Source organism: Myotis myotis, unplaced genomic scaffold, assembly GCF_014108235.1.
Source record: "Myotis myotis isolate mMyoMyo1 unplaced genomic scaffold, mMyoMyo1.p scaffold_m19_p_18, whole genome shotgun sequence".
Classification (NCBI taxonomy): domain Eukaryota; kingdom Metazoa; phylum Chordata; class Mammalia; order Chiroptera; family Vespertilionidae; genus Myotis; species Myotis myotis.
Genome location: NW_023416322.1, coordinates 31102993 through 31247171, shown reverse-complemented (window position 1 = coordinate 31247171; position 144179 = coordinate 31102993). Strand labels below are relative to the sequence as shown.

The 144179-nt window shown below is 45.0% G+C and overlaps 4 protein-coding genes and 3 long non-coding RNA genes across 29 annotated transcripts in view; 5 read left to right on the top strand and 2 right to left on the bottom strand.

Moving 5' to 3' along the window:
* Window positions 1-6891: 6891 nt before the first annotated feature.
* LOC118673671 lies at window positions 6892-8537 on the bottom strand. The gene is made up of 2 exons (XR_004973438.1): window positions 8403-8537; window positions 6892-7599 (listed from the first exon to the last, which is right to left on the bottom strand). It is a non-coding gene; the product is annotated as an uncharacterized LOC118673671 (long non-coding RNA).
* A 29358-nt stretch (window positions 8538-37895) lies between these two features.
* On the bottom strand, window positions 37896-108751 carry LOC118673050. The gene is made up of 4 exons (XR_004973284.1): window positions 108633-108751; window positions 53276-53462; window positions 53036-53185; window positions 37896-38358 (listed from the first exon to the last, which is right to left on the bottom strand). It is a non-coding gene; the product is annotated as an uncharacterized LOC118673050 (long non-coding RNA).
* On the top strand, window positions 51561-57292 carry CRNN (cornulin). The gene is made up of 4 exons (XM_036343452.1): window positions 51561-51687; window positions 51802-51871; window positions 54018-54168; window positions 55441-57292. The coding sequence occupies exons 3-4, from the start codon at window positions 54031-54033 to the stop codon at window positions 56935-56937; spliced, it is 1635 nt and encodes a 544-aa protein (XP_036199345.1). The 5' UTR covers window positions 51561-51687; window positions 51802-51871; window positions 54018-54030; the 3' UTR covers window positions 56938-57292.
* Window positions 80463-91710, top strand: LOC118673049. Its single transcript, XR_004973283.1, has 2 exons — window positions 80463-80602; window positions 91436-91710. It is a non-coding gene; the product is annotated as an uncharacterized LOC118673049 (long non-coding RNA).
* Window positions 82407-89116, top strand: LOC118673045. 18 transcript variants are annotated; one of them, XM_036343443.1, is made up of 4 exons: window positions 82408-83275; window positions 83666-86590; window positions 86708-86824; window positions 86981-89116. In XM_036343443.1, the coding sequence occupies exons 1-4, from the start codon at window positions 82559-82561 to the stop codon at window positions 88967-88969; spliced, it is 5748 nt and encodes a 1915-aa protein (XP_036199336.1). In that variant the 5' UTR covers window positions 82408-82558; the 3' UTR covers window positions 88970-89116. The 18 variants fall into 18 exon arrangements, with proteins under 18 accessions (XP_036199344.1, XP_036199332.1, XP_036199330.1 ...); XM_036343440.1 differs by having other exon boundaries at window positions 86903-89116; XM_036343451.1 differs by lacking the exon at window positions 86708-86824 and having other exon boundaries at window positions 82407-83275; window positions 83666-84328; window positions 86903-89116.
* LOC118673048 lies at window positions 89501-90700 on the top strand. The gene has a single exon (XM_036343453.1). It carries the CDS (start codon window positions 89519-89521, stop codon window positions 90650-90652), a length of 1134 nt encoding a protein of 377 aa, XP_036199346.1. The 5' UTR covers window positions 89501-89518; the 3' UTR covers window positions 90653-90700.
* Window positions 108752-142471: 33720 nt separating the features above from the next.
* Window positions 142472-144179, top strand: part of LOC118672956 (hornerin-like) — a 7871-nt gene continuing 6163 nt past the window's right edge. For all 6 annotated transcript variants that reach the window (XM_036343155.1, XM_036343158.1, XM_036343157.1 and 3 more), the window contains exons 1-2: window positions 142472-142617; window positions 143483-143641. In XM_036343155.1, the coding sequence (XP_036199048.1) occupies window positions 143504-143641 (138 nt within the window). In that variant the 5' untranslated portion in view covers window positions 142472-142617; window positions 143483-143503. The remainder of the gene's footprint in view (window positions 142618-143482; window positions 143642-144179) is intronic.

Sequence of the window (144179 nt, the reverse complement as noted above, 5' to 3'; positions counted from 1 at the left end):
ACTGATCTAGAGGGACTCGTCTTCAGCATAAGCTACATAGGATACCCACAATAAAGTTCCACTGAAGATGAATTCATGTTGTATTGTTTTCTTGTGTGTTTTGTAATTTTGAATTATGAGTTCATCTTTAGTGAAAGTCAATATATTCTATAAAAGGTAGGATTAGACTACCAAGAATTTTCAGGTTAAAGAACCAGCTGGCCCTCAATAAAAGTATGAGGAATGAGTAAATGAAGGTGATTTCTCTAAAAATAGCAAGTCAGACAGCTACGGGCTGAACCTAAGTTATGTACAGATTTAGAAGTGTAGCTAGGAAAGAGAATAGCAGAGAAGAAAATATAAAAGAAAAAGTCCGAAGGATCAGACAGAACACACCGAGGGGAGTGCAGTATCACAAAGAGCGGGGCAGAAGCTAACCAACACTGGGCAACGCTGCACCAACAGCTAGGATCCTGGGAATGAAGAAAGACCATTGGATGCAATGCCTGAGAGATGACTAGGCGACTGGAGTAAGATCATCAGGCAGGCCCTGGCTGATCTGGCTCAGTGGATAGAGCATCGGCCTTCGGACTGAAGGGTCCCAGGGTCGATTCTGGTCAAGGGCACATACCTGGGTTGTGGGCTGGATCCTAGTGGGGGGCGTGCAGGAAGCAGCTGATCAATGATTCTCTCTCATCATTGATGTTTCTCTCTCTCCTTCTCCCTTCCACTCTGAAATCAATATACAGTGGGGCCTTGACTTACGAGTTTAATTCGTTCTATGACGGAGCGCGTAACTCAGATTACTCGTATGTCAAATCAAAAAGTGAACGAGTGAGACACGTGATGCTGGGCTGATGTTGTGGCGTTCACTGTGACGTTTGCTGCGCCAACTGGCGGTGGAGTATCTGAAGCTGGCTCGTAACCTGAATTTTAGCTCGCAACTCAAAGCAAAAAATCGGCCGAGAGACGGCTCGTATCTCAAAAAACTCGTTAGTCGGGACATTCGTAAGTCAAGGCCCCACTGTATATATTGAAAAAAAGACCATCAGGCATATGGGACCATTCCAGAGGGATTAGGAAGATTTAAGTAAAAGATAAAACAATGAATGGCACTCTGAAGTTTAGGGAAGAGACTAAGAGAGAAGATAGGTGAGCATAGTAACTGGAGATGAAGTTAACGCCCCCATTTTTGAGCTAAGGTAACTTTAGTCTGATTGAAAACATGGGAGAGAGACCTAACGAGCGCCAAAATGCCATGGCTCACCATGCCTCCAGGATAAAGTTCCAGGAGCTGTGGGTAGGTGCACAAGGTCCTGCCTTATCTATTCCCTGGCCAGCTGTATAATCTCACCTGCCTTAGCTTCCCTGTGCACCAGACACGCAAAATTGTTTGCTACAAAATACGTACTCATCTCTCTGACCTTTGCACTTAAGGCTGTTTGCTTTAACTTAAATATTTTTTTCTATCTTCCCAGCCTGGCCAACTCCCAGGTCTTCTTAAGGACTAAGTTCAAACAACACCTTTTGCCTCAGCTGGATGAGTGGCCCCCTCTCTGTGGAGCTGGCTTCATGTGTGTGCTGACTTCAAGCATTTGTTAAATTACACTGTATTATGACATTTTACTCATTCTCCCTCGAGACTACTGGAGAAGAGTTACTTGCTTGTTTCATACAGAACTGATCAATAAGTTTTAGTTAACAAAAGATTGCAGTTATAAATGAACAGAAAATCACCAAGGGGAGAGGGGTTGGAGAAAGGTTAGTTTCTGACTTTCAAGTACGTGTAATCACACTTTATACACAGAGAGAATGGCCTTTGAACACAGAAGTTTCCAAGCATGCCAAGCTGATGCAGCTACATTATTGGCAATTGAACGAGTATCTCCTTAAGAATGAGATAGAGCATTAAATGAGATACGTTAGGAGCCATAGCTCTTGCTCTGATGCAATGACTGTAAGAGACGAGGGGACACTTGCTTTTCTAGATTGGACACATTCTGAGGCCAGCTGGCATAGTTCAGATTTAGCAGAGCCAGCTCACTCTGAGCTGCTGCAGAGTCATCCAAAGGAAAGAGGATGTTGTCCTTACTAACCATGAACGCCAGTTTTCCTGTCCAACCTGTTCCACCCGGTTAAAATGAAACTGCTATCCCGCTAGATGCAATCTCCTACTATAACTGTTTGATGGTTTAAAGAAACCAAGATGGATCATGTACGGGGAAGGAGGAACCTGTGTGACTAATTTGATTTGCGTGACATCGTTTAGCTTCTGCAGTTCTGCACGATCCTGGTTCTCTTCCGCCTGAATTTCTAGAACCTGAGACCCCATAATAGCCTTATCTAGTCCAAATCATTGGGTAGTTTCTCCGACTTCATCATCTTTGCCCTCTTCACTTGGAACTCCACTTCTTCCTAACTGCCCAATGTCTTCTTCAATTTAATCTTGACTTTCTGTTATGCCCATTCACTCATTCATTCATCCATTCATTCATTCATATATTTATTACGTGCCTTTGATGTCCCAGTCTCTCTTTTTCACCACGAGGTTACTGCAGTGAGCAAAGGCAGACCAAGTCTCTCAATCACTTTCACAGACTAGGTGGGACCATATCCATTCCCAAGGATTTGACTCGAACGTCCACATGACTTATTGCTATGTGTTTATCTAAATTTTCAAGAGTCTGTCTGGAGTTCCAGCCCCATGTCCTGTCTCATGGTCATGTCTTGCCAGTACCTCAAATTCCATGTGTCTTGAACTGAACTTGCCCTCTTCCTCTCCACACCAGTTTTTTTCTCCTCACATCGCTGTTTCATCAATGGTATCTTCATTTCCCCGTCACCAGGCACAAAATCTCAGAAACACCCAACCGCTTCCTTTTCCTCAGTCCCAATACATCACCCAGTTCTGTCTATTCTTCTTCCTTCTGAATAAATGCTTTTCATGTATGTCATTTCCTTTCCTTACTCACTGCCTTGTACTGAGTTCAGATTCCCATTTCAAAGCCTGGACCATTGTGCCTCCTCATTGTGTATTCTCTCCATTCACTTCTTCCTCTAGTCTAGAGCATCCTAATCATCACTGCCTAATTAAACTTAGGGTCATCTAAGGGAGTACTGTAGGTGTTATACAGACCAACTTCTATCTTTCTAAAGTACTTCTTTCAAAACTTCTTTCTAAAGCACTTATTTTCCTACCATCACACTCCACAAACAATACAATTTCAGCTCCTTGGTTTGGCTCTCAAAACCATCCATAATCTGCCCTCCTCTCTCCCTCTCTGAGAATGGCCTTTCTACACCACTACCTCCCCCCTGGGTATCCTTCCTCATCCCTCTAAGCTTGAAACTTCTCCCCTTCTTCCCAGAAATGCATATGATAGCCCAGTGTTCAGAACAGTAGTTTTAGAATCAGACACACCCAGTTCAAAACCCTGTTCTGCCAATCACAAGTTGGGAAAACTTGGGACCTAAGAGCTCTACATCTCCGGTTTCTTATCTTTTAAAAGTGTGGGGGAAGAGCTACCTTGCGGGAGAGTTGTGAAGATTGAGTGAAATTATGCCCAGTTCATAATGCACGATCGATCTCACTACCAAATCTGTGCGCCAAGCAGCTGGAATTCCAAGCAATTCCCCTAAGAAACAAAGTCCCTCATGGGCCCAAAGTAACATCTCTTAAACAGCTGTAGCCTCAGGCTTCCAGCTGGCAGGAACCTCATAACCACGTGCGTTTCTGCCCTGCAGGATGGTTCCCACCCTTTCTGCTCAAATGTTTCCTCGGAGACTCCTTCCCCGGTCTTCGTTTGAAGTCCCCATACACCTTCACTTAATCTCTACACCCCTGTCTTCCTTATTGTCGTCACAGCACTTTTCGCCACGTGAGATAATCTTTCTTGCTCACTTTCCTGTCTGCCTGCAGCCCCAAGACCCCCAGGGTCTGGGTGTCGTTTCTCATTCTGTCTCAGCACCAGGAGCAGCTTCTGATGGAGTTGACTCGATGCATAACCGCATGAAGCTCTGCCTCTCTGAAGTGTCTCCACCCTTCAGACCCAGCTCAGGTCCCTCCTCCCATGAAGCCTTGTGAGCAACTCAGCCCAAAGTAACTTGTCCTCATTTGAAGTCCTGTTACAGATCATCGAAATTCAGCTGAGTCCCTATAGCCATTGTCTAGGCCATGTTCTGGTATTTCTTGTGTTTGTATGTATTTGTAGGTGTTGCATGTATCTGTATGTGACATTATTTCTTACATGTGATATCATTCATACCTTGTATGATCACTTGCCATGTTTTTCGAATCAGGCTATAAATTCCTTGAGATCAAGAACTACTTTTGTGCATCCCCTCGAATTGTTTAGCACAATACTTTACATGTGATGTGCTAACAAATATTCATTTATGTATTGACCTCTAATGTGTACCTGACACCGTTTTAGGTGCTAGGGATGTAATGACGAGCACAGCATTATCCCTAAATAATTAATCCGGTGACACTCAATTATCACGGTGTCTAGATTACAAAGAGGAGGTTCTTGGCTCTCTTGGGAGACATTAGAAAGCCTCGTCCAATCGGAGACTGTCACTTGTTGCCTGGACAACCTCGGGTGTGTCACTTAAACTCTCAGAGCCGCTCTCATTCTGTTATATGAAATGATAATACTTGTCTTGCAGAATTGTAATAGAGATCTGTGAAAACACCGTATAAGCTGCTAAGTTCTATATAAATATCAGTTGTTACTATTACCACTATAGTAACATAATTTAAGCTGAAACTGGAGCCATCATGAACAAAATACATTCGAGATTACTATCACTATCTTATTAAGAATAACATATTAACCAACAAGAATAGACACCTGATAAACTTGATTCTGCCTGCCACTGTGTACTGGGTGACCACCTCTGAGTAGGACTTCACGTTGCCAAATTCCCCCGAGCTCCAGCGCTCTGAGGGGTGACTGCTCCCACCGCAGAGGGAACCCTGTGCCGTGCCGACAGCGCACCTGCTGCTGGAAATGAGGAAAGCTGTAGAACCACGAGCAGAGAGCTCTAGCCCATCCCAAGTAGCTTTCTAGGTGTCTACAATCAAACTCTTGTTGGAATGCCCAAATCTCTCATCAAAGCCTCCCTGTGGTGGCCTGCTGGGGTACGAGAGCCTGGCGGTACCACCATCCAGGGTCAGCCACTTGATCAATATCAACGTGCCTCTCGTAAAAGGGTGTGTACTTCCATTCCGATTCATGCGTCTCTCGTCTTTCTTTCCCAAAAGTCAGGCCTCAGCTTCCTGCGTAAGGGTCATCCCCAACCCTCAGTTGGCTTTCCAATCGGTTGTGAGTCAGGCGGTGCCTCCTTCCCGCCTCACGCGCCACCATGTCCCAGGGCCTGTTGTTTCAACACGTGTCACTTGTGGGAGAGGCAGGTCCACGGGTGATATCATCTGTTTACAAACAGCTTCCACAGAGCACCTCCCGCTGGGAATCAGAGAACCTCAGGGGTGGCAGGAAGGGCCCCTCCCACCCAGAGCAGGACTTCCCTTCGGAGCCTCCCTGACCGGGGTCATTTGGCCTCAACGTTAAACATCCCGGTGAATCGATGGAGCGTGGCTGACCTCACCTCTGTGCACATACCTTTGGTTGGGCGGACGCCATGACAGAGCTTGGCAGTCACTGGGTCACTGACGTAACAGTAGCCAAAGAAGCCAAGCTCCAATTTCCTAAGAGCCTGGGTGTGCCTGCAGAGGCCTGCGTGGCCCTGCCCCTGGGTAGTGGTGATTCCTGAGTAGACTATGACAATCTGAGTCTGTGATCCTGGACTTTGGAATCAGTCAGACCCCAATTCAAATCTCATCTCCCTCACTCGCCATCTGGGGGCCTTGCACATACACGAGCGGTGTGACTTGGGCCAACTCTCTGAAACTCTCGGAACCCCAGTTTCCTCCCATATGAAAAATAAGGGAATTCATGTCTATATTTAAGATTATTGTGAGGATTAAATGAGACAATATATGTAAAGTGCTGAGCCTTGTTCCTGGAACAATTTGAGTTGTGCAGTAAGCTATTGTTACTATTATTGTCACTGTTATTATTGTCTCTTCTCTCTTGAACCAGCAGACATGGATGCAGAGGACCTCATTCTCCGTTTCCTCTCTCCTGATTCATGACCCCAGGCCTCGGTTTCTGACCCACTCAGGATGACCCCCACACCACCACCAGTATCACAACCACCCCCTCTAGAGAATGACACCCCCGTGTTCCTGAGTGTGGCACATCAGACCCCACAGAGTCTGGGAAGCCCATGGCTCCTGATCAGGCCTCAACTGCGGGGGTGAGACCTGGAGAGGGAGCCTCCAGTCCTGTAAGGCTCAGCTTGGGAGTCTCCTTACCCAGCAAGCACAGCAGGGGGTCCATGATCCTTTGTGGCCAAAGCAAAAAAGTCTCAGCTAACCTGGTTCCACAGCCAAGAGCTGCAGATCCAAACCTTTGCCACGTAGCTGCCTGGCCCAGGGGACAGGTGGGTGGGCAAGCGTCTGGGAGGGGGTTACAGAGGACCACGCAGAGCAGATAGGGACATAAACCTGGAATCAGGCAGCCAGGATTCTCCATCACGCACCATCTGGGCTACTCGGAGCAAGTTACATGAACTGTTTCTCTCCTATAAAATGGAACTACAAGCACCTACCTCCCCTAGTTACTGTGAGAATTAAATGAGATGGTGCATGTCCCATTGAGTTCTTAGAACGCTGCCTGGCTCCCTATGCAACTTCTGCTCTCATTGTGAAGCACCAGAGATCCGCTTTTGTTCCGGCAGGAATTTCCGTTTCCTGTCTTTTGCGAATATGCCAAGCTAGGGCTGAGAGGGAGTGGACAGGTAGAACAGACACAGTGAATATCCAAATGAAAGAACAAAAGGAACGTGTGGGTTCTCAGGAGGTAGCTTTATTATGACATGTCTTTAAGACAATCAAATCAGTAGGCATTTATTGAGCACCTACTGTGTGCTAGCCTAGGCAGACAGCAGAGTGCAGTGTCCATGCAGACAGTAGAGTCCACCATGGCTCTCAGGTGCCCAGGCAGGAAAATCACGCGGTCGGGAAGTTTTGTGGGGCTGAGAACGGGGTGGGTTTCTGGACATCCAAGTGCAGTTAGCTTGATGGGGGCCTGGGACGAAGGGGTGCCCCAGACCGGAATTCCAGCACAGTGATAGGAGGCGGGGTGGCAGCACGGCGGCGGGCCGCTCTCTGATTGGCGGGTGGTTCAGGAGAGGCTCTTCCGGGCCTCGGTGCGCTCAGCAGCCGCCGCAGCAGCCCGGGCTCTGGGTGTTGGGGGAGCACTGAGAACTCTGGCTGCCGCCCCCGCAGCACCCGCACCCGCTCCTGCGCTGCCGGCGGCGCCTCCTGGGGAAGCAGCAGCAGCCGGTGGACACGGAGCCGCAGCAGCCCGAGTCCCCGCAGCAGCCGGAGCCGGAGCCGCAGCAGCCGGAGCCGGAGTCGCCGCAGCCGCAGCAGGAGGAGGAGGCCCGGGAGGGCACCGGGGCGGGGCACGGGGTGGGGCCCTGGGAAGACCCTTTGGAGAAGCCTTTGGCGGAAGCGCTCTGCTGGGAGGACATCGCGAAGCTGTCACGAACCTGCAAGAAACGCAGCGTGTCACACGCGAGCAGACTCTTTCTTTCCAACGGTGGAACTTGGGGCTTTTGAGATTTGGCTTTGGGATGGAGCCAGCCTGGCTTGGTACAAGGAAGAAACGAGGGGGAGCAAAGACTCAAACCCCATGCAGGCGTTTCCCGTGAGTTAAACGTGCATAGAGCGAGAACCAATCTGTGCAAACCGTGGATGGCTTTCCATTTCCCGGGACTAGATAAGGAGCCCCCAAGGTTCCCCGAAGTGGAAAAAGAAGAGGCTATCGAGGCAATTTATCTGTACGACCCAACCCAAAATCTTCTCCTGGCTCTTCTCCCCTCCCCCATCTCACTGTGGCCAGAGACCTTCAAGTGATGTGCCTGCGGTTATTGGCCTTGTATAAACACCCCGTCAGTTCGAAAAGACTCACATCACACCTGCATCCCTAACGCGGGGCTACAGAATCCACACAGGCCAGAGGCATGTCCTGGTCATGCTTTCCTGCCTGTGCCTGTCCTTCCCCAAAAACCACAGGAAGAGGAGAGAGATGCTGACTTTGGAAATGCATCCCAGTCCAGGGGACCAAAGACCTGGGCTCTGGTCACATCTCCGCTAAAGACTTGCCGTGGAACCTTGTAAAGCCACACGCACACCCCCAGTCTGGCCTCCAGGTCTTCATTGGTACCGTGAGAGGCTGGCTCACTTGATGCTTAAGGCCCTTTTCAGGCCTCTCCTTGTGCATCCACCTGCTGGCTGTGTTCTGCCTCCTGCTTTTCCCAACCTCCTCCCCAGGCCGCGTTTGAAGACTCACCAGACCCTCACTCCACTGGAAGACACTCAGTTCTCCAACAGGCTGTGGACTGAGCAGTGTCCAGCCAGAGAACCTTATATAAGATTCAATAGCACTGGCTCCTGGGAGGGGCCCATTTCCCAATAGACATGCTCAGCTGACACTCACATCCCAGAGACATTTGTCACTCAGGTAACACTGTAGGTGGTGCACGTGGCTGTTCAAGTCACCACCTAGAAGTGCCAGGATGCTGTGGCATGTTTATTTTCCCAACAGGACACTGTTCATAGCTGGGAGGGCTGTGTGGGTGAAGGCAAAGCAGGGGGCTCAAGTGAGGAGAGGGCTGGAGCCCTTTCTTGGGACCTACTCTCTTTGTCCTTTTTCTACAATGTGGACACACACGCTCGTCCCCTGCTCACACATCATCCCTCTGGAGTCATCTACTTGGCAGTGCATCCACTTGTTATTGGTTTGCATCTCTCCGGTTCTTGGTCCTTGGCTCCTCGAGTCAGGCTACAAGCTATGCAAAAGGCCTGCTGGGCTTTTCAGATGCTTCCACTTGCTCCTAGATTGGATTGAGTGGAGACAATGGTGGGGATGTACCTATGGGAAACCCAGTGGTGATTTCTCTCTGTTACTAGGACAGGAAGAAGAACTCTGTTATGGAACCATGAAGACCAGAAAAGCTGTGAATATAGCCATGTTAGCATATCCCCATCAGCCCTGGTGGGCCGAAGAGAAAAATATGTGCAGGATGCTGGTCCAGTTGCATGCCAAGTCAGCCTGCGGGACTCTCTGCTCCTTACCCCATCCCCAAACTCCCTTTGAAGATAAGTTCTCCCTGGGGCCACTGCCCAATGGAAAGGGAAGGAGTAACGGAAGGGAGGAAGGAAGGGGAAAAGCCAGGAAGGAAGCCACCAATCTTTCCCAAGGTCCAAATTATCCATGGTGTTTTAGAATAACTAATTTTGAAGAATTAGGAGACACCTTGGAGGTCAACTGGTTTCAAAACTGCTTCTTAATCAATGCAACTGCCCACTACCATGAATGTGAGATAAAAGGAATCTAAGACTAAGAATCCAAGAGTTGTTGGTGAAGCATAGGTTTGGGGGTGAGTGAACTGGGCGTGGCATGAGGGAACAGACAAGGAAAGGTAAGTCACGAATGATACCAGTTTCATTTAACGTGGCTTTAGAGCCTGATTAACAGGATGCATGTATCTAGGGTCACCTGCTGGTGAGTCCAGGTGAGACATTCCAAGAGGTGAGGTCAGTATTAGAAAAGAAGGAAGTAATGAAGTACCAAGATAGAGACAGGATCTCTGCTGGGAGAAGATTTGGGCAAATGCATGCTCATTAATGGCCTTGCTGTGACCTCATACTCTAACTTACTTTACCCATTACCGTTGACTTTTATCAAAGACAGGGCTAGTTGTTCATCTTGTATATCAAAGGCTGATTGGAAATTATCATTTCTATCGCAAACATTCTGTGTATCTCCTGGAGGAATCAGCCTATTCCTGAAGGAAGTAGGAAACCCAATGCAGTCACCAAAGCCTCCCTGCTCTCACCTCCCCAACCCCCACCCACCCACCCACACCCAAACCACGTGGAGGAGGGTGTCCTTCTTGGTTCTCTCCTCGGACCCAAACTCAGGCTTTCAGGATCCAGGGATAATGGGCCCAGACATTTCATCCCTGCCTCCTAAACGCACACCCCCAGAAACGAGTCCCCATCAGGTCTCCTCTCTAGTCAACTGGTGGAAGCACCGGGGATTTTAATGGAAAAGTAAAGGTGTCCATTCATTGGAGCCCAGAATGAGCACTTTAGGTGATCTTATTCCCCAGCCCTAGGAGGTACTTGAAGGAGAACTTCCCAGAGTGAATCCTCTCACCATGACCTTTCTGGGTACCACCTTGCTCCTCTCTGAAAGCCTGCTCCTGGCTCTCCTCATGCCAGGCTGGTGTCAGGATCATGGTCTCGGATGTGACTTTTTCCTTCAGGTTTCAAGGTTCCTCGCTCAGAGCATGAAGGGGAAACGTGTCTCCCAGAGGTCTAGGTAGCTTCAGTGCCAAAGTCTGCTTCTCAAACGGGTTTTTGAAGTGTTCACTTGCACTTAAAAGAAGGGAAGGGGAGATGGCTGGATGCAGGGGGTGGGGCTCGGACAGGCGAATAAAACATAATCAGTGACATCAGGAATAAAGAGGTTTATTGGTACAAAAAAAAAAAAAAAAAAAAAAAGCTTCATCACTGAACTTCGTCCGAGAGGAGAATCAAACCAGTGAATATCCGAGGTTAGACCTCTAGCCCTCACAGTGGAATGAACATGGCAGGAAGGAGAGGGAAACGCAAAGCATTTCAGAAGCCCTTGCACGGGGAACAGGGACAAGAGAAGGCTCAAGACTGGGCGGTCATGGGCACTTTGACTCCTCCAATGCTGCTCAGTGCTGCTCATGGCCCAGGTCAACAGCAGCCGGAGCCCCCAGAATGGTGGCCACTGCCACTGTCACAGCAGTCAGAGTGGTGGTATCGGCGTCGAATAGTTCGGCGTCGAAAAGATGGGTGGGGCTTGTGGTGGCTCAGGCAGCAACTGCCACCCCCAAAGCCACAACAGCAGCCACCCCCAAAGCCACAGCAGCCGCCACCCCCAGAGCTACAGCAGCCCCCAGAGCTGGGGCCACCGCAGGAAGAGACTGGAGGTGGGCAGGGGGCTGGACACTTGGGGGGACACTTGGGTGGACATTTGGGGGGACACTTGGGAAGAGGCTGGCACTGCTGCTGACTTTGTTGACAGGACATCTCAGCAGAAGCTAAAAGACAATACAGAAATTTTAAGCTCAAGCTAACTCCCTGACATTTAAAATTGAACTTGAATTCACAGGATTTAATCTTTATAGTGATCAGATTTTTAAAGCCCTATCTCCCAAAATCAATTACAAGAAATATGTAAAAAATTTCAACCCAGGAACTCAATAATTTTAAAGGAATCCCTTGCAACTTCAAAAACAAACACCCATCATCCTTTCCTTTCCCCTACCTCGCACCTTCCCCTTCCGGCAGAGGCCCCTTCTACTAGTAAGTCTCCCTTTCTCCTTGTGTTTCTTCAATACTGTCCTCTACTCGGGCTTCTCTCTGCCCACAACACCAGCACCAGGAGTCTCTCCTGGTCCTCGAGCTGTGTTCTCCCTGCTACCGGGACTAGAGCAAGTCACTCAGGAGGCAAGTGGACTGAGGTGCTGTCAGAAGCATCTGCTTTTTATATGGAGTCAACTCTCTGCCCTGGTACCAGGAGGCTCAGACCATGTGCAGGATGCTGATAGCATCTTTCACACGGGACACGGGTGACTCCCCTCCTCTCACATCCTAAGGACCCAATGCTTCCCTCCATAAGCATGTCAAGTATTGACCCATAGGAACATCCCCTTCAGGATGGTGATAGAGCTCAGCAGATTGCACACAATGCCTGCCAATCACACAGGCAGCTCTGCTATGCTCCCTGTTTCCTGAGCTGGGTCGGTAGGGTTCTAGACCTCTGGGACCAAGAGAATGTCTCTCTTCTCCTTAGTATAGGAAATGGAGGGAGAAATTCCCAAGGGGAAGTTAAATGGCCCTTTTTAGAATAAGCACAGAGATCCAAAATAAAGTGCCAGGCCCAAGCCAATGATCTAATGTGGCTTTTTCATTCTTGGACGATGCCATAACCCAGGCTAAGAATGTTTGATATCTCAATGATGTTATTTTAGGCAGGCCTAATGCAGGTGGTGGGGGTGGTTAGGCTTCTCTCCTCACCTGAACTTGACCCACGGAAAGAACTCACAGAGAGCACTGACTCAGCACTAGCAAACCCTTTGAAAGGGCAGAGGAGGTCTAGGAATGGCTTCTCTTTTCACGGGTGGTCCTAACGAAGGCATCTTTGGCCAGCCCAAGGTGAGGGGACAGAGACCAGGTGTATGTGAGGGGTGGAGCAGGAGGACTAGACTCATATGGAAGTTGCCAGAAGTGCAGCATCAGTTCTGGTCATCCCGAAGAAGAGAGCGTCCAGCCTAGGAAGATTCTTTTTGTAAAAATGATCTTTTTGTTTAAATGCCCTTCAGATGGGGTATGGGCCTAGTTTTTGCAAGCCCAAGATGGGATGACTCCAAACAATATGCTTAGGGCAAGTTAGATCCCAGAAAAGTCATCAAAATCCAGTTAGCTGTGAAGTTAGCCAAAATATGGCATGTTCGCTATGCAAACTGCAGTGGGAGGAAAGCAGGCAGGAGAAACACACGGCACCTCTAAGCTGAGCTAAGGAGCTGTGATGAGAAGCATGTGGGTACATTACAGCACAGCTTTTGGAGAAAGACGGTCTGGCATCCGTTCCCAGCTTTGCCAAATCTAGCAAGTCACTCAATTATCGCTATAAAACGGGCCTAAGAATTATTCCTACCCAGTAAATACGAAAATATGGATACAGTTCTTAGAAGAGTGCCTGGGACTCTTAGTTCAAAATGCTAGTTTAAAAAGAATCTAATCATTAAAGATATACTTTTAGACCCATGAGAAAATATCTCTTACATTTCAGATTACTGATCTGCCAATTTTCGAAACCCAAACTACTTTTTGCAATACCAGAGCTTAGCCCTAATGTTTTCTTAAGTATCTTTAAAATATTAAGATACTTAGTATGCCCCTGGGGGTGAGATGATAAGAAAGTTTAATCATTCTGGAAAAAAAATACCAAAAATAGGAAGAATTTAAAATTCATTTATAAACCCACCCCCAAGTATTCTTAACATTTTGCTATGCTATTTTCCTTCTCAGTCTCTTTTTTCTACTTTTGTTCTGTCTTTTTTTACTTTATATGGTTTCTCTTCAGTAATTTGTGTTTTGATTTTACTTTACATAGTCTTTATCCACAATACTTACATAAGAGTTTATCTTAATATTTTGACGTAACCATTTTCCATGTTGTTATTCATGTCATTGTAAGCATTATTTTTGTCATTATTTCACGGAGGGCACAAGATCCATTTATAAGTGATCAGGAGCATGAGTTCTAGAACCAGTCTCTGAGTTTGAATTCCAGTCTCCACCTACCAGCCATGTAACCTTGGCCAGGTGGCATGAGCTTTCTGTCTCACTGTCCTCATCTAGGATATGGGGGAAGTAATAGTGTTTATCTTGTAGGATCATTTGCAGATTAAATGACCTAACATCCATAACACTCTTGGAATAGTGCCTGGCACGTGGTAAGCACTCCATGAATATCAAAAGTGAAACCTGTGCCACAGCACAGCAGGGCCAGTTTAAATTTCAGCAACCAAGAGGCAGGTGGGCTTCTGCAAAGACCACCAGGTAGGGATGCAGGGAGGCTGCTCTGGCTGCTGAGAGCTTTGTGTATCAGATCTTTCTCCCCACTTCCTTTTTGAGAAGCGCAAGAAAGGATACATAACTTACCAAGCTCTGAATTTCTGGAAAAAGAAACTCAGTAGAAGTTAAAGGAATTACCCATTTAATACATGGGTATGATGAATTTTAAAAGGAACTGTATCCACCCCTTTTATTTATAACTAGAGGCCTGGTGCACGAAATTCGCACACTGAGAGGGGATCGGGCAGTCAGACATCCCTCTTGCAGTTCAGGGCTCTAGCAGTCCGGGACCCCTTGCTCCTTACTGCCCACCTGCTCGCTGTTCCTTACTGCTCAGCTTGCTGCTCCTTAGTGCTGCTGCAGAGGTGGGAGAGGCTCCCGCCACCGCCGCTGTGCTTGCCAGCTGTGAGCCTGGCTTCTGGCTGAGTGGCGCTACCCCAGTGGGAGCTCACTGACCACCAGGGGGCAGCTCCTGCATTGAGCGTCTTCCCCCTGGTGGTTAGTGCACATCATAGCGACTGGTCATTTGGTCAATTTGCATATTAGGGTTTTATTATATAGGATGATTTGGCCACCTAGCTAACACACAGTAAGATCTTGAGGGTAGAAATCCTTAAGGGATCTAGTTTAGTGCATTGTAGGTAAGACACTCAATTTTCCCAGTCAAGGGCACATACCTGGATTGCAGGTTCAATCCCCGCTCGGGGTGCGTGTGGGAGGTAACCAATTGATGTGTCTCTCTCACATGGATGTTTCTCTCTCTCCCCCTCACTCACTCCCTTCTACTCTCTCTAAAAATCAATGGGAAAAAAACATCCTCGAGTGAGGATTAAGAACAACAAAATATTTGCTATTCAGTAAGGAAGGTGGGTGCCTCCAACAAATCTGAACCCAGATTTTCATTTAAAAATTCCAGACATTTCGTGGAATGATGGAATAGCTATGGAAGGGACCTTGGCCATCACTCAGAGAGAGTGTTCTCCACCCCGGTGAGACCTGGACATTGACATTCTCCACAAGTTCTCAGGTGGTTCTAATGTTGATCACCGATGATGTAGACCATGTCCCTTATTTTACAGATGAGGAAACTGAGGCTCGAAGATGGGAAGGGGCTTGTCCAGATCACACAGGGAGTTAGAGGCAGAGCTGGAATTCAAATCCTGCTATCATAGCACCTTGCATCTTGATTATTTTATTTTTTGTGACTCTTTTCCAGCAAGCTTTATTTTATATCATTTTCTTGTTAAACATGGCTATTGAAGTTGGGGTGGAAATAGTAATAAACATAGCAAATCATTGTCTGAATCACATGCTTACAAAAGTTATAAGTGATCCTTACTGCTACTGTTCTGCTCTAAGTAACCAGGAATCGAGTATCTGTGTCTGAAAGGCAGTCTCTGGCATCACCAGGGTTGGGCCAGCTGGCGGGCCCCAAGAAACCTCCCCAGGTGGCACTCCTTGATGACAGTTCCTTGGCCCAGTTCAGCTTTGTCCAGGCCTCTGAGTGTATCAATCCTGACTGTGCTGAGTCACTGCAGCTAACTCACAAGACCTGATGACATCAGTTCACAAAGAGAAACATGGCTATCAGATATTGGCCTAATGGCTACATTTTCAAGTCATAATCTGGAGGTGCTGGGTGAGGTGGGATGCATAATGACCTCGGGTTCTGGTGGTTAACCAACCTAGGTTTCCCATCAGGTCATCTGAACACCCGTAGCCCTGGACAGATTTGGGTGATCGTAAAAACGACACCCCTCCCCCCAACTGCCCTTCCTCTGTGATCCTTTGTAGGTCGCCCCTCCTGCTGGTAGACCCTGGCCTGGGAACCACTTCTGTGGGGGAAGTTTGCTGAGTGCTGCTCTTATCATTGCATGCTGATTTTGGAATTTAACAGTGGAAAGATCACCTTATTATCTATTTGTCATATTTTCACTACTGTCTATTGCCCTAATAAACATGGTCATAAACAAAATAATGCCTCTCTCCCCAAAGATGGCCATGTCCCGTTCCCCAGAACATATGATCATGTTACCTGACACAGCAAAAAGGACTTTGCAAAAGTGATTAAGGATTTTGAGATGGGAAAATCACCTTGGATTACCCAGGTGGATCGAATGTAATCACAAGGGTGCTTATAAGAGGGAGGCAAGAGGGTCAATGTCAGAGAGAGGAGATGTGACAATGGAAACAGAGGTTGGAGTGGTGCACTTGGAAATGGCCATGAGCTAAGGAGTTCGAGCAGCCTCTAGAAGCAGGAATCAGCAAGGAGACGGGTTCTCCCCTGCAGCCTCTGATGCTACCCTCGTAGGTCCCATGTTTGACTTCTGACCTACAGAACTGTAAGAGGGCACATTTGTGTTATTTTAAGCTCTAAGGTTTATGGCAATTTGTTACAGCAGCAATGCGAAGCGAATACATATAGTCCTAGATTTTAAAAATAACTTTGAGTTTCAGAATGTGGTTTAATTACTTAAAATGAGATCAAATTTATTAAAATTCTTTTCGTTGATGTTTGGAATTGAAGGCTCACATTTCTGGGTTTGACAGGATGCCTTTGGCCAAGGGGAAGCTCAGTGAAAACATGAGAGAAAATTCTCAAAGATAAACAAAGATGTTGTCTGGGCTTATGTCCCAGCTCTGCCACTTGCTAGCTGTGTTGCCTCTCTGAACCTCATCCATAAAATGGGGATAATAACAGTGCCCATCTCATAGGGTTGTATAAGGATTCTTTGAGATAATGCCTATGAAGCCCTTAGCCCTGGACTGACACATAGTTTGCACTCAGTAAATGTTGGCCCTTATCATTCTTTTTTTAAAATATATTTTTATTGATTCCAGAGAGGAAGGGAGAGGAAGAGAGAGATAGAAACATCAATGATGAGAATTATTGATTGGCTGCGTCCTGCACGCCCTCTACTGGGGACAGAGCCTGCAACCCAGGCATGCGTCCTTGACTGGAATCGAACCCGGGACCCTTCAGTCCACAAGCCGACGCTCTATCCACTGAGCCAAACCAGCCAGGGCGGCCCTTCTCATTCTTGTCTTCATCCATAATGATCAGTGATCAATGGAACCCTGAGGTGTCAGATTGTTGCTGGGCATTGCTGGGTCCTTCTTCCGGCCTTACAGCGCTCAGCTACCTATGTTCGGAATTGGACAAGTCCCAGAGAGTAGGATGTACAAACTGCCGCCACTTTGGACCTGTTTTAATTGTCAAGACACTACTTGTACCTCTTTCTCAGGGAAAAGTGGGTGGGAGTGTGCTTCTTACTCTTTCCCTTGTGGAGATCACTTTACTATTTATAAGGTATTTTTATATTCATGCCTCTATTTGAATCTTCACAACAATCCTATGGGGTACAATAGAGGGGTTTTATCCCTGTAACTCAAAGAGAAATATCAGTGCTCAGAGAGGCCAAGCCATTTGTCTAAGGGCACACAGAGTAGAAAAGGGACCAGGCTTCAACCCCAGCTCTATGGGCAGTAAACCTCAAATCATAGTGCTCATTAACCCAGTTTCTGTGCATCCTGTCAAAGACGTGGAGGACACACCAAAAGTCCCCAGGGATTAGAATATAAAAATCCTGTTGGGAATACTGGACAACCACATGCAGAAAAGTGAAATAGGCCCCTATCTTACACCACGCACAAAAATTCTCAAAATGAATTGAACACTCAAATATCAGACATGATACCATTAAAACTCCTAGAAGAGAATATAGGCATGAAGCTCCTTAACATTGGTTTTGGCAATAATTTGTTTGGCTATGACACCAAAGGCAGAAGCAACAAAAGCAAAATTTAACAAGTAGGACTACATCTAATTAAGAGCTTCTGCACAGCAAAAGAAATAATCAATAAAATGGAAAGGCAACCTATGAAATGAAAGTACTTGCAAAAAATATATATTGAATAAAGGGTTAATATCCAAAATATATTTTTAAATTTATGCAACTCAATAGCAAAATATATCTGATTTTAAAATGGACAAAGAAATTTAACAGACATTCTTCCAAAGAAAAGATTCAAATGGCCAACAACTACATGAAAAGATGCTCAACATCACTCATCATCAGGGAAATATAAATCAAAGCCACAATGAGGTATCACCTCACATCTGGTAGAAGGGCTGTTATCAAGAAGACAAGTAATGACAAGTGTTGGAGAGGATGTGGAGAAATTGTGCACTGTCAATGGGAAAAAAAATTGGTGCAGCCTGTATGGAAAACAATATGGAGGTTAAAAATAGAATTACCATATGATCCAACAATCCCACTTCTGGATCTATATCCAAAGAAAATAAAAACAGGATATCAGAGATATCTGTACTCCCTGCTTATTGCAGCATTGTTCATAATTGTCAAGATATGCAAATAACCCAAGTGTCCATCAAAAGATGAATGATGAATTCAGCCTTGAGAAAGAAGGAAATCCTAACATTTACAGCAACATAAATGGACCAATGAACCTTGAGGGCATCTGCTAAGTGAGATGTTAAGACAGAGGACAACAAATTCCATATGCAGTCACTTACATGTGGAATCTAAAAAAGCCAAATTTGCCCTGGTTAGGTGGCTCAGTTGGTTGGCGCATCGTCCATACACCCAAAAGGTTGCAGGTTTGATTTCCAATCAGGAAACATATCTGGGTTGTGGGTTTGATCCCCAGTCGGGGCACATAAGGGAGGCAATGGCTTGATGTTTCTTTCTCTCTCTCTCTCTCCCCCTCCCCTTCCTCTCTCTCTAAAATCAATAAGCATAACCTTGGGTGATGCGTAAAATAAATAAATAAGCCAAACTTACAGAAACAGAGAGTAGAATGGTGTTTGCCAGGGGCTGGGGTCCAGGAAATTGAGATGTTAAAGTACACCAACTTGCAAAGAGAAGATGAATAAATTCTGGAGATCTAGAACACAGCACAGTGATTATAGTCAACAGTACTGTATTATATACTTCAAAGTTGCTAAGAGACCAAATTTCAAATGTTCTCACCATAAAAAAGAAATGATAAGTATGTGAGGTGATAGAGGTGTTAGCTACACTATGGTAGCTAATACTCTATCACATGTATCTTACAGTAAACATATACAATGTTATGGTCAAGTAGATCTCAATTTTGAAAGTGCACATAAGCAGACCGTAAGTCCTCTTCTGCTGAAAAGATAGTGCAAATGGCCTTAAAATGGGCTTTCTGCTTGCCCCAAGTGACTGGGATGCTGGGTGTGAGAACCCCCTAGCTGTTCTGGTCACAAACCACAGAGCTGTCTCTTGCCCACCCAGGCATCACCACGTCCAAGAAATGAATGCCAGAGACGTGGGTGAAGGCAGGGACATCAGAGGCTCAGGCACCGTGACCCCGGGGCGCCCAGGTGCACATGGCACTTCCTGGAAGAGCCTCCCTCCAGGCCCTGAGCCAGCCCAGCTCTGCCTGGATCCCGCCTTCCTGCGTGGGCTGCTACAGCGCAGTCTCCTCAACGGGGAGCATGTCCATAGCCGAGCCGGAGGCGGGATGCCGTGGGAGCCTCCAGATGAGTAACCAGAGAAAGGGGCATTCCTCCTCCTGGAGAGTAAGTGCATTTCCGGGGCGGGGACTCCGAAGGAGTAAAAATAGCCAAGGAGACTCCTGGAAGCGCATGCACTGAGGCACCTTGTTTTCCCAGCTGGAGAGGCTGGGCGCTGAGAGCACGGGTGACATGAGCAGGCAGCAGGGCGGGGCCGGCTGTAGAGTGGCAGACGTGTGTCACACAAAGGCAGAGGCATGTCTTGGGGTGGGGGTGACACAGACTTGTTCTGGGCCCCTGGGCTGTCCCTTGCAGCTGCTTAGTCTGCCTGCGGTGGCCATCATCCGTGGAATGTCGTTAGCAGGAATTTTTGTAGTTGCTCCAACTTACATTGAGGACAGACAGGAAGCCAGGCCTGGGTCCTAGGCAGTGGAGAGACAAAGATGACAGACGGCAAAGCCACCATCACTGCCCACTGAGCGTGGCCAGTCCGGTGGGGAGATGGGCATTCCCGAGGAGCTATGATAGGAACAGACTCTGGTGAATATGGGCCAAAGCTTAAATAAGCAAAGCGAATTAGAGAAGAAAAAGTATGCAGCAAATTACAACAGCAGAAACAATATGATTCCATGTATAAGTCTCTCTAAATATATCTGTACTAGAGGCCCAATGCACAAAATTCGTGCAAGGGGCTCGGCCCTCGCAGCCCCAGCTTCATCCAGAAGGTCATCCAGAAGGATGTCCGAAGGTCTTTTGGCTGTCAGGTCTAATTAGCATATTATGTTTTTATTATTATATTTAGATATAATGCAACTAAAAAAAAAAAACAGAAAACATCTGGATGGGTCTATATTGAACATCAACAGCATTTACTTCTGGGTGTTGGGTCATGAGCATTGCTTTCCTTTTGCTTAGCTACATTCTCTAATTTTCCTGCAGGGAACACACATTACTTGGAGAATAAAATGTTTGACTTAGCACAGAAATATTAAATGCACTGAAAGCATCAGAAAAGACTTTACAAAAGCAGCATTTGATGCTTTTATTCAATTTTGCAGGTGTTTTTGAGTTTCTCTGAAGCAGCAGATACTGAGTCGTGTTATGAGCAATTTGCCAGATACTTGAAGCTTGGAGTCTCCAGCTTCATGACCAAATGATCCAAGAATTTCCTGCTGCCTCAGTGTCTGTCTTTTCCACCCACATTCAAACAGCGACCTGGGAATATGACTGCCTCTGTCTAGGGCTGCTCCATCCGGGAGCGTGGTCTCTGGAACCTCTCCCTGCTCCCCTCTACTCGTCCTCTGCCTCCATATCCATAGACCTTCTGACCTCTCTAAATGTCCTCCATCATAAGGACTCCCCATCGCTGCCATGTGAAGGCCCCTCTCCCTCCTCCCAACGACCTTCCTTTATCCTAACCCTCTGATGCGATAAACCTTGTTCCACAGCAATTGCACATAAAACCCACCATCACTACCTCCCCATAACCCCCCTCAAGTCCCTCAGTGCATGGCCTCAAGACCCAAGGCTGAGAGTCATCCTAGCTTCTCCCTCTTCCTCACCCAACAGCCAATGATGTACCCTGGTTTCCTCCTCCCAACCCTACTGTCTCCTTTCCTCAGACTTTGCCCATCTCTCTCTTTCTAAAAGTAAATCTAAGCCTATTTAAAGCTTTCAATGGCTCCTTATACCCCCCAGAATGGAAAATCCAAGTTCTTCCAAATGGTGCCTGAGTTCTTCATATTTTGGCAGCATCTACCTCCCTAGGCTTGTCTCCCTGCACCATACAGACACTACAGCCACACCAAATTATTACCATCCTGAGTGTGCCCAGGCGCCTTTTACTTAGAACGCCCGTCCTCCCCAACTTCTACATGCTTCCCGGGCTCATATCAAGGACTCCACTGGGAAACCTTCTCAGCAGGGACCCCTGTAGTGGACTGCCTCTTCAGCAGGGTACCTGCCATGCCCTGTGTTCACGACTGCCCTCCCTGTTAGAGTCTGAGCATCTCCGCCTTAGGGCCTGGAGGCTCTCCATGAGCCTGGGGAATGTCCCAGAAGCCAGCACCTGTACATGCTGGGTGGAGCTTCCTTAGTCTTTGTAGACAGAGAGCTCCTTGGGTCAAGTGCCTCCCATTATTCATCCCTGTGTGTCCTCAAGGCCCAGCTCGAAGCTCAGACATCATTCAGCAATTATTTGCTGTGAGAAGAATGAAAGAATGAGAGCTCATCGTCATTGTCAGGGAGGGAGGAGGCCCACCGGGCCAGTGCAGTCATGCTCTGACCTTGACTCAGCCTGATTCAATTGGAAACTCTGACTGCAGCCACTTCTCATCTTCATGTTGCCTGGTCTCCCTGGGATGCCAGTCAAACAGAAGACTTTACACCAGTGGTTCTCAACCTTCTGGCCCTTTAAATACAGTTCCTCATGTTGTGAACCAACCATAAAATTATTTTCGTTGCTACTTCATAACTGTAATGTTGCTAGTTATGAATCGTAATATAAATATCTGATATGCAGGATGGTCTTAGGCGACCCCTGTGAAAGGGTTGTTCGACCGCCAAAGGGGTCGCGACCCACAGGTTGAGAACCGCTGCTTTACACCCTGGAAATTCTGGATCCCTTCTAGATCAGCTGAGGGACATCAGGTCCTGCCTGAGTTCTTCTTAGACGCTATGGCTCATCCGGAGTCTGTCATAGAGTGTCCACAGGACTGCCAATTGCCCTGTCGAGTGATGGGGAGCCCCAGCCAACTTTGGGAGGTATAAGGGGTCAATGACTCCTGGTTTCTGCTGCTGACACCCCTGGACCGCTGCCTGATGGGAGTGGGAGATGGGCCTCCGATTTGGTAGGGTCGGTTACTGCCCTCCCAAGGAGGCTTCTCTTAGAATCCATTTCGGTAAAGCCAGCTTTCGAAATTTCTGTCAGTTCCTGGAAGATATCGCAATATTCCTACTGCTCAGGGGTACAGAGGGAGCTGGGCCCTGGACCAAACTTTTCATATTCCAGAAAGCTGACCTCTAGGTTTCCAGTTTATTGTTAAATCTCCAGGACTCGGAAGATGCTTGGGATATAGTAGATGCAAATGAAATATCTGTGGGAAGAAGATGGAAGGAAGGAAACTAGAGAGGGAGGGAGCAGGGAGGGAGGGACCTCTGAGCTGGCTGAGAGAGCAGTGTGAGCCTATGTGAGCATCTAGGTACCCCATGTGAGAGACTGAGCCCAACTTCCCAGAACAGAGCCGCCTCCCACCAATCCCAAGACCCTTGGACACAAATGTCACTTATCTGAGCAGAAAACCTCTTGGGTCAGAGAACTTGACAGTCACTGGAGCATCCTTTGTGGCACATAGCAGGGGCCCTATACCTGTTGCTCTTGATCGTTCTAGCTCTATCTCTTCCCGGGGCTTTCAGTGCATCTCCCACAAGGCATCCCAGCACCATGGAAAGACCCTGTCTTGGGGACACTGTGGGTCTCATTTACTGAGGTGCCGTGTTTCTCTCTGGGACCCAGAAGACAGGGGTGACTGGATGAATCTGACTAGGAGTGTAAGACCTGAGGACCAGTGGTGTATTACATAGAATATTAATGTAATATCTTATATGTTATATATTTATATAATATATACTTATTTATATATCAATATACTTATTTATGTATAATATATACTTAGTGATTTTCCAGTGGAAAAGGAATTAGTCGAACAGAGTTAGTGAAATAAAACTGAATATGAGCCTGGCCGGTGTTGCTCAGTGGTTGAGTGTCAACCTATGAACCAGGAGGTCACAGTTCAATTCCCGGTCAGGACACATGCCTGAGTTGTGAGCTCGATCCCCAGTAAGGGGTGTGCAGGAGGCAGCCAATCAATGCTCAGGAGGCCATGCCCAGGGTGGCAAGCTCAGGAATCAGACACAAATTTCAACCAGGTCACACTCAACTATTCACAGGAGAGCCATTCCCCTCCCTTAATGTTTCCATGCCCAGCCCCACTCCTTGGCTTCCTGGTTGGTAGGAAAGAGGCAGACTGTCCCCCAGCCAAGAGGCTGAGAAAAGAGAGGGGTCCACCCAGGAGAGAACAGATAGCAAGGCAAGAATGGCTGCCTGGCAGACAGCCCCATCATTTCTTCCTCTCCTGGATCTGAATCATTCTAAAGGCCTTGCCCTGGTGGAAACACAAGCCTGTCAAGGTTTGAACTGAACCCAGTCTGGTTCATATACATATAATAACAAGTTATATAACATATTCTATGACTATATATAATGTATATTTTAATATACATTGAATTAATTATAGCATTTGTAATATATTAACTTAATATTATATATTGTATTATATAGAATATTAATGTAATATCTTATATGTTATATATTTATATAATATATACTTATTTATATATCAATATACTTATTTATGTATAATATATACTTAGTGATTTTCCAGTGGAAAAGGAATTAGTCGAACAGAGTTAGTGAAATAAAACTGAATATGAGCCTGGCCGGTGTTGCTCAGTGGTTGAGTGTCAACCTATGAACCAGGAGGTCACAGTTCAATTCCCGGTCAGGACACATGCCTGAGTTGTGAGCTCGATCCCCAGTAAGGGGTGTGCAGGAGGCAGCCAATCAATGCTCAGGAGGCCATGCCCAGGGTGGCAAGCTCAGGAATCAGACACAAATTTCAACCAGGTCACACTCAACTATTCACAGGAGAGCCATTCCCCTCCCTTAATGTTTCCATGCCCAGCCCCACTCCTTGGCTTCCTGGTTGGTAGGAAAGAGGCAGACTGTCCCCCAGCCAAGAGGCTGAGAAAAGAGAGGGGTCCACCCAGGAGAGAACAGATAGCAAGGCAAGAATGGCTGCCTGGCAGACAGCCCCATCATTTCTTCCTCTCCTGGATCTGAATCATTCTAAAGGCCTTGCCCTGGTGGAAACACAAGCCTGTCAAGGTTTGAACTGAACCCAGTCTGGTTCATATACATATAATAACAAGTTATATAACATATTCTATGACTATATATAATGTATATTTTAATATACATTGAATTAATTATAGCATTTGTAATATATTAACTTAATATTATATATTGTATTATATAGAATATTAATGTAATATCTTATATGTTATATATTTATATAATATATACTTATTTATATATCAATATACTTATTTATGTATAATATATACTTATTTATATATTATCTGTATTAAATACATTATATGTAATTTATATAAAATATAATAAAAATATTGTGCATTATATATTAATTTTAAATAGTATCTGGCGCACCGTAAGCGCCCTGTAAGGGTTTGGAGTCAACACTAGATGCACTGCATAGAAAGCAGACCATGGTTGCATGCTTTGCAGAGGAAAGCACAGCTAAGTCTTATTACTTGAGACTGGCAGCATTGCATGAGGCCTCAAAGAGAAGGGGGTTTGTAGTGATGAATGTGGCAGCTTTCTGCTTTTACATCCCATCACAGGAACCCAACAAAATCTCCATGTTATACAGCCAGTTCTATACTCACGCCTTTGATTATGCCGTCACCTACTGTTCAATGTGTGTCAAGCAAGTTGGATGCTCAATCTAGTAGAGAAGTGCTCAAACCCTGCCCAGAGAGCTTACAGCCCACTAAAAAGACGCGGACATAACGATGCATGGCACCAGGTGGGAACTATCGGTGGGATCACCGTGTAAAGTATATAACTGTCTAACACCTGGAACTAATACAAAATAGTGACTATAAACTGTAATTGAAAAATAATGTTCTTTAAAAGAGATGTGGACAGGGATGTGACATGGCTGTGGAATGAGAAGGAGCAGTAGAGAGAAGCAGAGTTGGAGAGCAAGTGGGTCAGAGAAAGCCTGGCGGCTCTGGGAGGGCCTAGTGCTAAAGTCTTCGCATTGCTGACTCAGGTAAAAGATTTTAACATTAAATTTTGTTCAATTTACATTACCACATCAAAGAATAACTCTGAAATCATATTTCAAGAGCATAATGCCTGACTTCTGCCCCATGGCACCCAGCCCACTCCCCAACCAGTCTCCATCACTGCCTCCTCCCAACCTGTTAGAACACTGGGTTGATATTCTATAAGCTACCACACCATTCGGCTGTCTTCTGGGAGGAGTGGGGCTGAACTAGTCTTGGATGGGCAGGTGAGGCTAGTCTTTGATGGGTAAATTAGTCAAAGAGCAGGTGAGAGGAGAGGGCATCAAAGGGGTCACGTGGATATGCAGACATCCAGGCCTGCTCCTGAGACCTACAGTGGGATGGGACATGGGAAAGAGCAGAGAAGGCAGGTAACCACAGAGAGGTACACCTGGCGGATGTTTCCCAGGAGAGCTGGGTGGAGGGAGACCAGGTATTTTATAAAATGTGGTAGAACAGCAAGATTTTGTACACCAAACTGAAATGGAGCTCCTTTAGTTTAAATGGATCTATTACTGTTTCCTGAGCAACCTACCTAACTTGGGTTGGGGATGAAAGGGGCAACAAAATGATTTAGACATCTATATTTGTTTCTTCTGGCTGAAGAAACTACCATTTTAGAAAATTGTTCAGTCAATGTAAACATCACCTCCCTGTTAGTGATTTTTATCCCTTCCCCCTGTCCCATCCATGATGGTATCTGGGTTCAGGAGTAGAGAAAGGCCCCATCTACTTAAGGGAAGCTGGGTTTCTTCTGTTGGGTTTTTGGGGTTTTGCTGCCCTCTGCCGTAGGAGGACTGAACTGACGGGACTCCTGTGCTAAGGCCACCTGAGGAATTTGCAGTCAGTGAACTTGTGTGTTCTGTCCCCAAACCCTGAGTAGGCCCATTGATCTTCCTGGCTCACTTTATCTCTGACTGGAGCTGGGGTCCCCCCACCCACCTGAGCCTTGGCTGTGGTTCCCAGACATGCTGACCCCAGCAGCCCACCCTGCAGCTTTCAACTGTAGAAGCAAACCAGCCTGGAGGCACACACTCTATTCACCTGGGCTAGAGAGGCCCTCCCACCTCTCCCTCCTCCTCCCCCACAGTGAGCTTGTCAGCCAGCACCCTGAGCTCCCTCCTTCTTCAAGGGACAGAGGGGAACCTGGGAATCCCTTCCACTTCCCGGGAGCCAGGGAAGCTTAGGAGTAATCTGCACTCCACAGCACCAAGTGGGAGACAGGTCACGGGACTGCCGTTTTCAGCTTCATTCCCTCTCCGGACTCACTGGTGGGAGAGCCGAGGTACACATGCGACTGTTTGCTAGGCCGCCTTCATCTCCCTCCTCCCTCCGGACCGGCCCCAGACCCTTTCCTGTGCAGAAGAAACTTCCTCCTTCTCTTCTAGGTCTTTGCCCTTCCCCCTTTCTGAGTCCCAGAGGACCACAGGGTCACCAGACCTCCAGGGTCCTCAGCAAGCCCAATATGAGAAGCACACCCCAGATTTTTATCCCTCCCCCCAGCTTTGTTTCTACATAAAGGAGCCTGGAGAGGAAGCTGTGCCGCATTCAACATGGCCAGGGTTAAACCTGAGGAGCAGCGGTGAAGAATTGAAGAAGACAGACAAGAGAATAAAGCTGGGGCTAGATGGGAAGCGCCTCTTAGATGGAGAGAGAGTGCCACAGCCTGCAAGCCGAGTCTTTATTTATAGCCAGATTCCACGAGGCAAAGTAAGGGCGTGGTCAAGATGTTTACAGTGTTCTCGCGGGTTTTGAATCTACTCAGTTACATGCACCTGAACCCTACCAAGCTTTGTTTTGGCAGCACTTGCTGCACCTCCCGCAGCCTGTATCCCTCAGCCACCTGGGACCACAGGTTCAGACCATAAGGTCAAGCTCACAACTATAGCCTTTGGCTATAATTGTGCTGGGAGGGCTTTGCCCTCCAAGCTGGGACTTGCACGTGGCTTTGCCCTCTCATTAGTCCGAGGCTTGAACCTGTCCAAACACTGTGGCCGCTCTCCACAGGAAGCCACGTGAGAAATGTGCTCAAAAGAAGAGCAAGGTGGTGGCCTTTGGGTAGAAGGGAAGGGGGAGTGGAGGAGGGTCCTGAAGAGAAGCCAGCAGGCCCACGGGAAGGACAGATAACAAGAGGAGAAGGAAAGGCCTGTGAGCACAGAGTCTAGTACCATTTTAAAGAATTCCCACATTGTGCAATTCAGGGGGGAAGTGCAAGGCGAGCTCAGCCTCACCGGGGAAGCAGGCTGCAGGGACAAAGCAAGGTGGAGCCTCCCTCTCACCACCTCTTCAGGCAACAGAAAGATCAGGGCCACAGTCTGTCTATTCTCTGGGCAGAAGAGCACGGGGCTGGTGGTGGGGGTGGGGGGGGTGGTGTCTGGGAGCAGGAGAGTGGGGTCAGAGCCAGTGACACTGGTGTGAGCCTGGCTCTTGCCTTGTACCAGTTTATGAGCCTGTCGCCTGAGCTTCCCTCTCACCATCTAGAAAACAGGAGGGGTAGGTACCGCTCCGCCTCCCTCAGTCATTGTGAGGATTAGAGGAATGGAGGGATGTTCATGGAAACGCTGACCGCCCACACTAAGGCAGGATGGTATTCAAATAATCCCTAGTGTAGACCCAGCAAGTAAGTTGGTTCAGTTGGTCCAGGCGGTTCCCAAGATATGTTAGCCTTGATCCCCAAGTTTACTCCATCACTGCAGACAGAGAGGGGAAAGAGAGAGAGAGAGAGAGAGAGAGAGAGAGAGAGAGAGAGAGAGAGAATGCTGCCTGGGCTCAAAGCTGGCCCATGGGTTTAAAGAGGCACTTTCTTAAGGACTAAGGAAACTGGATCATGACCTTAACTGAGAGGAGAGGAAAGTTATTATTTATAAATTTCCAACAAAAAAACAGGACCATATCGCCATCAGAAAGCAGATTCTTGGCCCAGGGGCCCAGATCCTCATGCTGCTCATGGAGCTCAGAGCCTAGGAAAGAAGATAATTTGGTGAGGTTCAGGTCTGCAACTCCAGAAAAGTAACTCAGGGTGTCCTGGATAGGATGGGTTGAAGAGGCAGGGATCATAATGTCAGGAATCACTGGGCAGGAGTTCCAGCTGTGGGAGGAGCCACTTCCTGGAGCCGAGTCAGACGGGAGCCTATAAAACACACCTGCTGCTCATTCGCCCTGAACCTCCGGGACTGCCCTCCCACCTCTGGGTCTGACCAGGTGACTGGACTTTTAGACCGAGAGAGCACAGAGGTAAGGGCGAGGGGCTGTTGGAGGTCATGGGGACAGGAAAGGCAGAGGGAGGAGGGGAGATCTTGCCTTGGGTCCAATAGGATCTACCTCGTAGTTATGGCTCCTAAATGGGAAGAGGAGTGATCAGCCTAAATTCTTGCCAATGTCTGGCCTCTGGCAACTGAGACAGCTGGGGAGGAAGTGTTCTCGGCCAGTTCCCTCTGAAAGACACCATCGTGGATGCTGATAGAGGATGAGGATGCTCAGGAGGAAAATGCTGACACCCCAAAAGACCACGAAATACCGTCTAGTGTCCTTTTCTCTACCTCGAATGTAATTTCCTGCCTGCTTCCTTCCCGCCTTTCTTTCTTTCCTCATTCATTCATTCATATATCACTCACATATTCAACAGGTGTTTACTGAGCTCTTACCCAACACGCGGGGCTGTTCTGGACACCAGAGTAAACACGTGTGCAAAAGCGGGGATGGTGGATGGGGTGGCAATCCCTGTTCCCGGAGTTTCCATGCTTCCATTTCAGTGAGGGGCCTACATTTATTGGATCTCCTATGTGACCACAACAGCACCACATCTTAGAGATACAAACATGAAGGAGATGGAGGCTTTGGCTGTGTGTGTGTGTGTGTGTGTGTGTGCGTGTGCGTATGCGTGTGCGTGTGTGTGTGTGTGTGTGTGTGTGCGCGCGCACTTATGATTGATTAGTTTCAGGTACCAGCAGCCTCAGGGTAGTTTCCAAAGGAGGATCAATGGCCTAAGATTTCACAAGACCATAAAGCATCTGTATTGGATTTTAGGTGGACTGAACTCCCAGCTAGATGTCCTGCCAGCAAACCCAGGGGCTGTGCCAGCCTCCTCTTAAAGGGCCCACAACCAAGTGCCCCCCAAAGTGTCCCCCTAAGAGCCCTCCCAAGATGCCCTGCTTCCTGCTCTTCCTGCCATGACAGCCCCAGGGCTGCTACGGCCTCAGCTGACCGTGGCCTCGGACCTCTACCCATTGCCCTTGATCTGGGGCTGCTTCCCACCTGGACCCTGAGCATTAACCGAGGAACCCAAGGGCCAAGGACCAGGCCTGGGCTCCTTGCCCCTCCGTCCCTCTCCACCCCTTGATGGGGGTCACTGTAGAATGTGACCACGTGGGAGCTGAGTCTTAGGGGCTGGGTTCAAACTTGCTTTCCTGTTGGGTAGACACGACTGCTCTGAATGAGCTGCTTTACTACAATAAATATTTTTCAATCCCTTAGGCCCGTGTGTTTTTGATTCATGTTTCCACTCTACTTGCCATGTCCTGCTCTTTCTCTCTGAATAGACAGATGGCTGGGCGCTCAACGTGGCCTGAATAGGAGAAAATCAAAGTACCAAACAGAAAGGAATTACTTTTTAAACACACATGTACGCTTTGTTTTAATAAACCTAATATGTGGACACATTACTGAAACAAGCAAATTAGAGATCTGCTGGTATATCAGAAGAATATTACTGCAAAACATATGTTTAAAATGTCTCTTTAAGTAATCATCTTTTAAGTGACTGTGACAGAAAGTGCCCTTTTCTGTAAAAAGACATGAATTTGGACATTATTTCATGAATACCCTTTCAATAAAATATGATATCAGTCTACAGTTTTTGTTCAGTGTTTGCTGATGAGTTAGCTGATATTTAAAGAGGATTTGTGCAAAGGAGTGGCCTGCTACCCTGAGTTCAGATGAGGGACGACGCCCCACTGGCTCCTTACACAGGGGGAGGCTAACTGAATTAAGTCCTTGCCATCCGCACATTAAAATAGAAACCCATTGTCAGGTATAGCAGCAACAGGAAACTAATACAAATGGATATATAAAAATATATATGGTATATTCATAAAATGAAATACTTATAAAGAGAACAGACTCAAGGACATAGTTGAAATCTCACAAATATAATGTTGAGTGAACATTATAATATAATGTGGAGTGAACATATACTGCATGATTGATTGATTTCTATTTATCTGAAGTTCAAATACAGGCAAAACTAATCTATGGGGTTAGAGTTCAAAATAGTGGTTACCCTGTGTATTGAATGTAAGGGAGCAAGAGATAGCTTTTTGAGGGGCGTAACTGTTCTTTTCTAAAAAATATATATTTTTTTTATATCAGAGAGGAGGAGGACAAGATAGAAACATCAATGATGAAAGAGACTCATTGATTGGCGGCCTCCTGCACACCCCCCACTGGAGATTGAGCCCACAACCCAAGCATGTGCCCTGACCAGGAATTGAACCTGAGCTGTAGGTCGACACTCAACCACTGAGCCACACCAGCCAGATAGAAACTGTTCATTTTGATCCAAGTGGTGATTAAATGCATTTTCTATACTTAAGGTTTATGTAATTGCTCCTTAAAAGTTATATCTCAATATTTTTTTTAAAAGATAATGGCGAAAGGATAGAGTACTCAATTGTTGTTGGGCCAGTTATTTATGAAGTAAAAAATATTTTTTAAACTTCTTTGGTTTTAAATTTGCTGTTCCTCCACCAGAGGGCACCCCTACACAACAATAAGACTTGGTCAGTAACACCTAGATGGCCACTGACAGGCAGCCTGGCTTCCCAGCCCATTTGCCCTCATAGTCACTATTGTGGGAGGCACACGTGTAGCCAAACAGTCACAGCAACAGGTGATAAGTGCTGTGACCAAACGTTTTCTCCAACAACCAGATAAGACCTGAAAAGGAATCTGTGTACATGTGGTCTGTCTCTGCCTAAAAGTCAAAACCTTAACATCTGGGAATATCTGTGTGACTTCTGAGCCCTACACGTCTTACAAGGGGATTTCATTGAGTTGCTGGCATCCGTATTTAGTGTGAAAAGTTTTTAAGGACAATAACTCTTTGAAAAGGTCCTACCGAAAGAGGACATTCTTTTTCCACTCAAATGAACTCGCACGTCTCTGCAGGTCAAGTGCCGTCTGTTTTCTGTTTATCACAGTCTGCTGCTATTCGGTCGTCCTTTCTTCCCACAGTTACTGAGCACTGTGCCATGCCCAGTTCCTGTGCTGGCATCTGGAATCCGAGGTAATTGATGCTCATTCCCTTTCCTCCAGTGGGTGACACACTGGGGGTGACGGACGCAATAACCACAGTCAGTAGGAGTATCGCAGGGGCCACGGAGGACAGGGTGGAGGCAGGAAGGGGAAGGGGTGTTTTCTGGGATTGTGATTTTTGAAGTTGTGAGAGTTGAACAGGCGATGAAGGACCTCCTAGGTGTAGAGAATATTGTTCCCAATACATCCCAACACAAGTATAGACAAAAGACATTAGCATGGTGCTACTGTAAAGGTACCAGACATGTAAAGTACTTTGGAAAGACTGGAAAGGGAAGAATTAATTTGCTGGCGTCGCCTGTAGGAAGATTTCAGACCATTCCCAGGGTGACCTGGAGAAGAATGAGGTTCACTTGGTGAAAAGTGGTTTGCACAAACAACCAGCAGGTGGCGCCCATCCTTCCCCACAGCATGCAGCCTGGCTGGATCCCTCCCAAAGTAGGACACCCAGGAAGGAGCCAAATAGAGGGGCCTGCCTGGGCCACCCTCACCACACGCACATCCCACAGCGTATACCCAAGCTCTTCTGTACCCACTACCCAGAAAATGAGAATGGAACCAGCCATGGTGAAGAAAGCACCATATTGGCTTCAGAAGAATGTAACTTCGGTGCTTTCTCTTTCAGAGAATAAAGAAATGTCTACTGAGCACTAAGAACAGTAGGAGTACAACTAGGGGTACAAGGAAGCAGTCTAAGTGTGGTGAGAAACCCAGCAGTCAGAGCCTGAGATGCCTGGGGCTGCTCTGTGACCACTGAGCCACTAGGAGAGGCTGGCCTAAACCGTGGCAGCTGCCCCAGGCAGGGACTGATCGCCCACGAAAGAAACACACAGCCCTGGCCCGTGTGGCTCAGTTGGCTGAGTGTCATTCCCATTCACCAAAAGGTTGATTCTCAGTCAGGGCACATGCCCAGGTTTCAGACTCGATCCCCAGTAGGGGGCGTGCAGGAGGCAACCCATCCATGTTTCTCTCCTGCATGGATGTTTCTCTCTCTCTCTCTCTCTTCTCTCTCTCTCACTCTCTTCTCTCTCTCTCTCTCTCTCCCCCCCTTCCTCCCTTCTTCTTTCTCTCTAAAAATCAATGAAAACATTTTTTTAAAAAAGAAACACACATACAGAAAGGAAATAGGGTGCAGAGCATTGACCTATGAACCAGGAGGTCGCAGTTTGATTGAGGTCAGGGCACATGCTTGGGTTTCCTGCTCAATCCCCAGTAGGGGGCATGCAGGAGGCAGCCAATCAATGCTTCTCTCTCATCATTGATGCTTCTATCTCTCTCTCCCTCTCCCTTCCTCTCTGAAATCAATCGAAAACAATTTTTTAAAGAAACGGTAAAGGAAGTCCTTAGGCAGGCAGAAAATGACATTAGGGGGAATTTGAAGCTGCACCTGAAGTGGTAATTATGTGGATGGATATTAAAACATGTTTAAAAATTATTTAAATCTCTTTTTAAATGGTACAGCGACCTAGAATGCTGAAAACCTAAAACCGTATCACAATGGCTAGTCAGGGCACCAGCAGCCCAGGGCCCAGTCCTCCTGGGAAGTGCCCCTGAGCAGGTTCAAGGTGGCTGCCCTCATCTCCTGCCCAGCAGGGGGAGCCTGTGGACTTTGAGAAAGACACTGCCACGCCACTGGCCTGTCCCTCGGGGATGACAAGCTCCCTACGCCAGGCAGGACAGGGCTCTCCCACAGCGAGACAGGTTGGATTCCCTCAAGGATAAGTTATAAAACCTGAGTGGGTGGACTATTAGGCCACCTGGTCCTTACCCAGGTTTTCCCACTAATTGGCTGTGAAACTTTGTTTGGGCACCTACGTCTCTGAGTCTCAGCTCCCTCACTGTGACATGGAGGGCGGAACTAGCTGATGTCTGAAGGCCCTCCATGTCCCACGCTCTCTAATTCCGTGGTCCTACCCTGTCCTGAGCCAGCTGGGCCCCCCTGTGTCTGCTCTGGTGTAGCCTCCAGCGGCCAGGAGAGGCCGAGCCTTCCCCTCTGGGGACAGGTTAGAGCGAGAAGGCTTTGAGAAATCAGAACCTGAAAATCAAGCTCAAGTAGTCCCCGTGTCTGTCAGCCATCACCCCCACATCCCATATGCAACCACCGTGCAAAGCACTTTATATAATTCTTGCATTTCATTCTCCATTCCCACCCCCAGAGCAAGGGAGATAGAAAAATTACAGTGAGGCCTTGACTTACGAGTTTAATTCGTTCTGAGACCGAGCTCGTTAAGGAGCTCGTTAACTCAAATTACTCTATCAACTCAATGCAAAAAATTTGCCGAGAGACAGCTGGTATCTCAAAAAACTCGTTAGGACACTCGTAAGTCAAGGCCCCACTGTATCCCAATTCTACAGATGAAGAAAACCGAGACCCAGCGATGTTAAGAAATTTGCCTACAGTCAAACAGCTACTAAGAGGTGGGGCTGGCATTTGAGCCAAAGGCTGCGCCCTGACACTGGCTGCCATGCTCAGGGGCTTCCAGGTTCCTCGAGGCCACCAGGAGCTGTGTCCTGACCCCCCTGAGAAGGGCCTCCATCTGTGTTTGCTCCTCAGAATCACACTGACCTGAAGGGCGCTTCAGTCCTATGGTCCAGCTGTCATTTTGCATGTGAAGAAGTTAACTCAAAAGGGTTTTTAATGTTTACAACCTCTTACACCTGACCGCGTCTGTTCTTATACAAGCCCACTCTAAGAATATGGCTGAATGATAATTCCACACGTTGCACTGGGCTAAAACTCGGAGTTTACATATAACTGCCAACTATGATCTCAGTTCTTCATGACAAGTGTTCAAAATAAAGATGAATTTTTTAAAAATGCCTATTTTATAGACCTGGATATTTCAGCATCATTTAAGTAACTTGGCCACAATCACATAACTGAGAGTCAACTCGTAAGAACTGAAACCTTAATCCCCCCATTCCAACTGTGAGCTTTCTACCATACCTCTTTTCTTCGAAGTCACTTTCTACCTCCAAAGCCTGTGATAAGCCATGTGTATATGAGTGCGTGTGTGCGTGTGCGTGTGCGTGTGCGTGTGCGTGTGTGTGATGTTTATGAAAGAGGAAAATGGCAAGAAAATAAAATGCTCAAAATGCTAAGACCAGCTGGATGGAGTTGTGACAAGTGGCACCATCAACAAGAAAGACCCTTCCTCTCCTCCTGAGACCAACTCCCAGAGTCCAGGGCTCTCAGAGGGTCCTCCCTACCTGTCTCCTCTCAGGGTCTCAGTTGGGCCATTTCCTCTGCGCCCCCCACGCAGGGCAGGGCTCTGCTCTGTACCTAGAAGTCATCCTCCCCAGAGGCAGCCCTGTCCCAGCCCCTGAGCCTTCTCTGGAAGTTGGAGAGGAGCCAGGGAAGAGCAGGAGGCCCCTCACATTCTCCTCACTGTTAATGATGGGGAGATAGGATCACCTCTCGGCTGCCGGGACCTAATTACCGCCCGCTCAGAGTTTCGGTTGCTGATTAAGGGCGCTCCTCCCTGGCTGAGGCTCCCATCAGGAAGCCTGTTGAAACTTGCTACCGAGGACGGATTAAGGTCAGTGCAGAGGCCAGGGTCCCACCCGTCTAAACTCAGCACTGGATCAAGAACAAGCCAGACTTTTCAAACTTTGTTGTTTTGAAACCCTGCCCTCCTGCGTCTCTGCCCAGACCAAGAAGGGAGAGGCCTGCCCAGCTCACCCAGTCCTCAGGGCCTCCAACCCAAATTGTTTCTCCAAACCCCTCTCACATGAGCATAGTTCCCTTCTCCCCAATCAGAAGACTCTCCAAAACCTGAACTCAGGACTGTGAACCCACATCCAAGCCTAGAACCTTCCCAACTTGAACTTAGCACCTTTGGGTCATGGTTTGGCTTTCACCATCCCATCCCCATTTCCATCTCCTCCCCAAGTACACCAAGTTTTCCCATTTGTTTTGGAGTTTTCCTCTTGCTCTTTCTCATCTTTAAGGCCTCTGTTCGAACGTTCACTTCTTGGGGAGACCTGTGGGGCCTGCCCCTTGAGATACAGTTGTTCGGCATCACACCATCAAGTTTATTTCCTTCCTAATCCTACCACTCTCTGTAATGACTTGCTTATTGGTGTATTTCTGCCTCCCCCACTAGTGTAAGCTCCATGAGGGATCTTTGTCTCTGTCATTTGCCTCCCTTCTCCGGATGCCTAGCATGTGGTTGGTGCTTAATGAATATTCTCTTGAAGGAATAAATAGAGGAGCCTCTACTTATTCAATTCTATCAATCTTTACCCACTGCAGTGGGGGGGGCTTGAGATCTCTCTTCAAACACATTCACATATTCACACACATCACACACACTCAAGGTTGCACTGAATGGTGGCAACCTTCCCATCCTGCTCAGCCTCACACATGCCTTTGCCACTTTTGACCTGCCCTCCAGTGGAAACCTTTCCTTCCTCTGTGTCCTCATGAGCCTCTGGGACTTTGCTTTCCCCTCTGACCAATATGCTCTGCCAGCTGTTCCACACCAGTTGAACCCTCGCCATTCTTCAGTGCAAGACCAAACATTGTGTCTTTGAAGTGTTTGCAGATCCTTGGCATCTCACCCCTTTCTCTGGGCGCCCATAGATTTTCTCACTAGCGGAATAGTGACCATGCTGTGTTTTGTTGTTGTTATTTTGTGCTTCTGCCTCCCAGGTAGTCTGTGGCATCTTCTTGAACACAGATATCTGTCTTCGCTACTGTATTCCTAAGGCTGACCAGTACATCCACATAGCAGGTGCTCAGCACATGTCAGTGGGATTGCTTGGGAGGTCTGGCCCTTTATTACCTGACTGTCTCTGGTCCCTTTAATCACTACTCCCCCTGTTACCGCCTAAATGTAATAACTTCCTAAGTTTCCACTTCTAAACCTCTCCTGCTAGTTCTCCACACTCTTTTACATAGAGATGCCAGGGTTTAAAGTAGGTCTTCAATTCCCAGCACACAGGAAGCCCTACCACATGGGGTCTCTTCCATAACCCTGAGGCCAGCCCTGCCATTGACCTCATCAGCCTCTGCCCAGCCAGGCAGCATCCGTGGACAGACCTAACTCTTTAAAGGGCCTCTGAAGAACCCTTCTGGCACTCAACACACATACCCAATGCAACAGAAATGGGGCAGGTTTCTGCCTTATGCCAGGACATGACCTCAGAAAGTGAGCACTTAGGACTCTTGGGCTGGTGCTCTTTGGGATGCATCGTCTGAAAGTAGGAAGGATGGAACCGAAGGAAATTCAGTCCAGGGGCCACTCTGCCTCTTCAACCTGTGGAGTTGGATTTTAGAGAGCGATTCCAATGAGGACAGTGTTTCTGTGAAAGCATTATCAAGTCACACAACCGGAAGACAAGAGCAAAGCCTATAAATGTAATGTAGCCACCAAGCACGTAGGACCATTCTCTTACAGCACTGTTCTCAGAGCGGTGCAACAGCTCTGCATGGGGGATGGCAGGGAAAAAGCAACAGGTACAGGTCTAGGGTAACTATACTCAGGCCACTAAACTCCCACCCACAGCACAACATTAACTCTCACATGTTCACCCTGAGCCTGAATGGGTGCTTAACTAAGTCTGAGTCCTCAATTAAAAGGTATAGCAACACCCACATTTTTAACCCCATACCCCCACCCCAGTGAATGTCCAAAGTCAGTTGGCAAGATTTAAGGGAAAACGCACCAGAATTTGAATCATGACACCCTCATTTGTGGACTTTATTCAACAAACATTTATTGAAGTCATTCTCTGTGCCGGGCACTGTACCAGACCCTGGGGAGAAAGAAGAAAACAGAACAGACATGGATGTTGGACACATTCCTTCAAACTTGTGGGCCTCTGCTTGTTCATTAAAAATGGGGGAATGGCTACCCCTCAGAGAAGGTGGGAGGATTTTATGAGATAGTATGTGTAATCGTAGAACTATTTATATTATCATCATTGTTATTAATAAAACAACATGGCAGCAATACGTGTGAAAAGCCATGCAATTTTTTCAACTCTTGACCTCAATATTTATGTTAAGAAATGTACCCTAAGGAAAAACCCAAATATAAAGATATATATGAAGGAAAGAGATAGAAAGAAAATAAAGCACCTACTAAGTATATACATTTTGCCAAGCTCTGGGTGAAATACCTAAGACTTGTTAATTCATGACAATGATCAAAGGAAAAACAAAACAATATAAGCAACCTAAATACTCATAATGAATGGAATATTTTAGAGTCATTTAAAGTAATTATAAAGACTATGTAGCAATACACAAAATGTGCATGACATCATGGTATTTGAGGAAAGTAGGTCACAGAATGTAGGAATGCAGATGACGGTTGCAGCTATGTGTGGTTCCCAGGCAGGAGCACGGCCACATGAACAACAGGCTTGCTCTAGAATGATGGGCTTATGAAGGAGACATTTGCCAAACTGTTTGCAGTATTGTTTTACCAGGTGTACTGGTTAATAATGCGGATGTTTGTCAATAGATGGAGCTACACATATGTTGATATATATGTGATTTGATATTATGCTATTTTGTTGTATTGCTCCTTCAGATGACCACTTATTCCGAAAAAGTTCTGTGGGGACAGTATCCACAAATTACCTGAAAGATGGGGGAAATGTGTAGCTAGCGATAGACAATACTTTGAATAAAGCACTTTTGATGTTTCTCTTAAATTATCGTGTTTTCTTTGATTACAAAATCTGCATTATTAACCAGTACACGCGGTATTGTTTTATTGTTTTTATGGGTGTACTTTTCTCGAGGTGCTCTATTTGCAGGTTATGTCCATTTCGAGAGGGGGAGACAAAGATATTTTCATGCTTGAAAGTTTTGATAAGTAGCAAGTATCAGAAGAGGTGTCCGTTGCATTCAATTTATTGCTATTTCCTGAAAAATAAGTGGAAGAGTTGACATTTAGCTTTTCGGTTATTCACAGCAAGCCTTCAGAAACCAAGGCACTGCGATGGCAGCGTCCACTAGCACCTACAACTACTGGAGGACTTGATGTCCCTAGATTGTCATAAGCACGGGCTGACTTCTCATGCATCATCTGTCCTCTTATTCTACCACCCACCTGTCTATCCATCTGATGATTTACTCTCTGTCCGCCTGCTTGTCCACCCATCCACCCTTGGAAGGGCATCATCACAAAACTTCCCTCTAGGAATGAGGACTTTATTAAAATGCCCCAATTCTTTAGCTGACTTAGTATGAAAAGTCAAGGTCCAGGGTTCCCAAATGGGGCCAATGATGCAACAGGACAGGACCCAGGAGACGTGCATCTCTTCTTGCCCCAGTCCCTGGTGGGCTGTTCAATAGCTGATTCAACAACTGGGCAGGCTGCCAAGACCTATCCTAGGAACAAAGGGCCCCAGGAATTAGGTCACATTGGTCACCAGTGCCCTCCCTGTCCCATGAGCACCCAGCTCACTAGCTAGAGCAGGATCCTCAAGGCATTCCTGGCATTTCCCACCTAAATCTGTCACATACTGGCCCTGGAGGTGGAGTGGGAGAGGCTGTGCAGTCATGTACTTGCTAAGCTGCCAGCTGAAAACCTGTTTTAATCAATCAAATAATGGGCCCTTATTACAATCAAATAATGGGCCTTGATTATGACCTTCTCAATCAAGCATTAATTGGGGTTGATGAGGACAGTGTACCCTGGACCTTCTCACCCTTGCATCAGATGACTTACAGTCCTACCCTAATCCCTAATGAAGTTAGCTGGGGCAACTGAGACACCGCCAGCTGAGTGACCCGGATGTGTTCACAGAACAAACTGACTAATTAAGAATTTTCTGAGTGTGTGTTTCTTGTGAGGTCCAGTGCCAGAGCCTGGGCATGCAGGGTCAAGCCAAGCACACGTCCTGCCTGTGAGGAGCACATAGTTCAGTGGAGAAAACACCCTAAAGGAGAGATAATCAGTGCGGAAGGCGCCATGACAGCAGTAAGGACAGGGTGCAGTGAGAGGAGCAGCAGCCACATCTGTCTAGACCCGTGGTCAGCAAACCGCAGCTTGCGAGCCACATGTGGCTCTTTGGGCCCTTCACTGTGGCTCTTCCACAAAATACCACGTGCGGGCGCGCACATACAGTGTGATTGAAACTTCGTGGCCCATGTGCAGAAGTCGGTATTTTGTGGAAGAGCCACACTGAAGGGGCCAAAGAGCCGCATGTGGCTCGCGAGCCGCAGTTTGCCAAGCCGCAGTTTGCCGACTACTGGTCTAGACAATCTGTTTGGGCCTCAGGGAAGGGGCATGGAATGGGGCCAGCCAGCACAAGCAGGCTTGGCTGTTCTTTGCTAGGTAAACCAAAGAAGCAGCGAGGGGAGCGGGGCCCTCCGCAGTCCAGGGCAGCTGCTGCTCACACAGGCTCTGAGGCAGCAACCACCCTCTTCAACAGTGCAGCTCAGATTTAGAAACGTGAGCCACGGAAGGACCTTCTGGGGGTCCTGGAACACACTTTAAGCCTCACACGTCCAGGTCACTGCACTTATTCCTTTTGTCTAGAATACCTTTTCTCTTTCCACCTGACCCCAAAGCCCCCCAACCTATTGCAATGCCTGGACCACTGGATCTCCCAGGCCCAACTCTCAGGCTTCCTCTTCTGGGAAGCCTTTCTGGAGTAACTCATCCCAGAGTCACTTCCACATCCCCCTCTGCTCTTCCAGTGTGTGTTTTCTTGTTTGTTTTGTGTGTTTTTGTTAATCCTCACCTGAGGATATTTTTCCATTGATTTTTAGGGAGAGTGGAAGAGAGAGGGAAAGACAGAGAGAGAAACATCGATGTGAGAGAAACACATCAATTGGTTGCCTCCTGCACGAGCCCCACCAGGGCCTGGGCCGATGAGGAGCCTGCAACTGAGGTATGTGCCCTTGACTCAGAATCGAAACCAGGTCCCTTTGGTCTGCAGGCCAATGCTCTATCCACTGAGCTAAACCAGCTAGAGCTCTCCCAGTGTTTTATCCGCAGGAGCCAGCACATTGCCTGGCACATAGTAGGTATTCAACATTTGATTGTCAAGAGACTAACTCCTCCCAAGACTGACTCACACTCAGGTGATCCAGAAGCACCATCCAAAACCACTTCCTGCAGGGCTGAGCTTGTTGTCACGGCAGGAGACTTGGAGAATTCGGGCAGCTCCCTAACCACTAAGCCACAGACCAGCTTCCACCTCCAGCACCTTGTTATCTGATGTTTACAGGAAACTTGGAGCCCAGTGGGCACCAGGCAGCAATCAGCCACTCCACAAGTACTGATTGTGCACTCACTGTATACAGGGAACCATAGCACCAGGAACCTTCAGTGGCAGGAAAAGAAGTGGGTGGAACTCACTAGCCATCAAAAATAAGGTTGTTTATTTTTAATTAATGGAAAAGATGATTTGATTTATATTGTCCTCATTATACTTCCCCAATTTCCCCATAGTGGGCCCATCTTACTTGTGTAGCTAGATTTTTATTTAAAACAACTTTTTTGTTGTTGTTAATCCTCATCCGAGGATTTTTTTCCATTGATTTTTAGAAAGAGTAGAAGGGGGGGGGGGGAGAGACTGAGAGAGAGAAACATCGATGTGAGAGAGACACATCGATTGTTTGCCTCAAATAGAGCCTGCAACTGAGGTAGGTGCCCTTGGCCAGAATCGAACCCAGGACCCTTCAGTCCGCAGGCTGACGCTCTATCCACTGAGCCAAACCAGGGCTAAAACAACTTTTTAGGACAATCTGAGTAGTAGTAGCAAAGATTTAGGCATATAATCACGGACTAATATTATTGATAAATTACCAATAGGACCCATTTGCTATATACCTAATTAGTCATTAGTCATGAATGGGGAAGCGAGGAGACCCTCTCTGAAGTCTGGCTTCTTTGCAGTCTTTCTGGTTCTCCATCTTTCTTGCCTATCCCCTATAGGGGCCTCCCTGCTGTACACCCAACTCAACACTAGGTGGCAGCCTAATCACAGGCCCTTGCTAAATTAGCCCAGCCCTCTGCTTGGCTCAAAACCAAGGCCTGGGGCTTCAAGTGGGTTACCTAGTGCCAGGCATGTCTCATGATCCGCCCTTCCCCACAGCTGGGGACCAAGGAAAGCTTCCTGCTGCCAAATACAGACGGAAGCCATGGAGACAAGAGGAGGTTTGGGCTAGGTCCCCAGTCAGCGCTTCTGCCAGCCGAGGCTACCTTTCCAACACAAAGGTCCAACACAGCCCGTGGTGCAGTGAGGGAGGAGCTGAGGCCTGGGTGGCGGCCGAGCGGCTTGGCATGGCAGCCTTTCAGGCCACAGGCTACTCTGCTCATAGGGCCTGGAGTTCCCTGTGGCCCTGAGGCCCCTCTAGGATCCCATCAAGCCTAGTGACACAGGCTTTCTACGTTCAACTTTTCTCTCTACTGACTCCTTCCCCTCAATATAACAGCCCGATCAAACCTTTCCCATCTGAAAACGATTCTGGTCTCTCCCTTCGCCATCCCTCTCCGGGCCTTCCCTTCTCCAAACTTACTGGAAAAGTTCCCCTCACTCTCTCCCCTCATCACCTCCCACTCACTCCTCAACCCACTGTGTTCTGACTTCTCCTCCTGTCCTTCAGCATTTGCTGTGTCTGGGGCCTGCCCTGCTCCCACGCCAACCCCGGTACCTTTCAGCCTTCCTCTCACGGCATCTCTTTAACACAGGCCACACTTGCATCCTCTCCTTGGTCCAACTTCCTGTTCTTCTCCATCCCTCTTTAACATGATCTTCTTGGTCCGTTTCATGCACTCCCCTCAAACCCAACACTCTTAACTCTTTACCTGGGACATATATCCTGAAGATTTCCCAATCTCTACCTTAGGGCCTGACACCCCCTCAGCTCCAGTGCCCCATCACCAAGTGACTCAACATGCCTGCGACCGAACTCAACTCATCTCCGTCCCCAGGCCTAATGTATGTCTGTCCCTCCTCCTGTTTTCTGTCTCCATGAAGAAAATCACCAGCAATCCAGTGGCCAACGCAGACTATTGACAGCCATCATTTACTCCTCCATGTCCCTCCCCACCCACATCCACTTGCTGGCCATGCCCTGCCACAACTACCTCCTCAGTGCCTCTGAAATTTCTCCTGTCTCCAGCACCACCACCACCACCACGACCACTCTTGGCCCCAGAGCAGGTCCTCATCTTCCCTTCCCTGAACACTGGACTCGGTCTCCCCGCTTTTACTCCTGCCCCCACCACTGCATTCTGCTCACTGTTCAGTTCCCTTTATAAAATGCAGAGAAAATAAGCCATTTCTATGCTTAGAACCCTTTGGGGCCCTGAGGGTAGTATCCAAATGCTATTGCATGGCCCAGAAGAACCTTCAGTTGATCAGCAGCCTAGCCAGGATCTCTAGCCAAGTTCTGGTCAGGATCTCCAGCCAGGTTCTGTGTCCATGTTCTCTTGCTAGGTTCTCCAGCCAGGTTCTATAGCCATGTTCCCTCGCTAGGTTCTCCAGCCAGGTTCTGTCCAGGTTCTCCAGCCAGGTTCAGTCACCAGGTTCTGTCCAGGTTCTCCAGCCAGGTTCAGTCACCAGGTTCTAGTCAGGTTCTCTTGCCATGTTCTATCCAGGTTCTGTAGCCAGGTTCTGTCTCTAGGTTCTTCAGCCAGGCTCTCTCGCTAGGTTCTGTGTCTAGGTTCTGTCTCCAGTTTCTGTCCAGGATCTTTTGCCATGTTCTCTCCAGCGAAGTTCTTCTGTCTCTAGGTTCTGTGTAGGTTCTGTCTAGATTCTGTGTCCTGTTGTCTTGTTACATCTGTATTTATACCAATTGATTCCAATCCTATCAATCTCTATTCCAAAGGTTAGGGCATTTCTTATCTCCATTCCAGGGAGTAAAGATTATGTAGCTTAAGCATGATTGTTCATAGTTAAAGTGATTAATTACCCACCTGGCGCTTAGTTAAGGGGTTTTATTCCCTCCCTAACTTCAGGGGAAAATCCCTACCTGGGGAAACAACCTTTCTCAGAGCGGTGACCTTGGTTAAAACACATAGTGCCAAGAAGGTGAGCAAACATATTAAGAACAGTATGCCACATATGCCAGGTCCCTTGAAACAGCAAGCATGGACCGGCTCCCGGCAGTCTGGGAAGAGCTCCCTGCTAATTCAGAGGTGGTCTAGTATTCAAATTCCTCATCTCAATCCCAAGCTCCTGGCACCCATTCCCTGAAGCCACACCTTCAGAATGACACAAAATAGCACAGCTGAACGCTTTCCCTGGCACGGAGAGGGGGGTGGGGAGGCAGATTCCGTAGGTTTCCTACTAAAAAGTTCAGGCACTGAGTAGAATGCAGCCACTGCAGGGCTCCAATTCTGCTCTCACTTCCGCCCAGAGGGATGCTCCTGCCAGACCAGGGAGATGGTCTGGCAATGCAGGTGAGCACCTGGCCAGAAGAAGGGAGGTCTGAGTATCATGTCAGCTTAGGGGGAATCTAGAACAAGAGCACAGAAAGCAGGGCCTCTACTGACGATGCACATGAGATGCAAACACATGAACAAGTCTTCAGGACAAAGAGTTCATAGGGATGCACTGTGGCTCAATAGCACTGCTGGTGCCGCCATACTTGGTGGAGCCTGTTTTACCGCCTGCGTCTTTGTCCATGCTCTCCCCACACACTGCTTTTTAAAGCCTTAGCCATCCTTCAAGACCAAGTGCAGATGCACCCTCTGTGAGGCTGCCCCACAGGCACCCACCCCCAGTCTGAATAAACTATTATCTTCCCCATACTTCTGTAGTACGTTGCACATATTTCTTTTACAACACTGATCTCCATTTCTCTTTCATTTGTATAGCTGTCTTTTTCTACCTCCCTGACATAGTTATAAATGCCTGGCAGAGAAGAACTAGGTTTAATCCATGTTTGCATACCTATGGTTCTAATCTTGCATAATAGGCATCTGATAGATGCCCACTGAATTGAATAAAAATTTCAGAGCATTTCAAAGCATTATACAGAAAACACAGTTCATAAGTTCAAAGTCGATGAAGAAAATAGGAGTGATCACATGGGTGGGGCTCATTGGGAAGACTTCCTGGAGGAGGTGTGGCTGGAGGAAGCTACGCAAGGAGGGGCTGAAGGAAGCCTGACTTCGATTTCAGGGAGGGAAAGGCCAGGCTTCCCTCCTTCCTTGCCACCCTTTCCTCCCCACCCAGTATAGACAGTGGCAGGATGTAGAGTGGCCAGAAATGCGGAGTCTCAGGCAGACTGCCTGGCTGCATATCCCAGCTTAGTCACTTACTCGCTCTGCAGTCTTCAGCTGACCACTTCACCAATCCGGTCTGTAAAATAGGGCAATAATAGTCCGTACCTCACTAGATTGTGTGAGAATGAAAAGAGTTCATCTATGTAAAACTCTTACTAGGTGCCAACAGCTCATCTCAGTTAACTCATTTAATCCTCACACAGCCCAGTAAGGTTGGTACTAATATTATCCTTACTTTTCAGGTGAAGAAACTGGGCCTCAGAGAGCACGGTGTGGGGAGATCACTCACATTTCTACCCCAAATGTCAAACATTCTCCAAACATGACCAGTGTGAACCTGCCCACCCCAAACCACCCAACTCATTCCCTGAAGAAGCAGAACCACAATGATAGCTCAAAATAATTAACCTTCGCTTTGTTATCATTCGTAACCATCTGCTACACCCTTTCGCACTGGATCCTCACTACATCTTGGAAAGAACCGTCAGCACCACTCCTTTTCAGATGAGCCCTGAGGCCCAAAGGGGGTGAGACTTGTGCCTCAGGGCTCCGTCAGAGCAGCCTCCAGCCCATATCTGGGCCACAGGGCATCGGGCCCTGGGCAGCAGCCCACACCCTCCTCTTCCTCACGCCCCCTCCAGGGGCTCAGCAGTTTGTTCCCCAGATGGACCCACACCAGCCTCTTTGGCTGCAGGAGCCTCACTCATAGCATCAAGAAGGTTGGGGAGTTTTTAATAAAATGTCCAAGACTCCAGGGTCTAGAGATGACAGGAAAGAAAAAGGACGCAATAACCAGAGATAAAGAAAAAAGTGTTCAAAAGTAATTTGCGAAATCAAGTTGTTTAGTTTGGAAGATGGCAATTTTCCATCTCTATAAAAAAATATGGACAAAGGAAATGAACCAAAAATTATATGTAAAACAAAATGGCCAATAAACACTTGGAGGAAAAACCAATGTTCTCTTCACAACGTAGGGAGTTCGGCGCTCGGGTACCATCAATTAAAGCGGGGACTTGAGACCACCTTCTGAGAGCCATTCGGTCTCTGGCATGTGAGGGCATGAACGTTATTCATGTTCTTTGAATCCACAATTTCATTTCTAGATATCTACGCAAAAATGTATAAATAGGCACAAAAATGTTTAAGAATATTCGTGTTGTGTGTTTTATAATAAAAGGCAACCTAAATAGGGAAAAGGGGGATGATTAAGTAAGTAACAGCACCTTCATTCAGTGGAATTCTTCGCTATTTAATAGCCTTAAAAGGGTAATTGTGAAAATCAGAAGAATAAACAGTATACTGTATATAACATAATGCCAATATTATAGAAAAATGTCTGTCAACGGGAACACTATAATGAAGTGATTAAAAGCCCAGGCTACAGAGCCAAAGAGCTTCCTCCCACACACTTTTCTCCCCACTTGAGACATGAATTGTATTTGCAGGGGGTTAGGGAAGCAGTGGAATAAGAGACACAAAATTAGGGAAAGACTGGGTGTTACAGGTGCCTAGAACTCCCCAGTCTGATCCTCGAAATACATACTAGACTCTGTGCCTGAAACTGTCCTTCACACGTTCTGTGACATTGGGCAAGTCACTTCACTTCTCTGTCCTTTGTTTTTCTCATCTGAATATAGACAAAATAATGGTACCTACCTCACTGATGCTAGGAGGACTGAATGAGTCAATAACTGCAATAAAGTAAGTTGTATAAAGTCCTATGTGTTAGCCATTAAGATCATTACTTCTGTATACACGTACTAATAGAAGGATAGACAATCAAATGATTGTTTCTGTGGGTGGGAATGTTTATTCTTCCTTCTGATATCATCATTTTCTAAATTTTCTTTCATGTACCTGTAGTACTTTTAATAAGAAAAAATACATATTGCTTTGGAAAAGAGACCAGGGCTAAAAGTCCAGACCCAGATACAAGAGACTGATGATTTACTAGAAAATTGGAGGTGTATGTGGGGGGGTACCCTAGACCATGAAAAGCCGGGCTAGAGAGACTAAAAAGAGCACCCAGGCTGTGTGGTGACTAAGTTAATGTGTGCACAGCCAGTAGTGGCTGAGACGAAGTGGACCCTCAGTGCCTTCATCAGTAAGTGAACTGACTGCATTGCACTAACAGGGCCCTTTCAGGCCTGATGGGCTCCTCACCACCTCCTCAGCAGCGTCTTCTAGTGTCTGAGGTCAGGGCATTCATTTCACCTGAAACTTACTCCCAGGCCCTGAGTGAAGGTTTAGCTGGTAGACCTTGGCCTCTGTGACTGTTTCCTGGAGCCCCACTGCCACCATCCAGCCCTCCAGCCCTTGCCCGTGACCAGCTTCCCTCGACGGTCAGAGATACAGACCCAGTAGTCAGGCCCACACCGGTGTGCATGGAGAAAGGTGACTTCTCTCTTGTCCATGGCTGCCACTTCTCCAGCAGATATGGGGAGGGGGGGGGGGGGGCGGAGTAACACACACATGTACCTGATCTGTATTCCTTATAACTCCTTATGCAGCAACGGTTGGCAGGTCCGTGGATTCATGTAACCCTTGCAATAACTGCAAAGGCCACCAAGCCTTGGTCACTCCCAGTTCAGGAGTCAGGGAGTGAAAGCAGGGTCTTACTCTGGTGGGAGGAGTCCTGTCCCCAGTCCCTCAGCAGCTCCATGTGGAAAACTAGAGACAGGCTCACTGTGAGACGGTCCAGCTTTCCGTACCACAAAGTCTGCATAAATTGAAGTTATTTCCTTCTGCCTCGTAGATAATTATAGTATTACTTTGGATTGATCTGCAAACCACCGCTCCTAACATTAAACTTTATACTCATTTGTTCTGAAAGAGTTAATGGTGTATCAACCAACACACGGGTAATTGAAGGAAGTCTGTGGTAAACCCTTTTGTGGAAAAATAAACATACCTTTGTTAGTGAATAATTCCACTGTTGTTGTTTTTCTCTAACTTCTGCTTTTAGATTTTTCAAGGTGTGTCTTGTATTTATTATTTATAGTTTGGTGTTTTTTAAAAGACAGAATGAGTGATCCATTTGAACATTCATTTTGTATACATTCCTCTTCTCTGTATTCAAAAGAACAGCTCACTGCTACTACTTAAATAACAACACCCCCTCCCATATGTTTCAGTGTTCATCAGTTTAAGACACACTTTCACACCCAGTGTGTATTTTTAACCTCACAACAACCACGTGTCCTGAGCAGAGATTATCACTGTTTTACAGGTAAGGGAGCAGAGGGTCAGAGCGGTTAAGGACCTTACTCAAAGCCTTGTAGCCAGTGAGGTGGTGAGATGGATTGGTCTCTCTCCACCGCTGAAGATAAGAAACTTGTGTGGGTGCCTTCTTGTCTTCCTAACGTCAAGGTGTCTGAAGACAGTGAGTGCGCACATTTACCAACAGCCCGTGGCCCCTGGATGACCTTGGTGCGCACAGCACACTGCACCTGCACCTCATGTTCTGCCCTTTAAATGAGGACTGAATTCCAAGCCCACTAGTAACTCCCTACTCACTGGCTTTCCCCTTGGCACGTCCTCGGTGTTCCATTTTCTTTCAGTGTGCTCAGAACACCCTGTCATCCTCTCTTAATCCTGGCTTTTCTCTGGGAGGGATAGGTGCTTTGATCAATGAAGGAGGAAATAGTTCAAAGCAGACCAACCCTAGTAGAGACCAGAACAGACAGGTTTGTAGGGTTTGTAGGGAAACCAGCACAAATCCAGTTTGCCCTGACTAGTGCTGCAATGGAGCTTTTCCCCATTGGGTCCTGGGAACCCCCTTAGCCTCGGATACTGAGCTATCCCACTCTAGCCCCAGGAGCACAAGGATAAAGCCCAGTAGCTCTAGTGGATGGAATAGGGGGCCAGCCCTCATGATTTTAGAGGGAAGCTGTGTCCTCCAGAAAAATGGGCAGGGCTTCCACATCAACTCATCACACACTTACTACAAACCAGCCTTGTCTCAAAGAGGGGCAAATCCAGAAAGGAGGATTATGCAGATAGACAAGCAATGATAAGGATGACAGAGTAAAATAAATGCTGTAAAAGATGCACCATCAAAAGACTCTCGAGGGCAAGCTAAGATGCTAAAGAGAGATCTCATCTGTTGGGATCATCTGAAAATATGTTATGGAACCGGTGGTGTTGGAGTTGTCCTGATTGGATGGAGGAGGAGGAGGAGAGGAAAGCATTCAGGCTGGAACAAGGGCCCGCAGGAGGCGAAAGGCAGCGTAAGCTACAGTTCTGTGGGGATGACAGGTCTATACTCTTGACCAGAGATGATGGTAGTAGTAGGGCTTGGCGGGAAATGTACATTCCCCTTACATTTAAGCCAACAAAACTTTGCTACCACCAAAACTCTGTGGAGTTCTGAGCAGGAACACTGGTGAAGCAGGAAAAGGGAGAACCCCTCCTCCCACTGTTCTTGCCATGATGTTCCTTTTTCCTCCCTATGAGAAGATTCTCCCAGTTTGCTTGCTCTAGGAGCTGGACACTTAGTTCTGGGAAATTCGCACTCCCTTTCAAATGGCAGCTTTCCTGGCCAAACCAAGGAGGCTAATCATCATGTTAGTCACATGCTCCCTGCATGGATGGGGACTCAGAGAAACAGCAGGGCCAATGCAACCTGTCCAGTTGGGGATTAGGTTCAGAATGGCTAACAGAAACTCACTAAGTCACTGGAGACTGTCAACAGGGATGGCTCTGGTATCTGCCTAATCCTTCCTGGCATTTCCAGGGCTGAACTTGAGCATCTGGGCTCCCGGGATGCTCCGACCAGGGTCCAGGTAGGGTAGGTCAGAGAGAAGAAGCTCCAGTTGGGCACAGAGAACATTAGGAGGCCTGGAACTGTCCGCTGTTCTTTGTCTCTCTAAGAGCCATGCCTGTCCCCTGTCGCGCGTCACCATTCTCTGTTCCTGGGTGGAGGTGAAGGTGTCTGGTGAGCAGCCAATTTTAATTAACATTTTACAAAAACTATCTTCCATTGTTAGAAAATTATTTGGTGCGCATGTCTTGTTCTCCAGATGAGACAGAGTTCCTAAAAGCAGAATCATATTCTTTAGCTCACCACGAGTAGCACATACCGGCTCTTGGACATAGGCAGAAATGAACCAAGTAGAGGTCAGTGGTGAATTTCTCAGCAAGTGTGTAAGAAGAAATCAAAGGCAAAAATGAGTTTGTTGCTTTGAGATATTTCTGTTTTCTCCAAAGCAGAGTGAGCAGGGGATAAGAGCTCTGATAGAGTCCCTGCCTCTGTCTGTACAGAGTAAAGTCACTCGTTTGTAACAACTCATTATGAACTTTACAAACACACAAATGTACACTCAGACTGCCAGTCCCAATCTCCTACCTCCTCATCTCCCTTAGCCCGAACTACCCTCTCTGGTGAACCTCCCTCTACCCTACACACACAGACACCTCATTTACCTCTCTCTGCTTCTGTGGACCCACAGCTACTCACAGCCCCAACCCCAGGCGCAGATCTGCCCTGGGCACATGGAAACACACAGGCTTCGGAGGCAGGCAGACCTAAGTTCAAATCCAGGTCTTTCACTTTTCTCATTATGTGGCCTTGGGTGGTTTACTTAACATCTCTGTACCTCAGTTTCTTCAACTGTAAATTGGATGTAATGATACCTACCTCACAGTCAAAGCATCTGGCTTGTTAATTCCCTAACTTACTTTCCCTTAGTTTCTGAACCTTTCTGGGTGTTCTAAGCATATCACTCACAGCTGGATGGTCCAGCTCCATCCCTTCTCCACTGAGTGGCCACTTCTCTGAGGATTTCTCAGTGTCCTCACTTACAGGGCTCAGCCATACTACCCACCTCTCAGGACTGTCATTAGCATCTAACAAAATGAGATGGTACTGAAAGTCAAATCCAGTCAGATGATACTTACTATTACTGTTACCCTCTCGGGGACTTTCTCTGTCAGATTTGAAATTACTCCTTTGAGCCCTGGCTGGTGTGGCTTAGTTGGTTGGGTGTCATCCTGTGCAACAAAAGGTTGCCGGTTCGATTCCTGATCAGGGCACATGCCCGGGTTTCAGGCTTGATCTATAGTGGGGCCGGGGGGGGGGGGGGGGCGGGGGGGCGTGCAAGAGGCAGCCAATCAGCGTTCTGCTCTCACATCGATGCTTCTCTCTGTGTATCCCTCTCCCTTCCTCTCTCGCAAAAAAAAAAAAAAAAAATCAATAAAAATATTTTTAGAAGAGTTTTCTCCTAACCCCAGAAATCTGAGAGAGAGAGAGAGAGAGAATGAGAAAGAGGAAGAGGAGAAGAAGAAGAAAGGGAGAGAGTGGAGGAGAGAATGAGTGAGTGAGTGAGGGAGGGAGGGAGGGAGGGAGGGAGGGAGGGAAGAAGGAAGGAAGGAAAGAAAGGAAGAAAGGGAAATTTCTCCTCTTGTTCAACTCTGGTCTTAGCCCTATGTCTGAAATGAAGCAGGATCTCCACAAATATATACTAGTTAGTCGGCCAATTCAATTTCCTGTCTTTGCAATGAAGAAAAGCACAGAATCATCTTAAGCTTCTTCTCCATCCTATAAAAAGCTATCTACCTACAGGATGATAGGTAGAAGGTATTAACCTTCTTTGTTTTAATCAAATATGAGACCCAACTATAGAGAAATGAGATTGGACTCCTTGCATGTCTCATAAACTGGGTATAAAAAGCAATTCCAAAACAAGAATTCCAAGAATGCTCTAAATAATGACATCACCAGAAAAAAACACGTATAGCTTCCCAAAGCCACCACTTTGAAAAGGATAATCCTCAACAGATCAATATGTTCTTGAATGTTTGTATAAAAAATAAAATCCCCATGACTCTGCAGTGACACAGAGACCAAGAATGTTCCCCAGGACCCACCCGTGCTGAGCCCATCACATGGGACAGGAGCCTCCCTGTCATGAGAAGAAGACCCAGGAGAGATGAGGGCTGAGAGAGGGCTCCACACGTGGTAGAAGGGGTCAGATCCTTAGGCCAACACAGCCACGTGTCAGCAGGTAAAACGGGAGAAAGGTGGGGCTTGGCTGAGCCTTGGGTGAATCAAGCCTTTCAATGGGGTGGGGCATCTTGTCCAAACCCTCGCGCTAACTCAATTAAATCCCCTATAAAAGGCTCCTGCCGCTGACCTGGCACTGCACACACCACTCAGCAGCCACTTGCCTCACCCTGCCTGTGCATTAGGTAAGTGCCCTCCTCAGGAACCTCTTTCTCACTCTCAGTTCTTGGTCATCTGACCTCATAAAACCAGGGCTGTGGGCGGGAAGTGTCCGCTCTGACTGGGCCTCGGGCAAACCAGTGCACGGGGGAAAGGGCACTTTCCTCCCCGCACTGGCCGGGCAGCAGTGCCTCTCAGTGGGACACTGTGTTGGCAGCAGCAACAAGACCACCCACATGCCTTCCTGGATCAGCCCAGGTCTCTTATTCTTTTATTTTTTCAATATCTATTTTTACTGATTTCAGAGAGGAAGGGAGAGGGAGAGACAGAAACGTCAATGATGAGAGACAATCATTGATTGGCTGCCTTCTGCACGCCCCCTACTGAAGATCGAGTGTGAGAGCCATGACCTCCTGGTTCATAGATCAATGCTTAACCACTGAGCCACACCAACCAGGGAGGTCTCTTATTCTTAAAGTTCTGGAAGCTTCTTGGCGATGCTCAGGGTGTGTGAGACCAGAATCAGGTTATGGTACTTCTGCCAACCCAGACAATGGGGTTGAACCTTCTCAGGGAGCAAGGGGCTCTGACCCCAGGGTAATACCTAGGCAAGATGAGTTTGTGGATTTATTCTAAGGGATCTGAAGTGTAACCAAAAGGCCATCTCAATATTTTTTCTGCTTATAGTCAGTGGTTGAGGTCGGCCATAGGGTGAAAAACAAAATAAAAAACAAAAAGCAGGATCTGTTCTTGTCTCTGTAGAGGTGCAATGTTCTGAGTTTTGTGCTGTGATGTACATGAGAAAACAGTCTGAATTTTTGGCTGCCAGATGGTAGAAAGGGCACTTCCTGAAGAGCCACTGGGTCTCCTTCCTTTTTCCCTCCCTTCTTTTGTCAGGCCCTCCTCTTCCTGTACCCCGTCCTTTCCATCTCCACAGCACCCCTCCCTCACCAGTCCATCTCCCCCTGCATCTGAACCCTGCCTCTCAGCACCATCTCCTCCCTGGGGCCTCCCTGAGGCTTCTGCTTCTGCACCTCTAGGTCTCTTTGCCTCTTGCCCATCCAGCCACATCCAGAACCCAACTTCCACCTGAGCCCATCCCCCTGGCGGATGAGAATAAAATATCTCCCTTCAGTTGGGAACCTTTCCTCACAGGCCACCAGGGTTATGGGCTTGAAGGAGCCACATACCTCTGAGCAGGCTGACAGGTCCCATCGCGGAGGACAGAGCTCACATCCAGAGAAATCAGGACTCTCAGAACAGGCAGACTTCCAACCAGGCAGAGCACCCCTCCTCCGCGGTCCCCACAGGTGATGGCCAGCCTCTTGCTGAACACCTTCCTGAAGGGCAGTAAAGAAGGGTAGAGTGGGGCCCTCAGGTTCCTGCCTGGCCCCTACCTGAGGCAGGAATTGACTCACATATGTACTTACTAGTACTGCCGGTTGGTGTTCCCAGCAGGACTCTTGCAGCCTGTGACAGGCAGAGACGGGCTGCATAAGCTGTCCAGAGGGCAGAGTCTCGAAGGTCATTGAATTTGAGTTCAGGAGACATGGGTTCTAGGATTTCTTACAAGCGGTGTGGCCTCGGGCAAATCAACTTCGCTGTCTGCTCCCTCACCTATAAAAGGTAGAGATAATAAGGATGATGTAAAGAGAGAGGAGAGAGGGAGAGAGGGAGGGAGGGGGGGGGGAGAGAGAGAGAGAGAGAGAGAGAGAGAGAGAGAGAGAGAATGCATATGAAAGTACTTAGTGAGCAGTAGACTATATAGAGACGTATGCAAACATATGTGTATAATGATATTTAATAGGTAACATTTTGAATAAACCAGCATCTATCAAGTGCTTTAAATGAATCATCTCTCTTAATCTGCAAACTAATCCTCTAAAGTAAATACTAGTATTGCCTTCATTTCATGGTGAGTAAACTAAGGCACTATAGGCAAAGCAACCTGCCCTAGCTCCCCTGCTGAGTAGGTGGCAACTGACCCAGGAGCCTGCCTCTAACCACCATGTGCCCCTGCGTCCCCTCCATAAATACGTTATGAAGGAAAGGAAGACAACCAAGACCAGAAGCAGAGCCCAAACACAGGGAAAGGGCTTAGAAGCAGGAGTGCTCCCAGGGAAACCACTGGGGTTGATTCCGGAGCCCCCGGGGCTTTTCTTCTTTCTCCAGCTTGACTACCAAGATGCCTCAATTACTGCAAAACATCAATGGGATCATCTACGCCTTCCAACGCTACGCCAGGACAGAGGGCAACTGCATGGTGCTCAGTCGGGGGGAACTGAAAAGGCTCCTGGAGCAGGAGTTTGCTGACGTCATCGTGGTATGATGGGCCCAGCCAGATGGGGAGGGGCTCAGGGGAGAGTGAAGATGGTTTGTCTGCAGACCAGACCCTTGGCCCCAGGAACCCAAGGAGGCAGCCTCTAGATCAGGGGTGGGCAAACTTTTTGACTCGAGGGCCACAATGGGTTCTTAAACTGGACCGGAGGGCCGGAACAAAAGCATGGATGGAGTGTTTATGTGAACTAATATAAATTCAAAGTAAACATCATTACATAAAAGGGTACAGTCTTTTTTTTTTTTAGTTTTATTCATTTCAAATGGGCCGCATCCAGCCCGCGGGCCGTAGTTTGCCCACGGCTGCTCTAGATCCAAGCCCACAGGTCCTACTGGAGGCTGTGCAGGCAGAGAAACAGGAGGGAACAAGGGACAGCCACTGGAGTTGACAGACCAGGTCCTTAGAGAAAATACCTTGACTTCGATTGATTCAAATTGGAAGACAAGGTGAAAGGACTCTAATGGGATAGCTCAGGGAGAAACACAACCTTGGAATATTCTAGAAATAAAAAGAATTGCTACTTCTGCTGCTTCTTAAATCTGCTATGGTGATCATCTACTCTGTCTTGCAGAGATTTAGTCATCCATTAATAAGCATTGATGAGAAGCTCAGCTCCATGCCTTGTACACAGCATTTGCTCAAAAACATTAGCTGAGTGCTCACATCAGCAATGAGGTTTGGGAGAGCAAACCAGACCCAGGTGCACCTCCCTGCCTCTTCCTGCCTTCGGTTCACAGCTAAAGCACTGGGATAGTTAAGGTCTTAGGGACAGGGATGTGTGGGTGTATCAGGGTGCTGCGTCCACCTGCTCAGGGCAATCTGTGGTGCCTGGGGACACCCAACCCCCTAAGTTGGGGAAACACCTGAGCCTCAATAAGGATCTCACAGAATTCCCCCCGGAGCCAGGTTCCCACCCTGTTTCTCTTGGTGAGAATGTGGCCTCAGTGCCGGGGCCCAGGGCCCGAGGACAGCCCAGAGAATCACTCCACATGCATTCATTTATTCATTCTTCATGAAATCGTCATTCACTTCCCCCGTGGGCCAGAAATTATGCCAGACACAGAGGATACAAAATAAAAGGTGTTTCCTACCCACGAGGGAGCGAGACAGGACTGAAAAAGGAAAGTGATTTTGTGTTCATGCTGCTATAACCCTATGGGAAGGGCTCGGGGCAGAGCAGGTGAGCTGTAGGTTCGGGGGTGGGGTCCTGGCAGCTGAGTGGGGAGGGCTGCTGACTTTGCCTGATCTTCTCCCCAGAAACCCCACGACCCGGCCACCGTGGATCAGGTCCTGCGCCTGCTGGATGAAGACCACACAGGGACCGTAGAATTCAAGGAATTCCTGGTCTTGGTGTTTAAAGTCGCACAGGCCTGTTTTAAGACGTTGAGTGAGGGTCCTGAGGGAGCTTGTGGACCTCAAGAGTCTGGAAGCTTCCCCCGTGGGGCCTCGGCAGAGCTGGGAGAAGGACAGAGAAGTGTCACAGAAGTGGGAGGCGGTGGGAAAGGACAGCGTCATGAGGGGAGCAGTGGTGGCCAGGGCAGGCAGGCTTCCAGAGGGCAAGACGGGGCTGGGGCACACACCCAGGGGCCAGACATCAGCTCTTCTCAGGTCAGTCACTGGGAGGGGCAGCACGCATCCCAGAGACAGAAGAGAGAGAGCCAGCAGACACAAGCGAGGGGGCACGTGGAGCCAAACCAGAGTGTGGGAGAAGACCAGAGTCATCAGACCAGTGAGTGGGTGTCGGAGAGACAGTCACAGACTAGAGAACAGAACAGAGCCCACCAGACACATGGGACTGTTACTGGCACCGTAACTCAGACCCAGACAGGTGCCACCCAAACCACGGAGTGGGACAGGAGCCAGATGAGCCAGGTAGCCACTAGAGGACACGATCAGATACCTACAGGGTCACACACCCAGACCGTACAGCAGGACAGGAGCCACCAGGCAGGCAGCACTAGCACCCAGCCATGGGAGTCCACCCATGGCCAGACCAGAGGAACTGAGACCCACACTCAAGACAGGAGCCAGATGAGCCAGGTAGCCACAGGAGGGCACGTTCAGACACAGACAGGGTCACACACCCAGCAGGGCAGGAGCCACCAGACAGGAAGCACTAGCACCCAGTCACGGGAGTCCACCCATGGCCAGACCAGAGGAACTGAGACCCACACTCAAGACAGGAGCCAGATGAGCCAGGTAGCCACGGGAGGACACGTTCAGACACAGACAGGGTCACACACCCAGCAGGGCAGGGGCCATCAGACAGGAAGCACCAGCACCCAATCTCAAGAGTCCACCTATGGCCAGACCATAGGGACTGAGACCCACAGTCAAGACAGGAGCCAGATGAGCCAGGTAGCCACGGGAGGGCACGTTCAGACACAGACAGGGTCACACACCCAGACCACCCAGCAGGACAGGAGCCAGACAGGGGCTAGAGGACAGGGACAGACCCAGACACAGTCAGGCAGCTGTGAGGCAGAAGAGACAATGCCAGGAGGTCAAGCCCAGGCTGGGATCAGCACCCCAACAGGCACACAGGACGGCAGCAGCACTCACCCAGGGAGCAGTGGGACAGGAGGGCAGGATGAAAGAGAGCCCCTGGTCAAGGAGGAGTGGGTTGATGACCAGACAAGGGACACAGTGATTGGAAGGCAGGACCAGGGCAGCCTGCACAGCGCCCAGCCAGAAGGGAAGCGAGAGCTCACAGCCAGGGGGCTGTATTCATACTTGACAAGCAACAAGCCATGAGCGTCCCAGCCCTGGATCCCAGTGCCCAGTGCCAGAAGAAGACAGCCGGAGAGGCATTGGCTTATGCTTCCCTGGCCAGTCCGGCTGGCATGTCCCTGGACATCAGATCTTAATCATGGTGCCTCTCTCTTAGGTCTTTCTCAGTGAGGCCATTTCTGCAAGGTGCTTTCTCTCCTACACTCTTCTCTCTCACCTGCTCTGCTGTGCAGACCATCTCAGCAGCAGGAAGACACAGAACAAATCATCCCTTTTACCGAATGTTCTTCAGCTTATGGAGTTTTCAGAATTGCTTTTCTCTCTGCCCTCTGTCCACCACCCCACCTATCCTGGTGCATCAATAAAACCCATCTAAGGAGCTGGGCTCTGTGTCCCCTTCAATCACTATTGACGCGATAGGCAAAGGGCCACGGGGCTGTGATGATGAACTACACAAGGTCCATACCCTTGAAGAGCATCCACTTGAGAAAATATTGCACGAGATTCCAAGAGTTATAAAGAGTCGAAGAGAGGCCCTAGATGGCTTGGCTCAGTGGATGGAGCATCAGCCTACGGACTGAAGGGTCCCAGGTTCAATTCCAGTCAAGGGCATGCCAGTGAGGGGCATGCAGAAGGCAGCTGATCAATGATTCTCTCTCATCATTGATGTTTCTTTCTCTCTCTCCCTCTCCCTTCCTCTCTGAAATCAATAAAAATATACATACATTTTTAAAAAGAGTCGAAGAGAGGAGATATCATACTTTTATACTTAGCAGGGATGGATCAGGAAAGGTTTCAGCTAGAAGAGGTTGTTTTTGTAATGCCCTTAAAGGACAAGTAGGAATTAGGTAGGTAAAGCTATTCTCAGTCTTTCATGACCTCTAGTTCTGGAGTGTTAACCTGTAAGGGCAGAGAGGAAGACTGACTTCAGGTTGCCAATAAGTGGAATAAAACTGCAGGGACCGAGTAGGGGACAGGAAAGGTGTATGTTATCAGGAGCTTAGCCAGAAGCCCTGAGCTTCCCTCCGTCACCTTCTCTTCCATGCCAGCCCTGACTGGTCATGATGCCTCACCTTCTGGATATGAAGTTATGGCACAGAACCTTTCAACTCTGATTTACTGTAAGAATCACCTCTGGAGTAGTTTTCAAAATTCAGATTTATTTTTGAAGGACAGAAGTATAATCTTTCTGCATCATACCCAACATATTAAAATGTGTCTACAGACCACTTAAAAATATAATTTATTGCGATATTCACTTTGTTGCAGTGGACTGGAACTGAATCCACAGTGTCTGAGGTGTGCCTGCATACTGCACTGCTGCCTCTGGTGGTGGTGGAGTTACTGCAGTGAATCTTTCTGCTGGAATGGGAAGTGGTATCAGCCCAGGGAAGGCCAGTGTGGCATTGGGCAAGCAGCACCTGCAGGAAGGGGCCCTGAAATCTCAGTATCGACCCACCACAGGCTGCTCTGAGCCACAGGGCTGATAGTGGGGGGAGGAGGGGTTGCTATGTGTATGTTTGTTTTAGAGATGCCCTTCACAGAGCCACTCCTGCTAACAAATGGTCTCTCAGCATCTGGTTTGGGACAGGCCCTGCCTTGATGCCCCAATAGAGCTAGACCTCTTGCCAGGCTTTGGCTCTACTGGGCAGAGATGGCCCTATGGGTGCCCGCTGGTCTCGCCTGGCAAAGTTCCTTTCTGGAGCAGTCCTCGTGGAGAAGCAGGGAGGTAAACACCCCTTGGCTCTCCCTTCTCAAGACAGAAAACAGCAATCTGTACACCTCTCCTGGGGGTCCTGAGACCAGGCTGTGGTCCACCCTTGTCCTGGCCACTTACAAGAACACTGTGGAGTCATCTCCCAGGACTGATGCAGGTCACTCGGCTCTGTGTGAGCGTTCTCAATGCTCCCCATTTGTACATGAGCTACAACTAGCAAATGGCGGCTCTCTCCTCCGCATTGCTTGGAATTGCACTAAGTTTGGAGTGGGATACACCCTATTTTTACATATTTCCATTTTAACAGGGGGAAAAAACTAAGAAAAAAGAAGCCAAATGGCTTTGATTCTATTGTCTGCCTGAGTGGTGAGGAGCTTGCAGAGCCACAGGCCCAGTAACTATGGAGGGGTTGAGGATTAGAGAGTGGGGCCTATTGAAACAGACAAGGCTGAAAGGAGCCCCCGAATCTGACTGTAAAGTGCTGAACAGATAGCTCTCCCGCAGAAGAGGCTCCTCATTCGCAGGAGCTGGGGCAGTTTTGAGGCCCACAGCTCTGGGCAAAATGTGGAGAGTTCATTTGTTCTAGTTTATCTGGGGATTCTCTGAATAACAGCTGACCTCACAGATAAAATGGAGCCAACTGTAAGAGGAATGCTTGGTGGAGAGGTGTCCTTGGGCCCATACAGTAATGCACGCCTTTGGAAACCTCCACTCTCCTTTCTAGAAAAAAATAAATAAACCAGTATGGCAACCAGACAGCCAGGCGCCGCTCTGGACCCAGGTTCTGTGAGGGCTTTGCATGATCCTGTACTAAGTGAGCAGGAACTCAGTCAATGCATATTTTTAAATGTCCTAAATAAAGAAACATAAATCTTCAATAGGGTAGTGAAGACCTGGGGCGTGGGTAGGGGCTGGGTGGAGGAGTGTAAAGGGGAGTGAGGGGGGGAATGGGAGATATCTGTAATACTATCAACAATAAAAAATATATTTTAAATAAAGAAAAATAAATCCTTTTTATTAAGAAAATTTAGTTTCAAGTCATTACATGTTTATTATAAAGCAAACAGATGAATACAATAAATACCAATACTCTTGCCCCCAAATAACCAGTTATTTAATTCCAGACAGCTTCTATATGTAAATTACCATGTAAATATATATATGACAATGTATGTCTATGATTATATGTGAAAATTACAGGGTGTGGCAAAAGTAGGGTTACAATTGTTTTTATGGAAAATAATACAATAATTAGTAATAATACCGGAATAAACTGTTTCGAGTACTCACAACTGTAAAGCTACTTTTGCCCCATCTTGTATATGCAAATTATATCTATAAGTTATATATTTGCAAACATATAAATAATACTTCTATGCAAATTATATTTATGTATACATATATATAAACATTACACAAACATGTATGATTATGCAAACATGCATGGTTATGCAAACATGTTTCCATGGGATGTTCTCAGTGATTAAGAGCATCCCATGTCAGTAGCATTTGATGGTTGAGACCCAGTGTTTAGGGAGTAAGGTTGCCAAGGTTCAAACCTTAGCTGTGCACTGTACATGAGGTGTGCTCTTGATCAAGGTACCTGTGTTAGTTATCACACCTGAAAAGTGGAGAAAATAATGGTATTTCCTCACGGTACTTATGAGGATAGAGAAACCATATATATAAAAGTCTATGTATGTCTGGCACATGGCATGATAAACATTAAAAATATGTTAAGAACAGAATGAAGCATTCTTGAAGGTCAGCCATTTATAAGCAAAGGATGTTTGAATTAGGAGGAGAGACACATGGTACTAATCAGTCAGCCCAACCCTGACCCAGTATAGAAGATTCTTAGGGGCTGGACTTTCTTCCTATGAGGATAATTGTAGCTTTTAGCAGCTGCTCTGGACCATGGCTCAACCATGGGGATTTCCATCTCAAAGAAAATGTACGGATTAGGACTGTCACAGTATTGTTTTAAATGTACCCACATAACACCGCCCCCCTTCTCTCTCAAGCCCCCATCCTGTGTATCAGGGAAAAATCAGTGTCTTACTGGTCCATCTCTCTCCCTCTATTATTGGGCTGTTACCTCAGAAGAGGGAAGGGAGTATATCTCTAATTGGCCTATTTTCCATAAGACTCATGCAGAGGAATGGAGGGTGGGTGTGTGGCTGGGGAGGGCCCAGTCATCACGTAGTGCCTCAACTATTGCATCTGACTTAGAGAGGAGCCTTTAACAAACTACAACAATCTGGGCCACCAGCAGAAAAATCAGGGGATTTTCTTGTTTTATGATATGGTCATCATACATCGTGACATACTCTTCATTTGGGTTCTTTTTTCTTCCAAGGGAAAGTCACCATCCACAGAGGCAAATTCCCATACTCAGGCTGAAAGCTACTTTATCTTTAATCCTTGTCCCAAATATAAGCAATTGCTACTAATAAAAATTACTGGTATGTTACATGGTTATTTGTATATTACTATGACTTTACTGAGCACTAATTTTGTGATGGGTATATTATAAAATGAACCAGACCTAATCTCTTCATCAAGGAGCTCACACAAAATTAATAGATATAATGGAATATTGAAATGGCCAAAGAATCCTAGCTCAGTGTGCAAAAGCCCACGCCGCTGCAGTGGGCCCCCCTAAACTACCTTAGCCATGGCATGATTCCAGGTGGCTCCACCACAGCCACCATCAAGCCTGAAAATGGCTATTGGGGCCTCATTCTCTGATGCAGAGAGAGATGTGTTTGTAATGCAACTACTCACTATAGCTACAACCTCTCCCTCCCAAAGCACCCTCTGCCCTTTCATCTGGGATTATTTCCACTGCCTGTCACTTACAACAAACACGTAGCTGCCCTTATAATGGGGAGGGCTAAAATCCATTCCATTTTCCATGATACACCAGCCGGGAACTCATTGCTCTAATTGCCATCTATTTTGTGATAATATCAGTAGCCATGCCTATTGTTGAAGTGTTTGTTTGTTCTATGAGTGGATGTTGTAAAATTTAATTATACTGCCTTACCTACAATCAATGAGAGATTAAGTCACACCTTAACATAACACAGGGCCTTATTTATCCCAAATTAAGCAGCAATGCCACAATCTGAGGTAAACCACAGGTTTATGGTTTTCCACCCATGACCTGTTTTCTCTCACTTAAGAGGTCTGGCCTTCTGCTTCCTCTCTAGAGTTTTGCCATCAGATTAAGCTGCTGACTTAATCTCTGCTCCCCCGCCCCCATCCTTATATAAGCACCTCTCCTGGGTGGATGTGGGGCCTGTGGTGGCTCTGTTGTGATTTGTGATGTCTATTGAAATCAATCAAATTATCCAGTTCAGTGGCATGCCACAAGCACCAAACCCACACACCTTCAAAAAGGAATCTGACCTTCCAACAAATGGAGGCACCTTTCATCCCCCTTACACAGAATGGCAACCCTCACCTCTCCCTAGATCCAAGAGCTGACAATAAAATTTGTCTATGTTAAACGTTTCCAGGTTTTTTTTAAAGTTCTATTTTTATTAAATGTATTGGGGTGATACTGGTTAATAAAATTATATAGGTTTCAAGTATACAATTCTATCAGCTGTATGTTGCTTTGTGTGTTTAGAACCCAAAGTCAAGTCTCCTTCTGACAGGATGTATTTGACCCCCTTTCCCTCTGGTAACCACATACTGTTGTCTGCGTCTATGAGTTTTTGTTTGTCTTCTTGTTCACGTGTTGCTTTCAGTTTTATATCCCACATATGAGTATATGGTTCTTGACTTTTTCTGTCAGACTCATTTCACTTAGCATGATAGTCTCAAGATCCATCCATGTTATCGAAATGGCAGTATTTCATCTTTTCTTATGGAAAGCCTCGTCAATAAATAGTGCTGAGAAAATTGGAAAGCCATATGTCAAAGAATGAAACTAGACTGCTGTTTGTCCCCATGTACAAAAATTAATTCAAATGGATAAAGACTTAAATATAAGACCTGAAACAATAAATTACGTGAAAAAATACAGCTACTAACCTTATGGACTGTGGTTTTAGAGAAAACTTTATGAATTTGACTTTAAAGGCAAGCAAAGTAAAAGCAAAAATAAATGAATGAGACTACATCAAACTAAAAAGCTTCTGCACAGCATCAGCAAAACAAAAAGGCAAACAACCAAATGGTTGAAGATATTTGCAAATAATAGCTCTGATAAAGGGTTGATATCTAAAATATATGTATATAATAACAACAAAAATAATCCAATTTAAAAATGGGCAGAGGACTTGAACAGACACTTCTCCCAAGAAGACACACAAATTACAACAGATATATGAAAAGATGCTCAACTCACTAGCTATTAGGGAAATGCAAATCAAAACTACAATGAGATACTACCATATGCCTGTTTGGATTGCTATTACCAACAAGACAAGCAATGTAGAGTGTTGGAGAGATTGTGAGGAAAAAAAGGAACCCTCATTCACTGCTGGTAGGAATGTAAACTGGTACAGTCACTATGGAAAGCAGTATGGAGTTCCTTAAAAAATTAATAATAGAGTTACCATATGACTCAGCAACCCCTCATCTGCAAATCTACCCCCAAAAATTAACATTTATTTACAAAGATACATGGATCCCTATGTTCATTGCAGCATTATTCACGGGGGCCAAGACATGAAGACAACCAAAATGTCCTTCAATAGATGATTAAATAAATAAACTCATATTACATATGCCCCATTTTTCCCTCAATGACCTCTCTCAGCCCACCCCTACCCCCACCCCAAGCCTTCACCCCCCCTATTGTCTGTGTCCATGGGTTATGCATTAATAACCATTCCATTAGGTGTGAGGTGGTATCTTGTGGTTTTGACTTGCATTTCCCTGATGATTGGTGATGTATCTTTTCATGTACCTATAAGGCCCTCTGTATGTCTTCTTTGGAAAAATGTCTTTAGAGCCTCTGCCCCAGCGGTTCTCAACCTGTGGGTCGCGAACAATGAAAATACATCCTGCATATCAGATATCTATATTACGATTTGTAACAGTAGCAATATTACAGTTACGAAGTAGCAACGAAAATAATTTTATGGTTGGGGGTCACCACAACATGAGGCACTGTATTAAAGGGTCACGACATTAGGAAGGTTGAGAACCACTGTATGGACTGTGGGGTTTTTTGTTGGTATTATTTAGTTGTATAAATTTATACTCTACTATAAAAGTTCAAAGTCAGGGCTATTAAGAAAAACTAACAAAAATTGGTTAATGAACATATACAATACAAAAGAAAATTCTGACATCAATATTAAGTGTATGAGGGGAGGCAGTAAAAGCATAAAATATTTGTATGCAATTGAAGTTAGGTTGTTATCAGCTTAAAAGAGACTATTATAATAAGAAGTGTTACACAAACCTCATGGTAACCAGAAGGGGAAAAGACCTATAGCAGATATATAAAAAACATAAAGAGAAAATAAAATATATCACTATTAAAAAATCATCAAATCACAAAGGAAGATAAACAAACTGGTTATAGTCAAAGTCATGGATATGAGTAAGTCATAAAAAGGGAAAAGATAAAGAAAAGAAGACAGCTTCAGATAGAAAACAGGGGAATGCAGTATTTAAAATGTGCATGAAGGACAGAAGACAAAACCACACACAATGAAGAGTGGGAAAATAAGATAATTAGAGGGTAGTGATATATTACAGCAGCCAAGAGAGAAGATGGTATCAAGGATGGAGATGACAAGTGTTCAAATGCTACAAAAGAAACAAGAAAATGTTAGGACTGAAAATGGCCATTGAATTTAGAAATTAGGGTGACTTTGATTTTAATAATACAGTGAAGTGTGGTGGAAAAGGAGTAAAAATCATACTGAATTGAATATAGTAAAATGAGAAGGAGAGGAAAGAGTGAAGGGGAGACTACTCTTTCAAGAAGCTTAATTCTGCAGGAAAATAAATAAATGGAGTGATATCAAGGAAAAAATTATTTTTAAGATGGCAGAGACCTGAGCATGCCATTATGCTAAGGATAAAAAGAAAATGTATAGAGAGGAGGAAGGATGGAGAGAGAAAGAGAGAGAGAGAGAGAGAGAGAGAGAGAGAGAGAGAGAGAGAGAGAGAACAAAGAAGAAGAAGAGAAGGAGAAGGAGGAGAAGGAGAAGAAGAAGAAGAGAAGAAGAAGAAGAAGAAGAAGCAGAAGAATGAGCACGACGAAGAAGACGGAGGAGGAGAGGAGGGCGGAGGAGGGAGGGGAGGAGGAGGAGGAGGAGGCGGAAGGATGACGTGTGGGAGGAGGAGGAGGGTCTCTGTAGCTTAGTCTGGAGGATTCGGTTGGGGGAAGGAGGAGTTGAGGAGAGACAGGACGCATCCGGCCTTGCCCGCGCCTGCCCTTCAAGGTCGGCTCCAGTCAATCCCGAAGGCGCCTTATGCCTTGACTTTTCAGGCGTGAGTTTTTTCAAGAGCCTCTGGCCTTGCTAGATTCTCAGGATACCAAAGATTAGCCTTGAACCAGAGTTGGGTTCTTTTTCCACTGAAAGAGAATATAAGGAGATCAGGAGGAGTACAGAAGAAGGTAGGTTTCTAAAGGTATCACACGACAGTAAGAAATGATCATTATTTTCCCTAAAAGTAGAGAGTGAGGTTGATGTTTGACTTACAGCTCAATAAAGTGATAATAGTTTAGAACAGCTATTGGGGGTGGAAAAACATGTTGGAGTGAAGCTAAAGTTGAATAATTCCTCTGTGCATAGATAGTAGGAAGGTGTAGGTGGTAACACTGATTCAAAATAGGGATGCTAAGCAGCAGTAGGGATTCTCATACCAGTGTGGTAAAAGAATGCAGGTCAAAAAGTGGACAGCACCAGTGAAGAGTTGGGTTTCTCTCTTGATCACTCGATCCTTGCATTCTTGGACATTTTACACTAGGTCTGCCATATTACCTGCTACAAATTTGGCATCATCACCACCACCCTGCCTTTCTAAGCCTGACAACTACACTGAACCCCTTCCTATATAGTTCCAGGCTACAACCTGCCAGTGAAAGAGACTTATGTGACATTTGGAAGGTGGGAGCAAAGAGAAAGCCATTATTCCTAACAGATCAATGCAGACAGACATGATAGCTTCTAGGGCTTTCCCATGCTGAATTTTTCTCTAATCCTCTGGAGACCTTCACTCTCTCAGCTCCTCCCACACACACATTAAATTTCTTATTTCCATGATACACATAGTGGCTCTCTTTTTCTCATCAACACCAGATGGATAATATACAGTAGGCCTAGGGTTGCCATAGCTATCCCACCTTTTTTAAACGGAAAAACAAAAACAAGATCTAATTATTCTGACCTTCGTGCAACCTTATTTTCCTTGGCAATGTTGTTCAGTAAAACAGCTGGGGACACCTCGGACACTGTTCCTTGGATTCTTGAATCCTATCACCCTAAAAGGCTTCCTGCATTCTTGAGAGCAGACTTCTCCTTGGGTACCATCGTTCCCACAAGGCTCCTGCATCACTGGATGCTGTCATCTCACACAAAAACCCTGCATCTATGTCAGCGCTCATTAATATGAGGCCAGTCAAGGGGTATGGGATTTGAACACATCAAGGGGCTGACCATGGATCCTTTTTAACACCTTCCTAAGTAGTGATTCACCATGGGCATACGTAGCCAGTTGTTTAGAGAACAAGAAGGCTCTTTACTGCTCCATTCTTTACATTCATTCCACAGGTAGTGTGGACTCCAAAGCCACCTGTATACACAGTTTGGCGAATTCGTAGGATGCGTCAGAGTTTAAAGGGCCAACTTGTCCAGCATAACAGATTAAGTTCTCCTTCGTTCTGGGTACACCTGGGTGCCTAATTTACTTGAGTTGTACAGAACCTGGGTTTCTGAATCGTCTTTGGCGGCCAGCTCCATCTTTCTCTTATTTTGAATAGAGAGGCTGCTTTTACTGTTGTGTAGACTCTGCAGTGAAATCCTGGTTTGATTTGGGAAAAGCTGCTTAACTTCTCTTTAACTCACTTGTAAAGAGATAATAATAGTGAGAAGTAAAGACATATTGCATTTAAATTATTCAATATATTCCTGGCACATAATGAACACATGGTTATAATTACTTTATTGTCTCTGCACTAAAATCTGCTTTCTCTTCCTAGTTGTATTCTTATTGCCATTCCATTTACTTTATTCCAAATGTGGGGCAAATAAGGATGTGTTAGCCTTGGATTGCTAGGCATACTCTCTGTCTTCCCCTCCACCTGATATATAATCTGTATCATGAAATAACTTTTTTATTTGTGCCTGGCCAAGTGGTCTAGTTTACACCTCAAAACTTTCCTATCCAATTGCTGTTTTATAATACAAGACTCCCCGCTTTCTAACCTCATCTTCCATCCCCGCTTCTTGCTCATTCTACTCCAGCCATGCTGGTTTCTTGCTCCACGGGGAGATTTTTACCCTTGTTTTTCTGCCTAGAAAACTCTTCCCCTGGGCGCATGGCTTGAGTCCTCACTACCTACTTGCCTTTGCCCAAATGTCACCTCAGTTCGTCCTTCCCTGAACACCTTACATAAAATACACCCCACTGTAGCTCCCAATCCTCCTTATTCTGCTTTATTTTCCTCCACAGTTCTTATCACCACCTGTCATATCATACAGTTATTCATTTCTTGTCTATTTCTCTCCATTTCCATTCCTAATGGAGTTTCACTACACATATCACTGGGGAGAAAGATATTTTATTCCACGCAGGAATAGCATATTAGGATAAGTCTGGGCAAAGTTCTTCAGATTCCTCTCATTTCTCCTATTTCAAATCAAATATATCTTTAAAAAAGTGACAGAGTAGTTCAGTGTTCCCAGGAGAGGAAAATCATATTGTCTAGTACAGTCACTCTCATATCTTTTGCCAATAGTTAACCCTTTGTGGTCGTATTAAATTTGGACATGGGTGTCGTACTGGTTGGAATTAATTTCCATTGAAAGAGCAGTGATACATAACATGCAAGATTATGAAGGATAAACAAGATTTATTAATTCTTTTTTGGAACTACGTCACTCCTAGTAGAATCACTACAAACGTTATCACTTTTTACGTCAGAGTCAGTATTCAAGGTGCCAAAATAAAACTCTTCATCGTTACTTTCAGATTCGCAGTACACTTCTTTCAGTAACTTTCTTTTTGCCATTTTGGAGTATTATTTTGAAATATCTTAACAAGCGAGAATGCCTAATTATAGTTAAACGTAATTTGTAAAGCTTTATTTGAAATTCTGCGAAGTATCTCCGAAGCTTGTCGATTTCTTCACTCTCAAAAGGCAACTGACTCGCCACGGTGTTTTGCATGGCGAGTGTGGAACGACCGCATTTGTTTATATTGAGTTTCGATATCTCCGATTTGTCGGGGCAATGTTTTGGTTCGTGACAAGGTCGCTTAGACACTTAAGAGCTTTCAGAGAAATTATGAACTGACACATGAAAGAATAGAGTTAAGATTCGTACGGTTCCTTGCTGTGGTGGCTGAGAGCAGACATACGACTGGAACGGTAAAAAAGCTTTGGTGACTGAGAGTAGACAAACAACCGCAAAGGGTTAAATAAGAGGCTAAAAGGACACAGTGAAAAGTAGTGGTAAATACTATGGAAAATGAAGACTATTTGAATGTGTGTTTTAAATAATGGGAATAAGGAATATTGATAAGAAGATATCTAGAGTTGAGATATTGCACAAATTCAGTTATGTTCAAATTGAAAGTGGTAATATACTAGATTGGGCTGAAGAAAGACTTCATAGTTGGGTCTTTAGAACCCTGTTTTAGTGCTATTTTCCACTCCCTCTGAGTCCATCTCTCTACTGCAGATCATGTCATACTGAGTTAATCTCTCTGGTAGTGAAATGATAAACAAACCTTGTCACAAGGTGTTTAGAATCAAAATCCACACAACTTGTTAAATGACTAGATGTGGAAAATTAGGAAGCGGGAGAAATCCAAGATAACAGGATTTTGAGCAACTGAATGAGTAATTTTATTTCTGGCAGAAGATCAGGAAGCTAAGTGCACAGACTAGAATAGGGAAGTTCTGATTGGGACATGCTTAGTTTAGGTTTGATGTTTCCATAAGAGATGTAGATGAAGCCCTCCAGGACACTGTCCAGAACTTGGGGACATACCAGAATCATGGAGATAGTGACATTCTGCACAAAAGGGTTGGGGGAAGTTGGCAGAAATATGGGAAGTTGCATATTTCTGAACAGTAATTATAAAAGCTTCCACTTTTTGAGTGCCTTCAGCGTGTTGGAACTGATTGGGAATAATAGAAACTAGCTAGAGCTATTTTAAGCACTATTACTACAGAAATAAAGGATTTAGGTATGTGTCAAAAGATTCAAGGGCTGGGGTGCAATTGGTCTCAGCCATCAGGATTCTTGTCTTCACTTGTCTCCCAACATTCTTGATGCCTCTGGTCCCAGGTTCATTATTCTCCCTTGCTAGACATTGTTTTTCCTAATTCCCAAGCTACCTAACTCTTCATACTTCTGGAGCTTATATTGCCTCCATTCAAAGCAGAAACTAAGAATGGAAAGTGCTAATACTGAATTTCAAGTGAAGGCATTCATTGGCCTAGCTTCAATCAGGCAGATATCCTGAACCAAATAACTTTGGATAGGGCTTGGAAGAAAATGGGAAGTCCTCAGAAAAGGTAGCAGCAGAGATGACCCAAGGTATCCACTACACATTTACTTTAGAATAACTTAGAAAAACATGATGAGGTATTTATTATTACTATCTCTTACACTTTCAATGCTCTGAAGGCAAAGACCATGTATTCATTCACCATTTTTCCCCAGCAACTAGCACAATGCCCAGCGTATGCTTACTTAATAGATACATTTTGTGTGAGTGGCCACTTGAATAAAAGAACCTCAATTTTACATTTGAGGAAACTTGAGGTCAGGGAGGTTCTATCACTTTCCTGGGTGACATAGCCAAGTAGCAGAAAGGAGACTCAAATCCAAATCTAGCCAACTTCAGACCTCAGACCTTGTGCTCTTAACTAAAGAAAACTCAACCAGTGGTGAGGCCCTTGGTGAGGCCCTGGAAGCCTGAATTTCCTTGGTAAATAAAATTTTCCAGATACTAAAAATAAATCAATAGTGGGAGTGCTGGTCAGGGGCCTGGCCTGTGCTGAGGGCCGGACCAGCACTGGTGCATCAGCAGAAGTCTCCATGTACTGGGCCAAGTGCTCATGACAGACATTAGTAACCAAGCACAGAACACTAGAACATGGCATTTGGGTGTTTGCAGTACAGCAGCCCTAGGCGTTATGTCACACAAGTTGGCCATCACACAACTAAAACAACCAGCTGGAAAAGGTCCCGGTGCGCCTCTACCCAGAGACCCAAAGAGAAAAATGAGATGAACTTAGACTCTTCAAGAGGACTGCGCAACTTTCAGTCCTCTTAATACAAGAATTCAAACCAACTAACTCTTCAGCACTTATGTTCACCATGTTAGTTAGGTAACAGGGGAAATGACCATATGTTCTAAGCATGTCAACACATGATTTGACAAGAGATTTTTCTTGCTTTGTTTCTTTATTTATGTAAGTGAGGATATCATTTTTCCACGTTATCCTCAGAACAGCTCTTTGAGATAAATAAGGCACATATTATCACCCCATTTTATAGATGAGGTAGCTGAGTAAAGAAAGTTTATCCATGAGGATGTTAAGCAGAGTAATGACATGCTCAAACCCCTGTTTTAAAATGCTCACTCTGTCAACTATGTTGGCAGATTGTAGATGGTTAAGCGTAGAAGCAGACATGTCAGTTAGGAGGCTAATAGTACTGGCAAGAAATGGACCAGGATGATAGCAATGGACATGGTGAGAAGTGCGTAGTTTCTGGTTATTATCTGGAGGTAGAATCAATAGGACTTGCCAACAATTTGCCTTTGAGGTATGAGAGAAATGATTCAGGAGTAATCTAGTGTTCTTTGCCTTATCATATTTATTTTTTATATTTTCATAGAAAGGGTTTGGAGGTTAGCTCTCCAATACTGACACTGTATCTAGAGAATGATCACTGGATGTATATTTGACACTTTTCCTCCTACTCCTTTTCCAATGGTCCAGAAGAATATCCATCAGCTCCTGTGAATATTTCCTAGGTATAAGAATTAAAACATGTAACACTCCCTTTTCCAATTGGCTAAAGGTTGAAGTGTAGTCCTCTGCCATAGGTTTGGTGCAGATGTGGATCAGAGTAGCCAGCCTCTGGGTTTCCTAGGGTGAGGGCCACAGAATCTATATTTAAATTAATATCAAAGGGCCCTCCCTTCATGACAATTCTCAAAATAGAGATCCAGTCTGCCTTATCATCACAATGCTGTTTGACAAATAGCTCAGCCTAGTCCCCACATTGCTGGGTTGTAGAACTAATAATAAGGGAACCAGTCCTGCAGCAGGTAGGATCTGAATTTGATATGTACTTGACTCAACTTGCCTCTGGCTCTATATAAAGACCTAAATTGAATTTGGCTTTGCTCAGCCTGTAGAAGAAAGAAGCAGTTAAACTTGATAGGTCAACTTTACATGAACATAGAGGAAGGTTCTAAAGCTGCAGAACATACCTCAGTCATCAAATGTCATCACTTAGACCAGTGGTTCTCAACCTTCTAGCCCTTGAAATACAGTTCCTCATGTTGTGACCCGACCATAAAATTATTTTCGCTGCTACTTCATCACTGTAATGTTGCTACTGTTATGAATCATAATGTAAATATCTGATATGCAGGATGGTCTTAGGCGACCCCTGTGAAAGGGTCGTTCAACCGCCAAAGGGGTCGCGGCCCACAGGTTGAGAACCGCTGACTTAGACCCATCTGAACTACTCAGTACTACTTGTCCATCAAACTTCAATTGGATAGGAAGGCAGGAGGCAGGAAGTGGAAAAATTCATAAATCTATAATCCATTAGAGATTGCTAGGAATCTCTGGCTTCATGAAAGAGAAGGGACAGGAAGATTTTTCTATCTATAAAACCCCCCAAAGAATCCATGATCTCAAGGTATGGGAAGAGTAACCTTCCTGGTGAGGATGAGATGGCTAAGAGCAACCAAACACCAGAAAGGAGCTTCCAGGAGCTAGAGTATAACCAGAGAAGAAAGGTTATAGATTTAACAAGCAAGACAAGTATACACTAGAATTCCTCTCCCCTGTAGATCAGTCATAGAGTGAAGGAAGAAAAAGAATAAGACCATCTGCGTATCCTGCAAGCAGATCTAGGGCCTATGCCAGGGCTGGGCAAACTTTTTGACTCGAGGGCCACAATGGGTTCTTAAACTGGACCGGAGGGCCGGAACAAAAGCATGGATGGAGTGTTTATGTGAACTAATATAAATTCAAAGTAAACATCATTACATAAAAGGGTACGGTCTTTTTTTTTGTTTGTTTTATTCATTTCAAACGGGCCGGATCCGGTCCGCAGGCCGTAGTTTGCCCACAGCTGGCCTATGCTGTGCCCTGCTGCTGCAAATTACGTGCATTTGACTTAAGAATTCTATCTCCATTATGAACAGAGTTTGTGTCATCATTACCATCACTATAAATAGCACCAAGATTATTGGCATCCCTAATCACCTTTAACCAATGTGACCCACCAGCCAACTAAGCCAGAACCAAGGCCCTCTTCCAAGCAGACCAATCACAGGCTACTTGGTACAGTAATACTAGTAGGCACTCAGAGATGCTGATTAAACCCAAGCACAACATCTGGCATATTTCAACTCTCTAAATAAAACTGGTAGGAGTAATGTTCACAATGATATTATCCACAGAAAATATAGTATGTCAAGCAAATGCAAAAAAAAAATAGTATTTTTTATTCGAGTAAAAACCAGCAATTCCTATCTCTTATTGAATGGCAGTTTTATTCCAGGCACTTGACTTACCCCTTTTAAGCTTTGTAACAACTCTATGAAGAAAATTCCCCATATTTACAGATATTAATTCACATAACTTAGTGGGTGGCAAAGGCAGAATTCCAACCCAGATCTGTCAGAGTCCAAGGTTTATGTTCTTAATCATTGGTCTAAACAAGTTCCCTATAGATTTTGTTTTAGTTTTTGGGGAGAAGTCAAGAAACATATTCCTTTATGAGTTTTATCCTCTGTGTGCCCTGAATTCTTCTATGTGAACCGGACTTAGGAGACAGGTGTGAGAAAAGCCCTGGTGAATAGCCTCTCCTCTTGTAGCAGAGGCCCCAGAAGCCCCACTCTCCATGAGTACACCTGTCACTCAAGCCTTATACATCTCAGAAATGAGTGGATGTCATCTTTGAACATCTTAAAGGGCTTTATTAGTCTCCCTAGGCCAGGGGTCCTGAGCCTCAGGGATCATCAGATTCTGCCCTTGTGCCTTTGACCTGCACAAACTGGGGCAACTGGATTAGAGAACACCATCAATCTCTGAGACCTTAGTCACCCTATAACAGTGACATAAAATAATTACTCTGTCTTTTGCAATTATCTTGCTAAGCTGGTAATCTAGTGTCCCTATTTCAAGGATTAGTTCTCAAGGAAGAAAACCTGCCACGTAAGCAAAACTGAGACACTGCCGATGTGGTTTTCCACAGATCCCACTTCACTATCCTTCCTCTGAGAGTCCAAATGCTCAGAAGTGATTTAAACAAATAGTCCCAGGAGACCCAAGCTCTGAACCATAAATTAGTGCCAGAGGCAAGGAATTGGCACATGGGTGGAGCGGCTTTACTCATAAGTAAAGTAAACATAATTAACTTTTAAAGGGAAAACAAATAAAATTATCATAGATAATGGCAATAATCAATACAATTAATTAAAGTTAAATCCCAGCCTGATACCTATAAATCATAGAGGATTTGTTTCTCTCTAGTCCTATTCAAAGATGTCATCCTAAGCAGCCCAAGATATACTTTTTAACAATTCTCTCTTCATCCAGCTGGCAAGAAAAATCAACCTGATTGGGTATTGTAGAGCAAGTGTGTCCCTAGTGAAAATACTATATGATGATTTAGGAATGGATAGATGTATATTCATATGTATATTTGTGTATGTGTATGCACATGCATGCATAATACATCCTGGGCAATCCCAAATGACAGATCCTCCATACCCTTTCAAACAGGAGAGTGCCAAGGTCATTGAAAAGGAGTGAAGGAAAACTCCAGGCTTGTAAATAATCCCAAACCAATGTGATTTCATTGAAGACACTGCGCTTACCACAAGCCCTTACATGTCAGATCTTCAATAATGTATATTAACTGTATATGGAAGTATGTGTAGAGGGGTGTGTGTGTGTGTGTGTGTGTGTGTGTGTGTGTGTGTGTGTGTGATATACATACATCTTCAACAGTCTCTCTAATGCCCAAACCCCAGCCAAACTTCACTCCTGATCTAGCGTCAGCGTACTGTTCCACACAAGGTTGGACTGCCTTACCACTGAAAGCACATTCCCACAATGAGAAGGATCATGGGATCAAAGAAAGTGTTCATGTAAAATTTGCTTAGAAATTACTGAGAGCCACTGGAGTAGAAACAGTCTGGTTACTTTAATGCTTAACAATGGACCCCCCTTTTTTTTTTAGCTTCCTGAGTTATTCTCTTCATGTATCAAACTTGGTTCCAAATGCTTATGAATGATTCCAAAACTCAAACTCATGCTTAAATGCCAATATTTTCATCTCATAATGATACTCAAAAGCATGAAATGTGCCCGGCCGTGGCTTAGTGGTTGAGCATAAACCTATGAACCAGGAGGTTACAGTTCCATTCCCAGTCAGGGCACATGCCTGGGTGTGGGGAGTGCAGGAGGCAGCCAATCGATGATTCTCTCTCATCATTGATGTTTCTATCTCTCTCTTCCTTCCTCTCTGAAATCAATAGTACATATATATGAAATGCTGTGAAAGGAGAGTTCCCCCTAACATTTTGAACATATTTCATAGCCTTTTAGGGAAATTACTTTGTATAGGTTCTAGATTTTTTGTAATCAGATGCCTTAATAATCACAGGTTGCAAATTGTCTAGATCAAGTTCTAGATCATCTTTAAGAATCCTAGAGTTCCAGTTCTAATCCAACTTCCTCTCCCTTCAGTCAGGTTTATCAAGTCAGTGAGTTTCTAAATCCATCAGAGAGCAATCTCTCCTCATAGTGTCATCACAGGTTATTGATATTGTGGCTACAAGGACCATTTGAGCTTCTGAGACCCAGTCTTCAGTTGCCCTAAGTAGATTTCAGCAAGTGACTGAGGGTCCCACAGTTCTGCTCAGTTAGATATGGACAGACCAAGTCTCTGACACCTCATATTACATACAATCTGAAAGCCTGGGTATGTCAGCAGTTGTCTCTTTATGAGACTCCATTACTTGGATATCAACAATGATGTGACAAAATTAAAAAGGAATCGGAGTGGGCACATTCTTAGCTGGTCTTGCTAGTGGTTCCATCTTCCTCATGGACTTTTCATAACAGAAATTTTAAGCTCCTTTGAGGGGTGGGTTACATCAGTTCAACCCATTGGTCTCTGATTTCACTTAGGAAGAGAAACTACCAGAAAGGAACAGTGTTAAGAATCATCTCCAGCCCTAGCCGTTTTGGCTTGGTGGGTAGAGGGTTGGCCTGCAGACTGAAGGGTCCTTGGTTCAATTCCGGTCAAGGGCACATGCCTGAGTTGCAGGCTCATTCCCTGGTAGGGGGCATGCAGGAGGCAGCCGATCAATAATTCTCTCTCATCACTGATGTTTCTCTCTCTCTATCTCCCCTTCCCTTCCTCTCTCTGAAATAATTTTAAAAACATATATTTTTAAAAGAATCATCTCTAGGAATCATCACCCCTAGAACTTATTGATAACATTATCTTAATCAGATTAAATTTGAGAATAGGAAGGAAATAAAATAAAATATACTGAACCCTTATCATGTGCTGAGCATTATTCTAATATTGCCTCATCTAATGCTCACATATCTAACATTATCCTCATTGCACAGGTGTGGAAACAGAGACTCCCATTTAGAAACTCGCCCCAGGTGTTACAGGTGGTTATGTTGGAGCTGTGATACAAAGACTATCTGTCTTCCTGCAAAGTCAACATTCTCCCCACTTCATCATACTGTGAGCTAAGAGAAGCTTCCTAAGCTGCTTTTAGAGAAAAGAGAGATTTAATATGTACCAGTGTTCCTGGATCAACTCTCACATATCTGCTCTAAGTTGAGTTCATTGAGAAACCTCAATATAGTGGTTCCAGCACAGAGAGAATGTTTGGTTCTTATGATAGGCACAGACCTTAAGCTGAAGAAGGTCTCTCTTGAATAGGATGTGACATGAAAATAAAATTCAGCTGACATCCAGTGGAAAATCCAAAATCTGGGACTTTCACAGGTATAATTATAGTGATTTTTAACATTCTAAGACAGAGCTTCCCTCTAAAGACAATCCAGTGGCCAATAGCGCAATAGCTTTCTCAACTGGGCCTAAAATCCAAGTGGGATCACCCCTGAGAACCCAGGGCAGTGTGGATGTGGAATGAGCAGAGGATCATGAGAAGAGTAGAACGAGGCCCACATCCAGAGAAATGGTGTAGCTGAGACTAGCTCTGGGCTCCAGGCCTCTGCTTCTTGGGCCAAACGACCTCTCAGAACCCAGGCAGGCGAAAACCTCTGCGGGTGCCATCAAGGTGACCTTTAGAAACCATCACTTTGGTTCCTTTCCAAACGGTGTGCAGGCCCTGGTAGAACCACACTGTTCTCCAGAATTGCAGCAGAAATGATCTGACGTGTGTCTACTTGTGCCCTGGCACTAGTAACACCTTATAGCTATTATAGGGGGGAAATGGAACATTGAGAAGTGAGGAAACTTACTTAAGGACACAGGCACCATAATAACAATAACTTAATTGCATAGCTCTGTGATTATACTGAAAACCACTAAACTGCACACTTTAAAAGGTACAATTTCCCCTGAACAGTGTTTGGATCATCCCATGCACCGGAAGGCTGTGAGTTCAATCCCGGTCAGGGTGCATAGGAGAAGCAACCTATTGATGTTTCTCTATCACATCAATGTTTCTCTCTCTCTCTCTCTCTCTCTCTCTCTCTCTCTCTCTCTCTCTCTCTCTCGCTTTCACTTCCTCCCTCTAAAATCAATAACAATAAAATAGATTGAATTTTATGGTATGTGAATTATATCTCAGAAAAAGTGTTATTTTAAAAAACCCGAATCATGATTTACCTTCTGAAGCAATCATTTTGACAGAGAAGTAGTATTTTGCCTTTAAAGGCCTCTTGTTGGATCCTAATTTATTTTTATCAAACATGATTGAGCACCTATGTATAAAACACTGTTAGATGCCAAAGGAACTTATAATTTTTTAAAGGAACTTATAATAATTATACAGTTTACTAAGCATTTATGCTAAGTTGATCCTAAACAATCTTATAAATTATCTTAAGTAATCTCCACCAGTGACGTAAGTAATGTAAGTATTACTATTCCCATTATAAAAGTTGGGAAACATGTTCAGAGGATTAGATAATTGACCAAGAAATACGGCCAGAAAAAACAGCTGGAATTTGAGCTCAAATCTTTCTAACTCCTAAGTTTATACTTTTGTCTATTATGCTAAGCAGGTTAGAAGAAGAAGAGAAATCTAGACACAAAGAATACAAAAGAGTGAATGCTAGAGTTCTGTGAGCAGTCGAACCATGGAACAGGTTTCCAAGTTCTGACCTAGAACCCTGGAGTTGCAGGGCAAAGATGGCTTTAAAATCTCAGTGTGGAGACCGGGGGTCTGAAAGGCAGTCATTGCAACAAACACAAGCATAATTCCAAAAAATGAGTACACCTGAAAAAGACCATAACATCCAAGGGACCACAAAACTTTTTGTGTGGTCGCTTTGGTCTAGGACTCGCTGGCTATAAGAGCAATGGGTGTAGCTCAGTGGTGTGGCCATTAACATTTTGTGAACACACACTAAGTGTTTGCTAAGTCCCAGGCACTGTCCAGCTTTGGGGTGAATATGATATTATGGCTCCCCTGAAGGAGTGCCCAGATAGGAATGCATCAACCCCACATATGTGGTATATATCTGGCTAAGTGCAGGGCCTTCACATCAGACCGCATGGGTTTCTATCCTAGAGCGGCCACTTACAAGCTGTAATTTGGAATGAATTATTAAATTTCTCTATGCTTTCATTTCTTTATTTGTAAAATGAGAATGAAAATACTGATTTTACAGAGTTATTGCGAGGGATAAATAGATAAGCATGTAAAACCTTCTAGTCTAGAAGACAGTAATAACTGCTATCTTCATCAGTCATCATCTTCATCATCATCATCACACCTGGTGGCAAGGTACAGAAAAGCTGGTTCTTCCTGCCTACTACAGCCTTCTGACTATGTTTGCTTCCCACAGGCATTATATTTGATATACTTTATGTATATATAAGTGGCATTTTCCCAAGCATTCAGGTCCAAAGCTGCCAGACTACCAATGGATAAAAGAAGGCCCCAGAAGAAAGTTCACTCTAAATTTACTCTGAACATGTCTGAAAACATTACTTCTGTATTTAGCTCATTAACTTCTACTTTTATAGTCTAGAAAAGAGCCTTCAAAGGGCCAGAGAATATGTTTCTTCTCTTCCTGGCTGACAGCATTCTTTTTATTATTTTTTCATTTTTGTGTGTGTGTGTTTGGATGGATCTGACACTCCTAAAACAAAGCATGATTTTTGCATAATGGGCAAATATAATCAAAACACAGAGATAAGCTAATATAAAGGTTAAGAGCAAGGGCATTGTCATAAGGTAGATATAGGTTCAAACCCTGGTTCCTCCACCTATTCATTGTATGAACTTGGAGATGACTCGTATACTCTCTGAACCTATTTCTTCATTTGTAAAATGGGAAAAAATAAATATCTCACAGAAATGTGGTGAAGATTAAATGAGATGATATGTGAAAAGTCTTCAGCATAATATCTTGCACATAGCAAAGTCTAAATAAATGTAAATTATTATTGCAAAAAGACATGTTAGGTGACCCTAATGGCCTACGTTCATTTTCTTTCTTTTTTTTAATCCTCACCCAAGGGTATGCTTTTATTGATTTTTACAGAGAGAAGGGGGGGGAGAGAGAGAGAGAGAAAGAGAGAGAGAGAGAGAAACATGGATAGAAGAGAGAAACATTGATTGGTTGCCTCCTGTACATGCCCCAACAGGGGATCAAACCGGAAACCTAGGTATGTGCCCTGACTGGGAATCAAGCCTGAAACCTTTTTGGTGCACCGGATGACTCTCCAACCAACTGAGTCACCTGGCCAGAGCACCTACGTTCATTTTAATTAAATAAGCATTTATTGCATACCTGCCAAGTACCATACAGTTTGCTACCTTTCTCGTGGTACTACATAAAGGGGATGAACTACACGAGCCCTCTAAAAAACAGAATCTGCTTTTCACAAGTGTGTGGGCCTGAAAAAAAAGTGCCCTGCAACATGTCCTCATGTTAGAAGGAGCTTCAGTACCAGCCTTTCTGCAATCATCTCATAAATGAGAATGCAAAGAAGTAGGAAGGTAAACATGGACAGAGGTGGAGTTAGGTTTGATTGGAAATTAATCAGTCCATCCCACAGAGGGCAGCACCCACATGGTTAGCTATATAAGGGCCACTATCTCAATCACTGTCACCCTGCAAGCTTCATCAGGCTTTTTTCCTACTTGTTCCTTTGCTGAACCAGGTGAGAGAAAATTTATCCATCTATATTGATGGATATTTGGTTGGTCATTGTCCACAGCAGAAATCCAAGAATTTGAGCTAAGGCAGAGTTAATATATATTTGGCCTTTCTTTCTTTCTTTTTTCTCTTTTCCTTTTCTACCGATGTATCTTTTTTTCTAATCACTGTCATTTATATTATTTTTTTCTTTTCTTTTTATTTGCTTATTTGTTTGTCTAGTTTAATTTATTCTGGGACCTTTTTAGAATAAATTTGTCATTGTGAACAAGAGTAATTCAATGGAAGTTTGTCTTCTTACAGGCCATTCCACACTTTCTTCCTAGTCTTTCCACGTGCCATCTTTTCCGCACTGCCAAGTTCAAATGGGGGGAGGCTGGCACTGTGGTAGAGTCTCTTCCTTGTTCAGTGTCATTTCCCAGAGCTCCCAGATCAAATTATCTACTAGTCAAATTGCTGCCTGCATTTCTGAGCCTTTCTCCCTGATGAATGAATTAGGTCAAGATAGTTCCTAAGCTCTCAGGAGGGCTATCTCAGTCCTCTGGAAAACCAAGAAAGCATTGGCTCCCTTTGCCCATTTTTATTTTATTTTCTGAAGGTCTTAAGGGTCCAGTTTAGCTTTTGGTAGAAGGTCTGTTGCTTTTGCCTCTAGAAAATCAGTGAAACTAGCAAGAGAAACGGGGGGAAATGTCTGGGCGGTTCTAGAAAATTTGGAAACCCACGGACAACACCCAGGACACCAAAGTACACAAAGTGTAGAGACATTAAGAAAAGAATATATTCATCCAGGACATGGAGACCTGAGATTTAGTCCCAGTTCAGCCAGTAACATGTCCATGACTAATGTTAACAAAGTTATTTTTCACTGTGTTGAAAGGGTTTGTATCATCCTGACCCATCTTTATTCTTTGAGGTATTTTAGGTTTTAAAGAGACAAGAGATTTGAAAACTCATGATGACGATTATTAAAATCAGAAAAGGAAAGAAAATTAATGATAGACTCTTTTGTTTTTCTCTTTAGGTTCACTTAAACGTGCAAAAAGATGACCGACCTCTTAAGAAGTGTTGTCACCGTCATTGATATTTTCTACAAATACACCAACAAAGATGGGGAATGTGGCACACTGAGCAAGGATGAGCTAAAGGAACTTCTAGAAAAAGAGTTTCGGCCAATTCTGAAGGTGAGGACCATGTGCTAGGACTAAAGGTTTCTACGGTCTTGTACATTCTCTGTTATATAACCAAATATTAGCTAATACTAGTTCCAGTAGTCTTTGAGAAAACTCTATAAGCAGTACTTTTTTGGGACATCAGAAAGTCTGTTGAGGCAGTGTGTATTTTTAGAAAAGTGACTTGTTGTTTCCTCATTTTCTTGTATATTTCCACCATGTGGACTCTCAGACTTCTTCATGCCTCCCAAGCTTCCCATTCTGAAAGAGCAGAAAATGAAATCTGTACTAAGACATGAATTAATAAGTTACCCTATCAAATGGGGAAGAAAAACTATAGAAAGAGAAGTCATATACAGGGGCAGTTGACCAAATAGCCAGGATAACTAAAAACAGAAAACAAAATACATGAGTTTTTTTTCCATCTACTTGGAAAGGATGCAGCTATTAACTTTGAAATTATAGATCCCAACATAGACTATATTAGCATATGATGTTTTAAATGTATGGAAAACTAAAACACACCAGTACTGAACTTTGTTTATCCAACTCCTTCCTGTATGCCATATTTGAGTACCTAGTTCTCTAACTTAGGTCCTTGAATTGTATTCTTCTGAGGATTCCAATAGCTTTATTTTTTTTTTTTTTTTTTTTTTTTAATATATTTTATTGATTTTTTACAGAGAGGAAGGGAGAGAGATAGAGAGTTAGAAACATCGATGAGAGAGAAACATCGACCAGCTGCCTCCTGCACATCTCCCACTGGGGATGTGCCCGCAACCCAGGCACATGCCCTTGACCGGAATCGAACCTGGGACCCTTCAGTCTGCAGGCCGACGCTCTATCCACTGAGCCAAACCGGTTTCGGCTATTTTTTTAAATTACTTCTTCACACCTGCTGGGTCCTATTAGTCTGCCTTAGCCTAAAGCAATCCTTGATTGGATTAAAATACTTCATGTCAAATATCTACAATTTCGTAGTCCTATCTGAATATTTTAGCTGAGTATGTGGGTTAGGCTGATCAAGATTCCTTTGGTGTGTTGCTCATATACAGAACCCAGATAATCCAGACACGGTGGAGGTCATTATGCATATGCTGGATCGAGATCATGACCGAAGACTGGACTTTACTGAGTTTCTTCTGATGGTATTCAAGCTGGCTATGGCCTGCAACAACGTTCTTAGCAAAGAATACTGCAAAACTTCAGGGTCAAAGAAGCAGAAGCGTAGACATGGTCACCAGCACCAAAAGAAAGAAGGTGAAACAGAAGAAGAAGATGAGAATACATCTGAACAGAAATCAGGTTCTAGAAATTCAAGTTGGAGTGAGGGAGAGGAGGATGGTTCTGAGGGCTTGAGGGGAACTGCGAAACATAGACATAAGTCCCACTCCAGAAGGCTGGGAAGGGAAGGTAGTGTATCTAGCTCAGAGAAACAAGAGGGATTTGAGAAAAGGCGCCATGGGTCTAGCTCTGGCCACTCAGTTAGCCCCTCTAGGGGATCTGGGGAGGAATATGAATCTGAATCTGGATTTAAGAGCTGGGAAAGAAAAGGTCATGATGGTCTGTCATATGGATTAGAGGCTATTGCTTTTAGCTCTAAAGGTTCAGGAGATAGTGGGAGACAAAGCTATGCATGTGATTCCATCAACTCAAGTGGGTGTGGAGGAAGACAAAATGTTTCCAGCTCCTGTCAGGCAGGCAGATACAGAGGGCAAGGAAATAAATCTAGCTGTATTCAGTCAGGTTGTCAATCACGAAATAGTGGAGGACAAGGCCAGAGATGCATCTCAAGAGGTCAGTCCTCTGGATATGGCCAATGTAGGCCTCGCTCCTGTAGCCCATCTTCTTGTCATAGAAGAAGACATAGATCCCCGGCATGTTGTCAACCACAGAACTGTTGTCAACCACAGAGCTGTGGAAGACAACAGGGAAGAAGATCAAGACAGTCCTCTTGTGGTAGCCAATATGGGTCTGGAGCAAGTCAGTCTTCTAATTGTGGTCAACGGGGAAGAAGATCAAGACAGTCCTCTTGTGGTAGCCAATATGGGTCTGGAGCAAGTCAGTCTTCTAATTGTGGTCAACGGGGAAGAAGATCAAGACAGTCCTCTTGTGGTAGCCAATATGGGTCTGGAGCAAGTCAGTCTTCTAATTGTGGTCAACGGGGAAGAAGATCAAGACAGTCCTCTTGTGGTAGCCAATATGGGTCTGGAGCAAGTCAGTCTTCTAATTGTGGTCAACAAGGGTCTGGCTCAGGTCAGTCCTCAGGCTCTGGACAACATGGGTCTGGCTCAGGTCAGTCCTCAGGTTTTGGACAACATGGGTCCAGTTCAGGTCAGACTTCTGGTTATGGCCAACATGGATCTGGCTCAGGTCAATCCTCAGGCTTTGGACAACATGGGTCCAGTTCAGGTCAGTCGTCTGGCCATGACCAACAAGGATCTGGCTCAGGCCAGTCCTCAGGATTTGGACAACACAAGTCTGGTTCAGGCCAGTCCTCAGGCTTCAAACAACATGGGTCTAGCTCAGGTCAGTCATCTGGCTTTGGAAAACATGGGTCTGGCTCAAGTCAGTCCTCAGGTTTTGGACAACATGGGTCCAATTCAAGTCAGTCCTCTGGTTATGGCCAACATGGATCTGGCTCAGGTCAGTCCTCTGGTTATGGCCAACATGGATCTGGCTCAGGTCAGTCCTCTGGTTATGGCCAACATGGAGCTGGCTCAGGTCAGTCCTCTGGTTATGGCCAACATGGATCTGGCTCAGGTCAGTCATCCAGCCATGGTCAACACGGAACTGGCTCAGGTCAGTCTTCAGGCTTTGGACAACACAAGTCTGGGTCAGGCCAGTCCTCAGGCTTCAAACAACACGGGTCTAGCTCAGGTCAGTCCTCAGGCTCTGGAAAACACAGGTCTAGCTCAAGTCAGTCCTCAGCCTCTGGAAAACACAGGTCTAGCTCAGGTCAGTCATCTGGCTTTGGACAACACGGGTCTAGCTCAGGTCAGTCATCTGGCCATGGTCAATATGGATCTGGCTCAGGTCAGTCCTCAGGCTCTAGACAACACGGGTCTAGCTCAGGTCAGTCATCTGGCCATGGTCAATATGGATCTGGCTCAGGTCAGTCCTCAGGCTCTAGACAACACGGGTCTAGCTCTGGTCAGTCATCTGGTTTTGGACAACATGGATCTGGCTCAGGTCAGTCATCTGGCCATGGTCAATATGGATCTGGCTCAGGTCAGTCATCTGGCTTTGGACAACACGGGTCAAGCTCCGGTCAGTCATCTGGCCATGGTCAATATGGATCTGGCTCAGGTCAGTCCTCAGGCTCTAGACAACACGGGTCTAGCTCTGGTCAGTCATCTGGTTTTGGACAACATGGATCTGGCTCAGATCAGTCATCTGGCCATGGTCAATATGGATCTGGCTCAGGTCAGTCCTCAGGCTCTGGAAAACACAGGTCTAGCTCAGGTCAGTCCTCAGGCTCTGGAAAACACAGGTCTAGCTCAAGTCAGTCCTCAGGCTCTGGAAAACACAGGTCTAGCTCACGTCAGTCCTCAGGCTCTGGAAAACACAGGTCTAGCTCAGGTCAGTCATCTGGCTTTGGACAACACGGGTCTAGCTCAGGTCAGTCATCTGGCCATGGTCAATATGGATCTGGCTCAGGTCAGTCCTCAGGCTCTAGACAACACGGGTCTAGCTCAGGTCAGTCATCTGGCCATGGTCAATATGGATCTAGCTCAGGTCAGTCCTCAGGCTCTAGACAACACGGGTCTAGCTCTGGTCAGTCATCTGGTTTTGGACAACATGGTTCTGGCTCAGGTCAGTCATCTGGCCATGGTCAATATGGATCTGGCTCAGGTCAGTCCTCAGGCTCTAGACAACACGGGTCTAGCTCTGGTCAGTCATCTGGTTTTGGACAACATGGATCTGGCTCAGGTCAGTCATCTGGCTATGGTCAATATGGATCTGGCTCAGGTCAGTCATCTGGCTTTGGACAACACGGGTCAAGCTCAGGTCAGTCATCTGGCCATGGTCAATATGGATCTGGCTCAGGTCAGTCCTCAGGCTCTAGACAACACGGGTCTAGCTCTGGTCAGTCATCTGGCTTTGGACAACATGGATCTGGCTCAGGTCAGTCCTCAGGCTCTAGACAACATGGGTCTAGCTCTGGTCAGTCATCTGGTTTTGGACAACATGGATCTGGCTCAGGTCAGTCATCTGGCCATGGTCAATATGGATCTGGCTCAGGTCAGTCCTCAGGCTCTGGAAAACACAGGTCTAGCTCAAGTCAGTCCTCAGGCTCTGGAAAACACAGGTCTAGCTCAAGTCAGTCCTCAGGCTCTGGAAAACATGGGTCTAGCTCAAGTCAGTCCTCAGGCTCTGGAAAACACAGGTCTAGCTCAGGTCAGTCATCTGGCTTTGGACAACACGGGTCTAGCTCAGGTCAGTCATCTGGCCATGGTCAATATGGATCTAGCTCAGGTCAGTCCTCAGGCTCTAGACAACACGGGTCTAGCTCAGGTCAGTCATCTGGCCATGGTCAATATGGATCTAGCTCAGGTCAGTCCTCAGGCTCTAGACAACACGGGTCTAGCTCTGGTCAGTCATCTGGTTTTGGACAACATGGATCTGGCTCAGGTCAGTCATCTGGCCATGGTCAATATGGATCTGGCTCAGGTCAGTCCTCAGGCTCTAGACAACACGGGTCTAGCTCTGGTCAGTCATCTGGTTTTGGACAACATGGATCTGGCTCAGGTCAGTCATCTGGCCATGGTCAATATGGATCTGGCTCAGGTCAGTCCTCAGGCTCTAGACAACACGGGTCTAGCTCTGGTCAGTCATCTGGTTTTGGACAACATGGATCTGGCTCAGGTCAGTCCTCAGGCTCTGGACAACACGGGTCTAGCTCTGGACAGTCATCTGGTTTTGGAAAACATGGGTCTAGCTCAAGTCAGTCCTCAGGCTCTGGAAAACACAGGTCTAGCTCAGGTCAGTCCTCAGGCTCTGGAAAACACAGGTCTAGCTCACGTCAGTCCTCAGGCTCTGGAAAACACAGGTCTAGCTCAGGTCAGTCATCTGGCTTTGGACAACACGGGTCTAGCTCAGGTCAGTCATCTGGCCATGGTAAACATGGATCTGGATCAGGTCAGTCCTCAGGCTCTAGACAACATGGGTCTAGCTCTGGTCAGTCATCTGGTTTTGGACAACATGGATCTGGCTCAGGTCAGTCATCTGGCCATGGTCAATATGGATCTGGCTCAGGTCAGTCCTCAGGCTCTGGAAAACACAGGTCTAGCTCAAGTCAGTCCTCAGGCTCTGGAAAACACAGGTCTAGCTCAAGTCAGTCCTCAGGCTCTGGAAAACACAGGTCTAGCTCACGTCAGTCCTCAGGCTCTGGAAAACACAGGTCTAGCTCAGGTCAGTCATCTGGCTTTGGACAACACGGGTCTAGCTCAGGTCAGTCATCTGGCCATGGTCAATATGGATCTAGCTCAGGTCAGTCCTCAGGCTCTGGACAACACGGGTCTAGCTCTGGTCAGTCATCTGGTTTTGGACAACATGGATCTGGCTCAGGTCAATCATCTGGCCATGGTCAATATGGATCTGGCTCAGGTCAGTCATCTGGCTTTGGACAACACGGGTCAAGCTCAGGTCAGTCATCTGGCCATGGTCAATATGGATCTGGCTCAGGTCATTCCTCAGGATCTAGACAACACGGGTCTAGCTCTGGTCAGTCATCTGGTTTTGGACAACATGGATCTGGCTCAGGTCAGTCATCAGGCCATGGTCAATATGGATCTGGCTCAGGTCAGTCCTCAGGCTCTGGAAAACACAGGTCTAGCTCAAGTCAGTCCTCAGTCTCTGGAAAACACTGGTCTAGCTCAAGTCAGTCCTCAGGCTCTGGAAAACACAGGTCTAGCTCACGTCAGTCCTCAGGCTCTGGAAAACACAGGTCTAGCTCAGGTCAGTCATCTGGATTTGGACAACACGGGTCTAGCTCAGGTCAGTCATCTGGCCATGGTCAATATGGATCTAGCTCAGGTCAGTCCTCAGGCTCTAGACAACACGGGTCTAGCTCTGGTCAGTCATCTGGCTTTGGACAACATGGATCTGGCTCAGGTCAGTCATCTGGCCATGGTCAATATGGATCTGGCTCAGGTCAGTCCTCAGGCTCTAGACAACACGGGTCTAGCTCTGGTCAGTCATCTGGTTTTGGACAACATGGATCTGGCTCAGGTCAGTCATCTGGCAATGGTCAATATGGATCTGGCTCACGTCAGTCATCTGGCTTTGGACAACACGGGTCTAGCTCAGGTCAGTCCTCAGGCTCTAGACAACACGGGTCTAGCTCTGGTCAGTCATCTGGTTTTGGACAACATGGATCTGGCTCAGGTCAATCCTCAGGCTCTAGACAACACGGGTCTAGCTCTGGACAGTCATCTGGTTTTGGAAAACATGGGTCTAGCTCAAGTCAGTCCTCAGGCTCTGGAAAACACAGGTCTAGCTCAGGTCAGTCCTCAGGCTCTGGAAAACACAGATCTAGCTCACGTCAGTCCTCAGGCTCTGGAAAACACAGGTCTAGCTCAGGGCAGTCATCTGGCTTTGGACAACACGGCTCTAGCTCAGGTCAGTCATCTGGCCATGGTCAACATGGATCTGGCTCAGGTCAGTCCTCAGGCTCTAGACAACATGGGTCTAGCTCTGGTCAGTCATCTGGTTTTGGACAACATGGATCTGGCTCAGGTCAGTCATCTGGCAATGGTCAATATGGATCTGGCTCAGGTCAGTCCTCAGGCTCTGGAAAACACAGGTCTAACTCAAGTCAGTCCTCAGGCTCTGGAAAACACAGGTCTAGCTCACGTCAGTCCTCAGGCTCTGGAAAACACAGGTCTAGCTCACGTCAGTCCTCAGGCTCTGGAAAACACAGGTCTAGCTCAGGTCAGTCATCTGGCTTTGGACAACACGGGTCTAGCTCAGGTCAGTCATCTGGCCATGGTCAATATGGATCTAGCTCAGGTCAGTCCTCAGGCTCTAGACAACACGGGTCTAGCTCAGGTCAGTCATCTGGCCATGGTCAAAATGGATCTAGCTCAGGTCAGTCCTCAGGCTCTAGACAACATGGGTCTAGCTCTGGTCAGTCATCTGGTTTTGGACAACATGGATCTGGCTCAGGTCAGTCATCTGGCCATGGTAAATATGGATCTGGCTCAGGTCAGTCCTCAGGCTCTAGACAACACGGGTCTAGCTCTGGTCAGTCATCTGGTTTTGGACAACATGGATCTGGCTCAGGTCAGTCATCTGGCCATGGTCAATATGGATCTGGCTCAGGTCAGTCCTCAGGCTCTAGACAACACGGGTCTAGCTCTGGTCAGTCATCTGGTTTTGAACAACATGGATCTGGCTCAGGTCAGTCATCTGGCCATGGTCAATATGGATCTGGCTCAGGTCAGTCATCTGGCTTTGGACAACACGGGTCTAGCTCTGGACAGTCATCTGGTTTTGGAAAACATGGGTCTAGCTCAAGTCAGTCCTCAGGCTCTGGAAAACACAGGTCTAGCTCAGGTCAGTCCTCAGGCTCTGGAAAACACAGGTCTAGCTCACGTCAGTCCTCAGGCTCTGGAAAACACAGGTCTAGCTCACGTCAGTCCTCAGGCTCTGGAAAACACAGGTCTAGCTCACGTCAGTCATCTGGCTTTGGACAACACGGGTCTAGCTCAGGTCAGTCATCTGGCCATGGTCAATATGGATCTGGCTCAGGTCAGTCCTCAGGCTCTAGACAACACGGGTCTAGCTCTGGTCAGTCATCTGGTTTTGGACAACATGGGTCTGGCTCAGGTCAGTCCTCAGGCTCTGGAAAACACAGGTCTAGCTCAGGTCAGTCCTCAGGCTCTAGACAACACGGGTCTAGCTCAGGTCAGACATCTGGCCATGGTCAATATGGATCTGGCTCAGGTCAGTCCTCAGGCTCTAGACAACATGGGTCTAGTTCAGGTCAGTCATCTGGTTTTGGAAAACATGGTTCTGGCTCAAGTCAGTCCTCAGGTTTTGGACAACATGGGTCTAGCTCTGGTCAGTCTTCTGGTTATGGACAACATGGTTCTGGTTCATGTCAGTCGTCTGGTTATGGCCAACATGCATCTGGCTCAGGTCAGTCCTCTGGTTATGGCCAACATGGATCTGGCTCAGGTCAGTCCTCTGGTTATGGCCAACATGGATCTTGCTCAGGTCAGTCATCCAGCCATGGTCAACACGGATCTGGCTCAGGTCAGTCCTCAGGCTTTGGACAAAAGGGATCTGGTTCAGGTCAGTCTTCTGGCTATGGCCAATATGGGTCAGGTTCAACTCAGTCTTCTGGCTTTGACCATCAACAATCAGGTTTAGCACACTCCTCTAGCTCTGGAAAACGTAGATCTGGTTCAGGTCAATCTTCTGGCTTTGACCAGCATGGGTCTAAAACAGGCCAATCCAGCTCAGAATACCATAGTGGAAGAAGGGGATCTAGTCACAGTGAGTCCAGTGGCAGTGAAAGGCATTCCGGAGGCTCTCAGAAACACTCAGGGTCCAGTCATGGCCAGGCTTACGGACAGTCAGGAGACACCTACAAACATGGGCAGGCAGGTCATGGGCATTCCTCACAGTCAAGATCTGGCAGAAGTGGAAGAAGGAGATCTAGTCACAGTGAGTCCAGTGGCAGTGAAAGGCATTCCGGAGGCTCACAGGGACACTCAGGGTCCAGTCATGGCCAGGCTTACGGACAGTCAGAAGACACCTACAAACATGGGCAGGCAGGTTATGGGCATTCCTCACAGTCAAGATCTGGCAGAAGTGGAAGAAGGAGATCTAGTCGCAGTGAGTCCAGTGGCAGTGAATGGCATTCCAGAGGCTCACAGGGACACTCAGGGTCCAGTCATGGCCAGGCTGGATCTCAGCATGGAGAGTGGGGATCCTCTGGTAGAGGGGGACAGGGAACTACTCATGGACAGTCAGGAGACACCTACAAACATGGGCAGGCTGGTCATGGGCATTCCTCACAGTCAGGATCTGGCAGAAGTGGAAGAAGGAGATCTAGTCACAGTGAGTCCAGTGGCAGTGAAAGGCATTCCGGAGGCTCACAAGGACACTCAGGGTCCAGTCATGGCCAGGCTTACGGACAGTCAGGAGACACCTACAAACATGGGCAGGCAGGTCATGGGCATTCCTCACAGTCAAGATCTGGCAGAAGTGGAAGAAGGAGATCTAGTCACAGTGAGTCCAGTGGCAGTGAAAGGCATTCCGGAGGCTCACAGGGACACTCAGGGTCCAGTCATGGCCAGGCTTACGGACAGTCAGGAGACACCTACAAACATGGGCAGGCAGGTCATGGGCATTCCTCACAGTCAGGATCTGGCAGAAGTGGAAGAAGGAGATCTAGTCACAGTGAGTCCAGTGGCAGTGAAAGGCATTCCGGAGGCTCACAAGGACACTCAGGGTCCAGTCATGGCCAGGCTTACGGACAGTCAGGAGACACCTACAAACATGGGCAGGCAGGTCATGGGCATTCCTCACAGTCAAGATCTGGCAGAAGTGGAAGAAGGAGATCTAGTCGCAGTGAGTCCAGTGGCAGTGAATGGCATTCTGGAGGCTCACAGGGACACTCAGGGTCCAGTCATGGCCAGGCTCACAGACAGTCAGGACACACCAACAAACATGGGCAGGCAGCAGGAAGACAAAATCATCGATCAAGTCAAAGATGGAGACACGGTAGCTATGGAAGTGCAGGATATGACTATGGGAAATCTGGGTATGGACCTTCAGGGGGTAGTCGAACAAGCAGTCACAATTCTAGCCCTGTTAGGCCAAGGAACAGAACTGAAAACAAGCAAGTGTCAGTTCACAGTCATTCTGAATCTAGTTCAACTTTTAGGCAGGGATCCCATAATAATAGTAAAGTGCGTTCAGAAGATTGGGGGAAACAGATTAATAAACAATCAGGATCTAGGCACAGACAGTCAGACTTCAATACAATTGATATACATGGATCCAGTCAACAGCATTTCGGAGATACATCTTCTCAAGATCAGGTAGAATCCAGCATAAGTTTAGCAAGACAGGGATCAAGTCATGGACAATCCAGAGATGTCCAGGATCAATCTGGATTCAATACCAATGAAAGGCAAGTATATAGCCATGGCCATTCAAGTGATAGCTATGGACAGGCAAGTGACAGCAGAAGCAGAAGTGAAAGATCCATTTCCAGTCACTCTCTTCAGAACCAAGATCACACAGGAACTGAGGAGTATAGATATAGGTATTCATCAAGCAGTACAACTGGATGGAGCGGGGGTAAGCAAAAGCAAGAGTCAGGATCAAGGATGTTAGGGAGCATCAGAAGACACAGTCAGCATATGGATGATAAGCAAGCAAGAGACTCTGAAACCAGGGGTTACCATAGAAGGGGAAGAACAGACGTAGGTCCTTCTCATTTAGATAGCAACACCCCACTCTATCAATATATCCAAGAGCAAAAGTACTATTACTTTGAATAATCATTTGAAGTTAATAGAAAACTAACTTAAAATAAGAACTAACTCAAAGAAGAAATTCCATACACATGCAATTAAGATATTTAACGTGATCCCTTCTTTTGGTAGTGGAGGTATACATATTTTAACTGTGCTACTCTTTTGTTCGGTGCAAAGTGGTTTTTTTGTAAGGCTCCTTAACTATTGAGCTCTTTGGCTGAAAAACAGTGAATGGAAGAACTAAATGGCATTTGGGACTATATTTAATACTATATGACAAAAGTGATTTGCGTGCTTTGGGATAAAATGGGCATTTAAAATTTTTTTTCTGAAATTCAAATTTTAGATTTTCCAGTTTTATTTCAAGTATTCATTGACAAACCTATGCAGAAAGCTAAGAGACATGGTTCAGGAGCCAAATTTTCTCTAATAGCATTGTAACATATTCCATGTACTAAGCAAAGAATTTTGTGGTATTGAAGATTCAGAAGAATTGCTTCTTTTGTGCCACCTCTGGAACTCTGTACTACTACTTTTGAATTTATTCTCATGACCTCCTGGATATAGGATCCAGAAAATTGTACTGCAAATAATTGACAATAAACTTTTCATCAAGTTACAGTTTTGCTTCTCTTTCATCCTCACAAACACAAAGATCCCTGTCATGAGGTCAGATGCACATTTCCTTCCACCTCCGAACACCTAGATGGCAGTAAAGCATCAGATACCAACAATAGGGAATTCAAAGAAGGCAAAACTCAATAAACTTAATTACACCTGATCTCATCTTTTCCTCAATGTAATTACTGTCCAAAGCATTTACAGAAAGAAATTCTTTATACTGATGGGTTGACCTCAGATGCTTTGTTAATAATGATCATCACAGCAATCATCAAACATAGTCCTAAGCGCTATACCCTGAGACAACCCAAGCTCTGGAAATGAGTCATGCACCACAAACTCTCTCTGTCAAAGATATTAATTGAAATATCACTGCCAATGGAGGCTAATGGCAGTGGAGGCTAATCGTGTCCTGAATTTTCCAGTCGAAGAAAAATGATTAAAAATATAGTCCTTGCCCTGGCTAGCTCAGTTGGATGGGCATCATCCTGTGCACCCAAAGGTTGCAGGTTCAATTCCTGGTGGGGACACATGCCTGGATTTCAGTGGCCAAATTAGGAGAAACAAAGATAAAATTCTTCTTTCTTCAAACTTTCTAGATAAAAATGACCTTTGAATGTGGGAACTTGAAGGTCAGTGTGTACTAGACACCTGGCATGCATCGGTTGCTTATTGAAATGTAAATGTTCCAGGTGTTTTTTATAACCAGAAAAGATCTAAAATAATACTACATAACCAATGGACACAAGACACTGGGCGGGGGAGAGGGGGTGGCATGAGGGCATGTGCCGGGGGGTATGGGAGGCTGGGGAAAGGTCAATGGGGAAAAAAAAGAGACATATGTACTACTATCTGTAATACTTTAAACAATAAAATTCAATTAAAAAAAAATACTGCATGCTCCCCCAGCCAGGGTGGCTCAGTGGTTGAGCTGTCAACCTATGAACCAGGAGGTTATGGATCGATTCCCGGTTTCTATCTCTCTCTCCTCCCTTCCTCTCTGAAATCAATAAAAATATTTTTTAAAAGCAATAATAATAATACATGCTGAGTGAAACCTGTGTTGACCACTCTAATGCAATCAGTGGTGAGTCTACATATAAGCTTAGGGGCAATGGGCAAGAGAAAGTGAAAAAACAGTAAAAGAAGAAGATTCAGGCAAAATTAGATTTGATTGAAAATGAATCAAGCCAGCAGAGGGCATCTGCCTCACTAATAATAAACTTTGGCACTATTGAAGGGCCATTCACACAGACTCTGAAACCTTTTTTTTTTAATTAAATTTATTGGGCTGTCATTGATTAATAAGATCATATAGGTTACAGGTGTGGATTTCTACATTATAAAATCTGTATATTGCACTGTGTGCCCAACACCCAAAGTCAAATAATCGTCTATCATCATATATTAGGCCCTCGTTAGCCCCCAGCTCTCTACCCCCTTCCCTCAGTGTTGGAGAGGTTGTGGAGGAAAGGGAACCCTCAATTACCGCTGCTGGGACTGTAGACTGGTACAGCCACTATGAAAAACAGTCTGATGATTCCTCAAAAAATTAAGAACAGATCTACCATATGACCCAGCAATCCCTCTTCTGGGTATATACTTGAAAAATGTATTCGCAAAGATATATGCACCCTTATGTTCATTGCAGCATTATTCACGGTGGCCAAGACATGGAGACAACCAACAATCGAAGGTATCCTTCGACAGAGGATTGGATAAAGAAGATGTGACACAGCCCAGCAGGCATGGCTCAGTGGTTGAGTGTCAATCTATGAATCAGGAGGTCACGGTTCGATTCTTGGTCAGGGTGCATGCCTGGGTTGCGGGCTAGATCTCCAGTGTAGGGCATTAGGAGGCAGCTAATCAATGATTCTCTCTCATCATTGATGTCTCTCTCTCTCTCTCTCTCTCTCTCTCTCTCTCTCTCTCTCTCTCTCTCCCTTCCTCTCTGAAATCAATAAAAATATTTTTTTTAATATTTGTTCTAAAAAAAAAAGAAGATATGGTACATATACACAACAGAATGTTACTCAACCATAAGACAAGATGAAAAACTCCCATTTGCAACAACATGGATGGACCTTGAGAATATTATGCTCAGTCAAATAAGTCAGGAAAAAAAACTAAGAACTATATGATTTTACTCTTATGTAGGATATAAAACTAAAACTCGTGCACACAAGTAGGAGTCTGAAACCTATTTTAAGCTACATCTTATCTAACTAGAGGCCCGGTGCACAAAAGCATGCATGGGTAGGGTCCCTAGGCTTGGCTGGCAATCAGGGCCAATCTGAGGGGCAACCAGCAGGGAGATCAAGGCAGGGGGAGGGGGCAGAAGAGAAGAGGGGGCCCTGCTGGCACCCGCCTTGGCCTGCCTGGCCCTGTGGGCTGGGGGCAGCTCCTGTGTTGAGCGTCTGCCCCCTGGTGGTCAGTGCATGTCATAGCGACCAGTCGTTCCACTGGACGTTCCACTGTTCGGTCAGTTTGCATATTAGGCTCTTATTATATAGAATCTTTGGAAAGCATAGTAAGCGAAAGTGATTAAAGCTCTGCTTACAAGTACACAGAGTTACCAATAGAAGTTTACAAGTTTTCCCTTAGTATTATGAAGCTACCTAGCACAAGAAAGTATGGAATTTGCAAGGGAAACATGTCCATTTCCTAAAGATTATTTAAATACTAGAGGCCCAGTGCATGAAATTCATGCATGGGATGGAGGGGGGGGGGGAGGGCGTGGGGCATTGGTCCCTCAGCCCAGCCTGCACCCTCTCCAATCTGGAACCCCTCAGGGGATGTCCAACTGCCGGTAGTTCAGACATCCCTCTCACAAACCGGGACTGCTGGCTCCCAACCACTTGCCTGCCTGCCTGCCTGATCACCCCCTAACCACTCCCCTGCCAGCCTGATCACCCCCAACTGCCCTCCCCTGCCAGCCCAGTCGCCCTCAACTGCCCTCACCTGCCGGCCATCTTGTGACTGTGGGCACCACCATCTTTGAGGGCATGGCAGTCAATTAGCATATTCCCTCCTTATTGGCTGTGGGCACCACCATCTTTGCAGCCTGCTGCTCAGTCATTTGGTCATCCCTCACTAACCCCCCTGCCAGCCTGGTCACTCCATGCAGCCTGTTCGGTTGTCCATTCGGTTGTGATGGTCGCTTAAGCGTTTATATATACACTAGAGGCCCGGTGCACAAAAATTTGTGCACTTGGGGGGGGGGGGTCCCTCAGCCCGGCCTGTGCCCTCTCACAGTCTGGGACCCCTTGGGGGTGCCCACTTGCTGGCTTAGGCCTGCTCCCCAAGGGATTGGGCCTAAGCTGGCAATCAGACATCCCTCTGGCAGCCCGGCAGCCCTTGGGGGATGCCCACTTGCCAGCAGGCAGCAGACCTAAGCTGCAGTCAGACATCCTTAGCGCTACTGAGGAGGCAGGAGAGGCTCCCACCACCACCGCTGTACTGGCAGCCATCAGCCTGGCTTGTGGTTGAGGAGAGCTCCCCACTGTGAGAGCGCACTGACCACCAGGGGGCAGCTCCTGCATTGAGCATCTGCCCCCTGATGGTCAGTGTGTGTCATAGTGACCAGTCATTCCCAGTCTTTCTGCTGTTAGGGTCAGTTTGCATATTACCCTTTTACTATATAGGATAGAGGCCTGCTGCACGGGTGGGGGCCGGCTGGTTTGCCCTGAAGGATGATCCGGATCAGGGTGGGGGTCCCGCTTGGGTGCCTGGCCAGCCTGGATGACGGGCTGATGGCTGTTTGCAGCTGGTCACACCCCCTTCAGGGTAGGGGTCCCCACTGGGGTTCCTGGCCAGTCTGGGTGAGGGGCTGAGGGCCATTTTCAGGCTGGCGGGCAACTGAAGCTCCCAGCCTCTTTTTTTTTCTTTTATTTTTATTCTGGGATTTATTTACCTTCTATAGCTATCACTGGAGCTGAGAGCCAGCTCCAGCTCTGAGACTGTAGCTGGCTGAAAGCAGGTATCTGGGTTTATTTAGCTTCTATAATTGAAACTCTGTTGCCATCACTGGCCGCTCTAAGCTCTGAGCCCGCTGGCGGATGAAAGCAGGTACCTGGGGTTTGTTTAGCTTCTATAATTGCAACATTGTTGCATCTGGAGCTCAGAGCTGGGCCGTAGCAGGCAAGGAACCTTGGCTTCCTCCATCACTGGAGCAAGCAAGCCTCATGTTCACTTCAGCTGCCTGGCTGCTGGCCGCCATCTTGGTTGGCAGTTAATTTGCATATCCTGCTGATTAGCCAATGGGAAGCATAGCGGAGGTATGGTTAATTACCATGTTTGTCTATTATTAGATAGGATAGATATTAAATTGCTCTTATATTGCTGATTTTTTTCATTTCTCCATGATGTACACTGACAAAAATATTGTGTCCTCCTACTGCCTATAAATGAAATACAACAATTAGGAAAAGGACAAAATGGAGAATCACCCTCTGATTGTCAATCACTTAAATGTGTTTCAGGCTTTCCCTAGTTTCTCTAGAATTAAGGCTTTAAGGGTTGACTGGTTATCAGTCCTTCTTAGAACATATAAATGAAAGGTAGGAGAAGCAGTTTCCCACAGGAGGCTACTAGAGAAGAGGAAATACAGAGAATATACAAATGGGATGATCTGCTTGGGCAAAAAATAATAGTAATAATAATAATAATATTTCTCAGATACCAATGTAGGCAAATTAACCCCAGTTTAAAGTCATTATTACTTCTAGATTCCTCTAGGGCTGGGAATCAAAAAACAGTTCCAGTCCTACTTCTTTTACTTAATACAAAATATTAAATATTTGTGTTATTTATTTCACAGTGGATTAAAGGAAGAAAACTAAAATGTATTGAACACTTACTATGTTTCAGACACTTTCCTTACAACAACCTTGCAAAATTAGGGGTTAGAGAAGTTTTAAAAACTTCCTGAAATACAAATAGTTGTTAACCAGCCAAGTGCCAAAATTCAAGTCAGATCCCAATACCTCAAAGCCCAGGTGTCTTCTACTCCACCAGGCTACCTAACACAGAACTCTAACACCTAGAGAGCTTACATCAAATGTTGGTTTCCCTTACTTTCTTTCCTCTAAAAATCAGTTCATGTATCTTCTTTTAGATAGATAGGTAGATAGATAGAAAGATAGAAAGGAAGGAAGGGAGGGAGGGAAGGAGGGAGAGAGGGAAGGAGGGAGGGAGGGAGGGAGGGAGGGAGGGAGGGAGGGAGGGAGGGAGGGGATAGATTTTTAAATATTTTAAATGTTAACTTTAAATTTTTTAACTTAAATTTTTAATGTTAGAAAACTTCTCCATACTTCACTCAGCAGTATCTTTCCTTCCCTTTTGTCAAGAGGGGTTTTAAAAGACAATAATTCAACCCTTCTTCTTCCTCAAATTCTCAAGCTGAATACTGTTTATCAGCTCTGATGTTATTGAATTGCTCAGATGGCTGGGTGTCTTAAAAACCAATCAACCAATAAACAAACTAAATAACATCTCACTCAAACTAATTTATTCCAAGTGGCATTAAAAAATGCATTAAGTCAGCAACTGTTATTAATTGGTGCAATTTCAGGTCTGGGCAAGGGTTATGTTGCCTCCCAAAGCACACACATACACTCTAGATTTGAATATTTGAGGGAGTAGGGGAATACCTGATAGTCTTTATTCAGCGGTTCTCAACCTGTGGGTTGCGACCCCTTTGGGGGTAGAACAACCCTTTCACAGGGGTTGCCTAAGACCATCGGAAAACACATATATAATTACATGTTGTTTTTGTGATTAATCACTATGCTTTAATTATGTTCAATTTGTAACAATGAAATTGGGGGCCACCACAACATGAGGAACTGTATTAAAGGGTCGCAGCATTAGGAAGGTTGAGAACCACTGATTTAGTTTCTATTGCTCTTTTCTTCCAAATCCTCACTCTTCCTAATGCCTTTCCTGGTACCTTTTGTCAGGCTCAGCTATCCAAGCCTGTACGAATAGATGGTTGAGCTCCACCTATGTGTGACAAAATACATTTTTGTAGCTGTCCTTCATCAAGCAATCTGACAATGTGGGCTAGGCTGATCAATCCCTCTCTGATTAGTTTGATTACAGAATCCAGATGATCCAGATAATGAGGGTGTTGTTAATAGAACATCAGGGCCACTCATTCACTCATTCATTCATTAGAGAGAAGTTTTAATAACTAAGTTGACAGACCCTGTACTTAGCACTGAAGTTACAAATATGAGAAAGATATCATCCCTGTCCTTTAATAGTTTACATGTTCATCGGGGAAATCAACATATGAGAAAGCAACACACATAAACACTCTGGCAAGTGCTATATAGGTATGATCCAGGGACTTTTTGTAGCAAAGTAATCAACTAACTGATTAAAAGTAAAGAAACAAGATTCAAAAAAATCTTTAGGAAAGAAGAGAGTTTTGTAGTAGGTCGCCAGAAATGGCCAGGAGTTATCCAGACTTACTGGGGAGACTACTCCAGGTTTATATATTTTTAGAGTATGTGTAAAGTGTTAAAGTAAGAAAGTCCATGATGAGCTCAGGGAACCTGAAATAATTAGCATAGCTAAGAAGCATCCCTGTGGCAACATGGCAAGAAATGATGATGTCAGAACAACAGGCAGAGGTTGGATCAAAATGAACCTTATAAGCCTTGCTAAGAACTTTAGTTTTTATCTGTAAACAATTGATAATCGGCAAAGGGTTTTTTTAAATCACATAATAATATATTCATTTCGAAAAGAAAGTGTGAGTATGGGGGGGCAGTGTAAAAAGGGAAATACTAGAGGTGTGGAGACTAATTTGGAGATTACTATAATAATCTGGATAAAAGATGACAGAGGTTACATAGAGTACAGAAGATGGGCTAAATACAAAACAAAACATATTTCTGAAAAGTTTGTTGTTGCATGGTATATAATGTCTGAGTGAGATGAAGGTATCTAAAATGACCTGCTACGTTTATGGCTTGAGTCATCCAATAAACAGAGCAAGTTTGTAGGGGGGTGGAAAGAGACTTTGAGGAGAGTGAACTTTGTTGGTATTCTCTTTATATGGTATAAAATTTGGGTCAGGCCAGGCCAGTGTGGCTCAGCGGTCGAGCATCAACCTGTGAACCAGGAGGTCACAGAGTTCAATTCCTGGTCAGGGCACATGCCCGGGTTGTGGGCTCGATTCCCCATAGGGGCCGTGCAGAAGGCAGCCAATCAATGATTCTCATCATTGATGTTTCTATCTCTCCCTCTTCTTTCCTCTCTGAAATCAACAAAAATATATTTTAAAAAAGAAAAAAAATTGGGTCAGGCCATTGTTCATATACAGAAATCTATATGCAAAAGTGACTAGCAGGGCATAGCTAGGCTACTGATGTGTTTCATTTGGCGAGCATACTACTGGTTTATGTTGTTTAAAATATGAATTAGTTAAAATGTTTAGAAATTAGGAGATGACACACACACAAAAAAAAATCCCTGGATTTCCATTTTCTCTTAAGCCAAATATCCAGCAATCCTGGTCACATCCCCTCTGAACAAGCAGCTGGATCTGAGTAGTTGTAATCTCACTTTGGACTGGACATATGTGAGCAAGCACATCAGAGTTTCCATCATTTTTTAATGCCTCCCCCACACTGAAGCTGGCTTCATTCACTTAGATCTGTGGACAGACATGGATAGTCTTAACAAAATCACTTCCCCAAATCCTCAACTTCTGTATGTAATCTTTCCTAAAATTTTTCTAAGAGCATGTGCTATACTTACAGTAAGCCCTTCTTTCACTTAAACAAAAGAAAAACATACCAATTACCCACCCCAAATGGGTTCATCATACAGTGCCTGAGGCCATAAAATCCTCTCTAATACTAAAAGGAGCACTTAAATATTAGTTTTACAGATGCCTCCTTTCATGATTGATCAAGGTATTTATTTCCCTGTTTCATACCCATTTCTGTTAAGGATAAAACAAGACATTAAAATAGGATATTTTAGGCCTCTATTGAGACACTCTGATTTTTTTTTCAGCATAGAAAATAAAATAAACATTCTTTTTTATTTTTTTTAAATATATTTTATTGATTTTTTACAGAGAGGAAGGGAGAGGGATAGAGTCAGAAACATCAATGAGAGAGAAACATCAATCAGCTGCCTCTTGCACACCCCCTTCTGGGGATGTGCCCACAACCAAGGTACATGCCCTTGACCGGAATCAAACCCGGGACCCTTGAGTCTGCAGGCCGATGCTCTATCCACTGAGCCAAACCAGTTAGGGCAAAAATAAACATTTTTATTTAATTTCCTCACAATGATCTGGAGGAAGAGCCTTCGTGGGACAAAGCAAAAAATAAAAATAAAATAAAAGCATCAGTATGATATTCTGAATACTAAAAATGTCTTTTTCCAAGTAAATGTAAGCAATTCTTGCTAATGATTCTCATTACTCATTCATACATGTCATTTGCTGAAAGAAAAGCATATTTGAATAGTGAAAGCTACTGATGATGAAGCTTTTATATTTAACCAGAATGTATTTGACGAGTACCAAAATTTTCCTAGAAACAGCACCCATGAAAAAACTTCTCTTTTAAAAAATATATTTTTTATTGTTGATAGTAATACAGATACCTCCCATCCCCCCAAAAAAATGAAAAAACTTCTTAAAGATGAAATATAGGTAATGCAGACATTCATTAAAATCAAGTACTAAGGAATGGAGATGTCATGGTCAAAAATCTGAGGTAATTTTGAATATAGAAAATAATAGAAATTTTTTTTTAAAACTCCTAACAAAGTAAAAATATCCATCAAAAATGGGGAAGAGTACTGTATGTCAACTATAATTACAAATAATTTTTTAAAAATTAAAAATAGAGTTTTTCCGAGTTCCAGAAACCAAGATGGCAGCATAGGTTAACGCCGGAGATTGCTGCCTCGAACAACCACTTCAAAAAACAACTAAAAGACGGAACGGACATTATCCAGAACCACAGGAAGGCTGGCTGAGTGGAAATTCTACAACTAGGAGGAAAGAGAATATCATACCCAGACTCAGAGGAGGCGCAGTGCTGAAGTGAAATACTAAGGTGCAGAGTGCACGCGGAGCGGGCTGGAGGCAGAGGGCGCGGTTGTTGTTTTCAATCAGGAGGGAGTTTCAGACTCTGAGCTCCAGATCCGGGTGAGTCTCTAGGGACCCAGACTCAAACGGGAGAAGCGGGACTGTCTGGCTTCGGTCGGAACTCGAAGGCAGCTTTCTCTCCGAGGATTGCAGCGGTTGCTGGGACTCTGTGAGGCAGAGCCCCTAGGGACGGAACTGAGAGCAGCCATAACTGCTCGCTCTGGCCCGCCCTATAGATCCCCGGGGACCCGCCCCGCCCAAGCCCTGCGCAGAGCCATTTGCTGGATAGCCTCAGGCAAACGTTAGATTAGCACCGCCCTAGAGATCCAGCACAGAAGCTCTCCCACTGCAGACACAGCGGACTCTCATAGCCAGTTAGCCTGGAGGTCAAATCACCCACACTATTGCTGACAACAATCAAGGCTTAACTACAACAAGACTGCGCACAAAGACCACTAGGGGGTGCACCAAGAAAGCATAAAAAATGCGGAGACAAAGAAACAGGACAAAACTGTCAATGGAGGATATTGAGTTCAGAACCACACTTTTAAGGTCTCTTAAGAACTGTCTAGAAGCCGCCGATAAATGTAGTGAGATCCTCAAGAAATCTAATGAGACCCTCGATGTTATGATAAAGAACCAACTAGAAATTAAGCATACACGGACTGAAATAACGAATACTATACAGACTCCCAACAGCAGACCAGAGGAGCGCAAGAATCAAGGCAAAGATTTGAAATGCGAAGAAGCAAAAAACACCCAACCAGAAAAGCAAAATGAAAAAAGAATCCGAAAATACGAAGATAGTGTAAGGAGCCTCTGGGACAGCTTCAAGCATACCAACATCAGAATTATAGGGGTGCCAGAAGATGAGAGACAGCAAGATATTGAAAACCTATTTGAAGAAATAATGACAGAAAACTTCCCCCACCTGGTGAAAGAAATAGACTTACAGGTCCAGGAAGCGCAGAGAACCCCAAACAAAAGGAATCCAAAGAGGACCACACCAAGACACATCATAATTAAAATGCCAAGAGCAAAAGACAAAGAGAGAATCTTAAAAGCAGCAAGAGAAAGAAACTCAGTTACCTACAAGGGAATACCCATACGACTGTCAGCTGATTTCTCAACAGAAACTTTGCAGGCCTGAAGGGAGTGGCAAGAAATATTCAAAGTGATGAATACCAAGAACCTACAACCAAGATTACTTTATCCAGCAAAGCTATCATTCAGAACTGAAGGTCAGATAAAGAGCTTCACAGATAAGGAAAAGCTAAAGGAGTTCATCACCACCAAACCAGTATTATATGAAATGCTGAAAGGTATCCTTTAAGAAGAGGAAGAAGAAGAAAAAGGTAAAGATACAAATTATGAACAACAAACATGCATCTATCAACAAGTGAATCTAAGAATCAAGTGAATAAATAATCTGGTGATCATAATAGAATCAGGGACATAGAAAGGGAATGGACTGACTATTCTTGGGGGGGAAAGGGGTGTGGGAGATGCGGGAAGAGACTGGACAAAAATCGTGCACCTATGGATGAGGACAGTGGGTGGGGAGTGAGGGCGGAGGGTGGAGCAGGAACTGGGAGGAGGGGAGTTATGGGGGGAAAAAAGAGGAACAAATGTAATAATCTGAACAATAAAAAAAAATAGAATAAAATAAATGAGGAAGAGAACAGAAGTATATGCCTATTAATCTTTTCATTTCTTACTGTAGAGAGTCAATTAACATGGCCTAAAACTATAAATCTAATTTTATTTTGGTTTTATATATTTTTTATTGATTCATAGAGACAGAGGAAGGAAGAGGGAGAGAGAAACATCGATGTGAGAGTGGAACATTGATCAGCTGTCCCCTACACACACACTCCTCACCAGGATCAAGCCAGCAACCCAGGCATGTGCCCTGACCAGGAATTGAACCAGCAACCCCCAGTGCATGCGATGATGCCCAGCCAACTGAGCCACACTGACCAAAGCTATAAATCTAATTTTAAAAAACTCATTTATTGCCCTGACAGGTTTGGCTCAGTGGATAGAGCATTGGCCTGTGGACGGAAGGGTCCTGGGTTCGATTCCAGTCAAGGGCATGTACCTTGGTTGCGGGCACATCCCCAGTTGGGGGTGTGCAGGAGGCAGCTGGTTGATGTTTCTCTCTCATCAATGTTTCTAACTCTCTATCCCTTTCCCTTCCTCTCTGTAAAAAATCAATAAAATAAAATAACTCATTTATCATAATCCAAATTTCCTCTTTTCCTCTTATCCTTAAAGAATCTTATAGACATTATAAGTATGGCAAAGAAATAAAATAACTCATGTTTACACTCACAAAAAACAAAGTATAGACAGAAAGAGACTTTGGGACAGCTACAGAATATGAGATCATTAGAAAGCAGAAGAAAAGGAATTTTTAAGAGGTATTATGGTAGAGTCATAATTTAACCCTTTTTAAGTACTTTGAGAGACCCACACAGAGATAAGAAATACTTTTAAATAATTTTTGTTATACTCTGCTTCTTTAAATGACTCCATACAGAAAATAGACCAAGTGAGACATGGCAATGGATGACCTTGAGAGATTCAGAACCATGATCTTGGTCAATTTTAAAGAGATAACACAAACTTTAACAAATTGATTAAAAAGAATACTGCCAAGATTCCTGATCAAAACAAATTAGTCATCTTAAATGATGCCCCCAAAAAAGTGAAGTAAAAGAAACAGGTAGAAGATCACATTCATTTGAGTGGCAGTGCAGAAAATAATAATCTACCTGGACAAAGAAACAGAACAGAATAATTCCTGCTTCAAGGACCTGAGAAATCAAGATCTTTCTAGAGAACAAAGAGAGGTCACATCAAGAAGGCTCTGTGGAGTCAACCTCATACACCAGACAAAGAGAGAGAGACTTAATTCAAGTTTAGGTAATTTTGCTGGAGGGAGGCAAAGTGTTAACTCCTTAATCCCCTTGAGGATTTAGAGGTGAAAAGCATTATCTGGCTATGAGTTTTCAGAGAATATAGGAAAGAAAATTCTCGGGTCATCTTGAAGATTGGGAATCAGGAACCCATGGGACAAATTATGGTTAAGTCAAGATAATTTTGAGAACAATGGTTTGAATAGAATACCTACGGGTGAAAACAGCAATGCTCTAGCCCTACCCAATCAGGGAATACAGGAAAAGATCTAACTTGAGAGGAGATCCAAGCATTTATGAATGATCCTAAAATGGACCTATTTTGTACAGCAGGTCTCCAAGCTTTAGTCAACATTTCTTGTCTCTAGTACAGATTTGGCTCTTGTCAGCCTTCTATTTAGAGAATATGATTGCAAGAAAATCTACTTCACTTACTGAGTGAAAAAACATTTTTTTAATTCTTTACAGTACTTAGAACCTAGAAATTGAGCACAATGACTGTGGTCAGGATGAAAGGGAACCATAGCTTTCTCCATATCTACTTTATAAATGATTTTTAATTCTTTAATGAACAATTATTTCCATAAAGAAGTGATTCTCAGACTTTTCTGTCTCAGGTATTTTTTTGCTCTTAAAAAGTGCTGAGGACCCCAAAGAGCTTTTGTTTATATGGATTATATCTATCACTATTTTCCATATAAGAAATTAAAACAGAAAAGTTAAAAAATATTTACTTATCTATATATATAAAAGCCTAATATGCTAAGTGTCTGACCCATCGTTAACCGGCTCAGCCAGTCGCTATGATGCACACTGACCACTAGGGGGCAGATGCTCTGACCAGTAGGTTAGTTTGTGGCCAATCAGGACTGGGTGAGACGGGCTGGACATACCCTGGAGCCCTCCAGTGGTCCATCCCTGGCTGGCTGGCCCATATCAGCCCCGATTGGGACTGGATGAGACAGCCCTGACTGGCCCCAATCACCAGCCAGGCTAAGGGACCCTACCCATGCATGAATTCTTGCACCGGACCTCTAGTTTAATAATAAATCCAATACATGTTAACACATTTTTAAAAATAACAGTTTACCTGCCCTGGCTGGGTGGTTCAGTTGGTTGGAGCATCATCCAGACACCAAAAGGTTTCGGTTTGATTCCCAGTCAGGGCACATCCCTAGGTTGCAGGTTCGATCCTCAGATGGGATGGGTATGGGAGGCAACCAATCCATGTTTCTCTCCCTTCCTCTCTCTCTCAAATCAATAAAAACATATCCTCGGGTGAGGATTTAAAAATGATAATAAAATAACTATTTTTCTATAAAAAAAAAAAACTTAATATAAAGAGTATCACTATTTCATTTTTGCAAATCTCACTAATGTAGACAATACCTGGATTCTTGTATCTGCATTCAATCTGTTGTAATATCATGCATCTGAAAACCTCTACTATACACTTGAGAGAGAATGAGAGGAGAAAAAAAACACAACCCAATAATGTCTTCGTATTATTCTGAAAATAATATATTTTTACTTCACATGTACCTTAAGACCACATTTTGAGATGCACTGCCATAGAACACTTTAGTGATCACTTTTAAAAGTGTAACTTGATTCTTTGTTATTAGATTTAATAAGCTTCTAGGCCTTGGATCTTTTTTCCTTTTCTTTAGGCCTTGGATCTTCTAGATGAGACAAAGGAGGAAATATGTGGAATATGGGGCCAAATTTTGGGGGAAACTAACATTGATTGAGTGCCTGTCATTTTCCCGGCTCTGAACAGAACTAAACTCTCATTTCACTGGGTTTCAACTGGTTTTCCTAATCTCAGAGGTCAATTTTTAAAGCCTTTTCAGCCCTAATCATTAACTATTTCAAACCTAGTCACAGTTTTCCAAGGAGCTAAAAAAACAAACAAAAAAACACAAATCAGACTTATTTATTGGCTTAGGGATTCAAAGTTGTTGTAGTAACACTAATAAATTCCATTACATCTCTCTTTTTTAAATATCTGTTTTTGGCTTACTATGTGTAGACTGTGGTAAAGGGCTTTACATGGATTATTCCATTTAATAATCGTATTAACTTTGAAAATTAGATATTATGGTCTTCATTTAATTGTTGATGAAACTTGTTAATTATTTTGTCTTTGTTTTGGGAGTTTGATGAGTGGACAGAGAAGAAAGAACAGTATAAAAGAGTCTCAATGATTACTTTTAACAGAATTTCACAGCTGAAAAGGACACTGAAGGTCATCTAGGTCAAACCTTTTTTTTGTTGTTATTCTTGTTCCAGACCATTTAAGCAACTCTGTTTTATCTGATATTACTTTTATTAGTATTTACTGACATATATTTTCCACCTCTCTCTTTCCATCTTTTCTTTGTAATTTTGCTTTAGTTATAACTCTAATAAACAATATATAATTAAATATGGGTTATTTATTTGTCCAATCTGAGTTTCTATCTATTAATAGAAAAGGTTAATCATTCATTTTATCATGGAAATAAAAACCTACAGCAAAGGGTCCAGCCGGTGTGGCTCAGTGGCTGAGCATCAACTTATGAACCAGGAGGTCACAGTTCAATTCCCAGTTAGGACACATACCCGGGTTGCTGGCTTGATCCCCAGTGTGGGGCATGCAGTAGGCAGCCGATCAATTATTCTCTCTCATCTTTGATGTTTTTATCTCTCTCTCTCTCCCTTTCCCTTCCTCTCTGAGATCAGTAAAAATATATTTTTTTTAAAAAGAATGAAGTCTGTCATTTGCAACAACATAGATGAAACCAGAGGACATTATGCTAAATGAAATAACCAAGTCACAGAAGGACAAATACCATATGATTTCACTTATATGAGGTACCTAAAATAGTTAAACTTAGTCCAGTGGGAGTGGCTCAGTGAGGTTAGTGTCATCCCGTGCACCGAAAGGTTGCCGGTTTGATTCCCAGTCAGAGCACATACGTTCAGGTTTGATCCCTGGTCGGGGTACAAATAGAAGGCAAGTGATTGATGTTTCTCTCTCACACTGATGTTTCTCTCTCTCTCCCTTCCTCTCTCTCTCAGCATGTTCGCATATCCTCGGGTAAGGACTTAAAAAATAATAAATAAATAAAATGGTCAATGGTCAAATTTACATAAGCAGAGAACAGAATCACAGTTGCCAGGAGCAGTGGAAGCAGGAAAGGGGGAGTTGTTTAATAAATTATATAAAGTTTATTATGCTAGATGCTTAAGTTCTAGAGATCTGCTGTACGACAAAGCACCTTTAGTTAACAATACAGTATATTGTGCACTTCAATCTTTGTTAAGAGGGTAGGTGTCAAAAAAAGAAAAAAGAGAAAGTGAGTCTCATACCACACACACACACACACACACACACACACACACACACAACCACCACCACCACCATCACACCACACCAAAGGACAGAGGAAACTGGGAGATTTTGTATATGTCTATTATTTTGATTGTGGTGATGATATTACAGGTGTTTGCACATGTCCAAACTCATCAAATTACAGTATACACATTAAATATGCACCATTCTTAGTATATCAATTATACCTCAATAAAGCTGTTTTTAAAAACTAAAAAACAGATTATCCAGCTCAAGCTATTACAAACATTGCATTCTTCTAGAATACGTTATGCAGTCAGAAAAATAGATCATTCGGGCTATCAAGGAATAAATTCTGGAAAATCAACATCATATAGCCTACAGTCTCTGATGATAAGACATTAAATAATTAATAGTAAATATCTTTTAAAAACCTGGTTCTGATATTCACCTTATGAACCCATCAGTTCCCAGACATTAGACTGTGCAACCCTTCTGGCCACACAACTAAGCCAGGTGCGCTACTTTGGGCCCTCCCCTGATTATACTGGGGTGTGGTGTACTCAAAGTCTAAACCAAGGCTACACCAATAATCATGGAGATTATCAATCAAACATCTGCCTAATCTACAGGGTGGAGGTGATGAGTTATGATGGACAAATAACCAGGAGGTTTGCAGAAAGAGACTAAAGTCAAAGTTGAAAAAAGTGGGTGCAGAACAGATAGAGGGGTCCTCAGGTTCTGGAAGTTTGTACTTCTCTGTGAGATTTCCATCAGGCAGAACAAACACTGACCTTCAGCAGGAGGAATTTAAGGATGGAAGTTCCCCAAAGCTCAGGAATCAAGTTCAGGGCGCCTGTGCTGCTAATCTAGCTTTGACCCCTCTCAGTTGGGATAGCAAGGTCTCTACCTGGTTCCTTGTGCCTCGGTGTCTCATGTTAGGATCTATTCTTGGTTTTTCAGTTTTTCCTACTTCCCAAGTTAAAATTCTGGCCTAAAAGATGACCCTAGGGTCCTGATATTGTTGATTCCAACTCCCCATCACCTGCCCATCTAAACTCCTTTCCTAGCTTCACCATCATTTTCTTTTTTCCCCAATAGTTTTCTTCTATTCACCTGTCACATCCTACTTTATTGAGCTTCCCCCTCTCAAAGCTGCCTGTCAAGACTCTAAACCAAGCATGTCAAACTCAAAGGCTAACACGGGCCAAATAAACAAGGCATGCAGCCTACAGGCCGCAAGTTTGGCATGATTGCTCTAAACTATTGCCTCTTGTTCTTCACCCTCCCTCAGCCCCCACTTCAATGTATCTGTGAGCTTTACTTTTGAAATGTCTGCTTCCTTCTCCAAAAGCAACACTTCTGTTTGAAACTATCTCTCTTCTTTTTTCAAAATGTGAGCATCCTTGAATGTATCAAAACTCAATTCACCATCCATATTCTTAGCAAAGTTATTTTAAATAAAAATAATCTGATCCTGTCACTTTTCTACTTAAAAACTCTTCAGCTGTTAACCAATGTAAATAAGATAATATTCACTTACCATGGCTTTCAAATCCTTTCCAAAAGGCCTTTCAAATCCATCTCCTCTTCTTTCCCACACAATCCAATAAATGCATTCTTTAGACCTCAGTTCAAATACCACCTCCTTATGATCTGTCTAAAAGAATGAATTAAAATAAAGGAGTGGAACTACATCAAACTAAACAGTTCTATGCAGCAAAGGAAATAATCAATATATTGAAAAAAGCAACCTTCAGAATAAGAGAAAATATTTACAAGCCATATATCTGATTAGGGATTAATATCAAAATTACATAAAGAACTTATACAAGTCAATAGCATAAAAGCAAATAACCCAACTTTAAAAATAGGCAAAGGATCTAAATAAACATTTTTGGGAAACCATATTAAAGCTTCCTCAAATAATTAAAAATTGTATGGCTATTCAATCCAGCAACCCTGCACCTGGGTATATATCCAAGAAAATGAAATTAATTATCTCAAAGAGATATCTTCATTCCTATGTTCATTAAAATATTATTCACAATAGATAAGATATAGATCAACCAAAATGCCCTACAATAGATGAATGGATGTAGATATTGTAGGATATATTTATAACCTGGCAAGTTATTCAGCCTTAAAAAAAAAAATCCTGCCTTTTGTGACAACATAGATAAGCCTGGAATTCCAAATGAATTAAGTCAGACAGAAAAAGACAAATACTGTATGGTATCACTTATATGTGGGATCTTTAAAAAAAAGTCAATTTCATAGCAACAAAGAATAGAAATGTGGCTTGCAGGAGCTGGGGAGTAGAGGACAAGAAAAATTTAGGTCAAAGACTGTAAGTTTTCAGTTATAAGCAAAATAAGTTCTGAGGATCTAATATTAATCATGGTGACTATAGTCAATAGTATTATATTGTATACTTAAAAGTTCCTTAAAAAAAAAAGTTCCTGCCAGTATATTTTAAGCATTCCCACCACACAAAAAAAGTATATGAGGTAATTAATTATCTCAGTGTTGGTAATCACTCCACAATGTGTATCAAATCAGAACATTGTACACTTTAAGTGTATATAATTATTTGTCAATTATTCTTCAATAAAGCTGAGGGAAAATGTTAAAAATAGAAGAGAATGAGTTGCTTCCTCATCTGTTCTCGAATAATAATTTACAAATGCCTTTATGATAACACACATCACATTGTTTACATGTCTGCTTTCTTCATTAGATTATGAACTCTTTGAGGACAGGACACATGTCTTCTTCATTGATAGTCCTCTGACAAGCATGGTGACTGGTGAGAAGTTAGCTGAAAACAAATGCTTGTTTAATGAATAACTGATTCATTCATCTCTTAATACCCTGGCCTATCTCTTAATCGGAGCTTCCCTAAGATACCTGCAGAAAATGTGCCTCCAGAATACATCCTAAACTATATGTCTATAATGTCCCTAAACACAAGGGAGCAGGTAAGAAAGAGGAGTGGGAATTTATTCCAAGTTCCAAACCCTCCTGATCTTCCACATTCTCCTGTAGTCACTGGCCTATTCTAGATGCTGGCTGAACAATGACATTGGTAAAATCTGTTCAGAATGACTATAATGTCCCTGCCTAGCTTGTTCTTGAATTCTTTCTTTTTTTTTTCAGTTTCTTAATGCTGTACCACTTGTCACCAAACTCACTGTTCCTATGGGACATAGAATGGTCCTTCTTTCACTACTGATATTAGTCTTGCTAATATGGCCACTCTAAAAATCTCACAATCTCTCTGTTGATAACCATTCAAAAGTAAATCATGAAGACTTTTTCCTTAACTTCCATTATTCCATCTATTATTTTTTTCTGTTATTGCTTTTATTCCTAAGCATTAGAAAAAAACTTTCCTATAACATAGTTACTGCATAAATGTAACTCCCTTCACAACCTACAATGCTTCTGGCCATCTCTGCAATTGTATCAAAGGAATTCAACAAAGCACCATAATTTTTAGAAAAAAATAATAGCTTATTGATATAAGTTCTTCCTTGAGAATGTCTTCACTATTCCAAAGATTTAGCTTTCATTGTAATTTTCTCTGTTCTGTCTGTCTCGCTCAAATTCTCATTGTGTGTGTGTATGTCTGTGTATGTCACTTCTGCTTCTGCAGACACTGAAATGACATGTTACACACAGGGAGAGAGAGAGAGAGAGAGAGAGAGAGAGAGAGAGAGAGAGAGAGAGAGAGAGGCGGGGGGGGGAGAAGAGGCTGAAGAAAACAGAATCTGAGGTCACTATAGGCAACTTGAAAATTTTTATTGGGATCAACATACTTTCCTTCACTTTTGTCCAAATACAAGCTCCCAGTAAACATGTCCTTGTCAGATACTACTCCACAATTATATGATTAAACAGGAACATCAGCTATAACTATGCCAAGGAATCCATGAGAATATTCAATCTGGAAAAACTTCAACCACAAAAGAGCACCTCCCAGGAGATGACGACAACTGTTTTGGGAAATCTTTTAACCACAAAGTCCAACTCCCCTTCACTCCTACAGCTTCAGTCACACATCTCAAAGGGCTGATCCCTTAAACTAGGACAACCTGACCCACATCAGCAGCCCAGAGGCATTATGGCAACATAACACCTTTCCAACAATTGAAGAAAATATGAGGGATGAACAATTGAATGACTGAAATTGAAATCCTATAATTGGTGATTTGTCAATAACTACTGACTTTGTGGAGTTTTCTTCATTCCTAAGCCAATCCTGACAGACACAATATGTAAATGCAAACACCAAAACACATCTGAAACCATTTCATTGTCTCATAGCAATGAAATGAAGAATAGATTCTCTATGAGGATAGAGAAGAATCTATCTCCAAGTTCACTATTCAATGAACACTAATTTTAAAGGCTTAAAGAAAAAATACTTTGGGATGCTGAATGTAAAAAGCTAAAATTCCAGAGGGATCAGCTCTGTTGGCAAGAAGTAGGGCATTGAAACCCAAAGGCTGTCCTGTTCATACTATGAAGTAGAATTGATAGTCCTGTTTCCCTACAGTTACTAACCTGCACTGGTCAAAGAGCCATCTGAGCTGAGCTGAACCGAGATATTTACTTGAGGGTTGGTGAACACACAATATACAGATGATGTATTATAGAACTGTACACCTGAAACCTATATAATTTCACTAACCAATGTCACCTCAATAAATTCAATTAAAACATAGATTTACTTGGATCTTAGAATTACAGCTCTCAGGTTGAAACAGGGACTTATCAGACTTCCACCCAATATTCCTCTACTTAACTCCCCTCCAAAATATCCCCATCTCATCTCCAAGTAACTGATATAACCTGGTGTGATGCATAGAGGATTTGGAAAGAAAAGTCCTGGGTTGGAGGCCTGGGTCCCAATCCTTAGATTTATCAGTCATACAACACTAGACCTACTTGTCTTCAACTACAATATGAGGAGACTAGACTAGTTAATTGCCAACATCTCATTCAGTTCAAGATTCTCTAGGCAGTGACAGAGAACGAACTAGCTCCAAAGATAATGATTTTCATGTTTGGAGAATTCTGATATTAAAAAGTTCTTCCTTGTACAAAGCCAAAATATGCCTCCAATGGGTTCTATCCATTTATCTGAGTTTTTGATACAACTCAAGTATAATCTCTCTTCCATATAACCGCCACTCATATAATGAAGACAGATATCCATCTCCTATCTACCTGCTTTTCACTTGGTTCCTTCATCTACCTAATCATCCTCCTTACTTTACTCAGAATACGTAACAACTGTCCACATCCCTATTGAAAAGTGGTCATCAGACCTGAACAAACAGTCAGAGAAACAAGCTGACAAATGCCAAGAGAACAACACTGCCACTTATGTTGTTCTGCTAGTACATCTTTTAATGCAACCCAAATCAGCATTACCTTTTCGGCTACTAAGTCACACTGTCACTGTCACCATACCTTTTTTTACTCATGAGTTCTTCCCAGTCATTAGATGTTGAATTTAGCAAAGTCAGAATTTTACTTTCATTTCTATAAAATTCATTTTATGAAATTTGAGCTATTTGGTGAGACAAGCTGAAATCTTCTCAAATCCTCAGTCTATCCTAAGAAATTTTGCCATCTGTTGACATTTTCATCCAAGTTATTGATAAAATATAATGATCATAACATGGTCAACAAAACAGTCCTGAAACAGACTCTTAGAGACTGCCCTCCATAATAACATAAATATGCAAGATTTGGATCTTCAGGCCATCAAAAGGTTAGATCCCAGTTTACTCCATCCTTGCCACTCTCTGGACTCCACTTTTCTCAGCTCACTCACTCTCCCTGGTCTTTTCTTTCTGCTGCTTCTGCAATAATCCCCACAGATAAGAATGCCCAGGACTTGGGGCACTTTGAGAGAACCAATGTTTTAAACAGTAAACATATAAAGAAAGATAACAAAAATAAAAAAGAGTAGTCCACACCCAGTACAACGTGATGTCGTGGAAATAGTGTGGGAGTTGGAATCAGAAGACCTGGAATTGATCCTAGTTTTGTAACTTACTCACTGGGTAACCTTGGGCATCATATTCCTATCAGTTTCCTCATCTCAAAAATAGGGATGATAATGATGACCTCATGATATTGTTCTGAACATTAGAAGCAATATGTGCAAAATCTTAGTACATTATTGGCACATAATAGGCATGAAGCATCATACTGTTATTATTATTACAGCATGGTGAGAGAGAGACAAAAACACAATAGCTACATGCACACAAAGACAATTTAAACCAAGAGGAAGAGAAAATGAAGATCTGTGTTCTGTGAATGTTAATGTTCCACAAAAGAAAGAAGTCATGGTCAAATAAAGTTAGAAATGAGAATATTAAACACAGTTTTTAAAATCCAAAACATCTTTCTATCTCATTGGCTCTAAATAAGATAATCTACAAACTTGCATTTCTTATCTGGTCATGTCCTAAGAATTGTTATAGGGTCCTAGCACACTAAAGATGATTGCGACCCAGGCAATACAGAGTAAGAAGAAACACAATTTGGGAGGTGGGGTGCAGGCACATAAGCAAATAATTAAAATAAAACTACCAGTGCTACAAGAGAGATAAATACATAATACTATATATGAGGGAATAGCAATCTATTTGTAGATATCAGGTAAGGCTTTATGAAGAAGATGATGATTATCAAGCGTCTTCGAAGATGAAGAGAAGGTAAGGTCGAGGGACTGTCCAGTTAGTAAGGACAGCAATCAGAGATTGTGAACAGTGGTGGACCACAAAAGGTTCATCCAAGGAATTTTTTAAATATATTTTATTGATTTTTTACAGAGAGGAAGGAAGTGGGATAGAGAGAGTCAGAAACATTGATGAGAAAGAAACATCGATCAGCTGTCTCCTGCACACTCCCTACTGGGTATGTGCCCGCAACCAAGGTACATGCCCTTGACCGGAATGGAACCTGGGACCCTTGAGTCCGCAGGCCGACGCTCTATCTGCTGAGCCAAAGCGGTCAGGCCATTCAAGGAATTTTAATCAGTCTAGAGAGTGACTTTCACATAAAATAGAGGTGATAAGATAAGCAGCTGGAAAGATACAGATTTGTACCTATTGTGAAGGAGCTTGTATGACAGTAAAGGAGTTTGGAATTCTATAGGCAAGGAGAAGCCATGGAGGGAAGGACAGGATAATATCAGGTGATTCAGGCAGCCTATTCGTAGAGGGGCTGGTTGTGACACTGTTTACAAATACTCAGTTAAAAGATGGTGAGGTCCAGAATTAAAATTGCAGCACTGGATATAGGGAAGAGGCCCACATACAAAGAATATAAGGCTAGGTACAGTTTACATGGTGTGGCATGTTCATGGAGGAAAAGAATGGGGAGTAGTAAAAAATTACTTTGTGTAGCTTGAGAAAATCAGTGGATGTGGATGTAATTAACCAACATGTGGACATCTGTAAGAAGTACATTTTGTTATAGGGCATGATAATAAGTTCAGATTTAAACACTATGGACAGAGGTAACAAGACACATTCAAATAGAGAGGTAAGGTCTGACACAGTCTGGAAACCAAGAGTAAGGTCAAAATAGGAGTCTCCTGTATATTTTTGAGAATAAATGAAAAATAAAAGCATGCTTTAACCCAAAGGAAGAAGATGTGGAACATGTCTCTAATACACCAATGTGATAAGCTTGAAAACAATGTAAAATAGACTAATGATTCTTGCCTAATAAACTCATGCTAAATGCTAGTGCTTACCGCTTATAATCCAAAAGCTCATTGTCTTGCTCTCTTTTGAAAAGACAAAATTAAATTTGCCTCTTTTCTCTCCCTTCATCATAATTTCTAGATGAACATTCATCCCATGGTAAGTTCTCCCAGTATCCAGCAATGGAATTCATTAATAAAAAGGGACATGCAGCCTGATCGGAGGTGCTCAGTTGGTTGACCATGGTCCTGTGTATTGGAAGGTTGCCGGTTTGGTTCCCAGTCAGGGAATATACCTGGGATGCAGGTTCAATTCCCAGATGGGGAGTGTATGGAAGGCAACCAATCAATGTTTCTCTCTCTCTCTCTCTCTCTCTCTCTCTCTCTCTCTCTCTCTCTCTCAGCATGTCCTTGGATGAGGGTTTTTTTTAATGCAGGTAGGTGCTTGTGATGTCTTCCTACCATAAATTAAAGTTTTCCATAAATGCATATTCTATCCCTTTAAGAACAAGAATAAGATAGTGCATTTATCAATAGATATTTACCAAGCACCTACCAAGTCAATTTTTAAAAAGTAAGTGTGAACCCTGCACACAAAGAATCTATGATAGCTAAAGGAAACCATCCATAAATTCTCCAATATATGGGGTTCATATAATTTTGGAACTTAAGCAAGTACAGGTGAGTACGTGAGGAAGTTAAGAAGTAAACACATGTCAGTAGAGAAATAGAGGTGGAGATATGGGTGGATCTGGGTTTGGTTAGAAATGAATCAGACCAACCCACAGGGGATGGCTCCTCCTTGGACAGGCCATCTATAAAAAGGTTATTATCACAGACTTCAGCACCCAGCAAGCTCCTTCTGGCTACATTCTACTTGCTCTTCTGGTGAAGTAAGTAAGAGGGAATGCACCTAGCTTTGCCTACTTGGTGGCAAGGTAGAATTCTGGATGTTCTTGTACTCCAAGGCAAAAGTTCTGGGTGGGGGATACGCATGTCAAACTCAAGGGCTAACATGGGCCAAATAAACCAGGCATGCGGCCTGCAGGCTGAGAGTTTGATATGCTTAGTGTACGGGGTTCTTTACCTTTGGTGGAGCTGTTACTAAAAGTTTATTTCAATACAGAAGAAAAATAAGGGCCTAAATTTTTTCTATGAGGCTACTCAGTATTCTCTTCATATTGTTGTAGTTTCCATTTATTCATTCATTCAACAAATATATATTAACTACCTTATAGTTGCCAAGTGCTGCTTTTAACTGATTATGCAACAGTGAACAAGATAATCTCCCTACTCTTAAAAGGCTACATTTTAGTAGGGGAAGACTTTCAGTAAATGATGAATAAGTAAAATTTCACAGAGTAATAAAAATAATGAAGAAAATAAGTGAGTGATGAGGTAGAATAATAAGAGGAGAGAACTTTAGATGCAGAAAAAGAATGGCCAGGAAATACCTCTCTAGCAAATCATCTTTTGAGCTGAGATCTTAAAGACAAAAAGAACCAGTCAAGGCAAGGGGCAAGATTTTAAAGCAGAAGTAAACTATTTTGAAGAAATAAAGAAGCTGGTGTGCCTAGAGTATATTTAACTAGAGGAACAGGGAGTATATGGTGATGTCAGAAAGACAGACTGGGGTAGACCATATAAGAAGGAGCATAGCAGAGTTTGTACATCATTTTAAGTATATGAGAAGTCATTGACTGGGGCAGTAACACAATTGAGGACATGTTTTAAAAATATCATTCTGGGCTGCTAAGTGGAAAAAGGGATAATAAGACCACAAGAGTCAGAGCAGAGAGATGGATGGGCTGTAGTTTTAGGTAAGAGATGATGGGAATAATAGAAATGGTGAGAAAAAAATCTTTGCTAGAGCCAAAATCTAGTTGTTATCCCCATCTTTTTTCACCATCTACCCACCTCCCTCCCCTTTGGCAATTATCAGCTTGTTCTCTGTATCTATGGATCTGTTTCTGTTTGGTTTGGTTTATTCATTTGTTTTTTGGTTTTTTAGCTTGCACAAATAAGTGAAATCATATGCTATTTATCTTTCTCTGTCTGACATATATTACTTGGCAAAATTACCCTCTAAATCCATTCCTATTGTTGAAAATGGCAAGATTTCATTCCTTTTTTTATTGCTGAGAAATATTTCATTATATATCTGTACCATATATTCTTTATCCATTCATTGATCAATAGACACCTTGGTTGCTTCCATATCTTCTTGGCTATTGTAAATAATGATGCAATGAACAGAAGGGTGCATATATCTTTTAGAAGTAGTGTTTTTGTTTTCTTCAGATAAATACCCAACAGTGGTATTGCTGTGTCATATGGGAGCTCTATTTTTACTTTTTTGAGTAATTTTCATACTGTTTTCCATAGTAGATGCATTAATTTATTATCACACTAACAGTGCACAAATCTTTTCTTTTTTCCACATCCTTGCCAACACTTGTTGTTTGTTGATTTTTTGATAATAGCCATTCTGACAACAGTTGGGTGATATCTCATTGTGGTTTTGATTTACATTTCCCTGATGATATGTCTGTTGGTGTGTTGGCTGTCTGTACATGCTCTTTGGAGAAATGTCTATTCACATCATCTGCTCACTTTATAAGTTGTATTGCTTATTATTTTTATGTTAAGTTGTGTGACTTCCTTATATATTTTGAATATTAACCCCTTATCATTTGTGAATATCTTCTCCCATTTAGTAAGTTATCATTTTGTTGATGGCTTCCTTCACTGTGCACAAACGTTTTAGTTTTTATGTAGTCTAATTTGTTTATTTTTGCTTCTTTTTCCCTTTCCCATGGAGACAGATCCAAGAAAATATTACTAAGATTGATGTCAAACAGCTCTTTATTTGTTAAATGTGTTGCATATATGCTCCCACTCTGTGGATTTCTCTTCCCTGCTTTAACAAGGATTCCTACTTTTAATGCAGTTCAATTTTTCTCTTTATGAGTTTTATTTAAAAGGTATTTTTCTACCCAAGTTCTTGAAGATATTCTCCTATGTTATCTTCTTTTACTTTTACATGTAAGATCCACCTGAGAACTAATTTTTTTTTATTATGGAAATCCAATGAACTCAGCACCATCACTTTTGTCATAAATCAAATGTCCAGAGTGATATATGTCTGATTTTGGACTATATTACCTTTCGCTGATCCATTCATTCAGCTTTCCACTGATGTCATGCTGTCTTCCTTTATAATACACTTTGACATCTAGTACTAGTATGTCCACAAAGTCTGTCTTCATCAAAGTTGTCTTAGTTCATCTTGGCCTTCATATAAATTTTAGAAATTACTTTATCAATATTTACTTTTAAAACTTCAGAGGGCCCAGCCGGCGTGTCTCAGTGGTTGAGCATCAACCTATGAACCAGGAGGTCACGGTTCAATTCTCTATCAGGGTGTATGCCCAGGTTGCAGCTCAATCCCCAGTATGGAACATGCAGAAGGCAGCCAATCAATGATTCTCTCTCATCACTGAAGTTTCTATCTCTCTCTACTTCTCTGAAATCAATAAAAATATATTTTTTAAAAATTATTTTTAAAAAAAGAAAATGTGACTTCTCCAGAGATGTCACATAAAAAAAAAACCTTCAGATGTTCTGAATGGGATTTTATTACATCTATATGTGAATTTACAGTGACATCTTAACACTGAGATTATGAACAAAGCATAATTTTCTACTTATTTAAATGCTTTACAATTTGTTGAAAATTGCTTTATGAACCAGCATACAGTAAATTTTAAAATGTTTCATGGTTATTTCAAAAGGATGTGTATTCTAGATTTGTTAGGTGCACTGTTCAATATGTTACTGTTTTTAATTAATAATTTTGTGGAAATCTATATCATTACAATTTTTGTTCTTTTGTTTTATTGGTTGCTGAGAGAGGTGTGTTTACCTCCTTTGATTATAGATTTGTCTAGTTCTTTTTATAATTCCATCAGTTTTTGTTTTATGTCTTTTGAGACTATGTTATTAGGTACATATCAACTTAGATTTTTTATGTCTTCCTAATGAATTGACCTTTGATTGGTATGAAATATTCCCCTAGTAATGCTTTTTGCCTTAAAGTCTACTCTACAAATATTAACATAGTAACAACAGAATTATTTTAATGTTTAATACTATCCTTTTCTATCCTCTTACTTTCAACTATTGTCATATTTAATGTGTGTCTCTTATAGGCAGCATACAGTTTTTTTAAATGCTAGACTGACAAACTTTGTTTTTAAATGAGTATTTAGTCCATTTATATTCATTGTTATTACTGTACTATTGGATTTAAATTTACCATATTATTAGTAGGTTTCTATTATCTCACCTGTTTTACTTTCCTTTTCTCTTCTTGACTTTTTTGGATGAATTAAGTATTTGTTAGTTAATTTTCCACATTCTAGATTATTAATTACATATTTCCTTACTCTTATTTTTATGCTTGCCCTAGAAAGAACAGCATCTGTCCTCAACTTACTGAGTATATTAAAAAATATTTTAACCAAACTCAAACACTCAAGTATCCTACAATACTTGGACTCCATTTACCCTCTCTAGCCTTATCTGATACTGGAGGCCTGGTGCATGAAATTCATACACTGGGGTGGGAGGTCCATCAGCCCGGCCTGTGCCCTCTCACAATCTGGGACCCCTTGGGGGATGTCCAACTTAGGCCAGGAATCAGGCCTAAGCTGGCAGTCAGACATCCCTCTCGCAGTTCGGGGTCCCTCTCACAGTCTGGGACTCCTCGTTCCTTACCGCCTGCTTACTTGCTGCTCCTTACTGCTCAGCTCGCTGTTCCTTAGCACTGTCACAGAGGCAGGAGAGGCTCCTGCCATCACCTCTGCGCTTGCCGGCTGTGAGCCCAGCTTCTGGCTGAGCGGCGCTCCCCCTGTGGGAGTGCACTGACCACCAGGGGGCAGCTCCTGAGCGAATGCCCCCTGGTGGTCAGTGCTCATCATAGTGACCAGTTATTCCACCATTCAGTTGATTTGCATATTAGGGTTTTATTATATAGGATTGTTATGTATCTTAGTTCTATCAGTCCTAAATCCTGAAAGATATGATGCTGCTGCTGATGATTTTATGCAATCATTATCCATTTTTATTTCCCCACACATTTGCTCTTTTACTTTTTCTTCATTCTTTCTGCCTTGCTGAGCTTTCAACTAGGACAGGGGTGGGCAAACTTTTTGACTCGAGGGCCACAATGGGTTCTTAAACTAGACTCAGAAGAAGGAGCTGCGGCCGTGTTTCCCGACGTTGCCATGTTAACACTGCTGCTGGTGAAGGAGCGGAGGGGGGAGCAAGAGAACCCTCTGCTCTTTCGGCTCCACGGGCCGGATAGAACAGCCGAACGGGCTGGATCCGGCCCGCGGGACGTAGTTTGCCCATGGCTGAACTAGGATCATCCTATATAATAAAAGGGAAATGTGAAAATTGACCCTAACAGCGGAACGACCGGGAACAACCAGTCGGTATAACACACACTGACCATCAGGAGGCAGACGCTCAACACATGAGCTGCCCCCCTGGTGGTCAGTGCGCTCCCACAAGGGGAGCTCCGCTCAGCCACAAGCTGGGCTAATGGCTGCAAGTGCAGCAGCAGTGGCAAGAGCCTCTCCTGCCTCCGTGGCAGCACTAAAGATGCCCATGTTAGATACATTGCACAACTCCCTATACCTCAGTCTTCAACTAATCAATAAGGTTAGTTCCTTCCTGGTTTTCCATTTTAAACCCAAATATCTCCTTTACCACAAAATTTCTAATTGGTCTAAAATATTTCCAAAACTCTATAAGCCATACTATTTCTTAAGTGGCAAAGTAAAAGCCATTCAACAAAAAATTTTTTATAGTATGGAAAATCCATTAAAGTCATACCATTCAATTGTAACCATCATGAATTGTTGGGGAAAAGAAAAAGAATGTTCAATTAGAGTCTCAGTCACTTGGCTTCCAGGAAATTATCTCTCAAACTAATCAATTAGCAAATTTGCTTCTAGAGAATTGATTTTTCAGCAAATTGGTATGAGTAAATTCTGCTGCTTTTGATCAGTGGCTTCCTACTATCCTACTATGGGCAAGAAGGATGGTCTTATCTAGAGCACAGTGAGGTCTATGAGACTATCTAAATCTTGCTATAAATAGGTTCATGAACAAGAAATAGACAGGTTTCATAATTCATTGAAACTCTCTGTTGATTTTCACTATACACATAGTAAAGCTAAGTTTTCATAGCTAACTTCCATTTTAAAAGATGAACTTTAGGAGATAATGTAGGTTTAAAATGTGAAAAGTCACAATAATAATTGATATGACCTAAAAAAAAATAGTACAAGAAAAGTAAATTTTTATTTCTTCTTTCTAGGTTCACCTATATTTTCAAAGGATGTCTACTCTTCTGGAAAACATCATTGCCATCATTGACCTATTCCAACAATATTCAAAAACAGACAAAGAAACTGACACACTGAGCAAAGAAGAGCTGAAGGAACTTCTGGAAATAGAGTTTCGCCCAATCCTAAAGGTAAAGATATTTGCCAGGATTAGAGTATAACACCTCAGGATTCATTAATAATCTCACAAAATTGAATTGATCGCATTTCAAAACAGATATAAATTTGTTTTCTCCCTTTATATCTTTATATCCACCATACACATACCCTCTATGAAGGATGATAATATGAATATTTAATGACAAAGAAATAAATACCAATTAGTTAGACCTTCACAATATTCTTCCTACATAATGAATATTAAGATAGTATGTTTAAAAGATAGTTCAATTATTGGCTTTATAACCTTTTGATATTTGAAGTAGGAAAAAGAGGAACTCGGCTAACAAATCTCTTCATGTCACCACATGTATTTAATATTTGTTTCTTTTACTCTATTACCTCTAATTTTCTCCAGAGTCACAATAAGCTAAACTATCTTAAGTTAAAAAACACCTGATTTGTTTTCAATTTAAGTAGCAAAAATTCACATTCCCTAAATTGACTTTGCATTATTTATTTGACCACGTGAGTCTGCCTAATGGACCCTCCCTTCTGTATATCTTCTGTACAGAATCCAGATGACCCAGACACTGCTGAAGTATTCATGGATATCCTTGACATAGACCACAACCAGAAATTAGACTTTGAAGAATTTTTTCTGATGGTATTCAAGTTGGCTAAAGCATACTATCACTCTAAAAGGAGACCAAATTTCCAAGCATCAGGACAAAAGCAGAAAAAGAAGGAACACCAAAAGAAACGTGGAGAACGTGATATAAAAGAAAAAGAAGAGGAAGAGGATAGAGAGAGAAAATCCAGGCATTCAAAGAGTGACAGGAAGGGGGAAAAAGCAAGATCCAAAAGCCCAAGAGGAAGAGGGGGGGAAAGGCATAGGTCTAGCTCTGAAAGAAAAAATAAAAAAGGCGATACATCTCCTTGCAGACATAGAGACACATATGGGGGGAAAAATCACGACAAAAGAGGAAAAAGGAAAAGTAGGTCAAGTTCTACTGAAGTACAAGGAAGAAGGCAACACTCAAGTGTTAGCCCAAACAGGGGAAATAGAGGCAAAGATGATGAAATTAATTATGAAAACACAGGATCACTGTGTGCAAAATTGAAAAAAACAAGATATAGTGACTCATATGCGCCTGAAGATAATACTTACAGGAAAAAGGACAATCACTTGGGAAAAAACAAACATACTGAAAATTTGGAGTTAAATTCAACAGAGGAAAGTTTAAGAATGGAGAGATATACAGGTCAGAAAAACAAAAACTCACAAAATAAATATGAAGATTACACCTCTAATGCCAAACTAGTCAGATACCTAGGGACCGACCATAATCAAAACAGTGATAGCGAGGAGGAAACAGAAGATTCAGAGTCACAATCAGAGTCTGGTTCAGGAAACCACCATAGATCTGCCAATGGCCAATCAGGAGATAGCTCTGGATATTCTGGGTCCCATCAAGGGAAGAAAGCCAATCAAGGGCCATCTGACTCTATCCATGGAAATTCAGACACAAGTGAGAAAAAAAGACAGGGACCTACACATGGACGGACTGCAGACAGCTCAAGACAATCAGCCTCACATCATGCAGAGACATCCTCCGGGGGACACCACGCCGCATCCCATGGGCAGTCAGGATCGAGCTCAAGAGGAAGACCACAATCCCAGCATGAGCAGTCACCTGACAGCCACAGACACTCGGGCACTGGACACCGACCATCGTCCTCGGGATCCAGGACAACCAGACATCGGGGGTCCAGTAGCAGTCAGGCCAGCGACAGCGAAGGACAGTCTGGACATTCAGGTAGACAATCTGGCTCAACCCATGACAGGGCTGGATCCAGTTCCACACACCACCGTGGGTCTACCCATGACCAGTCAGGACACAGTTCGGGACACTCTGGTACCCATCGAGGGCAGCAAGCCCAGCACGGGCACTCTGAGCACACCCAGGGACACTCAGACTCTGATGCCAGAAGAAGACAGGGATCTAGTCATGGACGGTCTGCAGGCACCTCTAGACAATCAGGCTCACATCATGCCGAGACATCCCCCGGGGGACACCACGCCGCATCCCATGGGCAGCCAGGATCGAGCTCAAGAGGAAGACCACAATCCCAGCATGAGCAGTCACCTGACAGCCACAGACACTCGGGCACTGGACACCGACCATCGTCCTCGGGATCCAGGACAACCAGACATCGGGGGTCCAGTAGCAGTCAGGCCAGCGACAGCGAAGGACAGTCTGGACATTCAGGTAGACAATCTGGCTCAACCCATGACAGGGCTGGATCCAGTTCCACACACCACCGTGGGTCTACCCATGACCAGTCAGGACACAGTTCTGGACACTCTGGTACCCATCGAGGGCAGCAAGCCCAGCACGGGCACTCTGAGCACACCCAGGGACACTCAGACTCTGATGCCAGAAGAAGACAGGGATCTAGTCATGGACGGTCTGCAGGCACCCCTAGACAATCAGGCTCACATCATGCCGAGACATCCTCCGGGGGACACCACGCCGCATCCCATGGGCAGTCAGGATCGAGCTCAAGAGGAAGACCACAATCCCAGCATGAGCAGTCACCTGACAGCCACAGACACTCGGGCACTGGACACCGACCATCGTCCTCGGGATCCAGGACAACCAGACATCGGGGGTCCAGTAGCAGTCAGGCCAGCGACAGCGAAGGACAGTCTGGACATTCAGGTAGACAATCTGGCTCAACCCATGACAGGGCTGGATCCAGTTCCACACACCACCGTGGGTCTACCCATGACCAGTCAGGACACAGTTCGGGACACTCTGGTACCCATCGAGGGCAGCAAGCCCAGCACGGGCACTCTGAGCACACCCAGGGACACTCAGACTCTGATGCCAGAAGAAGACAGGGATCTAGTCATGGACGGTCTGCAGGCAGCTCTAGACAATCAGGCTCACATCATGCCGAGACATCCTCCGGGGGACACCACGCCGCATCCCATGGGCAGTCAGGATCGAGCTCAAGAGGAAGACCACAATCCCAGCATGAGCAGTCACCTGACAGCCACAGACACTCGGGCACTGGACACCGACCATCGTCCTCGGGATCCAGGACAACCAGACATCGGGGGTCCAGTAGCAGTCAGGCCAGCGACAGCGAAGGACAGTCCGGACATTCAGGTAGACAATCTGGCTCAACCCATGACAGGGCTGGATCCAGTTCCACACACCACCGTGGGTCTACCCATGACCAGTCAGGACACAGTTCTGGACACTCTGGTACCCATCGAGGGCAGCAAGCCCAGCACGGGCACTCTGAGCACACCCAGGGACACTCAGACTCTGATGCCAGAAGAAGACAGGGATCTAGTCATGGACGGTCTGCAGGCACCTCTAGACAATCAGGCTCACATCATGCCGAGACATCCCCCGGGGAACACCACGCCGCATCCCATGGGCAGCCAGGATCGAGCTCAAGAGGAAGACCACAATCCCAGCATGAGCAGTCACCTGACAGCCACAGACACTCGGGCACTGGACACCGACCATCGTCCTCGGGATCCAGGACAACCAGACATCGGGGGTCCAGTAGCAGTCAGGCCAGCGACAGCGAAGGACAGTCTGGACATTCAGGTAGACAATCTGGCTCAACCCATGACAGGGCTGGATCCAGTTCCACACACCACCGTGGGTCTACCCATGACCAGTCAGGACACAGTTCTGGACACTCTGGTACCCATCGAGGGCAGCAAGCCCAGCACGGGCACTCTGAGCACACCCAGGGACACTCAGACTCTGATGCCAGAAGAAGACAGGGATCTAGTCATGGACGGTCTGCAGGCACCCCTAGACAATCAGGCTCACATCATGCCGAGACATCCTCCGGGGGACACCACGCCGCATCCCATGGGCAGTCAGGATCGAGCTCAAGAGGAAGACCACAATCCCAGCATGAGCAGTCACCTGACAGCCACAGACACTCGGGCACTGGACACCGACCATCGTCCTCGGGATCCAGGACAACCAGACATCGGGGGTCCAGTAGCAGTCAGGCCAGCGACAGCGAAGGACAGTCTGGACATTCAGGTAGACAATCTGGCTCAACCCATGACAGGGCTGGATCCAGTTCCACACACCACCGTGGGTCTACCCATGACCAGTCAGGACACAGTTCTGGACACTCTGGTACCCATCGAGGGCAGCAAGCCCAGCACGGGCACTCTGAGCACACCCAGGGACACTCAGACTCTGATGCCAGAAGAAGACAGGGATCTAGTCATGGACGGTCTGCAGGCAGCTCTAGACAATCAGGCTCACAACATGCCGAGACATCCTCCGGGGGACACCACGCCGCATCCCATGGGCAGTCAGGATCGAGCTCAAGAGGAAGACCACAATCCCAGCATGAGCAGTCACCTGACAGCCACAGACACTCGGGCACTGGACACCGACCATCGTCCTCGGGATCCAGGACAACCAGACATCGGGGGTCCAGTAGCAGTCAGGCCAGCGACAGCGAAGGACAGTCCGGACATTCAGGTAGACAATCTGGCTCAACCCATGACAGGGCTGGATCCAGTTCCACACACCACCGTGGGTCTACCCATGACCAGTCAGGACACAGTTCTGGACACTCTGGTACCCATCGAGGGCAGCAAGCCCAGCACGGGCACTCTGAGCACACCCAGGGACACTCAGACTCTGATGCCAGAAGAAGACAGGGATCTAGTCATGGACGGTCTGTAGACGCCCCTAGACAATCAGGCTCACATCATGCCGAGACATCCTCCGGGGGACACCACGCCACATCCCATGGGCAGTCAGGATCGAGCTCAAGAGGAAGACCACAATCCCAGCATGAGCAGTCACCTGACAGCCACAGACACTCGGGCACTGGACACCGACCATCGTCCTCGGGATCCAGGACAACCAGACATCGGGGGTCCAGTAGCAGTCAGGCCAGCGACAGCGAAGGACAGTCTGGACATTCAGGTAGACAATCTGGCTCAACCCATGACAGGGCTGGATCCAGTTCCACACACCACCGTGGGTCTACCCATGACCAGTCAGGACACAGTTCTGGACACTCTGGTACCCATCGAGGGCAGCAAGCCCAGCACGGGCACTCTGAGCACACCCAGGGACACTCAGACTCTGATGCCAGAAGAAGACAGGGATCTAGTCATGGACGGTCTGCAGGCACCTCTAGACAATCAGGCTCACATCATGCCGAGACATCCTCCGGGGGACACCACGCCGCATCCCATGGGCAGTCAGGATCGAGCTCAAGAGGAAGACCACAATCCCAGCATGAGCAGTCACCTGACAGCCACAGACACTCGGGCACTGGACACCGACCATCGTCCTCGGGATCCAGGACAACCAGACATCGGGGGTCCAGTAGCAGTCAGGCCAGCGACAGCGAAGGACAGTCCGGACATTCAGGTAGACAATCTGGCTCAACCCATGACAGGGCTGGATCCAGTTCCACACACCACCGTGGGTCTACCCATGACCAGTCAGGACACAGTTCTGGACACTCTGGTACCCATCGAGGGCAGCAAGCCCAGCACGGGCACTCTGAGCACACCCAGGGACACTCAGACTCTGATGCCAGAAGAAGACAGGGATCTAGTCATGGACGGTCTGTAGACGCCCCTAGACAATCAGGCTCACATCATGCCGAGACATCCTCCGGGGGACACCACGCCACATCCCATGGGCAGTCAGGATCGAGCTCAAGAGGAAGACCACAATCCCAGCATGAGCAGTCACCTGACAGCCACAGACACTCGGGCACTGGACACCGACCATCGTCCTCGGGATCCAGGACAACCAGACATCGGGGGTCCAGTAGCAGTCAGGCCAGCGACAGCGAAGGACAGTCTGGACATTCAGGTAGACAATCTGGCTCAACCCATGACAGGGCTGGATCCAGTTCCACACACCACCGTGGGTCTACCCATGACCAGTCAGGACACAGTTCTGGACACTCTGGTACCCATCGAGGGCAGCAAGCCCAGCACGGGCACTCTGAGCACACCCAGGGACACTCAGACTCTGATGCCAGAAGAAGACAGGGATCTAGTCATGGACGGTCTGCAGACGCCCCTAGACAATCAGGCTCACATCATGCCGAGACATCCTCCGGGGGACACCACGCCGCATCCCATGGGCAGTCAGGATCGAGCTCAAGAGGAAGACCACAATCCCAGCATGAGCAGTCACCTGACAGCCACAGACACTCGGGCACTGGACACCGACCATCGTCCTCGGGATCCAGGACAACCAGACATCGGGGGTCCAGTAGCAGTCAGGCCAGCGACAGCGAAGGACAGTCTGGACATTCAGGTAGACAATCTGGCTCAACCCATGACAGGGCTGGATCCAGTTCCACACACCACCGTGGGTCTACCCATGACCAGTCAGGACACAGTTCTGGACACTCTGGTACCCATCGAGGGCAGCAAGCCCAGCACGGGCACTCTGAGCACACCCAGGGACACTCAGACTCTGATGCCAGAAGAAGACAGGGATCTAGTCATGGACGGTCTGCAGGCACCTCTAGACAATCAGGCTCACATCATGCCGACACATCCTCCGGGGGACACCACACCGCATCCCATGGGCAGTCAGGATCGAGCTCAAGAGGAAGACCACAATCCCAGCATGAGCAGTCACCTGACAGCCACAGACACTCGGGCACTGGACACCGACCATCGTCCTCGGGATCCAGGACAACCAGACATCGGGGGTCCAGTAGCAGTCAGGCCAGCGACAGCGAAGGACAGTCTGGACATTCAGGTAGACAATCTGGCTCAACCCATGACAGGGCTGGATCCAGTTCCACACACCACCGTGGGTCTACCCATGACCAGTCAGGACACAGTTCTGGACACTCTGGTACCCATCGAGGGCAGCAAGCCCAGCACGGGCACTCTGAGCACACCCAGGGACACTCAGACTCTGATGCCAGAAGAAGACAGGGATCTAGTCATGGACGGTCTGTAGACGCCCCTAGACAATCAGGCTCACATCATGCCGAGACATCCTCCGGGGGACACCACGCCACATCCCATGGGCAGTCAGGATCGAGCTCAAGAGGAAGACCACAATCCCAGCATGAGCAGTCACCTGACAGCCACAGACACTCGGGCACTGGACACCGACCATCGTCCTCGGGATCCAGGACAACCAGACATCGGGGGTCCAGTAGCAGTCAGGCCAGCGACAGCGAAGGACAGTCTGGACATTCAGGTAGACAATCTGGCTCAACCCATGACAGGGCTGGATCCAGTTCCACACACCACCGTGGGTCTACCCATGACCAGTCAGGACACAGTTCTGGACACTCTGGTACCCATCGAGGGCAGCAAGCCCAGCACGGGCACTCTGAGCACACCCAGGGACACTCAGACTCTGATGCCAGAAGAAGACAGGGATCTAGTCATGGACGGTCTGCAGACGCCCCTAGACAATCAGGCTCACATCATGCCGAGACATCCTCCGGGGGACACCACGCCGCATCCCATGGGCAGTCAGGATCGAGCTCAAGAGGAAGACCACAATCCCAGCATGAGCAGTCACCTGACAGCCACAGACACTCGGGCACTGGACACCGACCATCGTCCTCGGGATCCAGGACAACCAGACATCGGGGGTCCAGTAGCAGTCAGGCCAGCGACAGCGAAGGACAGTCTGGACATTCAGGTAGACAATCTGGCTCAACCCATGACAGGGCTGGATCCAGTTCCACACACCACCGTGGGTCTACCCATGACCAGTCAGGACACAGTTCTGGACACTCTGGTACCCATCGAGGGCAGCAAGCCCAGCACGGGCACTCTGAGCACACCCAGGGACACTCAGACTCTGATGCCAGAAGAAGACAGGGATCTAGTCATGGACGGTCTGCAGGCACCTCTAGACAATCAGGCTCACATCATGCCGACACATCCTCCGGGGGACACCACACCGCATCCCATGGGCAGTCAGGATCTAGCTCAAGAGGAAGACCACAATCCCAGCATGAGCAGTCACCTGACAGCCACAGACACTCGGGCACTGGACACCGACCATCGTCCTCGGGATCCAGGACAACCAGACATCGGGGGTCCAGTAGCAGTCAGGCCAGCGACAGCGAAGGACAGTCTGGACATTCAGGTAGACAATCTGGCTCAACCCATGACAGGGCTGGATCCAGTTCCACACACCACCGTGGGTCTACCCATGACCAGTCAGGACACAGTTCTGGACACTCTGGTACCCATCGAGGGCAGCAAGCCCAGCACGGGCACTCTGAGCACACCCAGGGACACTCAGACTCTGATGCCAGAAGAAGACAGGGATCTAGTCATGGACGGTCTGTAGACGCCCCTAGACAATCAGGCTCACATCATGCCGAGACATCCTCCGGGGGACACCACGCCACATCCCATGGGCAGTCAGGATCGAGCTCAAGAGGAAGACCACAATCCCAGCATGAGCAGTCACCTGACAGCCACAGACACTCGGGCACTGGACACCGCCCATCGTCCTCGGGATCCAGGACAACCAGACATCGGGGGTCCAGTAGCAGTCAGGCCAGCGACAGCGAAGGACAGTCTGGACATTCAGGTAGACAATCTGGCTCAACCCATGACAGGGCTGGATCCAGTTCCACACACCACCGTGGGTCTACCCATGACCAGTCAGGACACAGTTCTGGACACTCTGGTACCCATCGAGGGCAGCAAGCCCAGCACGGGCACTCTGAGCACACCCAGGGACACTCAGACTCTGATGCCAGAAGAAGACAGGGATCTAGTCATGGACGGTCTGCAGGCAGCTCTAGGCAATCAGGCTCACATCATGCCGAGACATCCTCCGGGGGACACCACGCCGCATCCCATGGGCAGTCAGGATCGAGCTCAAGAGGAAGACCACAATCCCAGCATGAGCAGTCACCTGACAGCCACAGACACTCGGGCACTGGACACCGACCATCGTCCTCGGGATCCAGGACAACCAGACATCGGGGGTCCAGTAGCAGTCAGGCCAGCGACAGCGAAGGACAGTCTGGACATTCAGGTAGACAATCTGGCTCAACCCATGACAGGGCTGGATCCAGTTCCACACACCACCGTGGGTCTACCCATGACCAGTCAGGACACAGTTCTGGACACTCTGGTACCCATCGAGGGCAGCAAGCCCAGCACGGGCACTCTGAGCACACCCAGGGACACTCAGACTCTGATGCCAGAAGAAGACAGGGATCTAGTCATGGACGGTCTGCAGACGCCCCTAGACAATCAGGCTCACATCATGCCGAGACATCCTCCGGGGGACACCACGCCGCATCCCATGGGCAGTCAGGATCGAGCTCAAGAGGAAGACCACAATCCCAGCATGAGCAGTCACCTGACAGCCACAGACACTCGGGCACTGGACACCGACCATCGTCCTCGGGATCCAGGACAACCAGACATCGGGGGTCCAGTAGCAGTCAGGCCAGCGACAGCGAAGGACAGTCTGGACATTCAGGTAGACAATCTGGCTCAGCCCATGACAGGGCTGGATCCAGTTCCACACACCACCGTGGGTCTACCCATGACCAGTCAGGACACAGTTCTGGACACTCTGGTACCCATCGAGGGCAGCAAGCCCAGCACGGGCACTCTGAGCACACCCAGGGACACTCAGACTCTGATGCCAGAAGAAGACAGGGATCTAGTCATGGACGGTCTGCAGACACCTCTAAGCAATCAGGCTCACATCATGCTGAGACATCCTCCGGGGGACACCACGCCGCATCCCATGGGCAGTCAGGATCGAGCTCAAGAGGAAGACCACAATCCCAGGATGAGCAGTCACCTGACAGCCACAGACACTCGGGCACTGGACACCGACCATCGTCCTCGGGATCCAGGACAACCAGACATCGGGGGTCCAGTAGCAGTCAGGCCAGCGACAGCGAAGGACAGTCTGGACATTCAGGTAGACAATCTGGCTCAACCCATGACAGGGCTGGATCCAGTTCCACACACCACCGTGGGTCTACCCATGACCAGTCAGGACACAGTTCTGGACACTCTGGTACCCATCGAGGGCAGCAAGCCCAGCACGGGCACTCTGAGCACACCCAGGGACACTCAGACTCTGATGCCAGAAGAAGACAGGGATCTAGTCATGGACGGTCTGCAGGCACCTCTAGACAATCAGGCTCACATCATGCCGAGACATCCTCCGGGGGACACCACGCCGCATCCCATGGGCAGTCAGGATCGAGCTCAAGAGGAAGACCACAATCCCAGCATGAGCAGTCACCTGACAGCCACAGACACTCGGGCACTGGACACCGACCATCGTCCTCGGGATCCAGGACAACCAGACATCGGGGGTCCAGTAGCAGTCAGGCCAGCGACAGCGAAGGACAGTCTGGACATTCAGGTAGACAATCTGGCTCAACCCATGACAGGGCTGGATCCAGTTCCACACACCACCGTGGGTCTACCCATGACCAGTCAGGACACAGTTCTGGACACTCTGGTACCCATCGAGGGCAGCAAGCCCAGCACGGGCACTCTGAGCACACCCAGGGACACTCAGACTCTGATGCCAGAAGAAGACAGGGATCTAGTCATGGACGGTCTGCAGGCACCTCTAGACAATCAGGCTCACATCATGCCGAGACATCCTCCGGGGGACACCACACCGCATCCCATGGGCAGTCAGGATTGAGCTCAAGAGGAAGACCACAATCCCAGCATGAGCAGTCACCTGACAGCCACAGACACTCGGGCACTGGACACCGACCATCGTCCTCGGGATCCAGGACAACCAGACATCGGGGGTCCAGTAGCAGTCAGGCCAGTGACAGCGAAGGACAGTCTGGACATTCAGGTAGACAATCTGGCTCAACCCATGACAGGGCTGGATCCAGTTCCACACACCACCGTGGGTCTACCCATGACCAGTCAGGACACAGTTCGGGACACTCTGGTACCCATCGAGGGCAGCAAGCCCAGCACGGGCACTCTGAGCACACCCAGGGACACTCAGACTCTGATGCCAGAAGAAGACAGGGATCTAGTCATGGACGGTCTGCAGGCACCTCTAGACAATCAGGCTCACATCATGCCGAGACATCCTCCGGGGGACACCACGCCGCATCCCATGGGCAGTCAGGATCGAGCTCAAGAGGAAGACCACAATCCCAGCATGAGCAGTCACCTGACAGCCACAGACACTCGGGCACTGGACACCGACCATCGTCCTCGGGATCCAGGACAACCAGACATCGGGGGTCCAGTAGCAGTCAGGCCAGCGACAGCGAAGGACAGTCTGGACATTCAGGTAGACAATCTGGCTCAACCCATGACAGGGCTGGATCCAGTTCCACACACCACCGTGGGTCTACCCATGACCAGTCAGGACACAGTTCTGGACACTCTGGTACCCATCGAGGGCAGCAAGCCCAGCACGGGCACTCTGAGCACACCCAGGGACACTCAGACTCTGATGCCAGAAGAAGACAGGGATCTAGTCATGGACGGTCTGCAGGCACCTCTAGACAATCAGGCTCACATCATGCCGAGACATCCTCCGGGGGACACCACACCGCATCCCATGGGCAGTCAGGATCGAGCTCAAGAGGAAGACCACAATCCCAGCATGAGCAGTCACCTGACAGCCACAGACACTCGGGCACTGGACACCGACCATCGTCCTCGGGATCCAGGACAACCAGACATCGGGGGTCCAGTAGCAGTCAGGCCAGCGACAGCGAAGGACAGTCTGGACATTCAGGTAGACAATCTGGCTCAACCCATGACAGGGCTGGATCCAGTTCCACACACCACCGTGGGTCTACCCATGACCAGTCAGGACACAGTTCTGGACACTCTGGTACCCATCGAGGGCAGCAAGCCCAGCACGGGCACTCTGAGCACACCCAGGGACACTCAGACTCTGATGCCAGAAGAAGACAGGGATCTAGTCATGGACGGTCTGCAGGCACCTCTAGACAATCAGGCTCACATCATGCCGAGACATCCCCCGGGGGACACCACGCCGCATCCCATGGGCAGTCAGGATCGAGCTCAAGAGGAAGACCACAATCCCAGCATGAGCAGTCACCTGACAGCCACAGACACTCGGGCACTGGACACCGACCATCGTCCTCGGGATCCAGGACAACCAGACATCGGGGGTCCAGTAGCAGTCAGGCCAGCGACAGCGAAGGACAGTCTGGACATTCAGGTAGACAATCTGGCTCAACCCATGACAGGGCTGGATCCAGTTCCACACACCACCGTGGGTCTACCCATGACCAGTCAGGACACAGTTCTGGACACTCTGGTACCCATCGAGGGCAGCAAGCCCAGCACGGGCACTCTGAGCACACCCAGGGACACTCAGACTCTGATGCCAGAAGAAGACAGGGATCTAGTCATGGACGGTCTGCAGGCACCTCTAGACAATCAGGCTCACATCATGCCGAGACATCCTCCGGGGGACACCACGCCGCATCCCATGGACAGTCAGGATCGAGCTCAAGAGAAAGACCACAATCCCAGCATGAGCAGTCACCTGACAGCCACAGACACTCGGGCACTGGACACCGACCATCGTCCTCGGGATCCAGGACAACCAGACATCGGGGGTCCAGTAGCAGTCTGTCCAGTGACAGCGAAAATTCAAGTAGACCATCCTCCTCGACCCGTGTGGGGAGTGGGTCCAGTTCAACGCTTCAGCATGCATCTGCCCATGGACAATCAGGAGACAACCCTAGGCACTCGGGGTCTCCACAAGGGCAAACAGCCACCCACAGGCAGTCCGTATCTTCCCATGGTCTGTCAGGAACCGGCAGTACACATAGACAGGGACACCACCTTGAACAGGCAGCAGATAGCTTCAGAAACTCTAGGAATGTACATGGAGATATTTCATCTCATTCTGGTTACAGTAGACATCATGGACTGAATATTATTCAGGCCAGTGATACCAAGTCTGGAATACCTAAATCCAGTCATGTGGGATTTAGAGGCACACCTCTATATGGAGGAGACTTTTCAAGGTCCAATACATCAGACAGTTATATAAACCCTGTGATATATGGTCAGTCAAGTGATAGTTTAAAGCAGCTGGGTTTTTGTCGGTCTCAACAACACTATTATTATGAGTGAGAGACAATAGAAATATAATGAATTCAAAGAATAGAAGGAACAACACAAATTTGAATCAAGAATGTTTCTTTATACTTTCACAGAGGTTATCTTCTATTATCTTTTTAACATATTATCCTATTTCTCTTCTTTGGTGATGGTTTCTTCTCATTCTCTGGGAAGGTTTTATCTTTATGACTATAAAATGGTGAATGGAAGAAAGCAGTGTTATGGACAGATAAATTATGAAATGTATGAGTATTTTGGTAGATAGGTTTATGTAATCATTTTTGAGGGATTAAAATTTAGAACCTGTTCAATTTTAAACTATAATCTTTGCCAAAAATAAAAAATGGAGTCAAAATTATAGAAACATCGTTCCAGAGTCCATAGCTGCTATACTACTATCATAGCTCAATACATGTGCCTCTATTATGCTTCTATTGGAACTGTGTATTATTCTGTATTCATTAAAATCACCTTTCAGCATATAGAATTCATAAAAGTAAATTGCATAAAAACTGAAAATAAACAATTGATCATATACCATAATTTGTGTCTTCTATGCTTATTTCTCATAAACCCCGAAAGACTTTCTTCCCAATGGCCTGAATTACATCTTTTCCTCATCACTAGCAACCTGTATGAGCAAACCCTAGTTACACAGCATGCAAACATATTAAGGAGTCTAAAGAAGGAAGTATTTAATCAAATCCTATGTTTTCCTGTAACATAATCATTGTTCCACATTGTCACCTACAGGATGGAAAAAGGTTTATCTCAATTGCTAATAGAATCATAATTATTATCAAAACATCAACCCAGATGGCTATTATCCAAGTCAAACCAAGATCAGGAAGCACAAAGTAATGTCCATAGGACCTTCTTCCCAGACACTAGGAAATGTTTTCTAATGAAGACTAATGAGAGCAGAAAAATTGTGCTAAAATATCTTGACAAAGGGAAATCAATAAAGAAAATGTTCTCCTTCCTGGAAAGAAAACTCATGTATTTCATGAGTTAGTTCAGTGGATAAAGCGATAAAGGAAAAAATAGGAACTATGTGAACAAAATTCTTTCATTAGAAGGAAAATCCCTCTGCGTGAATTGTAACCTAGGTTCCTTCTTTGTAATAGGAGACCAGCAGGGATTCAGAGATTAGCTAGACCATTGCTCACATTTAGCAGATGAGTCCATCACACAAATAGTCTGCACCAAAATAGCAATTAGAGCTCAAGTCTTTTAACTCTTCTGCTTAGTGGTTTTATAAGCACACTTACAAAAGCTGTCTTTTTTCACTATTGCTTAAATAAATCAAGCTAAAGCGAAATTAACTGTCAAAGTTTAAATGATCCCCAATGTGGATAAGGGAGTAAATAAAAAGCAACAACTTCATTTTTCTCATCAGCCTCAAACAATATCATGTCTATGTTTGTGCTCCACAAGCCACTCAAAGGGGATCTGATCCACCCACTGGCCCCCTGCTTCCCTGCTTAAAGTTCTGTCCCTAAGTTCCCATACAAGGTGCCAAACCTGCCAATCTCATTGAGTTGCCACTGACACAGATATGGAGACACCGCCTCTCTTATGTGTCACTATTTGTCACCTTGCCTACAGACTCACAACCAGCTACTTCAGCTACCGCCTGAGACCCTTCTTTCTCTAGAGGAGTCAGGCTTAACTGACAGGCTGAAGATTAAAGTTAGAATGAGAGAGACAGTGCAGACCTGGCTACCCAACGTGTGAAGTATTGATGGGAAGACACTGACTGACCTTACAACAGAGATAGCCAGATGAATACACCTCTAGGCAAAACCCTCGATGTTTTGTAAAGAACCCATAAACAAACAACTGAAATTGTTTTCTTTCATATCCCTGTCCACTCAAGAACAAAATTGCCATACACTCCCTCACATGTTAATCAACTATTTTCATTCACAGTTCAGTAGAGGTAAGTATATTCACATTGTGGCACAACTAATCCCCAAATTTTTTTCATCTTGCCCAACTGAATCTTTATATCCATTAAACAAAAATTCCTTATTTCCCCTTTCCCTACCCCCTAGCAACCACCACTCTACTTTCTGATTCTATTAATTTGACTACTTTAGATGTTTCATATAAATGGAATCATAAAATATTTCTCTTTTTTGTGACTGGTTTATTTCAATTAGCATAATGACAAGATACAACATCCATTTATGATTTTAAAAAAACACTCAATAAAATAGGCATAGAAGGAAAGTACCAACATAATAAAGGCCATATATGACAAACCCTAGCTAATATTATACTCAATGGTAAAAAATTGAAAGCTTTTCTTCTAAGATCAGGAACAAGATAAGGATGCTCATTCTTGCCACTATTATTCAACACAGTACTAGAAGTCCTAACCAGAGCAATTAAGCAAGAAAAAGAAATAAAAAGCACCCAAATGGATAAGTAAAACTCATTATTTGCAGATGAAATGATTCTATATATAGAAAACCCTAAAAACTCCACCAAAAAAACTATTAGAAACAAAAAACAAACACAGTAAAGTTGCATATACAAAATCAATATACAAAAAGATACCCACATAACATCTGGCTGTGAAAATCAGCAGGGATTCTGTCTGCCAGGGAGAGACAGGAGTCTGCTAGAGACACAGGTACCCTCCTAAAGAGCCAAAACACAAAATCTCATTTGCAGCCATTCACCCTGTGCTCCAGTGGAGGGAGAGCAGAGCAGACTAAGGTCATGTGAGTAGAGACTGGGGTTTGTGACTCTGGGGAGAGCACTGAAGGGACAGCCAGCAGGGCCCCTGTGTTGAGTTCCTCTACCACACCACAGAAACCATCTTACTTGGGTGGAGCTCTCATTTTCTATGGAATTAACCTAGGGCAGGGGTGGGCAACCTTTTTGTGAGTGGTGCCAAAACCAGCAACATCTCTGACTCAAAATTCTTTTGTATGCCAACCCTAATTTTTTGAGAACATGTTATGCCTACTTCATATATCTTAAGGTGTACATATGTGAAGAACCTTGAATAATAAAATTCATTCGAGCGACAAAAACATAGCATATGATGATGAAAAATACATTTATTTTTAATGTATACATGTACACTGATAGTCCGACAGAAAACTTTATGACTCCATTTGATATTATCAGTGGGACTTTTGCTGCTGCATCACTGATGACAGAGATTTTACATCAGGTTTATATTTCGTGACCTTCAGAGATATGCACGAGCTACTACTTTCATCCGTCAGGCTACTCCTATTACGAGATTTAACAAAATTCATCACTGAGAACAAAGATTCACAATTGTAAATGGAAGATTATAAGAGAGGGTTTCTCGTGCCAGCAAAAGTTACTGGTGTGTCATGTTTGGCATTGGTTGCCCACCCCTGACCTAGGGAAATGCAACAGCCCCACCCTTTGAACTCCCTGTTGCCCCACCCTAAGGAGTCATGCCCTGCTGAAGAGTTAGCTGCCTGGGCTGGGATGTAAAGGTCTGGCCAGACTCAAGAGGTGTCTGTGACTGAGTGGTGTGATTTTGGGGGAGGGGAGATTGCCCCCACTTTCCTGTGAATCTCCCCCTCACAGGACATCTGCTAGGCCCACTCCCAAGGCTCCCAGCAATCTCAGCCTCCTGACTCCTGGTGCCTGCCCCCTCCTCCCTGCCAAGTTCTGGGAAGAATCTGGGATGGACTAAGTTGTGTGGCTCTGGGGTGAGCACCACTCCTCCAACCTTCCCTCAAGCCTGACTAGCACCTCCCCATCATGGGAGATCCATTAGCCCAACCTTCCCCAGGAGCCACACCCTGCTGAACTTGGCCTTGCTGCAGAATCTTGGACAGACTAAGTTGTGTGGCTCTGAAGTCCTGATATCTCCCATGCAAGCAGGTCTTTTGTACTACCTCTGTCATATTTTATGGTCCCTGGGGAATATTTCCAACCAATCTTCTCAATCTTCCCACTTTAAGTCCTGCATGCAGAAAGCCTCAATAAAGTAGGAACTAAGGAATACAAGCCATGAAGGGCCATGGTAATAAGAGCATCAAGCAACAAGTTAAGGAGGTGGAAAGAGAAAGCTGTTAACAAAATAAGTAAGAGTATACAAGTAAGAATAAGTTATGGATTCTTAGCATCTGGGCATTTTTGAGGTCTTGGAGGAGAAAAGAAAGAATACTAAGAATACAAAGAGAAACAACTGAATAGGAAGACCAGTACCCAAGCAGAGTATATTCCAGGGTTTGGGTCTGGAGCTGAAAGATGTATCATCATGCATGCCGCAACTCCCTCCCCCAATGCTAAGATATAAAATTACATCAGATCCATTTTTGATTTTTTTTTTTGAAATAAAAGAAAAAATGACCCTTGTACCTGGAGAGAAGGATAAAGAAGGTAATGCTTGCTGACTAGTTTTATTTTATAGATAACTTCTTTTGACTCCACTCACCCCAAAAGCATGACAACCAACATTCTTTGCTTGTTATGTCCCTATTTTTTGCATAGTATCCTCATTCATGGAGACTGAGAACTCTAAGAAATTGCATGGGGGAAGTGAGGGAAAAGAGAAAGGTCAAGAAGACTTTCTGTACAATATCCCTATAGCCCACCAGATGGCACTATAGGAACACTACCCTGCCTTCCAGACAAGCACAAGTGAAAACAGCTGTGGAAGGGAACTTCACAGTTTATCTTTACTAATTTTGGTTGGTTGATTGGTTGGTTTTCTCTTCAGGTCAAACACTCCATTCCTCAAAAACTGTCCCCCAACCCTCTTGCCTTTTGCATGAATAATCTCTACTCCCTGGCTATTCCTAGACAGAAGCAGATCTGAGTCTGAATATTGTCTTCTCCACTTAACTGCTAAGTGACTTGAAACAAGTTTCATATATTCTCTAGGCCTCAGTTTTCTCATCTGAAAAATGGAGGGAATAATACCTACAACATATGGCTGTTGTGAGAATTAATAAAATGATATACTTAAGCCCACAGAGCACTGTGTTTGGCATAATGGAGAATGCAACTTCCTTTCTTCTGCCAACACATGGTGGCACTGAAAAACCTAGAATGTAACACATACCATAAGAAATCTCTTCTCCTGAACCCTGTCATCTCCAAGGGGAAAACCACTAACCAAACTTATGAAGGGGGTCTTCACGTCCACCCTATGACTGTGGGACACATGTTCTGGTAAAATCATGATTCTCAGTTTTGGAAAGGGCCTTTGTGGTTATCGACTCCAACTCTTACACTAGTAATTCTCAAAAGGGAGAGGAGGGGCCAAAAGGTACATTAAACATGCTTCTTGTTTTTGTGACACAAACCAAGAAATAAAGCTCAACAAAACTTTGGTTGGTGACATTGGAGAATATTCAGAAAACAAAACACGAAAGGATTAAAACTGCTTACATGGGAAATGAAAGTTTCTACAATATTCCAGACAATAAACTCAATTACACTGCAAAGAGCTCATTGCATTTTCAGCCAATGCAGATGTTAAAAATTTCTTACTCACAGCAAGTCAAAATTTACCTCACTCTTAAGAGCACCCAAAGGCCCCTTGTTCTGTTTCCTTTACCTACCAACTCAGACACGCCAACATTCTCAGACATGCACCTTTTCTCTCACACAAGAATTATTGGTTCTGATATCCCACACTTCCCAGCACTTCTCTTCCCTCCGATTCTCCTTTCCTGGCAAGTCTTCCTGACAAGCAAATGCAAAAGAGGCCAGGGGTGGCAAACTACAGCTCACAAGCCATACCTAGCTCATCGCCAATTTTTGGATGGCCCACAAGCTATAAATGTTTTCTACAGTGGTTGAAAAAAATGATGTGAAGTTATATGAAATTTAAAGGTCAGTGTCGATAAGTAAGTTTTATTGAAACACAGCCATGCTCATTCATTTACATATCACCTATGGCTGCTTTCGCGCTACAAGAACAGAGTTCAATAGCTGTAACTAGGTCCATCTGGCCCGCAAAGCCTATAATATTTACTCTCTAGCCCTTTACAGAAAAAGTTTTCTGGCCCCTAATTCAGGAGAACACTCATCCCAAGAGCATGCCCGCCTGGAGTAGTCTTCACCTCACCCTCACCTTGTCCTTCCTCTTTGGCAATAGCCGGCTCCTGCAGGGAATTAGTCTTCACTTAGCAAATTCCACCTCCCTTGCACTCCCACAGTCTCAGTCACACCTTTGAAAAGCTCTTTCCTCTGATGAAGTATGATGACCTGACCCAAATCAGGTGTCCAGAGGAAACAGGGCACTGTATGGGTACTGACTCTGCAGCCCTCTGGGTAGTTCTTAGAAGAAAACATATAGCATAATAATGGTTGAATTTTGAAGCATGTGATTTATCATTTGCCAATAATTGCTACCACTCCTCCCAAAATTCTGATGGTTGTGTTGCAAAAGTTTAAGTCTATGTAATTCACTCGGCTTTAGTGAAATTTGTGTTACATGCTCACAATGATGGAGTGCAGAGCAAGGACCTCAGAGATTAGCAGAAAGGCACTCGTGGATTCCAATGCTGATTCAGTCTATGTTCAGGTGAAATAACGTCCTCTGAGGTAACAAGGGCAAGAGAGAGGGCAGACCCTAGTCCTGTGAAAAAGTATAAGTTGATCAATGAAGATCACTGTAGTCATGGTCCTCACTCCTCTTTCAATTCAATTCAATTTGACGAACATTTATTGGGGACCTTTATTGCCAAGCAATTTGCTTAGTCTCCAAATGACATAAGGAATAATGATGCCCATTCCCTATTCTCAAGCTCATAGTCCAGAAATGATCTAGGCCCGTGGTCGGCAAACTGCGGCTCGCGAGCAACATGCTGCTCTTCGGCCCCTTGAGTGTGGCTCTTCCTAAGCCTTAGGAGGACCCTAATTAAGTTAATAACAATGTACCTGCCTATATAGTTTAAGTTTAAAAAATTTGGCTCTCAAAAGAAATTTCAATCGTTGTACTGTTGACATTTGGCTCTGCTGACTAATGAGTTTGCCGACCACTGATCTAGGCAAATACACATATATGTGTGTGTGTGTGTGTGTGTGTGTGTGTGTGTGTATTATTTCAGGATATAAATCAAATAATTAACAGTAGCTATTTCTGGGTAATAGTATTATAGGTATTTTCACTTTCTTTTCTTTGTTCATCTATATTTTCCAATTTTTGTATTAAACATTAACTTCATAGTAAGATTATTTTAGAAGATTATAATATAGTTTGATTGATACTACAATAGAATTATGAATAAGGTACACAATTATAACTCTCGAGTAATTCAAGACAGAGTTTTTACAGGGTGTCTAATGTAGATTTTTAAGAACGAATAATTCACTAGGCAGATAATGAGAAAAGATATTCCAAGAAAAAACATGAAATAGTATGTTATTTTTAGGAAATTTAAGTAGTTGATCACTGGTAGAGCATTAAGAGGAAGAGGAAGAGAGAAGATGGGGCTAGAGAGAAGCCACAGCCCAGATCATGAGGAACCTTGAATACTATGCTAAAGAGCATGCATCTCTTCTTAAGGTTATATAGCGGCTGAAAAGAAAGCTACATTGACAAAAGGCCACTAAAGTCTGGTAAACAGAGTTGGGTAAAGAAACAAGAGGGCCTCTGCCGCCATTATCTATTTCAAGAGGTAATAATATCATGGGTGACACCTTGACTGGAATCCTACATAAGAAAATTTAGCTTTTAAAAAAAGACTTTGATCAGATGATCTTTAAGCTTCCTTTTAAAAATCAGATTCCATGACTCTTTGACATTTGTTCCCTGATGTCCCTGCAGACATTCCATTTAACTTCAGTTAAAGTCCACATGATTTGTTATCAATGCATTATGCTAGATACTTCATTGAATATGCAAAAGGTCTTTCTTCAGTGTTCAGAGACTGACAGGTGGAGCTGGTACTCGCCCAGATTTGGGAACTGCTAATGCAATCTCAGGTGAACAAGCAAGGAAGAAGATAAACACTAGGAGGTGGAGATGGAGGTGGAGCTGGGCTTATTTGAGAGTAAATTGGGACATCTCAAAGGGAGCAGCTCCTCTATAAGAAGGCCACTATCCGCAACTAGCAGCACCCTGTAAGCTGCTTCGGCCTCTATCCTACTTGTTCCTCTGGTGAACTAGGTAAGTGAGCAGTATTTAGAGCTATAAGTTATGAGAATCTGGGATGTTCTCTAAGGCAAAGAGGCCCTGGGTACCAGGCTTCTTTTGAATATACTTTGGAGAACTTTGGTATAAATTTAACTTTATTGAGAAGAAAAATGAAGAAATACCTGGGACTGATAGTATCAGCTTTCTTTGGGGGTCATTTCCTTAACCATCTTGGGCTCAAATTATCCAGTAGGCAGATTGCCTCCTTTACTTACTGAGCTTTTTCTCTCTGTTGTGTAATCAGTAAAGCCTGGGGTCAGCCCCCTCTTGGAGAATGAAAACAGAAGCTGAGCCTGATAGCAGTTGCCCCAGCTCCATATCACCTAGGCCTGTTGTTGTCTTTGCTCACTTTATTTACTTTCTCTGGCCTAGAAGTCTGGAGGGTCTAGTTTAGACCCTGATACTCCTTAGTTGGAGTCAGGCATGCCATGTAGATAATAGACTTGTCCTTCTCTAATGTGATGGTTGAGACCTAGAAAGGAACTGAGGAAATGGATGGATTGGCACACCCAGGACTTCTATAGCTCCAGAACAAAGTTCATAAAATTATCCCTGATAGAGGCAAAGAGACCAAAAATGGAAGTCATCACTCCTATATTCATTCAGGAATGGAAATATGAGATATTTCCATAATGAGATATTTGTGTTCCTAATTTCATCACTTTCTTGCTATATGACTTGAACAAGTCATTTAACTCTGGATTGGCTCTTGATCATAACAGAATTAATCATTCCTCATTCATTCTGAATAATTTTTACAAATAATTGAGACTACTTATGTATTTAAGCAAGAAAAAGGAACAATAAGAGGTGGGTATCTCCTTTTCTTCCTTTTTAGGTTAATTAAATCTACAAAAAGATGCCTAAATTACTACAAAGCATCGTCACTGTCATCGAAGTTTTCTACCAGTATGCCACCAAGGATGAGGAGTGTGACATGTTGAACAAGGTAGAAATGAAAGTATTTTTGGAAAATGAATTCCGTCAAATTATGAAGGTAAGAACTCCATATCAGGACTAAAACACTGCAATTCCCTTCTTCTCCCTTTCTACCTTTTGTCACATATGTCAAATTCCTAGAGGACTCTCCCTACTTAGTAATAGAGAACAGGGTTTGGTAAAGGCTTAAAACAAAGTCAAAAGTTGACCCCATAATGGTTTCTATAACATGAACAAGAAAGTGATCTTATTTTTTTTAAAAAAAAAAAGACAAAAATTCATAGATTAAATGTCCTAAGTGAGTAATTCTTCTGGAACAACAACTGAGATGGTCCTCCGAAAAACTGAAAAGTAGATAAAATGTATCTTCTTCCCTTTCTTTGTCTTTCTTCTGCCCAAAATATCCTGACCACAGCCCATTTTTGAGATGCTGACACTATAAAGCCTCTGAGTTCAAGAAATTAGCATCTTACTCCTAAATCATGAAAGAGGGTGACCACCACCTTAAAATGTCAGTTCTGGAAATAAATATCTGGGAGCTTAGATGTGGTTCTTGATCTCCAACTCATTGAATCCAGCTACATACTAAATATTTT

What these genes read in the sequence shown, in the direction of transcription:
- CRNN (XM_036343452.1), top strand. Translation starts at nt 54,031, where the DNA reads ATGCCTCAATTACTGCAAAACATCAATGGGATCATCTACGCCTTCCAA. An exon ending in AGTTTGCTGACGTCATCGTG is followed by an intron (nt 54,169 to 55,440) that starts GTATGATGGGCC and finishes TCTTCTCCCCAG; the next exon opens with AAACCCCACGACCCGGCCAC.
- LOC118673045 (XM_036343433.1), top strand. Translation starts at nt 82,559, where the DNA reads ATGGGTCTGGAGCAAGTCAGTCTTCTAATTGTGGTCAACGGGGAAGAA. An exon ending in CCAACATGGATCTGGCTCAG is followed by an intron (nt 83,276 to 83,665) that starts GTCAGTCCTCTG and finishes GGTCTAGCTCAG; the next exon opens with GTCAGTCATCTGGCCATGGT.
- LOC118673048 (XM_036343453.1), top strand. Translation starts at nt 89,519, where the DNA reads ATGGAGAGTGGGGATCCTCTGGTAGAGGGGGACAGGGAACTACTCATG.